This window comes from Pecten maximus, chromosome 1, assembly GCF_902652985.1.
Source record: "Pecten maximus chromosome 1, xPecMax1.1, whole genome shotgun sequence".
NCBI classification, from domain to species: Eukaryota; Metazoa; Mollusca; class Bivalvia; order Pectinida; family Pectinidae; genus Pecten; species Pecten maximus.
The window spans coordinates 49,547,275-49,651,900 of NC_047015.1; the positions used below are offsets into that span (position 1 = coordinate 49,547,275).

Below are 104,626 nucleotides of genomic sequence, written 5' to 3' on the forward strand. Positions count from 1 at the left end.
CAGCGTCTTCCATTGATGTGATTTGGCATTTCGCTAGCAAGGATGACAATGGAGAATTATAACGACAAATAACCTGACCGACAACGAAAATAAATATGTAAAAAGTAATTATATACCTCCCCCCTCCCGAAAAAAAAATATAAAAATTGGGAAGTGTAAAGTTACTTCTCAGTAATTTCACTTAGCGAACTACAAAAGCATAAAAATGTACAATCGCCAAATCAATTTAGGTTTTATATTCCATCCAATTAGGATAACTGATGATTAGTCACCCTAACCACACACGCCTTTTACAAAATTGAACAAAATACTTTCTTTTAACCATCGCGACCGATAACATTGTTGATGTCTCTCCAGCCTGACGACCAGTCCATACGTTTTTGTAAAGGGTTGTCCACATTAATCATACTATATTGTTTCGTGGTATTTGTAAACTTAGATCTCATAGAGATCATTACATCTAAGTACTAATTCTTATATACTAGAGAAATGTGCTACTTTAAGGTAAAACAAATACAATTGGGTCACTCTGGTTGATTGCTATTTTGTTTTGGTCAGTTACTATGTCTTACAGATTGCAGTCGGTCACTTAAGCTATCAAAACTGTACTGGTGTTATTCCGGCTAAAATCTGGTACAACTACGACTGCTTAATATGTTACGGAAATAACTAAACCTGTAACTAAAGTAACTTAACTGGTTATTAAAGTAACTAAACCTGTCACTTAAGTAATTAAACTGGTCATTGAGTAACTAAACTGGTTACTAAAGTAATGTAATATGTTATTATAGTAGCTAAACGTGTTATTGAAGTAAAAAAATCTGTTAAGTAATTAAACTGGTTACTTAAGTAATTTAATATGTTACTATAGTAGCTAAACATGTTATTGAAGTAAATAAATCTGTTTCTTATGTAATCAAACTGGTCACTGAGAAACTATACTGTTTATTAAAGTAACTTAACTGGTTACTATAGTAACCTAATATGTTAGTATAGTAACTTAACTTGTTATTGAAGTAACTAAATCTGTCACTTAAGTGATAAAACTGGTTATTGAGTAACTAAACTGGTTACTAAAGTAATTTAATATGTTATTGAAGTAATTAAACATGTCACTTTACTGATAAAATTGGTAACTGAGTAACTCAACTAGTTACTAAAGTACTAGTAACTAAACTGGTTACGAAAGAAATATATTACTATATTAACTAATATGAATAATGAATATGAATAGTCAATGTGAAGGTATGCTGTTTATGAAATGTATGGTGTGTATAAAATTTCTGATATGAATGGAAGCTTGAGTATTTTGTTTGTGAAATTTTAATGCTCATTGTGAGCACACACGGTAAAGTGTGTTGTATGTTTTAGCATGCCAGATACTGAAAAAAAAAAAAAAAAAAAAAAAAAAACTTTATCGTGCAAGTCTTACCACAATGATACCACGTATCCCAAATCAATGGGTGATAGCAGTTTAATGAATGATATTTCAGTTTTTAAAGTTTTTGTAAAACCAACAATTCATTTGGTGATTAAAATAGATTGGGAAAATCTCCAAGCTCGGAGCAAGAGACCACAGTCAAAACGAGAGAGAGAGAGAGAGCAATGAATTTCATGACCTGTTTTCTCTCTGTCAGTGGTTGGCAATTTAACGTCGATTTATTTTATTATTAGTTGATTAAAGTATTATATTCTTGTGCTTATATATATGAGCAGACTAAATGTAGAATACCATGCAAACATGTCCAAATGAAAGTGTTTTATTTGCAATACATTATAAAATGCGATACGGAAGACATTTCCCAAAGTCTCATGTTTACTTTCATCCGGGTGTTTTAGTCGCCATTTTGCTTTGCCAATATTCCTACAAGTGACTGGTTATATACGCTTCCTACCTGTAATTGTAAACTACTACATGTACTTTAATAGTAAAGTACATACAAGATAATCATCAAGTTATCCTAATACGTATGTTATGAACTAGAGGTCTGCTTAAATATAATGCTCAGTACAATCCTGAATTTAACTTCACCGTTTATACTGAAATGACGAGTTACTCCCCTTATTCCATGTACGACTTTGGTGACCACACGTTACTATTTCATTCCTTCCTCCTCTCTATTGTAAGTCTTTACATTCCCAGACGTCATATATACATGATAAACACATATCAGAAAAACACGTTTGTTGTTTTAAGTCACATGCATCAGCTTTAGTTTATCTTAAGTTGTAAGCGAATATGCAAACAAATTATTTTTGTGGATATGAATTTGCTAAAAACTAATCAATCATATTTTACATTTAATTAACATCGGCCTACCAAGATACGTTTATAGTTGTTTTTTTGAATGGTTATAGATATCGCTATATAGGACTTCATTGAAGGAATAAAGTCGTTAAAAACAGATACATCGAGGAAAGTGAAGAATGTTAATGAGAAAATAACGGCCCATTCTTTATTTTCCGCGAAATTTTATTTCTTCTTCTGATTTTCGGTTAAACGATGAAATTTTGTACAATTGATAAAAGGGTCCTTTGCAATACAACTTTGAATTGACATATTTATATGTTAAATGCAATTGAATTGATGATGAGATCTGTTATATTTAAACACAGGGCAAACATTTATTGTAGGATGTTTATATCAATAGAAAAATGGATTAATGTTCATTAAAATTAGGTTGTAAGAATATATTCTTGAAGATGTAAAGTTAAAATAATGAATGAATAAATGATTCAATAAGTCATTTCTTCATGTAATAATTCAATCCAATCTGTCCTTCATCAATAAAACTAAATCCAGACATAATTGATTTGGTATTCCTTTAATAAATAACAATGAAATATTTATACAAACCATATATGTTTTGTTATACCAAGAGACAATGTGTTAACGATGTTTTCCCATTTTTTCCCATACATCAATATTCTCAATAAAATAAAACGTGTACTAGACCATAGATCTGTCATTCATCGCGCATACATACTGTACATGAATACGGCACATAGTAATAGCACTTTCTTAATTGCGGTGAACAATGTGTTAAAGACCAGTAACAGGATTCACTTCCTGTCCGAAACATCCATCTGAGCCAATCAAATTAAAGGAATATTGACTTCCGCCCACCAATGGACTGCTCCGGAAACCATTGCTCTCCGCCTTCATACAGGATATTATAGACACAGTACTGTTTCCTACACACCTGTAATAAAGGTACAAAACTAAAGTAGCACAGACATTTAACGTTAGATATAAATACACTTTTTTTTAATCAACAGATAAATTGATTGAATTATCAGTTAAACCAAATAACAACAATGATAATTACGAAACAGGCTATATCAACTTAATTAAATCACACTTGTTGACCCGGATGGAAGCGTTGGAGAGGTATGTGGGAGGAACCCGGAGTGCCAGGGGAAACCCCACGTTATCGGGCTAGTGACTTCATACCTTGTAGACCGAACGGAGAACCACTGTGCCATCCGACCTCCCCGAATCCCCATATCAGATAATAGCTTGACAGTGGTGAACAATAGCCACTCTCGCCCAAAAACACATACCAAAATGAAAGTATCAGTATCGAAATCGTACCATACAATTAAATACTGTTGGCAGGTTGGGTTCTGCTTTCACTGCGCGTGTCGCATAAAGGCTATCACACAAACGTCATACTATTGTCATTACTTCAAACACTTTATAGACGCATATTCCCATGTAAGATAACATCGATCGATTAACAAAGAGTTTTAAAGATCAACTCTATTTGTCACGAAGCAGGGTTTTTTGTTTCATGATTATCTATAGAAGAAATGAAAAAAAAAGTATCAACGTCAAACAGAAGATATAATACTACCGCATTCGTGGAAGTTGCATGTTACCCAATAGTCAAACAATTATCAAGCAGTATCATTTTCTAAGACTTTATCCGAACATTGTATAACATTTGTAAGTTGCCGAAGAACTGCTATGAACGCCGATTGGGTAAGACATGAGTTTTAAAAATGTCGGATCTACATGATAAATCTCTAATCTGCACGTGTAAAAACATTTAGTGTAGACATATTGGAAAGAGTACTTCGCTTTAATGCATCACAATTTTAAAGAAATGGGATTCGTTTTGAAAAAACATTGACACTGACATTTCGCTCAATGCACTACAATGTATAAGTTCATATACAACTTAATTTAGGGCGGGGACAAATTTAAGCATATACTCTAAAGCTAGACAAAACATATATCGTTACATATTGCTTCAAACATCAAATTAGGATTATTTTCAAGTTGTATACACAACCTGGGCCATAAGCATCATCCTGTTTTCTTTTTATCGCATTTCAATAATTACACTCGAGTCGGTTTTGAAATAATAAGCGAAAAAAGAAATATTTAATTAAGTCCCCCAAACAAAGTTTTTGATCAAATTTTGGTCGGAGCTATATCATGGGACTCCGGTCACTCTTGTAACCTCACTTTCATATTTCAACAAAATGGCTGCCATTTCCTGGCCTCTGATTGATTTAAATATATATATTGTCAGATTTTGATGAAATTTTGTATGTAGGGTATTAGGGGACTGCAAAACCAACTGAATGGGGTTCGCTACCATAGCAACCATACGAAAGCTTCTGATTGGTCGAAATTTAGATATTGTTTGATTTCAATGAAATTTGGTACATTGTATATAGGGATATTGAGGGATGATAAACGTAATGGTATGACTGGGGTGATTGGGTGACTTCTGTAATGGTTTCCCATTACATTTAGCACTTGTTAATATTGATTTTACCTGCAATAATCATCTCTTCCGTCATTGTCGGCGTCACGCATGTACCACGTGTTATGAAGGCCATGGTCAAATCCCATCTTTGACACATACCGGTGATCCTGGCCACTACTTCCGGCCAGGGCACAAGCCAAAAACTGTTTCTTCCCTTTCCCGACGACCCTATTCGACAAATTGAGTAATATATTATCACTCAACAAGCAGTAAAATATAACGAAAATAATATTCGATGAAGAGCGTTAAGGAAGCAAAATATTCCTATTCTCGATTCTAAAGGATAACGTTCACTTTCGCTAGAGCGAAGATCGAAAGTGAATGCAAACCATGGAACATCAAGGATGGAATACCCCACACCTTATCAGTGATTATATTACAAATTGAGTGAAAACAGGCATAACATAGATTCGTTTTTTGCATTAGATAATATTGCATCTTCATCAATAATCCTCATGCTAATCGATTTTCTTTGAATTATTCTGTCAGTAACATTAAGAGGTACCTGCAGTAATCATTGGCAGCTCCTGTTTCCTGGACGTCGGCCCAGCCCCGGTACAAACTGCTATTGCCCTGGTCTATGACGTCATACCGACGCGGATGAATAGGTTCGGGTGTCTGAAGGGGCGGCGTGTCCTCAATCTCATCATCATCGTCCCTCAAAATTGGAATCTCATTGTCAAGTTTGGAATGTTTGTGAAGGTATTTCCATGTGCCGTAATCTATAACAATCAACTGACTCTGATTAGTTTGTGCTACTATATCATATGAAATGTAGAAAACCAACGGTACTTAGGCATAATGTTCCTTCGAAAAGGGATCATATAGAAGTCTAAAAACTTGTATATGGCTACCGTCAACAAAGAAGATAGTTGATGGTCAGTCCCAGAACCTGATTCTAAGTGCGAGACAAAATTACCAGCGTTATTCATAAAATCATTTCATAAGCGAAATTGATCACTCCGCTGATGAAAGGTTAAAATTCATCATTGACGCTGAGGAAAGGTTAAAATTCATCACTGTCGCTGATGAAAAGTTAATGTTCATCACTACCGCTGAATAAAGGCTAAAATTAACCAATGTCGCTAATTAAAGGCTAAAAATCATCACTGCGGCAGATGAAAGGTTAAACATCTAGATAATTCATATTCAAATTTTGAAGTAAGATTTACGTCAAAAAACTCTGCAAAAATAACTTCATAAGTATTGATTTAGAAACAACATTGTGCAGATATCAACCTATACTTGTCAAAAGCGACCAGCAATTTATCATATAACCACAAGATAAAGATCTTTTATAGATAAGATGAATTCACTTCTTCGTTTAGTAGAGATGCCATTAAACTCTGTCCACCTAGCAGATTTAGCCTGCCGTAATCTTAGAGGTATCAGTTTTAGGACCTCTTCTGATTGTTATCTTCATACATAATCACCGGACGGTAGCGAAATATAATGCAAACTAAATCAAAACCAGTGGACCATAATATACTACAGGTACGAGAGGACTTAGCAGACAATATTCACAATTGCAGTGACACCTGGCAACTCAAATAACATCTCGATGAATGCAAGGGAACTCATACAAAGATAGTAAAATAACACTTTATTGTTAAGGGAATAATACCCTCCAGCCAAAAGATATGAAAAGGAATTATAAAAAAAACCCATCGAAATTTGAGCATGTATACACGAAAAATCAGGAAAGTAAAAACCATGGCTGCAATTATCTGTCGAGCATCTATTCTAGAACTAAACAAAATTTCAAATTAGTGCGTTCTGCAGGATGATCATTCAAGATATTGTGCATAAGACATACCAATGAGTAATATTTATAAGTCTGAATGAATATGAATTGCAGCCATACAGCTGTTTCGTCCTTTTATAACTCGTCTTTTAGGCCTTGACCTGACCCACCTGTCTCTGAAGATTATGAATAAAATTGAGCTTTATGATTTCGGTCTCGAGGAAATTTCTGATTCTAAGTTTCAATCTGGTGTGGGTGGGGGTTATTGGATGGGGGTGTGGATGGGGGAGGATAGTCTAGTATGAGAATATCAGTGGAGTAATTCTAGCACAAAAAAAAAAAAAAATAAGGCTGGTGACCAGTCTACTCTAGGCCGAATAGTGTTGGGGAACTACAGAATAGGAGACTGCCAAATCAAAACTCGCATACACAAATGTTTAAAAATAGAAAGGGTTAGAAAGGGTGTAATCATCAAAGTCTCGGATACTGTAATAACAGCAAAACATTCGAATTGTCTGGCACCATTTCAAATTAGACCTGAAGGTAAGTGTAGATGTGTGCCTAGCTCAGAGGCTTACAATGGAACTGATTTCACACATACATGATACTCTGAATATAGCTTTACATGACAATATAATTAACTTAACGATTTTCAGGTGAAAATAAACATGAAATAAAGTTGCGCCTCCCTCAATGCGTAGAGGTCCTCGATTAACGTCATCTGACACAGGCAAATGACCACCAAGTCAGATACGTTGACACCATTCATATCTCTCTCCATTGGCTAACAAGACTATAATTGAACGATAACTGAAACAGTAATTAAATTACCACTTGACTTCAAGGTCATTATTCATACTAAACAGTGTGCGTATGGGAAAGCAAAATGGAAAAACGATAAGTTACCAACATTGGGATAAACATGACTACGCAATAAATTTTAAATAGCAATTCTTCGCTTAAAGCAATTCTATTGGTAATCTTAAAACAAAACAGACCAAAAAATACGCTTGAGGACTGTAAGCGACAACAATATTTAACTCAGTTTCGATAAAAACGACGGGTGAGTATAAAATAATTATCTGCATTGATACCCCGTCTTAAGTATATTAGGACAGGGTGTTCAAGAAGGGGAAACGCCTTTTGCATCATGGACAAGAGCCGTCATACAAATCTAGGTTAAATCCAGGTAATGCCATGATATCAAAATGAGGACAAGATAACCAGGCAGGACTAACATAACGCAACAAGCACGGCAACAAATCGAAATGGTATTGAAAATCACACACACAATATTTATCAACATATATATCATAGTAAACACGTAATATGGAACAGCCAAAGATCGATGGTAATTACAATAAGGAAAGATAGAGGAATCGGGTGAAAATCGAGTTTGACCTAGATTTGTATGACGGGGGTTGTCGATGGAGCAGTAGATGCTTACTCTTCCGGAACACCTGGTCTTTTTATCCTTGTACCTTTTCAAGGGTCTCCAAACAACAATATTTTGGTATTCATGTCTGCAATCATTTTATTGAATTTGAGCTTGAATTTCGGTTTCATTTTTTTTGTTTGTATATTCTGTTGTTTTCGGTTTCATTTGTTTGTTGGTATATTCTGTTGTTTTTTCGGTTTCATTTGTTTGTTGGCATATCCTATTGTTTTCATGCAATTCAAAATCAAAGCGCAAATTGGACAGAGTATTGAATTTTGTAGTGATACCCGACGTAAATATATAAAATGTTGATTTGCGAGGAGAACCTTGAAAAAAGTAAAAGGATATCTGGACCAGGTATTTCGGAAGGGAAAACGACTCCGGGGAACTACTTCTAGACTTACTTTGTAAAGAATGGCTCAGCTACACTCTAATACTAGAATTATCTTCCCCTCGTTTGAAATTTAGGCAAGTAGCAGACATATCAAGAGACCAACATTATAATGCTCAACGTTAGTTCTGATTTTAACATTCTAGAGACGAAGGGCCAGTCTACACGCTATCCTACATATACAGAGCCGTTAACAATGAAAACTGAGTAACTATCTGTTATAACAGAAGTACATGCCCAGTAGTCTTATTGGCATTATGTGTTTATACTACTTATTACTGATGCCAAAACAACACTCTTCCAATATGGTTCTAATGGGCGCAGTAGACCATGCTCATCTTAGTCTAATATAAAAAGCATTTATATAGTATGTATATCTTATACTTTAATTCTGCCTTCAATTCATGGAAAATAATGCCGTTTTACATGATATCGCCGTCTGCCATCTCCGTCGGCGATACAGGTCTATTAGGAAATCATATTTCGGGTTTGGTTTAGTATTGATTTAACGACCTATCAACAGCTAGGGTGATTTAAAGACGGTCTCTTTCTGTGTATGAGATGGATACCTGGGGTAATTGGTTGTGTGTTTTGGGCGGCTGCGGTATGTTCGTTTTTTGTCTCCTTGTAACTGCACGGAACTGATGCCGACATTATAGTGCTACCCACAAACACCATCCTCCCAGCAGGACACCCTACCCGGTCACATTATACTGACAAGAGACGAACTAGACGTCCAACTCATAACATGAAGATATGTAATAGAACCCGAAGCATTCTTTACAGGTGTTAACGTGTATTTAAAAGAGAACAGACAAGATCCCAAATTTAGTCGCTTCTTACGATCATGTATTTTGGGAAGCAAGTACAATTCTTACGCCCTTCCTGTGGCGCAGTTGAAATCATAGATGTACCCTTGTGGTTCATTGAACTGTGACTGCATTATGTCGGTATCAAGTGAAATGTAATTTACAAAATGTTATATATTTATTATATTTTGTCATAATTATAATATGAACATTTTATAGTGATTACGAAACAAGTCGTGGTGACAAGTTTATTAGTATTATACCTTTATTTTTACCATTTTAGCAGCAATTCATTCAGGCGTATAAATGTATGTAACAATATTTTACTTTGTCATTGATATTAACACAGACAAAAAGAGAGAAAATATTATTACAATACCCAATACGCCACGATAGAAATAATGGTGGCGAAGGTATTCTGCTTTATACAAAGTGAAACACATGTTCGATTGGACGTGAAAGGGAACTAGATCAGTAATAAAGATAATATACACGCGTATGTGAAATATACAAATCTCCCCAGCAGGTTATTGTTGAATGCCAGGCGGGGCCGTGTCAGCGCGGTCAGGTGGCCCTGCTCAAATCTTATCTCAGTTCACGTGCATTACCCGAGAGATAAAAATGTATGGCAATGTACACTACGGGTCACAGTTTGTTTTCTTCGGAGTCTCTACATATGTATACATATAATTATCCAAGATATACTGAAACTAGTCTACGAAACACGTCAGTTAAAATAAATAAAAATAACAATATAAAACAATAGCAACATCCAGTCGCATGAGTTTATAATGATATTCCCGAAAACAAAACTAAGAATCAAAAGTAGCTTAAAAAAATCATTATCAAATATGTATACGTATAACATTTTATCTTTTCAAAATCTCTTTAACATTGAAACATTTTACGAAGCTTTCAAATGCTAGATAACCATACTATCCTTTGAATACATTGCATAGTTTTAGAAACTTTTAACATTGTAGTATAGTTTTATAAATTGTCTAAGAGTTTGTATAAACTCATAACCTTTCTAAAGATGTATGATTGTGGAAGATTTACTTGATACAATTATATTTTGATTGAATTCATTAAAGCAACATACGGAAACCCTCAAAAAAAATTTTTTTTTCTGGAACACAAATAATACAGTATCTAACATGTTAAAACAATACCTGAACGCTTTATACAGTCTTTTTTGGGGAAGCTCTCACACCTCAGTCCCCAAGGCCAGGCAGATTCTTCGGGTATCCTCTTTTTTATAAACATCCGGCGCCACAATTTCCAAGTGGACTTACAGAATTCTCGACATGGCACCACATGTGGTTTTTTGACTTTTGGAAGCAAGTAATCAACACTTGCCCCACAAGGCGTGTAAAATACCATGCAGAAAAATGCATCTAGTGCTTCACGTTTTGAGTTTCCTAATTTTGCAGTAACATTAAAAATGTTGCTTTCGTTTTTAGATATGCTTCCATCCTTATTGAAATGAAAATAGAATTGTTGACACGGATCATTTTTGGTGAAACGAACACACGAGGAACCGCTATCCACATGAACAGTAAATATTGCGCTGGTGAAGAATAGAGCTATCAATATTTCCATTGTAAATTGCATTGGTTACAATCCCACACAGACACATGCAGAAGGGGTTAATGCTGGTGTGAAGTTGGTCGGCAGTCGTATCTGGCCCCCGTATGTATATACATGAATAAATGTAGGCGGTTAAACACACAAATCAAACACCCAAGCTCAACGAACGATACCGGCAATAACAATACCATCTTGTTAGGTCAAAGGTCACTGTTGGGGAGGGAGACTGTCCGACAGGCTCCATTGAGTACCTGACATTTGACGGCCGTTGACCACAGGTGTACGCCCGGTTTACCAGCCACAGTAACATATACCCCTCACTAGCCAGTCCAGAATCAAAGCTTGGTGTGTTTTTAAACATAACAAAACCGGACGTTAAACTGTAGAGAATAATTAAGTGTTGTGTTTATGTTATTATATAAGCTATCGACTACCAGTTTAAGTACCTTTTAAAATGTAAATTTACTTTTATACATTTGTTGACTTTTAAAGAAAATAGTTTTTTCTCAATAATGTCAACTAAATACTGACAGCGTCAAGTTGACAAAACCAGTAAGTTAATCGGTTGGCAGCTAACAAGCCTGGTCACTTAGATCCCGTTACAGGCGAACAAGGGTCGCGCCAAGTGCAAGGAATTCGGGCGGCGTAGAGGCTAGCCCAATGAATCAAGTGTCACAGCATTGTAATCGAAAATAACGTGCTTAATCAGAAAAAAATGTGAAATAAATAGGCGATTAATGGGAAATTCAAATGCCTCGTGGTGTTGCGTTTAGCCCCTTAGGTGTCACTGATAAAGCATAATTTATCGTGTTGCTATCTTATATGTAAAATGTTTGTGAACCCTCTTGAAAAGGGCGTTTTTGGAAATGACATAACAAAAAACAAATCCTAGTTACTCATCCCCCAATCCTTACTTCGTCAACTCCTGAACGATACTGATTTGTACTGCTTTCTGCGTTCGTCCCTTTTGAACAAACAAATGTTCTGAAACTAATAAATTGCATTTGCATCATTCCTTTGCATAAAATTTGTTTGCTTGCCTAGTTTTAACGTCTTTTTTTCGAAGCACCTAAGTAAGTGGATTTTGGATTTCATGTTACATGTGATAATTAACAATGCTTCTCTAAACTGCGAAAATGTTTAAGATGTCATTTTTCAACAGCCAATGTCTTCTCAAATTATTAATCTAATGGTAATTAAGTGATTGAATTTCGTTACGTAGTGCACAAAAGTACCTAGTGTAGACCAAAATACTAAGATAGACACGCACGACTTGTGGATAGAAAAATCGAGTAAATGTATATAATTAAGTCTAGACTAACGCAACAGGGAATGTCGATTAAGATATGCCGATTCCAGTGTAGCTCTGAAACCCTTTTGCTCAATCAGAAAATATTCAGACAATTGTGATAGCCAATTATTGCTGGTTAACAATACCGTTCAAAGAGGTCAAATACACACGTATTGGTGTTAAACGGACACCAGCGGCCTCAAACGTACAGACAAAGTACTTGAATATAAACACGTATGTAGCTTTAATCCGGAACCAGTCGAAATATTATTATTTTTAACGCATGAATGACTTTATCAATGACTGTACTTTTGAGGTGTGAGACACGGAACGTTCTTGGCACGTTGTACGCTGCATGATTGTCATTTCAAAACAATCTGGAGTTAACCTAAGACCACATGCAATATTAAAATTAACTCATATTCCATAATTACTCAGCGAATATCTTATTATAAAAAAAAAAAAAAAAAAAAAGGCATTGTGCAACAAACGCCACATTTCACAGTATAACATTCGACAAATCATAATGTCCACGTGACCTGTTTGAACAAGATTGTGATATTGATATAAAGGATTAGATGTTCACACCGATTGTCGTAAAATTAAGAATACACAATGTCAGTGCCGTTAGAATATGTCTACGTCGTGTTGTATTGTAGTCCAACATAAGTTTGACATATGCTACGGGATGAATTTCAAGTAGTCACACGATTCGGAATAAACAAACACGTTCTTTAGAAATGCATTATTCAAAATGATGATATTTATTTAAAATTGTACAATTCATTGAGTTATTGGATTTTTGCATCTCCACATTCAGATTTTCATTTCTTTTAGCTATTTCGAGAGTTTGGTCGCCTCCTAGCATCAACACGTGTTGGCCCTAGCTTATCATCACAGTTCTTCAAGGACGGAACAGCTGTATGGTGCAGTCTAATTTATCTTTACTGTGTCTAACTTTCCATTTGTTTATAATGGTGCATATACCTTGTTTGTGTTTTGTGCAATCCTTTTAGCTGAACACTTGATGTTAGATCAACGCCACCTAATACTCTAGACAAACACCAAGAATAACGACATGTCGTAATTTCAGAAAACCGTAATTCGAAATCAAAATCGATACAAAGGCACAATTTGAAAAAAAATATGGATTTACCCGGAGAACATGGAAAAGTATGAGGAGACCATGTGTGTCAGAAGGGTAAACGTCTCCTTCTGCATTGATAACAGCATAACTTAAATGTGAATACAGATAAGATGAAGGTTATGTCACAATTATAAACAATTCAGAACATGACATGGTTGTTAGTATTAAGAGTTTTACGAGCTCATGTTGCCGTGGTGCCACACAATTATATGATGGGTTCGGAATATGCTCTACAATAAAATATGTTATCGCGTTTTATCGTTTTGGATTTCATTTTGTATTTTTAATATCGGTGTACCGTTTGGCCTCGAGTTTCTATTGTTTTCGCAGTGTTGAGTGTGGAGGATGATTTTGGTCATCTTGCATTATGCCGTTGACGTGCGACAACACCAGAAAATTTACGCGATAACGCTACAACGCGAGATGTCCAAATCAGCACTAATATGCGTATATTTTGTTTTATTTGTATACGTTGAATGATAGCAGCATGGTAATATAACATAAATGTATCTATTATAAATTATGCATATTTTTTATGTTCTGTTTTTGAATATTTCATACATAATGATCTGATTCTACAGCACCATTGTTAAGACCGCTATTGTTGATCTCGTCAGTATATCAGATATCAAGTTGTCCGTTTTCTGCTGTATTTGTCAGTAAATAACAAAGACCTCTTCAAGTCTGTTTGTATCAAGTCTGGTTTGCTGTCAGAAATGAAATCATAACTCAGCACAATATAACAAAAGCTTGTTTCTCCAACTGCCCAATCCTCTTGACCACAGACTGGACCTAAAGTGACCGCTTGAGCATGTATAAACCCAATGAAGTCCTGCCAATGGACACTTGAGTCTGAAGCACCGTGTACCACCAGTACAGTATGTGTGACGGCTTACTTTAAGTGGTGTACTTACAGACCTTTCCGTGAGAATGACAAGCCTTACGACAGGGACCATCAACATAGAGTACCAATTTAAACAAACAAGTTCATGTACTCATGAGAATAGGATGTTCTTTGTTTAGTAATTCATGAGAAATAAAATTGCCCGTTAAAGATTGTTGATTTGCGTGTTTTTTTGTGTTTTTGTTTTTGTTTTAATTTGTTTTTTTTATATGATTAGTACTAGTCACATGAGGTAAAGAAACGTAAAAGATCTAACGCACGTCAACATTTTGAAGTTGTTAACCTAAAATGTTCCATAGGGAAGTATAACAAAACTAAGGAATGTTCATTTGATAAGATTTCCCCTTAAATCCATTAATGTTTTTCTATAAAAAAAGTTTAAGTTGGGGAATTTCCTTAAGTTTATCAAAAGTTGATGAACCTAGGACCGGTTGGTACTAAAGAAACAAACAGATGCACTACTGTTATGTGCAGCCTATATATATATATATATCACATCAGGATGACAGATGATATTGACCACAGCGTAGTTCTATCGTTCGGAACACCTTTTCCATGCGATCGTAGCTATCATGAGGACGTAAAGGCCGAACGGTGATAGTGGGGCTTCATCCTAATGACCATGAATAAGAGTATGTAATCGGTTAGTCATTATTTGGGAGACAGCGCGTGCAGAACACGCACCTTTTGTTAATGAGTACTTGTCCGTGCCAGCGTTTGTCTACATCATCCATCATACGACCGTCTTGATGTTTATTTTGGCGGGCCATCCCAACCATCTGGCAAGACATCGAGAACAGCGATCAGCATATCTCTTCACACTTTTTATTTGAAAGAAACGAACTACCTCCTCAATTGATAAGTTAATTCAAAGTCGTTATATCAGGCTAGCATGCTCAATAAAGATAGCTCGTTAGAAATAAGTCGTTTAAAAATGATAATTGTTTTTAACCGAGTTAATCTTGTCATTTACTAGAGAGGAAAGACAATGTCCACGAGTTGCTTTAACAGAAACCAGACGCCAATGATAGATAAACACCTACATGTACGCAACGGCCCGGAGTATATGTCTGACATGTTTGTTTGCTCGCGCGTGCGATATCAAAAGCGCGAGCATGTTTATTGGTATGTACGCCCGCGCATCACCGTCAGAACGACAATGGCGCCGTAACCTCGTAACACTGAAGCACCTTGATTTGTTTACAAATACCCAAAGTGCATTTAGTTTACTTGTAGAAATCTCCGACTAGAACACACCACGTGGTATTTTAACATATACCACCAAAACCTCATCCTATTTCCCAAATTCATTTCAATTATATTTTTATACATTTTCAAGCGATGTGCTTGTACTATTGTGTGATTAAAGCAGTATAGTAGTATATTTTCAAACTTTCTTAAGTACATTACAAAGTATAAAATTAAAATTAAACACAATGAAAATTATGTCTTACATATTTATAAGTCAAAGTACTGGACTCATCACATTACATATGCGACATTTTTCATTATACTGCAGCTTTTGCATATCATTAGATTAAACATTCGACAAAAATATGTAAATATATTGCTTTTTGAATAAAGGTAAATAGTAACCAATCTCGAAAGGGAATGTTCATGACCATTAACTAACTGCTAGCAAAACTCCTCTACAGATCGTGTAGTCGAGTGGCATAGTGGCTATCGCGCTCGTCTTTCTACTAGCCGTGAAAAGACATGAGGTTATCTGCCAAACCCCCTTGGGCATTCGCTGAGTACCTCTCTTTCCTAACAATTCAGGAGCCAATGCGCGCTTTCATTAAGGTAGTCTGGTCCCTTGACTCTAGAATATCAAAATTATAAATAAGATTGAGCTTATGACTTTGGTCCCCTAGGATATATCAGATTCTAGATCCTAACTAGGAGCAGATAATCTAGCATTAGAATTTAGTTTTACAATTCTTAAAAAAAACACTTGGGTCTGGTGGCCAATCTACCATTAACGCTGACAAGAGTTATTTTAGAAAAAAAAAACCTTAGTTGTTGCTTAAATAAGGTTATTTACCGAGTGTTTTTTTTTTTATTACAAAAGAAACCATTAATGAAGATTTAATCTGAAAATCCTGTCATACCTTCGTTAATGATAAAAATATTCTTTGTCTGAATTTTATCCTCTACCTTTTAACTGCTATAAACCGACTATATGGAAAAAAGCTAATCGTTTTAAAGATTTAGTTAGATGTTGCTTAAAAAAATGCAAATGCATTGATTCTTTTTTTTCCAAATATATGTTTAACCTGTGGATTCTATTCAGTAGGTTCCTAACGCCTGTAGTCATACTTGTAGGTAGTTTATCATTTATCAGATACTTTACAAAAATCTGACAAAAATCTGACAATGCTCCACTCAAGGACGCAAGATTCAACCATTTTTTATACCTGTCAAAGATCCAGGCTAGCTTACTTTATAACACTCTACCTTACTTGCCTTATATCAACTTGCCATATAAACATACCAGAGTTTACCTTATAATCCTCATAAACAATATTTTACCGCTGGCTGAGCTACTTCAGCCTTTATCCAAACCTTGTTTAAGTCAGAGTTTAAATCAGAGATTTGGTTATTCATTTTTTTAAATCATGTACAACCCTGACCTATTTAGGATGTCACTTGAAAAGTATAGTACAATTGTACCAAAAGTATTGTACGTAAAATGCCGTGTCCGAAGTGACCAGAAAAGAAAAACCTCCGCTTTGACCGGTTAAGAAACAGTGAAAACAATAATGGACTTGAAATAGCATAACAAAGAACAATTTGAATAATAAGCATTGTATTCAAACAAATTACAATAATCTAATATTCACTTTTTTGTTTAAGGACTTAATTAGTTATTCCATTTGGCACAATTGTCTCTTATCTCCATTACCATTCCAGGTTGTGCTTTTGCAAATAAATGTGAAGGCAGCGTTAAGCACATTATGAATATCCCTTATAGCGACTAGATTATTCTAAAAAGCATAGGAACCAAACCGTTCCTCTACCTATATCTTACAAACATTCTTAGTAATCGTCAATCAAATAACAGTCGTATTGTAACATCGCATGAGCATTATAAAAACACATGAAAAAGATCTTTTGGTCATTCTTAATCCATCATTTATCAAAATGTTTCTATCAAAACATTTTCTTTTCATTTCTATGCAAGACACATTCGTGCTTTTGTTATGATAAATTTGATAAGAAAAGAAGTAGAAAAACGACGATGATAATCATTTGGTCGTAGTGCATTTGCTCTAATATCGATGAGAACAAACTACCACTTTCTTGGCCTACATCCGTTTGCTTTCATACGACTCTGAAATTAACAGCACAGACACAAATTGCTCTTCAGTTTCTTTTCAGACAGGTGATTCGTTAGCTTTGAATACACACAATTTGCTTGCCAACTCGAGCACAAATGTAACCCTGCATGAACTTGATTAATCTGTAATAAATTATATTGAAATGTTTTATCGTCAGCCATCTTGTCACTTTCGTGTTACGTCATCGGTCCTCCAACCATTCAGTATCGTATGGTTTCACGTGACCCATCTGTCCATCCCTCAGTATCTCGTTGTGTTACGTCACAGGTCCTCCCACCATTCATTATCGTATGGTTTCACGTCACCCATCTGTCCATACCTTAGTATCGCGTTGTGTTACGTCACCGGTCCTTCCACCATTCAGCATCATGTGACTTCACGTCACCCATCTGGCCACCCCTCAGTATCTCGTTGTGTTATGACGCCGTCCCCTGCTAAACGTGTGAAGCTCGTCTACTGATTCGTCACTGGACGGTGTAGGCATGCGTCTCTGCTTTTCTTGTTCGCGTTTCTTTCGTTCACGTTTATCAAACGACCCTGTATTCCAGACGTCGCCCTGGCCACGTGCACCATGACCTTGGCCGCCATTCCTGCCCTGCCCACCTCCACCACGTTGATGCGGGTAGTTATCCTTGTCACTTGGCTTTGAATACCGACGACTGTAAGCGAAAATAACATGAACAAATTACGTCATTGGTTATAAGATTCTGTACAATGTTAGAACAAGAAACATGGGATATCTCTTGTCCTCATTTTATATTTCTAGTGTTCACGGAGTCAAGGAATCCAGACGGACCGATGGTGCTTTTAGTAATTTTATCATAGAGAAGTGTCTATGGGAAAATAACCCTTAGCATCTGCTTTCACATCAAGTGCTATATTTAATCTCTAGTATAGCGATATGAAATGTAAGCGACAATGTCAATGAATTAGGAGTAATTTAGGTCTCCTCATATTAAAAATAGTTTTCAACCAGACTGTTTTCACGAAAAATATGCTAAACCTCAAGGTACCTTAAATCTACCCTTTTAACCAATCATGAGTACGTCTAATTTCCATTGTAACGTAAAACTTGGGAGTTCTCTCATTTCGTTTCGTTTCTCCTCACTCTCCCCCATATCTGATACATTACGACATTTGGGTTTCTCTTTTGTCGTATTGTTGTTCGAATGCTCCGTTATCAAGGCAAGACATTTCAGATTCGGCAAGCGTATTGTCAACAATTTAGAGACACAATGGTTTATATGACAGGGTAATTTTAGAGTATTTTATTGCATCACAGTAAACAGGATGATTTCAAATGAAACTAACAACTGCTACATGACAGGGCTATTTAAGGGTGAAACTTTCATAAGATAGGACTGTTTCAGTGGTAACTGATGTATAACAGAGGCAATTTAGGGAAAACTTACATGATAGAACTGTTGCAGTGGTTACACAGCTACAATTCAATACTTTTTATGATAAACCTGTCATATGACAGCAGTGTTTCAATGGAATACCGCTACATGACAGGGCTGTTTCATGTTTCAAAAACCGTCACATGAAAGTTTTTTTTTTTTTTTTGATAAACCTTTCACATAATAGAAATATAGAAAACCGCTGCGTGACCGGGCTTCTTTAGGGAAAGCTCCTAGACGATAGGATTATGTCTAGTAAAAACAGGAGATCCCAGAGGAATCTTAACATCCATCATTGAATGGTATGCATTGGTCCTATGATAGACTGATAATTTCTATGTTTTTACATCTTCCCGCTCAATCATCTGATAATAAAAACAGTGAGCGGGAGATCACATAGATATACTTAACACCCTTTTCATCAATGAAACAAAATGGGTTCATGAGATATGTGAAACAGCTTTTTAATCAGTGGTCAGGTGCGCCTGCCGGCCATTAATGTTTTACGATCAGTTTCAAATTGCAATATGCATAACTAGGGACCACAGGGAGTATTCATGTGAAATTTGAGAAATGGCTGTAACAAGGATTGTCTATATACGGACGGACAGCGGACGACGGACCACAGAAGAGCGATTTGAACATCCAATCATCTGATGATGGTGGGCTACAACACAGATACATGGCATGACTATTTCAGAGAGAACTTCCACATGACAAACAATAAACTTGTTATATGAAAATTTCAGAGAACAAGGTTATATGACAGTGGTACTAGACGATGCAATGGGAAATGCTAGAACCATTGGAGAGACACTCTGGTGTTAGAGAAAGCAACTGGCCCAACACCGCTGCGCAACTCTCCAACAGGTAAATCCATACATATTCCGATAAGCAGTATATAAAATAGGTTTACGTTAGCACCAAGGCCAAAACGCAATTCAGAGCGAGTACAAAGGGATTTGTGGAGTAATAGAAAATACCACATTTCTGAATTAACCACATCTTATAGACGTATATCACCCATTTGTTATTACTCGGATCTGCAGCAGCTCTTAGATGTTAGCATTACATAAACACTGACATTTACAGGAACCTCTGTTAAAGCATTTCTCTTACTTTAACACTCCTGAATGTAATGTTTTAGTCTTTCGTGTAACAGACTTCACCCTTGTTGAATCTATTGGAGTTCGGGGTAATTCCGTGATTCCTATAAATATGGGAGTCTGCGTTGGACTTGATATCAGATCAAAGGAACTGAACAATATTAAAAGTTAAAGCAGAATGTTACTTGAATTTTGGTAATTTATGTAAACGAGTTATCACCAATGCATATAATCCACCATTATTTTTTGCTCGCCAACAAATTGTATCACACTTTTCAAAATAACTTCTGTCTTGGTTGTTTACCCTATAATACAGACGAAGTTTGCTAATACAGACGAAGTTTGCTGATATGGATTTGTTTTCTTGAGAAACTAGGCTAAATTTAACTTCTTGATGGACAACGTCGGAAAAATCAAAGTACTGGAGTACTGCGTATTTATCAAGTATAACCTCTGACCTCGATATATAAAAGGGTTTTGTTAAAATAAGTTTGAATGAGTATACTTGTGATAAATTCCAAATTAAGCATTAGCAACGGCCTCTGTATGTGATAAAGTCCAAATTTAGCATAAGTAACGGCCTCTGTATGTGATAAATTCCAAATTTAGCATTAGCAACGGCCTCTGTATGTGATAAAGTCCAAATTTAGCATAAGTAACGGCCTCTGTATGTGATAAATTCCAAATTTAGCATAAGTAACGGCCTCTGTATGTGATAAAGTCCAAATTTAGTATTAGTAACGGCCCCAGTATTATTGAGCTATACATTTTTTCACGATCAACATAATATTAAAATCCCTGCCGTCCCAAAATGCGCTATATGACTGAAATGCATGTTTTGGATCTGGAAAGGGCTGAAGGCAATGACATATGCCTCATGCAATTGTTTTTCTAATAAATTCAAAATACTTAGCTGTACTTGACTCTTGTTAAGTCGCTCAAAAATGCTGCAAAATGCTGTGTCCCAAAGTATAAACACTTTACATCACTCAGAGAAAAACAAGCCCCCCCCCCCATTAAGTATATTTTGACTCCTAATTATAAAACCGTCATTCGTTAAATTGCTAAGATAACAGTTGTTTTGTTGATTGAGAAAAGTTTTAAACATTATAGTGCTGTAAACTAACTGTATGTGGACACTTGTCATATCCTGGCTTAAATGGGGAGGTCTTATTAAAGAGTTTTATTTATGATCGCAGAATGAGATTATTGAATGTTAATGGGAAGGGGTTATTACAGGGTTGATAAATACCACTATTGAACGTTTCCTGGTTAAAATACCTTAATGCTGCGGCTGTAGCATATTGTTTTATCCTCTGTGTGTCACACTTGTATGTGACCTACATAATCGCCAGCTATTCTACCCGTGTAAACCTTAGTGGCCAAGTTGAAGTCCAAAGCCTTGTTCGCTTAACGATGTGCAACATTTTAAATAAGGGGAAAAAGAAGACTTACATCAAAATAATTGAAATAAAAAAAAGCAGTACGTATTGCATTTCGAAATACATACATGAAAACAAGAACTATAAAAGTATTTGCATAGTTTAAAAGGAGGTCCCCAAAAGATTGTTGAACTGTGCGTATGGTTACATAGAAATAAAGAAATAGTAATCAACGTCTGAATGCAATATGGAAACATGTTACGATAATTCACGATTAAAAAAGCAGCTTCAGAAACGAACAGATTCGACATTTAGTAATCTAATAGACATACTGATAAAATGGGGACTACATCGCACCGCGCACTGACGCAATCCTCGAGTTTCTTTTCCCTTCTATCGAGCGCGCTCGACGCCAATGGGGAGTCGAATGAAATCTGGCCCCCAAATAACTAGCTTGGTATCGCATAAGCCGCTTCATTGCGACGAAACAATTCAAACGAGTATATAGTGTGTACCTTACATAGCTTAAAGAAACAGACTTTATACCCCGTTTATGATTCTCGCATACAGTAACCAAATATAGAATTTTGATTGTGTCGAAACGTAATTCTGCTTGAAAACAATAAGAAACAACAATTTGTATCTAACTGTTTTATTGAAATATATCAATATACTGTATCCTTATTCTAAGGAATTAGAACAGGAATTTGATCTTGGGTTTTAGTTTTTCTTCTTCAACTAAAGTATGCACCTACTGATGATAATATAAGACGATTTGAATGGACGAGACATAATAAAAGGACAAATATGCATACAACATTTCATCATCTTGCAAAAATTACAAAAATATATCATGAGTTCAAAAAGGATAAATTAGACCTCAGCAGATCGCAGAAGGGCAGAGTCGAGCACAACAGTTGTTATACAGCATTAGATTAACACCGGGAACTGATGCCCAAACATCTACATGTAACTCTCCACGTGCCTGAACCCCCAAAACTGCTATCCAGACATCTCAATCACTCAATCAATCTATGCGGGTGTATCTAAGAACATTTCACACAGAAATCTAGTTCACTGCTGGGCACGAGTCTTTCCCTACGGAACCGACACCCACACATCTGAATCTTAGACTGGCCACCCGACCCTAAGTTTTTTTGTTAAGAATTGCCACGAAAAAAATACTAGATTAACTGCCCCTAGTTTGAAATTTAGGATCAGACATATCCTAGGGACCAAAATCATAAAGCTCAATTTTGTTTATAATTTCAATACAGGGGGCCAGTAGAATCTGAATCTCTACCCACATGTCTTTAAACCAGAATCTTGCACCCAGATATCTGAATATCTACCCCACGTGTCTTTAACCAAGAATCGACACCAAAACATCTGAATCTCTACTTCATGTAACTTTAATCCAGCAACTTACATCCAGATATCTGAAACGGTTGTACTCTTTTTTTTTAAACCAGAAACTGATATCCAAACGTCTAAATATCTACTCCGCCTGTCTTACCCGGAAACTGATACTCGACCATCTATAACTATATTCATGCAAAATGCAACGCAGCAATAATGTATGCATAAAAGATGTTGCTAATCAGAGGTTATTTGCATACCGCTTAAACACATGAACTTTAAAGTAACTTTTTAGAAACCATTGTCATTACAGGACCTTTAATATCACTAGCATTAATGGAAGACCAGGGGTGCAAATCGCATTTCATTGTAATATTCATGTTTGCATGAATGGTGTTTTCCTTGAATGACCTAGATGACATCATACATTATCCTTTCTATCGGATATTGATAATCTGTCAGAAGCAACACTTAATAAGTACCTGAGTTGTATTACACAACAAATTGACATATTTTTTTTTACTTTAACTAGCTTGTAAGTAAGACACAACACATTATAGCAATGATTTTGTTCTTTTTACAGATTCATATAACACAGAACGCTTGGACAGACATGCTCGTTTCTCCAAGCCATTAAAAGGCAGGTAATTCGCTAAATCATTCCTATGTAAGTATTTGATTTATTTAATATTATACTTAAAAATATTTACATATAACATATTAAAATTTTATATTAACAAATGACAATGATATGTAATAATGGGAAATAATGCATTAGGTTCCAGACATAGGTAAGCGTTATTTCAGTCATTCAGCATACAGAATGGCATCATTTTCAAAAAGTTCTAGTTGAAATTAGCCAACCAAAAGAAAATCTTCCTAAAGGGTTATCCCAATTTGCATGTTATTTCATTTTCATACATTTTGACATTAACTTCACAAAAAGTTGTTAAAGACCAAAACTTGTTAAGTGACTTTGCCGCCTATTGGATGTTAATATATTTATATATGCTGGATGATGAGATTTAATTTCTCCGTGTATGATTATACTCTCTTAAACTTTCAGAAACATACATACATACATACTCTCTGACCACACCACAAACATTCGTCAACATTGACACCATTATCCACTTTCTCTATGGCTTCGCCAGGTCTGAGCCATTGACACATACACAATGGAAGTCAGACATGGTTTATCAAATATCACAATATAGCTTTGGTTAAAACATGATATAGAAAATAATCACAGCTAAAAAAACAAACAAAAACATGTTGGACGGAGTAAATACAGATCTACAACTAAACATAACAAATTATTTCTACAGCCGAAAACCTACTTGTGTAATATAATATAGGTGTTTCGCTACAATTAACAACTTAAACTATTGGTGTGAGTGAGCCAAGAGACTCAAACAAAGACACAAAAGGTCAAAAGTAACAGTAATGTACATCTATGAAAAGAAAAGAAAAGTTAAAGAAAAATACCCGATTTACATTTTACAAACAGCTGATTCAAAATAAATTTAAGGGAAATTATTTCTATTGAAGTATTCCCTTTTTAAACAAACATTAGAGTGTTAATTTCCAGTGAGAGACTAACAAATGAGTGAAATTCAAAAAAAATGCTTGATGAATATATAAATGGAATTAGGAATAATCAAGGGACTAACGCTCAATATTACAGCAATTAATACAATTATATTTGGGATATCAATTAGGCCCAGTGTTGACAATAATCAGTGTGAAGAATAAAGAGGTATATTCTCCGTTTCAATTTCAAGATGAATGTAAAAACAGTATAAACTTCCCGCAGTAATCAGCACTTTAAATCTTGGTGAATTGTAAGGATATAATTATTTGTAATTTCAATCTGTCTGAACGTTTACAATAATCTGAAAGCTTGAGAAAAGGGGGCAAGGACTAGATTTCAAGGAGTATGTAATTTGGATAATAATAAATCTACAGTGATAATAATTTAAGAAAATTGGTATAATGCTACTGACCCCTAATTCCCATCAAATATCAACATCGCAAATAAACAATGATTTAATGTGCGATCAACTTATTATATAAGGAAAATATTAAGTTTGAAAAAAAATGTAACACATCGATTAGAATCATAAATACTACACTACTCTGAAATACTAATTCTCCTGGTATGACGTCAGAGTATTTGAGCACTAAATATGCTAATTATTAGTACTTAGTATAAGATATCCTGCATCTGATATACATAACACCATTCCCTGAAAATTCCTCTTTTGCAAGGAATTCTACAGAGTGTGATGCGGTAATAAAGTAACACGAAATCGAACATAGTTACCAATTCGGTAACAAAATTTCATGTAATCGAAAGTTCCCCAAAAGAGGAAAGCATGGATTTAGACCAATATCACCATATGTCATATATTTTAGTTAAATATTGCTGGTGTTTTGAATCAAAACTTCACTGAGACGGACTTTGTCAGGAGAATATGAGAACTATCTCCCCAAAGTCTGCGATAACAAGGGAACTATATTTTCATGAGGTTGTCTCCCCTGTATTTGACCTCTCTGACGAGTTGGAAGAAGGTCTTGGATTCTCAGGACGATATATCCCAAGACTAGAGTTCTTTTTCCTAGCACGTATTTGCCACAAGAGGTACATCCATTTTGCTTTCCAAACAGACCATCTGCCAACAAAAGATAATTAAAAATGCACACATGAAAACATCTACAAATTAATATCTACCAATATCTACAAATACACACAAATGATAAAAATCTATAAATCAAAGTTCCTAATTACTTTTTAACATTTTAAATGTTTCCGATTCTTTTCAACAATAATTTATTGCTACACTGTAATAAAGGTATATCATCATCTTTATTAAGTTCATTGATATTCGTACGATCTACTGTCAATATAAGTAAAATCAATCATCAATATATTTCATACAAGAATTATATCTCTCAAATGTTTAATTTGAAAAACTGAATTATCAATAATGATATTAATCAAAGTGTATATCTAAGTTATATGGTCATATATAGTCCTTGTTATTGATTACATGTTAATTTTTCTCTCATTGCTACAGTCTCAGTTTTGTAATCAACCTGCACGCTTATAAATATAGCCTGAAAAATTTGGTCAAATATTTATCTTTACAATCACAGCTTTATATATATATAACGATTTACATACAGCGTTAGACACACAGATGTTAAACCTAATCTGAGACTGTTTTCAAATATGATTATTTAAGCAACAAAAGTTTCTCACGTTAAATATTGTTGTTATGGATTAATAACAAATATATCATTCATGATTTAATAAACACCAGAATTAAGACAATGATTTTATTTTAAATAAAAGTGAATAAATAGTGGCAATATGTATGTGAAATAAGTGAAAATCCTATAGAAATTCAAGTATTACTCTACAAAACAAGAAGCAACAGACATTCACAAGAAAAGAAATAGCATATATATACACGACATGTAGGAGCATGTTGTTACATGTGTAATCAAACTCGGCTATCACGTTTACAAAATTTTTTTTTTCATTATTGATTTTAGAGAACAAAAGATTGCATAAAATTGAAACAGAAAGAGTGAATGGAAAACCAGTGGAAACAGGAAATAGATATTCAATCCAATCAACTTCGCCTAGCGATAACAAATAGATTATGATTAGCACTTGTCGTTAGATGTTAGATCATCCGCAATATGTGTGCAACTTTTGCACTTTTCTGCACAGCAGGGAATCGTGCTTAATGAAATCGCTTCTCCTGAATGAGTTGATTGGACATAGAACAACATGTTACATTTAATAAATTTGTTTGTGACACACATGCATGTTTGTTGGTGATAGTCATCCTACAGGTGGGCGTGGCAAGTCCAGCGTTCTACAGATTTACTCAGTAACAATAGTAAATGTACATGACCATAACAAATGACAAGTTTTCAAATCAAAATATTTGTTTCTTTTATATTTTGCAACAATTTCTCGTTGCATTCGGGGTAGTTTGATTTTCCATAATATCCGGTATTAGCCAAGTTTTAAATATTGAAAAAAAACTTAATCAGCAAATATAATTCTGGACAAATTTTGTTACATGTACCCAAAACCATAAAAAATTAGTTTATTTGGTTACAAAATAAACAATACACAAATGTTTTTTTTCATAACCAGATTATTGCCTTATATCATACAACCATTATATTATATTGCCACAAATATGTCCAAGAAGAATTTTTTTGTCTTGTCATATATATGTTATGGCCATCGATCATGCCTACATCAACTTATTGTGATATCAGCAAACTGAAAAAGGAAACTCTATAAAATCAACATGTCTAATTTGAACAAATAATAGAGTAAGAAATCTGAAAGTGAAAGTAAATAAATAAATTCAGGGCAACATAAATGAGTGATTTCTAAAAATCAAACCAAATCTTAACACGACACAATCTCTCTTCTCTCTCCACTTGTACTGTTTGCATACAATGTAGACATGATATGGAGAAGAGTCATACCATATATATATATAGCTTTTGTGGCCTTTTTAAACCAATATTATCCTTCGGCAATTATATCATATACCCAGTGTATCAAATAGTGTTTCTGTCAACGCGAAAGCCTCTTGGAAACTTTATACTACCCTTGACACATCTATACCCGCAATCTGTCTAAACAAAGACGGACACAAAGAAGACCAATAATCACAATATAGATCATGTATACATCACTGTACATAACGAACACAATATCATATAGAGACTAATATCACAACATGCATAGATGACATTAACCATTGGATACCTATTATAAATCATTATGCATCTAGTCATGGCTGATGGTATATTACATTAAAAGACAATGGATGGTTTAGTACCACAACTATCAATTACCTGAAACATGCCGCAATATACAAAAGGCCTGTAGTATAATTACTTTGAAATGTAGTCGTTCATAACGCTAATATAACACAGTAAAATTGATGTGTTGCTGCTATAACCATTGCGGTGCTATTATTTTCAATTTTTTTGCCAACCTTGGTTTCGTCGTCCTCTATGGTATTTGCTTTATTTCTACCGACATTGGTTTTGAAGAATCCCTTTTCAGTTAATACCAACCTTAGTTCACCCTGCACTTTATTGCTTTTAAAGATTTACCAGCCTTCGATTCATTATGCACTTTCTACCAGCCCTTTGTATTACAGTGACTTTACATGCTATTCTGTTGTAATACCAACTTTCGCTGAAGATTACTACTGCTTTCTTATATGTACTAACATTATAGTTCCACTGTCCACTTGTTTCACGTTACACTTTTCTATTGCTATAAAATTTCTACGAGACTTGGTTTCCTGTACGAAAACCAAGCTATCGATTTCTTATTTCTACTTGCCTTAAATTCGCTGTGCTGGTTGCTATTTTTTTTCTACTGGCCTTGATTTCCCTGTATGTTTTGCTATAATTTTCTGCCGGTGTTGATTTCCCTGTATGTTTTGCTATAATTTTCTGCCGGTGTTGATTTCCCTGTATGTTTTGCTATAATTTTCTGCCGGTGTTGATTTCCCTGTATGTTTTGCTATTATTATCTGCCGGTGTTGATTTCCCTGTATGTTTTGCTATTATTTTCTGCCGGCCTAGATTTCCCTGTATGTTTTGCTATTATTTTCTGCCGGTGTTGATTTCCCTGTATGTTTTGCTATTATTATCTGCCGGTGTTGATTTCCCTGTATGTTTTGCTATTATTTTCAGCCGGCCTAGATTTCCCTGTATGTTTTGCTATAATTTTCTGCCGGTGTTGATTTCCCTGTATGTTTTGTTATTATTTTCTGCCGACCTAGATTCCCCTGTATGTTTTGCTATTATTTTCTGCCGGCCTAGATTTCCCTGTATGTTTTGTTATTATTTTCTGCCGGCCTAGATTTCCCTGTATGTTTTGCTATTATTTTCTGCCGGCCTAGTTTTCCCTGTATGTTTTGCTATTATTTTCTGCTGGCCTAGATTTCCCTGTATGTTTTGCTATAATTTTCTGCCGGTGTTGATTTCCCTGTATGTTTTTACTATTATTTTCTGTCGGCCTAGATTTCCCTGTATGTTTTGCTATTATTTTCTGCCGGCCTAGATTCCCCTGTATGTTTGCTATTATTTTCTGCCGGCCTAGATTTCCCTGTATGTTTTGCTATTATTTCCTAACGTCTACTAGCCTTAAATAGGATCTACCACTAACAGGCTTTGTTCCACAATCAATTTTGCTACCGTAATCTATTTTACAAGGGTTGGTTCAGCCGCGCCCTTTATTCTTGCCCTCCGATACCATTTTGTGTGTTAATACATTGACAACATCAAGTCATGCACATAATTAAGGTAGTGAGACTGTACAACAGCGGTGACACATATTTACAGTACAATACTCAGACGCCATCTAGTGGTTCATACCTGTATAAACTCGTTAACTATCACTTCAATAGAAATAAAGGACACAAATTAATTAAACAAATAATCATTACAAGCCTTTCGTCAGCAGCAATCTACAGCCGACATAGTTAAATCACATGGTTATCAAAATTATTTCTACATAACAATGGATGGCACTTTCCATCTCAAGAAAACCTGTCTAGTAAGACCAACAAAAAGCCATAATTGTACCCACAAGTTAACTTATATACAAATTAGAATTGTATAAAACATACACTTTCAGGCATATTTCGATGATATCAATAGACAGTTGGTTTTAATACAATTTTAAACAGAGTTTTATAGACAGTTTCTGCAGGTTATATGCAAGTGTTTTAGACAGGTTTTTTTTTCGGAAAGGAGGTCTTTATAGACAGGTTTTAGTGTATTTCTTTGAAATGCTTAATGAAAGAGCCAGCAATTTGGACACCATAGGACAAAGTCAACATGTTTGGTGGACAAACTTTCCATTTTACTGCCGTGATATAAGAATGTGTGAAACTGGAAAGCTGTCACACTTCGGTCAAAACGGGCCCTAATAAAGAATACAATAAATAATGTTCTCCTCTCTCTGCGTAAGTAAGATTATAAGAATCTTTCACTCAACCTGGTTGAGCTAGTGGAATATAGTTATATATGCTGTGGGTATTTTACACTTAAGTATATATGATGGAACCGGCACGTCAGAATTTTAACCTCAACTCTGACCCAAATTGTCCTTTTGGTTAGATAATCCACATACAATACAGCCGATTGCATAAGGAATGTATTCCTCTGTATACATGTTGCCCGACACACAGCACTAGATCTAAACTTACTTGTAGGCATTGGGTACGCTCCATTTATTAACCTCGGGTGTACTGTCTGCTCTACTGCCCGCAGCCGAGTCCTTCACAAAGGAGCGCGGCAGAGGCTTCCTAACAAGAGGCTCAATGGCTGTTCTTAAAATTGAAATCTCCTGATGCAACTTCTGAACATCGTCTGTACGCTAAACACAACAAAACCAAATGTTTAATGGTAAACTTAAGACTAGGTTTCTCCAGGCTCAGGCCTAATGTTTGAAACTTGAGGCAATGCTGAAGAAAAAAAGCAAATATAATTCCATTTGTTAAGGACTTTTCATCGATTGAAAAGAAGGGCGCTGTTGGTATAGTTTTCAATATAGATACATATTTTTTGTAAAACTAAAATACTGAATATTATCTTAAAGTAGTAGCAAAGCTAGATTTGAAATATGCTAAGAACAAATATCTCTTTCGATCGTGAATTGTCTTAAACAACTGGAACTATTTGAAGGTTTAGTAAATTGGCCTGAAAACAAAACAGTTAGTAACGGCAATCTACTGGTGAGCAGCTGTCTTAGCCAGAGTTAGCACTGAAACAGATCTGCAAGGGTGAGTTAGAGTCTTAATATAAGTTTGCAAGCATGGACCATTTCACAAGTGTCACGTTCTTTCAGATTTCATAAATTCTTTTTGTGTTTTGATATAAAATATTTCAAAAGGGAATATATTTCCAAAAAGCATGTAAAGTTGCCGAAATGTTAACGTGGTTTTTTTTTGCAATATAGTCCACACTGTGTGTCATTGTTAGTACCCGGCACATGCACTATAGTTATGTGGTTAGTAAGGGAGCTTAATCTTAATCAAGCTTAGCATCAGCAGTACTGGCAGCTAGTTGAAGCCGAAGTGTTAGAGGGTGACAGGTAGTCATTGGCGAGTATAAACCACTCTGGGCAGTCTAACCTACCAACTGTGACTTCTTGTTCTATACTTCCGCCAGACCTGCCCCCGGACCGGCCTCGGTGACTGCGGAGTCCTGACTGTTTCTACGGGACTTGCTGTTTGCTTTAGCCTTGACACTGGTTCCTCCTGGAGTGTTTGTGCGACTTTGTGTAGGTGTTTTAGACTTTGTGCCTCCTGGAGTGTTATTGCGACTGCGTGTGGGTGTATTTCTCACGGACGGAGGGTCTCTCACGGACGGAGGGTTCGGCGTGACCCCACCCCGTGGAGTTCGCGATTGTTTGGGTGTTGCATTTCCATTGTTCAGTTCAGCACTTCCTGTACTTGGCACAGGACTTTTATTGTAGGATTCCTTATCTTCAGGAATCATACCCATCTGCGTGTCTGTGGCTGTGCCGTAACCTGTGCCAGTTGCTGTGCCATAACCCGTATCTGTAGCTGTTCCGTAACCTGTGTCAAAGTCACGTGTTCCTCCCCTTGTCTTCATATCCGTCCGATCCGTTCTGTGAGTTTCTTCGTCCTGGTGGTAGCCTCCTTTGCCTCTGCTTGCATAACCATACTGACTTCCAGGGTCTTCTTGGTAACCAACTTTACCCCGGTTTCCATACCCATACTGGTTGTCCTGGTCGTCCCAACTATAACCCATGTCACCCTGGAGATACTCTGGGTGGCCACGGTAACTAGGCATCCCTGCGCTCACCTTTATTTGCTGAACCTGAGTTTGGAGATCCTCCAAACCTTCAATTCTCTGTAAGTTTTAGCACAGATATAAAAGTAGTAGTCATTTGATGGAAAAAATATCACAACATTTAAAGTTTTCTGAAATTCATTAAGCACCTGTAGCATATATAAATTCAACTTTTATGAAAAAAAATAAATATGAGAAAAAAGTCTTATATTTGAGGATAAAGATATCTGGATACCTGATTTATCATACTCATACAAACCTGGATGCTAATACATAAAAACTACAAGAAATTGCAATCTCACTATATAAATGTATACTAGTAAGTATTTATTTATTTAACGGGTTTTACGTCCGCTATTGCGGCCATGTGGCCTTTCAGCTGACGGGTAGTAGGTATTTCAAAATTCATACTTATATAGAGTTTCACATAACTTAACATTTCTTTCAATGACAGCTACATGCATATAAGTTTATATGATAAATAGACATGATCGATCTATATAAGTGTATAATGTATACTTGTCTTTCTGCTCCCAGTTGTAACAAAACACATTTAATATATATCGGAAATATAAAGTGTTTTTATGAAGATGTCCTCGGATGGATTCAATATGAAATAAAACTTTCTAAACTTTTGTATCCATTCTAGCTTCTGAAACTGAAACTTCTCTGTTTTGTACCTGTATAACTATATACCTGTACAGGTAACAAACATGGAAATGAAGCCAAAGCCTGGTTAATGGTGCAGACTAGGGAAGCTACATATCTCCAACAGTGTGAGCCTAGCAGTTGATAGTACCAGATACCCAACATTGTTTACTAAATCTGGTTCTAGGTGATATTTTAGTACTTAAAAACTTATCCTAATGTGTTGATATCAAAAAGTGGTACTTTGTTGATCTTAAACAGAATTTTCTCAAATTTCTAACAGAGGATATGGTTATTGCAGTGACATATTGTAAAATTACAGATAATTAAAGTGTGGGAAAATATACAATGTATATAACAAGGAATAAGCTGCCAGGGCACCTGATTCATACTATAATTATGGTAGATATGTATGTAGTACCCTAAGATAATATACTAACATGTATATTCAAACTGACATGAAAGTCTACGACTGTGATATATAAATAGTCATATGCGGTAATCTATGTATATTAATCAAGGGGATAAGCCTGTAGGGACACTTACTACTGTATGGCAAATATATAAAGTACCTATATATACAGATGTATATACAAGGTACTAAGCTCCTGGAATGTCTATCCCGGTAAATTCTAAATGAATTATGCATCTACAGCAAGGTACTCTTTGCCATATAGGCAGATCATTACCGATATACCTGTAAGCATGCCCTTATATGGAATTTACATAATTAAAAATTCATCTGTACTGAATATGAAGCTTCTGTTATATCTTAACTTTAAATTATACATTATACAGTTTTTCTATTTCTTCCATCAAGTTGAAATTATATTAAAATGGTGATAAAATGAATCTTAATTATGAACCAAAAAATGAAAAAATATAATCATTGACTTAATGGTAGCCTTAAGTTTACAGGAACATAATTTATCAAATGAATGAAATCTGCTTTTTTACAAAACTTGTCAATTTCATGACTTTAGATAATGACGAGATAGCATGCATGCAGCAAGGATAGAACAGCAGAAACCAGCACCAGGGGAGACAACCTACCAGTTTTTGTTCTGACTGTATCTTCATGCCGAGGACTGTCTTTACAGTCTGGATAGAGTCTGCTAGTCGACGAACACTAGCCTGTACCTGTTAAAATAGATATACATAAACTGTACATATTTATTGTGTCATTACTATGATGGACGTGAAATGACCAAAAAAATATGAAATTATATATTTATCTTTAATTATACTACCTTTTTGCTTTAGCTTATTTACTATCAGTTTTTCGACATCAATTTATGAAGTGGCAGCTCTATGTGATTATTTCGGCCTATATGACGTAAGATTGATAAACTCTTCTGTTTTAACATGGAGACAGATTTTATTTAAATACATATTATACAACTGTTTTCATCAAGACAAATAATTTACTACTAACAGCAATTAAACTCTACTAACTTCACTCCAGTATCACACAATGTTCATGTCAAGAAATGTTTGGCATCTTTCAATAATTTAAAACCTTTGAAAGAGAAAATTGTTTCCATGTCATGATTGTATTAAGCTGCAGTGATTTTGAAAATTCATTAAAATTTTGAATAGAAAAAAAAAAAACAAAAAATTAAAACAAAAACTTTTAATATACTAGAATCCTATGTAAAGTTCACAACATATACTAGTCTTCATAAGTTAGATAATTCCATCAAACATTTCTTGAAATGTTTTGCTACCTGAAATATAAGATCTTATCAAACACACAAATCTACACCTTATCTAGGATATAGCTATAATGTAGTATGGGATTTTCATGGGGCTTTCATATAAGCTGAATCAACATTCATTGTACTCAATATAGTTTCATCCCAGGCGCCTTAGAAATGAAGGATAATGATTTTTTTTTACCTTTTATAATCAATATTTCGTTTAATCTAGAGATTATGGTGTAGACAAAAAGACCTGTTAATTTGATATTACAATCTTTACACTGAACACCTCACAGTGTACATTTAAACATGCTTCACTGGTCATTTGACTGATGAAGATGACAGAGTCTGCAGTCACCGAAACGTTACACTTAAAATCCAATACTGGTTTTTATATAATTAAATTTACAACATTTTCGAAATATGTTCTTAAATGTGTACAGAATTAATGTGAAACTTGTTTGTCTATAAAAGTAAACAAAATGCATCACTACAGTTTTAATTAAATGTTCTTAAAGTTTCAAATCTAAAGAAACATTTAAGTTTAGGGACTACTAGTATCAAACACGATGGAGCCCTTCACTGTTTGGTACAGAGGCTACATATGGCCGATTATCCCACATCAGGGGTACGGGACAAACCTGTGTGTTACTAGGTCCTCCTGAAGCTCGCGGCTTTATAGCAAATAAAAAACAAATCTGTGATATACGCTTTTTTCAATTAAAACCAGCACATCAGTCAAGTGTTGGGTATAGCTTTGTTGAGCAGAAATGAAGGATATATCAAAATCGCACTAGTTAATGAATACATGTGATGATTTCAAAATTGTAGGGGGATTTTTCTGTCAACTGGAAGAGAGATTTGTGTTAATAACAAGAAAATTTCCATTATAAGCATTCTCTCATTTATGAAACAACATAACTATTTTCATTAATCAAATTTCATGAATTAGGAATTATGGCCTAATATATTGAAGTTATACTCTCTAAACAGAGGACATTCACTTCGACCGCTTATATCAAATACAAATTTGAAATCAGACATCAGAAATGTCTTTCATCAAACCTTATTGTGTTTGAAACTCTGATTTTGGACACCTAGGGAATTACAATTTCTGAAGATAAAATTAGTGGAAAATCCCTCGAAAACATGGCCACATCACATGTACATGTAGACACTAATTAATGCATATACCAGAATTCAAGTTAGTAAAACAATGGATATCGAAATTACAATATAAACTAAGGCATGCACAAAGAGTTACTTCATATTTTAACTGAACATTTTCACTCCATATTTTAATTATCATTTTGATTTTATAGAGACTTGTAGCCGAAGTTAGAAGGAAAAAGGAAATATATAAAATGTTCACAACTATTTTTATTCTTCACATACTTCAATTAATAATTTTAGGAAATTATCAAAGTTTAAAGACTAGAATAAACTTTATACTAAAATGTTAGGTTATTATTTCAAGGACATTCCCGATAATAAACAATAAAAAAATTGATATTAGCTCATGCTAAAATAAGATGATAAAAGATATGTTTACAATAAATGTTAATGTATACAAAGAGAACAAAACAAGTAGATATATATATAAATACAACCATCAACGAAATACACATTGTACAACATCATCCATACAACGTTCACCACAACCAATGAGCCAATATCAGTGTAATATTTACGTTTTCTATGTCGGATATGGTTGCCGCCTTTGGTTCGCGCTTCATCTTCAGCATCTGTACCTCCTGTTTCAGGTTTTCTATTTCTCTAATCCTTTAAATACATAAAAACAAGTAAATTATTTGAAGCGCAAGGCAATGGCAGCAGCCATATTTCATTGAAACAGAAAGTAGGTGGTGTTTTGTGAATGTGGTTACCAAATATGGTTATATTTCTCAGTCTAGTTCTTGATTGCAATAACTGAACATTAATGTTTGTTTAAAAATCACAAATAAATCTCTGTAGGTCAAAGGAAAAATTTTGGACTTTAAAAATCATATCTATATATATGTATATAAATCATATACCAGTACATATACAACATGTCGTAGATATAACAATACGTTTATTTAACGGCATTGTTATAATGATATGTTCCGTAATTCCTTACCTTGAGTCTGCCTCAGCCGTCATTCTGGAATTCATTTCTGACTTGATAAGAGTTTGTTTCTCTTGTATACTGTATATCTGAAATTATTGACAAAAGAATAAGCAAATTAACATGATGCAACCTATATCATACAACTGTAATTACAAAATACCTTATCGTCTTTATAGATGGAGTTACTTAATACCTCCACAGTAGATTACTATACCCAAATGTTGTGTTACCTACCTCAAGAAGATGCTGTGACACATTTTAGACACATTCTTCCTAAGTAACTTAATGTACCTCACATTCAGTTACTTACCCCCATATTGAGTTACCTATCCCAATAATGAGGTACCTATCTCAATAATAAGCTATCTACCCCCAAATTGAGTTACCTACCCTCATAATGAGGTGCCTACCCTCATAATAAGGTACCTTATAACCCCCATATTGAGTTACTGACCCCCATATCGAGTTACTTAACCCCATATTGCGTGACCTACTCCCATGTTGAGTTACCTACCACCATATTGAGGTGCCTACCTCCATATTGAGTTACCTACCCCCATCTTGAGTTACCTACCCCCATATTGAGCTACCTACTCCCATATTGAGTTATCTACCCCCATATTGAGTTACTTCCCCCTTAATGAGGTACCTACCCTCATAATGAGGTATATACCCAGCATTAGGTTACCTTCGCCCCATATTGAGTTACCTACCCCTATATTGAGTTACATGTTACATACCCCATATTGAGGTACCTACCTCCATATTGAGTTACTTAACCCCATATTGAGGTACCTACCTCCATATTGAGTTACCTACCCCCATATTGAGTTACTTACCCCCATATTGAGTTACCTATCCCCATATTAAGTTACCTACCCCATAGTGAGTTACCTACTCCCATATCCTACCCACATATTGAGGTACCTACCCACATAATGAGTTATCTGCCCCCATATTGAGTTACCTACTCCCCTGTTGAGTTACCTACCCCCATATTGAGGAACCTACCTCCATATTGAATTACTTACCCCATATTGAGTTACCTACCCCCATATTGAGGTACCTACCCCCATATTGAGTTACTTAACCCCATATTGAGTTATCTACCCCCATATTGAGGTACCTACCCCCATATTGAGTTACCTACCCCATATTGAGTTACCTACCCCATATTGAGTTACCTACCCTCATAATGAGGTATCTACACAATTTTAGTTACCTACGCCCCATATTGAGATACATGCCTCATCTGCAACTTACTATACACCAATAATGTGTTACCAACCTCAAGAAGATGATGTGACCCAATTTACCTCCTTTTTTCCCTGTATCTCAAATATTGAGTTACTTATCCCCATATTGAGTTAACTACCCCCATAATGAGTTATCTACCCCCATAATGAGTTACTTACCCCAAAAATGAGTTACATAACCCCATAATGGGTTACTTACCCCAAAAATGAGTTACATACCCCTGTATTGAGCTACTGTAATACCCCCACATTGAGTTACTTACCCCTATAATGAGTTACCTACCCCCCATCTTACATTACCTACCCCCAGGATGAGTTTCCTAACTCTTTTAAGTTACTTCCCTCCATATTAAGTTACTTAACCCCATATTCAGCTACCTACCTCCTCAGGAAGACGCTGTACTCCTAGACTTAGTTCCTTGACTGTCTGCGATGTCTGATCCTGCCAGGATGATATTGTGTCCACCTTCTCTCGTAGACTCTCTGCCAGATTTTGTGATGCCTGCATGGAAAATTATGATGTATAAAAATCCTGATCCAACACAATTAATACAGACAACTCCACTCTAGTCCACCCACCCACAGTGTTCTCAATAATCCCCATACCTTTTAAAAAAATTGTCAGGAAAAAAAGGACCAATACTTCAGTTGAATTAAAAATTTTGAGATTTACAAATTTGGTTTAAAGTACAATGTGATGATATTAAGGGCAAGATGAAAAACCCATTAAGATGTAGACTGATAAATATAAAACTTAAATATCAATACATAGGTATATATGAAGTTTTGGTCCAGTTGTATACATGATTGTTTTTTTGTTTTATTCATTCATTAATCTATTTCTGCTGTATGCAATGACAGTAATAAAAAAATAAATAAATAACATGATTATAAAAGCTTGTGATTGAATAAAATGTAACAATATCGGTGATATGCAATATATACCAGTATGTACTACAATAAATTAGAAAACAATGACAAAAATAAAATGCTTCTATGAAATAAAAATGCACTAAATAATTATAAGACACTTCAGCCTAAGTCAAAACAAATATTACAAAAGCGAAAAAATCTGTTTTTCCCCTAGCTAAAACTAACATAAAGTGCTTTAAACTAAAAAAAATATGACTGTAAATTATATTAATATGGGTTGATCTTATATAATTACATATAACAATTATTTCACCTTCATGACATGTAGCATTATAAACTATTTACTTAAATATATTATTTGTACCTGTATATGCAAATATACAAAGATAGTCATCACGGCTAGTACACTATTATCAAACTAAAAAAAATTATCTAAGGCAGAAATCTGTCCTATAGTCCCCTGTAACATAACTTAATTAGAGGAAGCATCTGGATGTGTTAAATTGTATTGCAATTATGTATACTGTACTGTTAGTGTTATTATCCTGTGAATAAAAGCCCATGAAGGGGTGGGGGTAACCTAATCCATTTTGATTCAAAGTCAGAGGTGGGTTTATTTCAGGACCATGGAATAGAATTTATTACCTTTTCATATAAATTGCAATAGACATTGGTGGATTATTACCAGACTTATGTTGGAAATAAAAGTACAACTGCAATAGACATGGGTAGGTTATTACCAGACTTTTGTTGGATAAAAGTACAATATTTTAGACATTGTTGGGTTAATACCAGACTTTTGTTGGATAAAAGTACAACTGCAATAGACATGGGTGGGTTATTACCAGACTTTTGTTGGATAAAAGTACAACTGCAATAGACATGGGTGGGTTATTACCAGACTTTTGTTGGATAAAAGTACAATTGCAATAGACATGGGTGGGTTATTACCAGACTTTTGTTGGATAAAGGTAGCGTAAGTATATTCACTCCTATATATAAGCTAAAACTCAAAGAGACTGAAGTAGGAATGTGACCATGTACCAGTCCAAATATTGATTCTAGGTAAATATAAAACTTACAAAACAGCTGTCATTTAAACATCTGAATACAATCAGTAACACACAGAAATGTTTATAAAGGACTTCAACCCAACAGAAGCCATCCTGAAGAAGGACGGACAGACAATATTACAGGTAAAAAATAGACAGATACTGACAAACGCCACACAAAAACAGCGAGAACCAATCAACTTGTGTAAATAATATTCACATACATTACTAATACTGACATATAAGTAAAGTGCATGTACAAAATTAGAGCAGTTTTTCTCTTTATGGTACGGTGACACCAGAAAAAAAATGGAACGGCCACGCAGATCTTTCCTGTTTGACAAAGACAAATAATATTTTCATAGATCTGTTCAAAACTTGTATATGACCTTGGCAAAATAAAATTGATCGGTCTGTAATGGCTTTGTAAAAACATTCCCAAAGTTCCCTATGAAATACAATCAATACCTGTGGACAGGTGTATAGTGCAAAAATATAGATTAAATTTTTTGTTGTTGACAAAATCCATGAAAAGCACATGAAGGGCTTAGCCAGCCATGCTCTTATTGATAAGCAGATATCAATAAATGTGCCATGTCTAAGTCTAAATTTTAATTTTTTTTTTAATTTTATTTATTTTTGTTTTGTTGTTTTTTTTTCGTATGAAATCCAAACAACTCGATTAGGCAGAATTTACGCCAGACAATTACTACAAAATCCTTAAGGTTGCTTCTATAACAACACAACAAGAACTAGGCTTTATAGTACATGTATATCATTTAAGCGACTACAACTGTAAAAATCACTGATGGAAAATGTTTTCTTCAGGTAGAATACATTTTTGAAAAAATATTTCACATAACTAAAGCTTTCCCTTCATTAAGAAAAATTAAAAAACTATGTATTGTAAATACCTAAATCATTGCGAAACAATGATATTACAATTTGGTAGGTCCTACAAGAATGCATATATGTTACTGCTTGTAAGCAGAATGCTACATGGACTTGGCACTTGCACTATGTGCCTCAATCCATTTGGCTTTGTCTGTGTAGAATTCTTGCAGTGTTTTAAAACTCTTCTATATTTATGTATAAAGCAATATGATTTAGACTTGGGTATCACTATTTCTAGATCTATTTCACTATTTTAAGGGGAAAAATCACTTAATGGGTATGAAATCTACAGATATAGTCGCTCTAGAGGACACAAAACAAGCAAGGAAATATTGATCTCTTTCTATATATAAAAACATTATGGAAATAAAAACAGGAAATTCACTGTAAATAAAGAAACTACACAACATGGTATGATTTACAATATTGATGTACCTCTCGCTCTTCAGCCTCCTGGGTAAGCATTAAAAACATAATAAAAAATGTTACCACAATCATTGAGCTAATTATTTACTGGCTCATTTTGAGTTGTCTCCCTTTATCATTCACCTTTATCATCCCTCTTTATCATCTCCCTTTGTCATCTTCCCTTTGTCATATTCCTTTGTCATCCCCCTTTGTCATCTCCCTTTGTCATCTCCCTTTATCATCTCCCTTTGTCATCTCCCTTTGTCATCCCCCTTTGTCATCTCCCTTTGTCATTCCCCTTTATCATCTCCCTTTGTCATTTCCCTTTGTCATATTCCTTTGTCATCCCCCTTTATCATCTCCCTTTGTCATTTCCCTTTGTCATATTCCTTTGTCATCCCCCTTTATCATCTCCCTTTGTCATTCCCCTTTGTCATCTCCCTTTATCATCTCCCTTTGTCATCTCCCTTTATCATCTCCCTTTGTCATCTCCCTTTGTCCTCTCCCTCTTTCCTATATAACTGATATTATTTGTGGTCCTGTTTATGCTTTACAGTACCATTCAGTATCTAAAGATATATTTTCTCTCTTCAAAAAAGGAAATTACTTTGAAAAAAATATACAGGCATAATCTGAAAAAAAGTATTTCATTCATATCTTCAGTAAGCAAGTTTAGCTAGAGCTGTTTTGTTTTTTTTAATTTCTAGACAACAACAAAATTTAATGTTTCAAGAGAAAGTCTAATAATAATATTATTCATTTATCATTTTTTAATTTTAAATTACTCAAATCTTTCTTATACAAAGAGCAATACAAAGTTCTCCAATCCTTGGTCACCGCAGTAAATACAGTCCATCCTAAATATCTACTGCCACATACTGTAAACATGGAAATTTACGCGAGGTGGAAATTTAAGCTAATTACACAGATTCCTTTTGATCACATAAATTTCCCCCATGCATATCATTCGGACATCAATTTGCGAAATATCAAACTACAATTGGGTAGATAGATTCTCAAAAAAATTACCTGCAAGCATATAGAAAAAATTAACCCCCGCGACATTTACAGTAGACAATCATATGGACTTGTTTCTCTTTCAAGACCACCTGCACTCTTATCTCACAATTTCTAATGATATACTTGGTCTGATTTTAGAATGAATAAAATAAAATTACAATGTTATAGAATGAGAAAAGCACTACTTCATCAGCACTGAAAATCTATTTGTTTAAAAGCACTGTGATGGTAAATGATATATAATAACTACAGATAAAAAATACCTCTGGATCCTGTAAAATAAAGACAGAGATTTTCAATGGAATACTATAGTAATATTTACTATAACTGTTAGTAAAAATCTAGTCCATTCTGCTCCCAAAACATTGGGACATTCCTGATTGAACCCTACTACCATCTACTGAAAGAAATCGGAACTTTCTATTTGAAATGTTCAATGAAACAGTAACCTGAGTGTTCCTTTTTGTAGATAATGACATGAGAGATTTAAAGATATTACTGAGTACTTGTTGGTTTACTGGGTTTATTGCCCCATGAGCTACCAGAGTCCTTTTGAGGCTGAGTATCATTGTAGTTAGCTACATGTAGTGGCTACCTCAAGGAATAACATATGGGGGGCCTGTTGGTATGCTATGCAGAGCAATTGGAGTCAACAAAGCCACAAACCACAACAGCACAGAACCATCTGTAATCTCAGCTTCTATGAGAAACATGCACAATCCATGGGTGGTTGGAGCACTCGATCACCTCAATTTCTTCACCTTCAACTACATTGTCGGAGGCTCTACTGACTATCATACCATATTCTTTGGTGATTTTTTTCATATTTCAAATAGAAGAAGTCTAAGATGATTTTTATCAAAGAAGTATTATGAAACTCAGAATTAATTCAAAAAGCTGAATATGAAAAAAAAGTAGAAAAACTTTAGAATTTAGAATGATCACACCCTAGATTTGGATCAGGTAAGTCTCTACTAACCACAGGGACATGATACATTCCTATGACCCAGAATGAAAAAAAAAAAAAACCCAGGGTTCCACCCCTTCATCACATATTATTCATAGGAATATATCAAGCCCCTGTGTTTACTACTCACCTGTTAAAATTACAAAATATATATACACGTATATATTCAATGATTGTTTGCCCAGCAGTAATATAGATAATTTCTCAGCAATGAATTGCACCTTATATTCAATGAGTAACTTTTATGTCTATAAAGAAGTAATTAAGACATTTTTCTTATCACTGTGTGCATATGGTGTCATTGTGTACGACTTTCAGAAAATATTACGAATTTTCTCTTGCCATTGTCAAAAAGAAGTAATTACGACGTTTCTTCACAGAGTATAGCTACTGAAATGCCTGGAGTCATAATAAAAAAATCTATGATTTCTACAAAATGTCAAGGATAAAATTTATCTACATGAAACATTCACGCTGATATTACCTCTTCATTCTTGTACTTAACAATATACTATGGATAAAAAATGGAAACGTGTTAGTAACATAGAAATATACATGCAGATACATACTGTATAGCTGTTAAATTTCATGGGCTAATATTTCCCAGTTGTTCCTGTCAGACCTAGCTCACAGGTATCAAATTTTGCAAAACCATGCATTTTAAGCATTCTGCATCTAAAACTTCTACATATTTGTTTTAATATATGGCCCATAAATATTTTTTGGGATATTTGTTTTTGTACTATGTTCGATGGTGGGAAATTTAGCGAAAATAAATCCCCCACAAAAATTGCCAACAATACAGTATTGCAGTATGTCTTGTTATAGGCAAATATACATTGTACATGCAAATAGAAATTGATGTTCTCACAAAACATTTTCATGAAAACAAATCGCATATATAAATAATAACATTATAATCACATGCAACCATGACAACCAAGTATATTTGTGATGATGGTATGTCTTGTATTTAATTTGTGTGTTCTTTTCACTTACAGAGGCCACTTTAGCTTCCAGTTTCTCTTCCAAATCATTCATTCTATTTTTCGTAAAGTTCATCCTGGCATCCAGATCCGTCAGGCTTCTTGTTGATGCCTCTTTCTGTTCCGCCAATAATGTACGCATTTCGCGGCGAAGCTGAAATTATAAGTGAGATAGGATTGCAAACACAGCTTAAGGATTGTAAATATAGCTTATCATTTGAAGTCACAAGAGTAAAATCCTTTCTATAAATAGCAGATAATGACCTTGAACTTTGACATTAAGTATCATCTCAAAATTTAAAATTAGTAGAAAGTTTTTTTTGTATGATTATATGAATTCTGATCCAAATTCCTTCTAACATAATGGAATAAATTTCTAAAGATAACAGATGGTGACTTGAATTATCTGACACACAATTAAAATCTAAGTAAGTGCATTTCTCAAAACTAGTATATGATGTTTGATCAAAATTCATTAACAAAATGAAGCCAGAGAGTAATGACAAAAAAGTTACACATGTACAATCATCGGTACAAATGAAATATGTGGATGATCTCAGTGACCTAGCTTATCACGAGAGAATACCTTTACTAAACACAACACTTGTTCGATTTATATAATATATAGATCTATGCCCATAAAATGCAGGTATTAATGAAAATATGAAATTGACAATTTCCTCAAATACACATGTTGATGACAACTAAAAATGCACAAAAGTTTGCAACCTCATTATTCCAAATTTACAGTCACTGCATCTGGGCCCATTATGTTAGTGGCCATCACATATGATTATTTTTACGCAAATCTATAAATATCTTATGAGGATAGCTCTTACTTTGTCGTGTTGGTTGCTGGTGGTGTGAGTTATCCCCCCTATAGACTGCTGCAGTGTAGAGGTCGCTATCTGTAGCTTTTCGTTGACACTGCCTATTTTTTCTGCTGTATCTCTTTCATGTATTTTCCTGAAATTGTAATAAAAACACAAATATAATGCATACATTTCTTCAATATCAATATAAAATCAATAATTTTAAAATATGTGCATTCCATCATGCTGTTGCTAGAGTAAATATACTTTGAGATTAATCAAGACAAGATGGTCATATATAAATAATTACGATTGTCTTCATTCTTAACTTGACAGAAAGCATGAACTTCCCTGATCCCATAAACATGTCTATTCATTAACCATAATCCATTAAGAAAATGTTATGTATCAATAATTTTACCATGAACCAGAAAAAATCCCATACATGTACTTAAAGAATGAATGACGGAAGATCAAGAGCAAAATCTGATGAAATAGAAATGAAGAGCGAAAGAGGCCTCTGATACATCATCTTTGCTAGCCAAGGCTTCTGATTACGTTACACTCCACGAGTGTAACGTAATCAGAAGCCTTGGCTAGCGAAGATGCTGATACATGTAAGAGGAATGTTCCATGCTAGAAGAGGGGTGAACCTGACAGGTCCCAGCCCTATACTTAGAATCTCTCCAGATTTTCTGGGATTAAAATATTTATTATTTTGAAAAAAAAAAGGAAAGAAAACAAAAAGTTTTTAACGATAAAGTTTTATTGATTGTAGGGTAAAACCATCTACTAGATATCTACACATACCTTTGACTGATCTCAGCAGCCATCACCTTCTCAAAAGACTTTTTTGTCTCTAGCACCTGTTTCTCAAGAATGGTAATGGAGTCATCTAGTTTTCCTAAAGTGGTTTTCGTCTTTCCTTTTTCGGTCTGAAAGTTAAAACAGGTCTTGGTTATAGTACATTGTATGTCAGTGCTTAAGTTTGTCTCTCCCAGGCATTATTATATACAGTCAAACTTCGATGTTTCGAAGTTCAAGGGACTAACAGAAAAACTTCGATACAGCGGGACTTCGAATTATTCATGGTTGACAATAGATCGATGTTTTCTTGATACTGGCCATATCTGTTAACGTTACATGTCCTCAGTGTCTTCGTGTTGATCGTCGCCTGTCAGGCTCACATCGAAAAGTTTACTTAATTTATACCTCGAACACAACAAAATAAAAATTCTTTTCATTAATTATACCTAAGCATTTTATTAATTAAACAAAATATGTATCGGTTACAAAACACTTATATCGGGTTTAACAGATGAAACAAAAGAAGTACAATGCACACTTACGTAAGTCGGTAGGCTTTTCTGCGAAAGACACGTGCGTTTACGTTATGTGCATATAAAATACGGAATGCCGATCGGTTGGAGAATGCATGATTGAATGACAAATAATCGATTTACTTGGATATTTATGTAAAAGTTTGAAACGTGACACTTTGAATATGAGTGAAGCCATCGCTAATTGTTTGTGTTTAAAATTGGTCCGGTTGTTTTACAGTTCCGAAAATTTACTCACCGACCGCTGATTTCAATGGCGGCGGAGATTATCAGAGACGACTACCGAAATGTTTTACCGGAGTGAATAAATGTCATGGCTTCTAAATACACTTTTTATCTATCAATTTGGTCTGATTATTAATAAACCCCATGACTGGGAGTGACAACACACGCTATCGTTATCCCTATTGTCAGTCAGGGCATTTGGGGGAGAGGTGTGAAATCTTGCCGCAGGGGTCACGACAAACACCTGTCCAGTGGTCAGTACAGGTACATTTTTTGTTCGAATCATGAGATGTCAATTACCTATAATATCATAGCTAACGGGTCATGAAAAAAGTTCGATACATCGAAAACTTCGATTTATAAAAATTCGAATCATACATAGTTTCGTTAGTAGTGTTATATAGTGAGAAAATTCGGGACCAAGCAAAAAGTTCGATACAGCGAGAAATTCGAATCAACGAAGTTCGAATCATCAAGGTTTGACTGTATAACAAAGTTTCACAAAACACATTTATCGGCAAAAATAGACTGTCAAGAGAGTAAGAAATTCACCAAATTAGCTTTCGCACATCTGGACATCTACAATGTAAGTGTAAAACTCTGACATATACATTGTATCTGCTACTGAAGGATATAATAATAGCCACGCCCTGTAATGTGTATATTGTCATTTACACAACAATAATCTGGCCCTGCAATCTGTGTACATTGTATTGTCATTTTCACAACATTAATCTGGCCCTGTAATCTGTATAGTGTCATTTACACAGCAATAATCTGGCCCTGTAATCTGTATAGTATCATTTACACAGCAATAATCTGGCCCTGTAAGCTGTATAGTGTCATTTACACAACATTAATCGGGCCCTGTAATCTGTATAGTGTCATTTACACAACATTAATCGGGCCCTGTAATCTGTATAGTGTCATTTACACACCAATAATCTGGCCCTATAATCTGAATAGTGTCATTTCCATAACAATAATCTGGTCCTGTAATCTGTATAGTGTCATTTACTTACTAATAATCTGGCCCTGTAATCTGTATAGTGTCATTTACACAACAATAATCAACAAGACCATTATAATCCACCCTTTCAAAACAAATACATATGTACATAAACATTGACACTGACCTTCATGAGCTCTTTGATTTCGACAGATTGCTCATCTTGAACCTTCTTCAATGCAGCAAGCCTCTTTTCCAGCTCATCATGTGTGGCCCTCTCATATTCTCGTCGCGTTGTTTGGTCCTGCTGTAGAACCTGATAAACACGAACAAAATATAATAAACTCAAAGTATACCATTACTGTGACTCTTGTGAAAACCTACAACACTGGCTGAACATGTCCGAAAGTCAATATCATTATGTTCTACACAGGATTACAGAAAACAGTGAAATGTACAAAAAAAAAGTATGTCCGATTTATACTGGAAGGATTCCTGGTCCGTTTTTCTTTATTGCAATACAACCAGTTGGACCAGAGTTGTTCATTTATGAAATAATGATGGACCTAGTGTTTGTATTTATATAATGCCTTTGAATGACAGCCTTGACAAAGACTGCCAAGGCCTGTATTACATATGTTATATCTACAAGCTAAGTCCATCAAGATTAATGCCTGAAATATATTTAAAAACTAACAAACTGGCTTGTATGGATGAATGAACAGGCCCCAAAAAAGTTAATTAAGAAATATTACCTCATATAAATAGATCTTACGACTTAATATCTATGACTACAAGTACATGCAGCACAAACTGCTTAATTATCATGCAAAATGTTCAAAGTTTATAATTTGTCTTTTAAAACATTTAAAGGATGTAGACAAAGCTTTTAAAATGACACTGACCCGCTCCAGCTGGAGGTACCTATCCTGAACCTCCCCCCGGATTTTGATGTCTTTTTCCATCAATTTCTTATTAAGGTCCTCCACAGTATCAGCGACCTTGGTTGTCAAGGTCAGGCGATCGGCTTGTGTAGCATGTTCACGCTCGCGTAGCACCATGTCCATAGAGTGGACAGTCTCTTCTCGCTTACGATTTGCCTCTGATAATGACTGTTGTAGCTCGTTGACCCTGAAGAAATTTTTCAAAACATTAAATTTTACTTATTAATAAGAAATGTATTAGGGTTTTTATAAACTCAACAATTAATAAATGTCTAACACAAATATTTTATCTGCATGTTTAAATTTTATTTTTTTGTGTATAACGAAACGCTTGTTTTCCTGTAAATGTCTGGTGGGTTTATTGCTTAGAAGTGGAGTCTCCTTGTAGTAGCTGGTGACTTCCTCACTGAAAAACATCACAAATTTTACCCAGGTCTCTTACCCAAGGACACTAGGTTCATGACAGCGTTCGTTAGTCAGATACTGGTTTACTGCCTACATGACTCCACCTATTGGTTTTCCTCATGACAACACAGGATTGGCTCATGATCTTGAGCTTCATGATAAATGCAAAACACTTGGATAGGGATTGAACCTAAAAACACTTCAGATCTTTACTGGAGGATGCACGTGTGCAGTGCTCTCCCAATTAACTTATCATGGTGTTCTGTAACTTTATATCCATATTTACCAACATATGGTCCGTACAGTGGTTTACCGCCTACATGACTTCGTTTAATTGCTAGATAATACTAGCCCTTATTTCTACCTCTAATATTGGTTAATTGCATAAATCACTCCACTTACTTTTGTTGCATACTTTGTTCCAGTGAACGCCTCTCAACAACTTCATTTTCCTGTTTTGAGCGTACGTCCACCAGGACATCGCGTAGTTCTGTTAATCTGTAAAAAACAACATACATCATAGAGTAAGCCACACGTATTTATGCTCTTTAACCTTTAAATTTTAACCTCTTTAACCTTTAAACTTTGACCTTATCTAGTATCATCCCTTGTTTATTAGTATTTTGATATTCTAGAATTTTAAGTATATAATATTATACAATTATGGACTTTTTACTTGGTTAATATGCTCTGATATTAACCAGAATGGAACTAATATTGACCGAGGCGAAGCCAAGGTCAACGTGGTTACATTCTGGTTAATATCAGAGCATATTAACCAAGTAAAAAGTCCATAACTGTTTTATTATATAATTAAAGTATTTGAAGCTGGCGAAACAGCAGACGCAGCCATTTCCTATGTGTTGCTATGGTATTACGTACCTTCCGGTAGAGTATTTCCAGAATCTATTTTTAGCGGAGGTGTTATTAACTGGTTTTTTTTATATTAACTGGTTTTGCTTTGCAAACCAGTTAATATCGCTATTTATCAAAAGTCATGTGTTAGCGATTTAGCCAATGAGAATATGGATAGATACACATTATATAATAACATGAATGAAGAAGTCATATACATGCAATCCTATACAACATGTTCTGTATACAGAGTGGAAGCAATGATGCCTTTTTGTCCTAATTCAAAGTACATAATGTACAAACGCTTGATAATGTGTTACCTACCTGGTCCTACTTGTCTGCAGAGTGATATCAAAAATGGTTTCTACCTGTAATCAGAGAAGGGCCATACCCACCTGATTTCTACCTGTCATCAGAGGAGAGTGATACCTGGTTTCTACCTGTCATCAGAGGAGAGTGATATTTACCTGGTTTCTACCTGTAATCAGAGGAGGGCCATACCTACCTGATTTCTACCTGTCATCAGAGGAGAGTGATATTTACCTGGTTTCTACCTGTCATCAGGGGAAGAGTGATACTTACCTGGTTTCTACCTGTAATCAGAGGAGGGCCTATACCTAACTGATTTCTACCTGTAATCAGAGGAGAGTGATACTTACCTGGTTTCTACCTGTCCTCGGAGAAGTGTAGCCTGTTGTTCAGACTGGGATTGCAGAGATGTGTGCTTTCTGAGGGCATCCAGCTACAATTAATATAAAGCACAAATCAATCAAATCTATCAATGGCCAAATGAAGAACATACAATGCAGTCCATGTTATATGAACTACATGATTACCAAAATGATACACACTCAAGGGTAATGACTGCCAGTGTAAAGTTGAAATTACTCAAGTTGTTTTTTTGATGTTTATTTTCAGTTTTTTCCTAAAGGAAGCTTCACAATTTTTGTGGACGTTGTGAAAATCACCAAAATTTTGTTCGAGGTATTTATTTTTTGCTATTTTATTTATCTTTGAAAACAGCCAAAAGTTAATATTAATTAAAACCTGAATTAAGGGGTAAGATGAAAATTATCTCCTTTGTCGAACACTGGAATTTGAACCATGCAGTATACCAGTGTTGAATGATATGATTCCTCACAGCCCATTTTCAGGGTTTGTTTGGTTTGTTTTTGTTTAACATCCTATTAACAGCCAGGGTCATTTAAGGACGTGCCAGGTTTTGGAGGTGGAGGAAAGCCGGAGAACCCGGAGAAAAACCACCGGCATACGGTCAGTACCTGGCAACTGCCCCACGTAGGTTTCGAACTCGCAACCCAGAGGTGGAAGGCTAGCGTTAAAGTGTCGGGACACCTTAACCACTCGGCCACCGCGGCCCCTCCATTTTCAGGGAAAGATATTATAATACATCTGTATACAGGACAAATATATATATACACGGTATACAGGACAAATATATATACACGGTATACATTGTACATGTATTGTTTATAGGTTCGGGTACATATATAAGCCAATTAAGACAGGAAAATGAAAAGCAAGGAAAAGAATACATTCACAGACATGTCATGGAATTGAAGAGAATCACAATATAATGCTGGACTTGATAGACTAGGCGATCACTCTAATCTACATATAACCAAGTGGACAGTGTCTACCAAAATTTATATAGAACTTATTTAAATATTGAAAGTTTTTATATACAATGTAACAACAGAATTTTTTTACTGAAGCTGACAATTTACACAGCAACTCCTACTACAGAGAAATACAACATTGTTAGGAATCTAGAAAGAGGAATCAAAAGGAAGAAATACCATGAAGGTCAAGGGTAACAGGAATTCAGGCTATCTATAGGTCATCATAAGGAATTCTAAACATGATTATTTATGTTTGGCAAAAATGTCTCATGTATACATTTTATGTATGACAGAATATGATACTGTGTACAGAAAGGAAGACAACTATAATAAAATCTAATTCTATTTCAGTCCAATATATTGTAATAAATATACATGTGTCTATGGAAGAGAAGACTATTTCAGTCCATATATATATAGTAATGAATTTACATGGGTCTATGGAAGGGGAGACTATTTCAGTCCATATATAGTAATGAATTTACATAAGTCTATGGATGGGGAAACTACCCAAGTACATTGTATTAAAAGAATAAATGTCTATGGAAGGGGAGACAAATCATGTCTATAGACAGGACTTAATGTGAAATGTATGTATCGGAAGATGTCTTCATTGATTCTTAAGAGGAATAAATGTAGATTAGGAAACCCAGAGTCCATGAACAAATCTGCATGAAAGAGGGAATTGTACGGGAGACAACTAGGAAGATCAATGAGCTAGAGAGATAAAAGGGAGACAACTAGGAAGATCAATGAGCTAGAGAGATAAAAGGGAGACAACTAGGAAGATCAATGAGCTAGAGAGATAAAAGGGAGACAACTAGGAAGATCAATGAGCTAGAGAGATAAAAGGGAGACAACTAAGAAGATCAATGAGCTAGAGAGATATGTCAGAGTACAACACAGTTACCTTCTCTTCCTGCAGGCAGTGACAAAAATAGACACAGATATATATATAGATATGTATGTATAAATGGAAGGAGCCAATCAAGTGTGTGCATGTGAAGGGGAGGCAGGAAATTGAAATGTATATAGTGACCATGTAATTAATTGTTGATGGAATATACAGCTGACTTTAGTAAGTGGGATCGGAAAATAGCTTGGGTTGATTACTTTAAAAAAATTATAAATTTCATAACAGAGGTAAAAACACTGTAAAGGAAGTTGTAGAAATCTCCATCTATAGTGTTACCATTTTGAAAAAGTTTCAAATACAGCAAGAGTGACTACATCTTGGAATCCAAAATTTACACTTTTGAAATAATATGACTAATATTCACACGACCAGTTCTCAGATAACGACTCTCAAAATGAATGCATATTTAAAAAATATCTTACATTGCTTTGTTTTCAACCTTATAATCATAATTAAAGAGATACTGATAATTGTTTTCTCCCAACACATTATCATACTGATAATAGATCATACAAAATATACAAGGTAGAAGAAAGTTTTATACAATTTTTCATAATTTATACTATTATATCGATATAGAGGATGTTTTCATGAGGAAATATCGCAGATTCCGTGCCTTTAATCACCAAAACATTTAGTGTGTAATAACATGAAAGGACTAACAGACACAATTTGAAATATTTCATGTCACTCGATATGTAAAGCAGCCATTATGATCTAAATGGCATCCCAAGGGGATTAACGCCCCAGTGTGGTGGTGAACTGTAGTGAAGTAATTTATGTTACCTAAAAGTATACATACATGTATATGTAATAAGCGATAACAATAGTTTTGTACTTTGTCAGTGAAATCAATTAGTAAAACCAATAACTGTGCCTTGATGATGAAGTAGTCTATAATCAATATGACAACCTTCCTCAAATTATAATATACCGTATTCAACCTAACAAGTGCACTCAGGTGTGCTTTAAAAACATACAAGACGTGCACGTAATAAAATCATTTCGGGGAAAAATTTCCATATAAAATCTAGGTAAAAAAAACACTTTTTTTTTATCACATACTGAAGCAAAAACAATGCAGAGCCTTTGGTTTAAAAACTGAAGATAATTATTACATTGGCAGGTCTGTGAGGTAAAGAACTTTTTAAATGTTTCAATCAGTGCACCCATCCTCTTTTTCCTGAAAATAGGTTGGGTACAACTATAGGGGCAGGTACATTTATCAGGTAGAATACGGTACCTATGATATCAATATATGTATTCTGTCTTCTAGGCCCTGTTACTTTATGCCTGAAAATATTTGTCAATGTCGTTCTAAAGACTGATATACCCAAAGGTACACGAATAATGTTACTGGCAACTATATTGAATACACAATTAATTCATGTTGAGAGTCATACATAATCTTTTGCATATATATGCTTCTTCAGCTATTTGAGGTCGCCAGTCTCTCACCAGATTACTTCCCAATATGTCAGTACCCATTAGAACAGCTGAGTAGACTTGAATCAGGATGAAATTACTTTTTCACTGACCCAACAACAATAACAGAAAAGGTCAGCACTATAAATTAAGTCCCTAAGTAAATTATATCCTGAATCAAACTTTGATATATTTACACTATTGAATATTTGTCCTCGATAATATCATCGATTCCAACATCATAACCTATGTGTACCCCAGGTTTGTAAACATGAAATTGTGCCTATAACTAAATTGGTACCCTTCATAGGGGCATGTTTGTAACAGGTCAGTCTTTACATGTATAACATAACAATCTTTATTGACAGTTATTTTAATCTGTTTACATTCCATTACAGATTTATAGTATATGTTTACACAATGGAAAGTATGTAAAAATCTGTTTACATTATAGTTTGAGCATGGACTATATGGAATTTACAAATTTAATATTTGTGAATTGTCAATTTCATTCAGAAAAATGTGTGGTTCTGTTTAAATCCTTTAGCTATACTGGTATCTAAAATAAACCTACGTTACACTTAAAATAAAAGTAGAATTTCTTTTTATTATTTTTTATTTTTTATGAAATTAAATCATAAAATCACTTTTTGTTGAAATATCAGCTAGGTCTCTGTAATGTATTCAACAACAAAATAATGTTATGAATTGCTAAAAAAAAAAAAAAAAAAAAAAAAAAACACTGAAAAACATCTGAACAAAACCTTATATATGACTGATTTTTTAGATTCCTTTCAAAAATCCAATGGGCCATGAAGTAAATTGCATCAATATATTTTTGTCAGCAACAATTTTATCAACTTTTAGAAACATTGTATCAGCCACACTTAACACTCTGGTTTACAAATAGTCTCCTAAACACAATAAAGTATCTTTTTTTTTTCTTTGTAATTTTTGAATTTTTTCTCAAGTTTATAACAATGCAAATATGTGTACATAAACAATTTAACTCTCACACATTTTCATTCATTCAATGAATCTTCATTCATAATTAATTTCAGAATTGATTGTGATTGTATCATACCTGTGCTCGGTTTTCATCCTCCAACTTCTTGGATTTGTTTTTTAAATCCCCTGACACCGCAGTGAAATCAGAGGCTTGTGAATCCACCTTCATTTTTAAGCCACGAATGTCATCAGCGAGCTGAAATGCAACTCTTTCCAGCTGGGACTTAGCTTGTAAAACCTCATCCAGATCAACTCGCATTTCTGATATCCTGAAACACAAAATTTGTCAAAGTCATACAAGATGAGATCAAATGTGCCTATAAACACATCTGATTATTACAATAAGGAAACATTGGAGAACAAAAGGTGTGTTGAACTTAAAGGATTAAAAACAAAATTGAAACACTGAAAAACAGTAACACAACAGCAGTTGAATCATTGTTGGGTTTATTGCCCCGTGAACTAAGATCAAGTCATTCGAAGACTGCTTTGGTCCTCAGAGCATGTAAAGTGTTTTATCACATGTACAAGTTATATAATTACCAGGTAAAGACAAACTTCCATTTACATACATACTGGCAGACAGCCTGGCAGACAGCCTGGCTAAACTGACAGACAGGCAGACAGACAGGCTAAACTGACAGACTGGCTAAACAGACAGACTGGCTAAACAGACAGACTTGCTAAACTGATCGACAGGCAGACAGGCAGGCTAAACTGATCGACAGGCAGACAGACTGGCTAAACTGACAGACAGGCAGACAGACTAACTAACCAGACAGACAGGCTAAACAGACAGACAGGCAGACAGACTGGCTAAACAGACAGACAGGCAGACAGACTGGCTAAACAGACAGACAGGCTAAACAGACGGACAGGCAGACAGACAGGCTAAACAGACAGTAAGGCTAAACAGACAGACAGGCAGACAGACTGGCTAAACTGATAGACTGGCTAAACTGATCGACAGGCAGACAGACAGGCTAAACAGACAGACTGGCAGACAAACGGGCTAAACAGACAGACAGGCAGACAGACAGACTGGCTAAACTGACAGACTGGCAGACAGTAAGGCTAAACAGACAGACAGGCTAAACAGACAGCCTGGCTAAACAGACAGACAGGCAGACAGACTGGCTAAACTGACAGACTGGCTAAACTGATCGACAAGCAGACAGACAGGCTAAACAGACAGACAGGCAGACAGACAGGCTAAACTGATAGACAAGCAGACAGACTGATTAAACAGACAGACAGGCAGACAAACGGGCTAATCTGACAGACTGGCAGACAGACTGGCTAAACTGATAGACAGGCAGACAGACAGGCTAAACAGACAGACAGGCTAAACAGACAGACAGGTAGACAGACTGGCTTGGACTGGCTAAACAGACAGACAGGCAGAAAAACTTGCTAAACTGATAGACAGGCAGACAGACTGGCTAAACAGACAGACAGCTTAATTTTTTGTTGGGGTTAAATAACAGGATGGGACAGGCTAGGATTGAGCTGCATCCATCAGCAATATACAGTGTAAAAATCACCCTGTATCATCTAAGTCTATCAAACCAGTGCCACTTTACTTCTACTTCTTAGATAGAGGTTAATGAAAGCCCCTAGGAATTGATGAGAATTCACTGAAGCTAATCAAACTATACATATATGTGTAATTTCAATGTATAGTTTTTTGGATACATATCAGATTTGATAAATTAGCATTATTTTTTTTTTATCAAATGCCTCTAAGGAATGTAGAAAAGGCACAAAAGATATTAGAACCTTTCAAAACATATTGAGTTAGATACAGTAGAGCCCAAATGAATTAAACTGCATCGTATTGCTATTCGTCCTTTAAAGTCTTGTCAGTGATGCTTAAAATGGGTTGATCCCTTAAAGAGGCAAACAACTCAAGAAAGATAAGTCAAAACCTTAACGGGGAGGTGCATATAACCCTCTAAGCTAGCTAGGTCAAGAAATGAACAGAATAACAAACTCAGAAAATATGTAGACTTACTTTGATGATTGAAGATCTCTCTTGGTGAGGAGTTCATTTTGACTGCTCTTCACTGCCTGTTCCACTCCTTTGGTATGATTAACAAGAGATGATAATGCTGACTTTTCGTCATGTAGCTTTTCTTCTGCTTCTTTAATCCGTGTTCCAAGTTGAGATATAAGTTCATTGCTAATTTTAATGGCTGACTCAAGATTTTGTCTGGAGCTTCTCTCGTCCCTGAGGATGTCTTCATTCCTTCGTGAAGATGATTTTATGTCCCCTTGTAGTCGTAACACCTCCTCTAGAAGAGCTCGGTTGGATTTCTCTGCCACTGACAGTCGGACTTCCACCTGTCTAAGACGTTCGTCTCCTTCAGCGTCCAGGGAGTTGATATACCCTGGACTTGTCTTGCGGCCCTGGACAGGGACCAGCTGTCCGTCTCGAGGCGTGTTAATGTTTGGAAGTTGGCTGTACCGAGACTGGAGCTGGGCCGGGGGCCTACAACAATATTTAAACAATGGTACATTATTGTTTGACAACAGAAAAACAATGGTACGATATTACCTGACAACAATCCCCCCAAGCCCTGTTACATGTGTGGTGCACAATCAAATTATCCCCCCTTCTGTGCCCCCTCACAAGTTACATGTGTGGTGCACAATCAAATTATCCCCCCTTCTGTGCCCCCTCACAAGTTACATGTGTGGTGCACAATTAAAAATCCCCCCCTCCCATGCCCCGTCCCTATATCCCAAACCCCTATTACGTGTGGTGCACAACTTAAAATGCACATTGAAGGTGGAACAGAGCTGTATAAGTGTGTCAAAAGTCAAAGACAGTGTTGAAAGATGACAGTGGTTTATTTGGTTTATTTTATTTAACGTCCTATTAACAGCCAGTGTCATTTAAGGATGTGCCAGGTTTTGGAGGTGGAGGAAAGCCAGAGTACCTGGAGAAAAACCACCGACCTACGATCAGTACCTGGCAACTGCCCCACGCAGCTTTCGAACTCGCAACCCAGAGGTGGACGGCTATAGTGATAAAGTGTCGGGACACCTTAACCACTCAGCCACTGCGGCCCAGTGGAGGAGTTGAACAGGTCAAACACCTTTGGTTAAGGGCCATTATGCATCTTTTATGTTAAGACTCGGGTTCTATAAGTTTTTGGATTCTGATCCAGTAAAAGTTAATCGGTGACCTGAACTAAGTATACTGTACTGAATAAATGAAAGAGAAATTGTTCAATGGAGAAATTCAATCATTATCTCACTCCGATACAAATGCATCTCATTTGTTTATTTAATTAATAATGAAGTAAAATGTAACCTGCTCGTCCCTGGTGACAACTTCCATTCACTTCTACTGAAGCTATTGTAACAGCTGGGCAACAATCATTGTAGGTATAGTGACACACATCACTGACAACAGGCAGATGAGGCGGAAGTATATATACAATACAGCCCATTTTACTATTCAACCAATATATATTATGGGATTCACACAATGTGTTAATCTGGAGATTTCAGTAAGTTCTGTTGAGAAAACAATGGCACGTAAGTGAAAACCAATATTCATATCAATATTCAGATAGTCAACAAAAAAGAGATAACATTATTGAACACGAGGCTGACTACTATCTAACATGCAATATGAGTGACAGTCCTAGCAAAATATTAATGGAGTTTGGGAAGGTCTGGATAAATATTAAAGTGTCCCAGAATGCACTTATCATCATTAACGATAATGGAATAAATTATATCCGTTGTCATGGACTCCATCTATTTGATATTACCAGATTCCTAACTTGTCAATAAATAATCAAGATTTGATGGCTAAAGCTCATTTTTATAGTAATTTGAATACAACTTTCATATTAATGTGTAGGTGATAATATTTTTTCGTAGTGTTTTTCGTAAATATATCTTGTTTTTATTGCCAGGAGACATTATAAATTGATATAATATGTTAAATCTATAGAGTAGTGTGACGGTCATGCACATGCAGTCTGGTTAACATATGGAAACAGCATACATAATAAAAACCCTGAATACAATATACTAAAGTGTAATGATCCCAAAGTTAAACTTTCCATAAGAGCTATAGTGCTGGTTTAGACAGGTTTTACTTTCCATAAGACCTTTAATGCTGGTTTAGACAGGTTTTACTTTCCATAAGAGCTGTAGTTCTGGTTTAGACAGGTTTTACTTTCCATAAGAGCTTTAGTGCTGGTTTAGACAGGTTTTACAGTACATATTTAGAGCTAAAGTGCTGGTTTAGACAAGTTTTACTGTACATATTTAGAGCTAAAGTGCTGGTTTAAATAAGTTTAACTGTACATATTTAGAGCTAAAGTGCTGGTTTAGACAAGTTTTACTGTACATATTTAGAGCTAAAGTGCTGGTTTAGACAGGTTTGTAACTGTCCATATCTAGAGCTAAAGTGCTGGTTTAGACCGGTTTTACTGTAGATACAGAACTAGGTCAGTTTTATCGTATATGTATACTAGTTTATAAGGCAGGTAAGTACAGTACAAATATATCATACAGAACTGGTATAGACAGGTTTCACTGTACATACAGAGCTGATATAGACAGGTTTCACTGTACATACAGAACTGATATAGACAGATTTCACTGTACATACAGAACTGATATAGACAGGTTTTACTGTACATATAGAACTGATATAGACAGGTTTCTCTGTACATACAGAACTGGTATAGACAGGTTTCACTGTACATACAGAACTGGTATAGACAGGTTTCACTGTACATACAGAACTGGTATAGACGGTTTCACTGTACATACAGAACTGGTATAGACCGGTTTTACTGTACATATAGAACTGATATAGACAGGTTTCACTGTACATATAGAACTGATATAGACAGGTTTCACTGTACATACAGAACTAGTATAGACAGGTTTCACTGTACATACAGAACTGATATAGACAGGTTTCACTGTACATACAGAACTGGTATAGACAGGTTTCACTGTACATACAGAACTGGTATAGACCGGTTTTACTGTACATATAGAACTGATATAGACAGGTTTCACTGTACATACAGAACTGATATAGACAGGTTTCACTGTACATACAGAACTGATATAGACAGGTTTCACTGTTCATACAGAACTGATACAGACAGGTTTCACTGTACATACAGAACTGCTTTAGATCAGTTTTGGAATATGACACAGAACTGGTTCCTTTAAAAAGTTAGAAGCAGGTTTTACCAAACATGTACATTCAGAATTGGATTGAGACAAATTTTTTGTACCACACAGATCTGGTTTAAGAAGGTTATTAATTCACTGTGCTATGTACAAGATAGGTTTTAAAGCCTTCCCAACATATTTTCAGTGCCTCTGCGCACAGTTTTGGGTTCATTCAATCAATATACAGTCAGATTGATTCATTACAGAATTGGCATGTGGAGGAATATATATGCATTAATATAATCATTCATACAAAAAAGCATCCAAAGATCTGTTCCAAATACGTGATGAGAGATATCTGCCAGTGCTTTGTTAATCATTTGTGGCAAAGTAAACACACAAAATAATACAGTGGTGTTTTTGTTACATAAGTCACAACATTTCAATCCAGATATTATAACAACAGGAGCCAGTCTCCAGTTTTTGCACTGCATGCATTGTATAATGTCATCATACACAAGCTCAACACATGTCAGTCTGATTTATATGTATATAGACAATCACCTATAACTGTATAGTTAATTTATATAATATCAATGGTATATGCATGTTTGTAATATTACTTATTCTAAATTAATTCAAAGTTCTATAAACAAACATTTTTTAATGCAAAAACAGTAACTTTTTTTTAGTTTAAAGTTGATAAATTGGCTGATATCCTAACCACAAATGCCACAGCCTACAGTATATCTCCTATACAGGTAGCGTAACTATATATGTAGCCATTTTCATTATCTTTCTCTTAATTACTGAAATACACACCTTGTTAATAATGTTATATGATTGTAAATTGTATATTACACATTAAGATAGAATCACAGACTTATTTGATTATGTGCTTTAAACAACGGAAGCTGGAAGGAAATTGTAAACATTCGGTACTACTGCGCATAACATCGAAAATGTAAACATCCGGCGCAGCGCATATGCATGAGTACACTGTACAAAGTTTATCGTTGACCTCTAGCACATTCACCTTCTTCATGGATAAAAAATTTATAAGCGCATGCATGTGCAAAAGGAGCTTTTGAATATAGTTCATTAGTTTGAGTAAAATTACGGACTACTGTGTTGATATATATCGGTAAGTCTATGGTTATAAGCGAATGTTTTGAAGTCAGCCATACTGGATTGAAAACGGAAGTAGGTGGTGCATGGTGAAAAAATCGCCAAATATGGGCATACACAGCAATTCTACTCTGGATTCTAATAAACGAACATTAATGTTCGTTTAAGGGGCATCTAAACAGCAAATCCAGTCAAAACATTGATATTTTACAGGCCTATAAATCCCTATTATGGTGCAATGTCCCAGAAGTAACATGATGAACTTTTAGTATGTATCATGGCAAACCGTGGGACTTGCTGTTGACATGTAATTTGTAAAGCTGTTTGTAAATTTCAACAAAACGTACGAAAAATGCATGTTTCAGGGGGACATAATTAACTCATTTAAATATCATCTATATTACACAAACTTGCCATGTCGTTTCGCTCACAAGTGTCTAAAGCACAAAATAGGAGCATTGCTTTGACCAGCTTTGACGTTATTATATGTATAAACGCTGTTTTTATTTTGACCTTGAATTGCTAATGGCGGTCGTGAATGATATCACACAAATACGGCATATTAGGAGGTATTTAAAACATCAAAAATGCTCTTATTAGACAATATAAAGTATTCTTGAAGTGGCCAGAAGACTACTTTTATGAAAAAATGTTCAACCGTTGAGTTTGGGGTAAAATATGTCTATTTCTGAAAAAGACTGCAAACTCACCAATTTAACAAATTGACTTTAAAATGTTCTTCTTACTATGATGAGATGTCTTAAATGTTTGATATAGGAGTATTGTTATTAACTGAAATGCCCCCCTTTAAGCCATATTTGTGTAAAATTATTCACAGCCACCATTTGCATTCCAAGGTCAAAACAAAATAAGTGTTTATACGTACATACAGTTAAATCCGGTCAAACAAATGCTCCTACCCTGTGCTATGGACACTTGTGAACATAACAGCTTGGCTATTTTTCAGGTTTGGTCATTTGCATGACTTAGAATTATTCCATGCTACATCTTACCACACAGTAATACTCTATAGAAGAAACTGGTAGCATATATAGCAATTTATTGGTGATTGTAAGAAGCTACATGTCCAAACAAACATTTTGGTATATTACATGACATTTTTTGTGCAACTCTTTAGGTATTTATTCGTGTTTGAAATTCAACATTATTCTGCTATATAGATGACCCTTAAAAAAAACACCAAAAACAATTATTATACCTCAGACTTGTATCACAGCTTCTGATTAGTGAAAACCATGTCACGTGATTAAAAACATTCGTTATGTCACCCTCTCGTGAGCCCTCCAAAATCGTTATGTCACCCTCTCGTGAGCCCCAACTCGGAACTCTCTTCCGTAACGTCTTCAAAAGTAGTCGAATCAGAGAAGTTCCGAGTATTCTGCTTGACAACAACAATGGCTGCCGGCGGACGCTATCGTCTGCCAACAGAGGAGGAATTGGCGAAATTATTGCAAGAAAAGGATTCTAAAAACACCAAAAGGGTCATCAATGTGGCCGTGGATTCCTTTAGACATTTCCTATCTGCAACAGGTAGGCCTAGACCAAAGGATTGTGAAAACTTCGACGTCCATACATTGAAAGTTCAACTGGGAGAATTTTATGCCGGGTCCAGAAAGACGATGGGGTACCTCTTAAAAACTTTTCTTAAAAACTGTTGATAGTAATTAATAAACTTATTGATACCAAAATTAATTCACTTATGTTTTTTTCGGTATAATAAAACAATTACTGCCCTTGTTCCGAGTTGACATGAATATTTGCCCACCCTTGAGGTGTCATGTCACCCTCGGGCTACGCCCTCGGGTGACATGACACCTCTCGGGTGGTCAAATATTCATGTCAACCCGGAACAAGGGCAATAATTGTATAATGACATACTCTCCGCTTAAAATGTTAGTACAGAAATCAAGCAAAATATGTTCATATCTAACATGCAAAGCCCTAGCCTATAGTCTCTACAAAGGAATATTCATGACTGAGCTGAACAAATGTTATAACCTAATTATTTGTAGTCCAGTTGATGCTTTCTAAAAATAGGCTAATTTCCAATAGTAGTTGTTGAAAACTTATGATAAATATATTATTCAGAGGAAACCTCTGCCCAAGGTAAATATTCTTTTGTATATAAAGCCAACAAAATGCAGTAATTTAATTAAAACAAAGCCTACTTTCTCAAATATTTTCTTAATAATGTTTTCAACATTTAGAAATGTCTAATGTTAGATTTCCATCGTAGTAGTACTAGTTCTACAGGGGGGTGATCGACTCTTTTTTACAGCTGTTTTTCAGTCGGATTAGTAAATGGAGCATATACAGTTAAGCGGAGGCAATAAACCTACGTTCCGCTTACCCAGAAATATCTAGTAGAGAAGGGGAGTCTGTCCATCGTCGCCTGGCCCTATACGACATCTTCACTTAATTCAGCCACATCCAATCAAAATGCTACAATGTGTATATCAGTCACATGACCTCTGCTTGTCTTCTGCTGGACCCAACGACATAGAGGGATACAAAACAAATTATATGAAAAGAAATAATATCATGAAAAAACTAAAACATAATTCCTACTGTGAAAATGTGCTATGTTGTGTTTTATTTAAATCAGTTTGATGTTAGTAGAGGCTGGCCACTTGATAATAAGGGATCGGTAAAATTTGATGAAGTCTGGTGATTTTTGATACTGGTGTAGTAATACATGGGTAAGATATATAATTACCGTAATGGTCATGTGACTTCCCTTGCTCCATCCTTAAATCTCCTGACCCGAGGCATATACTTTTTGTTATTATTGTGTTAAAGGAATGAATCAAGGTTATATCAAAAAGAATTGTTGAAAAAAAAAGTAATTATTAAAGGGGCATTTCTTCATTTGAGAAAAGTTTAGATGGTCAAAATTAAACTTACTGGAAAATATGCATTTTTTCTATTATTAGTACATGTAGTAGTTATAAAAGTATCTTTACATTAAAACGGCAGTTTTACTCTCAAGATAAGCCAAAGTTCTTTGAGGAGGAAGTCCTGAAAATTATTAATTCGACCCAAAGTATCACAATTACCGCAAAGACATACGGTATTTGTATACGATACGCCTTTTCCTGCACATTTCGGTGTTTATTTCATTACTTGTACATACAAACACTTATATAATCATCATTCAGACATATATTTTATCAATAGAAATTGTGTAAGTTTCTGAAGTCCGAATGAAGGAATTAATGCCTCCTTATAAAAAAAGAAAAATGTTTAATTTTACCATAATCGGGTTAAATGAAGCCCATTGCCATTCTATAAATTTTGTTCTATTATGTTTGGAGGAATAATTCACCAAACTGATGAAAAATATCTATTGAAGAAAAATCAATTGAAAACAAATGTAAGCAGCTTTGCTTTACCGTGGAGTATTGGTCTCACTTCACCATTATGGTATTTTGACCATGGTTCATTTCACCAGAATACTTCAATCAAAATACCACCACCCCAGTATTTAAATAAGAAACAATGATAATATTGATTTTCACATGGGTCACATTCAATATTCAATTTTGCTTAGAATTGTAAACTGCTATCAAGACAAAATTTCAAAAGATGCATTATATTATCTAATTGTTGTTTGTATAATATTGAACGAATAGAGATTAAATCAACTTATATTTTTTCATCACAATCAATATATTATGTTTATATTTCTTCCTCAAAACTCATAAAATCAAGCGTTGTGTAGTCATGTAATATTTACGTTAATTATTACGGTCAGATGACTGTTTTAAACACAGTCTGCGGTTATTTCAGAAATTTGTTGTGTAATTAGGAGAGTAATTGATTAGCTATATTTCATACTGAGGAACATTTAAATTCTAGCAATTATTGATCGACTCTTAGCTAATCAATGTTAAATATTTGGACCAATTAATTAACAGCAAAACTTCCCCGGGGTGATAATTTAATATAGCAAGTGGTAGGATACTTGTCATTAAGATCTGAAATCTTTGTTTGCAGATTTCTGTACGAATTGGGACAATTATAGACATTTAAAAAATTTAATTGTTAGATAGAAAACTGATTAATAATTATGAAAATAGAAATTGACATATCAGAGATTAAACAAGTAACCTTAAAAGTAATTTATGATTCATTCAGGCAAAGCAAATTAATTCTTAGGATAACATGGACTTATTGAAGTATGATATTATTGTGGACAAAGCAGCCCTGTTCGATCACCTACGCAGTCAACATTAGCGGAATTAATACTATTGATACATTGTTCAATATCTTTACAGCGATATATATAGCGTCTGGTCAGACTGCAAGGTACAATTTAATACAAGTATATATATATACCTGAGGTCTTACTCCTGTAAAAACCAATCATATACCGTATATATACAAGAAAAATGACATTGTTATTATATATCATATATACATGTACATTTTATATGCATTATTGCTGTCATTGAAATAATCTAGATTTTCAGCAAGTGATAACATTTTTTCTATATACCGTATTCAACTCGTACAAATCACAAAAGTGGTGGCTTAATGTAAAAAGAAATATTTTCAGTCTGAAATCTTGAAATTCGAGTGAAAAAAATAGCAAACTTTTTTTTTTTTTTAACATTTATATAGAAAAAACAATCCAGAGTCTTTTGCAGTTCTGTAAGTTAAGGAATTTGATATTTTCATAAAAAGTAGGGTATTAATAGGTGGAATACAGTAATTGTCTCTGCTTTTATCTAATAACATCTATAACTCATTGCATATGTAGCAGCTGAGAAAACTTGGCCATTTTACTTTAGCATTTTGTAAAATCGGAATCATGGTAAATATTTTTTAAAACATTTTCAAATTTTGCGAAATATTGTTGAAATATTAAAACTTTAGTGATAAAACGCATTAAGGTTGATCATCACTGATTTTTTTTCATCAACTAATGGAATATCTATTATTGATCTGATATCATAACGATAGCTGGTACATGGCAGGATGAAAATGTCATCCTCATTCATATAAACATTGTCAATTAATTTCAGTATTTGTCCATACTGACATGCCAACCAATCAAAACAGGAAGCTGAAATTGAAATACAATTACTATCAAATGTTCTAGGCTTTTAAATGTCCTTCACACTGCAGTCGAATCACAGCAGTTACACAAACACTACGTGTAGGACGTGCAGCTTATACAGGGGTGGACATATATATATGAAGAGAATTTGATGATCCTGGCTTATATAGTTTTTAGCTTGAGTTTTGATTATTTCATAAACTTATAATGGTTTTAGACAAGGAAACTTCAATTGCTCCCCACGGAATCATTCCATGGTTTCTAACAACATCGAGTTTTGTTTTCCTGATCTAACTGTTATTTCACCTCAATTCATTAAAAAGTGTAAAAATCAATACCTACCACCAGGAAATCAATACCACTACACGTCTATAGCGATTCCCTTGAGAAACACTTTAATTAGCTTCTCTCAAGAAAAAATAAATTAATTAAGCTATCTTATTTGGACATCCAATGAAAGAAATTCTATATACATATTGGTGGTGTGAATTATACCCTCAATGAATCATTAAGCTCCAATATGATCATCATCACCATCAATCAATCAACTGCCACAAATATCCCTGCTGTAATTTGTCCAATTAAAACATCCACTTGATAAAGATCCGAGGAATCCAGGAGACAACACACTGAAGTCCGATAGAAAATCCCTTACGAATAATTCAATACAACTTCAAACGGTCGGATTTAGGTCCGTCACATTTTTCAAGTTTGAACAATTTTATCATAAGTATCCAATAATAAGATGACAACGAGGCACTGCCATGGGTTTACATGCAAGATTTTCAAGAGATTCCCCTACAGCTTATGTAACTGATCAATTTCAGACATGTAGATATAAATATCCTACACCACTGTATATAACTTCCCAACACCTTTAATGGTTAAAACATGTCTGTCTAAAAATGTGACGCCAACAATATATATATATGCTAAATATATTCTAGTTTGATTTGCCAACATTCTAGTTTGTGTATAAGTTCGTACACCTTGGAGACTTTCAGGTATATACTTTATTTAGGTCAACCCCTATCCTTTTCCTGCATGTATATTTTATAGATAATATCATGAACATGTCGATACAAGAAATATGTTGATATATCGCCTGACAAATGCTTTCCTTGAAAGGCTTCTCATGTCACTGGGGTTTCATTAGGAAAGTATAATAGGTCTCTTTGATATATCTGTACCTAATTAAACTTGTTCATACATAGGCTTTCTTTTCAGTTCAATTACATATATACATATCTGGTGCTATTTCCAATACAATAAATCATATTTCAGTTGAACGCAGAAAAAAATGTTAAAATCAATTTTTGTCTCACCATGCACACGCTATAACATCGAATATCTCTGGTCGTAAGAAAATATAATGCTATAATACACCCCACCATCCAATTTCTCTTGGCATATGAAAATATCATACTATATATATATATAAATATGTATTTGCCACCATTCAATACCTCTGGCCATAAGAAAATATAATGCTATATATATATACATAGGTCACCATCCAATTTCTCTGGCCATAAGAAAATAAAATGCTATATACATGCCACCATCCAATTTCTCTTGGCATATAAAAATATTATTCTATATATATAAATATGTATTTGCCACCATCCAATATCTGGCCATAAGAAAATATAATGCTATATACACGCCACCATCCAATTTCTCTTGGCATATGAAAATATTATTCTATATATACATGTATAAATATGTATTCACCACCATCCAATACCTCAGGCCATAAGAAAATATAATGCTATACATGTATATGATATGTCACCATCCAATTACTCAGGCCGTAATAAGAAACTAATGCTCTACAAATTCTGCCAGCTCTTCGATTTATCAATCTGATCCACATTTCTTAATCTAAATTTGAAATATAGGTATTTGATGTTTGTTAAAGAGTTATCTAAACTTGCAAGTCTAGTGACTAAAACATGTCGACTAATATCCCTAACACAACATATTAATGTGTCCAAGCTGAAACCCAAATCTGAAGAAATATCTGATCGAATTGGATATATTCATCGTATCATATAATTGCCAATACACTTTTTACCTATAGATATATTCTAATTTACCATGTCATCCCAGAACCTTACTTACCTTAAAGCCATGATTGTTTAAACAAATAATGTTATGTGTACTCCATGTAACACAATTCGCCATGCCTAGGTTTATCGAGCTTAAAAATTGTCAGCAATAGCAATGTGCATGTTTTAGTTACAGAACCATAATCACTATTTGCTAAACATCGATTACTGATATTTTTTACATTAGAACCATATTTTTTTCTACTTTACTAGCATTGGTAGTATATTTGAAGTTCTTGGAACGTTAACAGCAAACAGCAAATTAATGAAATCAGTGTTGTTACACTCAGAGATCGATTACGGCATAACAGTCTCTGATGATCTAACTGTCTCACAACAAATGCATCACAAACAAATATTGTTATACTAAAAAAAGTTATTGAGAGATATATCTTACTCTATCTACAAAATGCCAAATCCTACTCCTACGATGTGTTATATTTTCCAAAATTTGTCTGAACATCATCATCATCATCATCATCATCATGGGTTGGATATTATATACATGTACATATGATATGAAACATATATATGATACATTCATGACTGTATATTTACATTTGCTCCGCATTTCCCCATTGACATAAATGCTAAGAGGCAGTTGCCACCATACGCCTATAACACCCAGTGCCTCAGGCTATAACACCCAGTGGGTCATGTGACATTAAAAAAGGCGGGATTTTTTTTATGTTAGTTTAGTTTTTAAAGTTGACGAAAATGGTCAGACAATGTAAATATAAGTATTGAACCCGTTAGGGGTTCCCATGCCATTTGCCCACCATACATCTTGCAGCCATATCGACTAATAACAACATTAAAACCACTGTTCATTGCTTAAATGATCACACTCGGATTATATTATAAGCTACCTTGTATTACTGTCCTCCTTCAACATGTGAAGTGGTTGACCTGCCAATCATGTCACAACCTTTACAAGTAAATTGATAGCAATAAAATATTAACAAGAGAAATTTGCTCAAGGTCAACCTTCCTTAGAGACTTGTCAATCCTATTTCTCAAATGTAGCCGTAATCAGGATAGCGGAAAGTTTACTGCGGGTAGATCTAATAATGGAGGTCACGGATTGATGCCATTGGTAGACTATAAGTCTGGCAGGTTAAGTTAGTTACTGGTTAATACAGCCTACATGACTCTGCTTTTGGCTAGGTTTTGTCTCACCAATTTAATAACATGAATCTTCCCTTTGTTCGGTTTCATCTCATTTTGCTAGGTTTCATCTCACCAACTATAACATGACTCCACCTTTTACTCAGGTTTCATCTCACCAACTATAACATGACTCCACCTTTTACTAGGTTCATCTCACTAACTATAACATGAATCCACCTTTTACTAGGGTTCATCTCACCAACTATAACATGACTCCACCTTTTACTCGGGTTCATCTCACCAACTATAACATGACTCCACCTTTTACTAGGTTTCATCTCACCAACTATAACATGACTCCACCTTTTACTAGGGTTCATCTCACTAACTATAACATGACTCCACCTTTTGCTAGGTTCATCTCACCAACTATAACATGACTCCACCTTTTACTAGGTTTCATCTCACCAACTATAATATGACTCCACCTTTTACTAGATTTCATCTCACCAACTATAACATGACTCCACCTTTTACTAGGTTTCATCTCACCAACTATAATATGACTCCACCTTTTGCTAGGTTTCATCTCACCAACTATAACATGACTCCACCTTTTGCTAGGTTTCATCTCACCAACTATAACATGACTCCACCTTTTGATAGGTTCATCTCACTAACTATAACTTGACTCCACCTTTAACTAGGTTTCATCTCACCAACTATAACATGACTCCACCTTTAACTAGGTTTCATCTCACCAACTATAACTTGACTCCACCTTTAACTAGGTTTCATCTCACCAACTATAACATGACTCCACCTTTTACTAGGTTTCATCTCACCAACTATAACATGACTTCACCTATTGCTAGGTGTCATCTCACCAACTATAACATGACTCCACCTTTTACTAGGTTTCATCTCACTAACTATAACATGACTCCACCTTTTACTTCTAAGGTTTCATCTCACCAACTATAACATGACTCCACCTTTTACTAGGTTTCATCTCACTAACTATAACATGACTCCACCTTTAACTAGGTTTCATCTCACCAACTATAACATGACTCCACCTTTTGCTAGGTTTCATCTCACCAACTATAACATGACTCCACCTTTTACTAGGTTTCATCTCACCAACTATAACATGACTTCACCTATTGCTAGGTTTCATCTCACCAACTATAACATGACTCCACCTTTTGCTAGGTTTTATCTCACCAACTATAACATGACTCCACCTTTTACTAGGGTTCATCTCACCAACTATAACATGACTCCACCTTTTACTAGGTTTCATCTCACCAACTATAACATGACTCCACCTTTTACTAGGGTTCATCTCACCAACTATAACATGACTCCACCTATTGCTAGGTTTCATCTCACCAACTATAACATGACTCCACCTTTTACTAGGTTTCATCTCACCAACTATAACATGACTCCACCTTTTACTAGATTTCATCTCACCAACTATAACATGACTCCACCTCTTACTAGGTTTCATCTCACCAACTATAACATGACTCCACCTTTAACTAGGTTTCATCTCACCAACTATAACATGACTCCACCTTTAACTAGGTTTCATCTCACCAACTATAACATGACTTCACCTATTGCTAGGTTCATCTCACCAACTATAACATGACTCCACCTCTTACTAGGTTTCATCTCACCAACTATAACATGACTCCACCTTTAACTAGGTTTCATCTCACCAACTATAACATGACTCCACCTTTAACTAGGTTTCATCTCACCAACTATAACATGACTTCACCTATTGCTAGGTTCATCTCACCAACTATAACATGACTCCACCTCTTACTAGGTTTCATCTCACCAACTATAATATGACTCCACCTTTAACTAGGTTTCATCTCACCAACTATAACATGACTCCACCTTTTACTAGGTTTCATCTCACCAACTATAACATGACTCCACCTTTAACTAGGTTTCATCTCACCAACTATAACATGACTCCACCTTTAACTAGGTGTCATCTCACCAACTATAACATGACTCCACCTTTTGCTAGGTTTCATCTCACCAACTATAACATGACTCCACCTTTACTAGGTTTCATCTCACCAACTATAACATGACTCCACCTTTTACTAGGTTTCATCTCACCAACTATAACATGACTCCACCTTTTACTAGGTTTCATCTCACCAACTATAACATGACTCCACCTCTTACTAGGTTTCATCTCACCAACTATAACATGACTCCACCTTTAACTAGGTTTCATCTCACCAACTATAACATGACTCCACCTTTTACTAGGTTTCATCTCACCAACTATAACATGACTCCACCTCTTACTAGGTTTCATCTCACCAACTATAACATGACTCCACCTCTTACTAGGTTTCATCTCACCAACTATAACATGACTCCACCTTTTACTAGGTTTCATCTCACCAACTATAACATGACTCCACCTCTTACTAGGTTTCATCTCACCAACTATAACATGACTCCACCTTTTACTAGGTTTCATCTCACCAACTATAACATGACTCCACCTTTTGCTAGGTTTCATCTCACCAACTATAACATGACTCCACCTTTAACTAGGTTTCATCTCACTAACTATAACATGACTCCACCTTTTACTAGGTTTTATCTCACTAACTATAACATGACTCCACCTTTAACTAGGTTTCATCTCACCAACTATAACATGACTCCACCTTTTACTAGGGTTCATCTCACCAACTATAACATGACTCCACCTCTTACTAGGTTTCATCTCACCAACTATAACATGACTCCACGTTTTACTAGGTTTCATCTCACCAACTATAACATGACTCCACGTTTTACTAGGTTTCATCTCACCAACTATAACATGACTCCACCTTTTACTAGGTTTCATCTCACCAACTATAACATGACTCCACCTTTTGCTAGGTTTCATCTCACCAACTATAACATGACTCCACCTTTAACTAGGTTTCATCTCACTAACTATAACATGACTCCACCTTTTACTAGGTTTTATCTCACTAACTATAACATGACTCCACCTTTAACTAGGTTTCATCTCACCAACTATAACATGACTCCACCTTTAACTAGGTTTCATCTCACCAACTATAACATGACTCCACCTTTTGCTAGGTTTCATCTCACCAACTATAATATGACTCCACCTTTAACTAGGTTTCATCTCACCAACTATAACATGACTCCACCTTTTGCTAGGTTTTATCTCACCAACTATAACATGACTCCACCTTTAACTAGGGTTCATCTCACCAACTATAACATGACTCCACCTTTTGCTAGGTTTCATCTCACTAACTATAACATGACTCCACCTTTTACTAGGTTTCATCTCACCAACTATAACATGACTCCACCTGTAACTAGGTTTCATCTCACCAACTATAACATGACTCCACCTTTTACTAGGCTTCATCTCACCAACTATAACATGACTCCACCTTTTACTAGATTTCATCTCACCAACTATAACATGACTCCACCTTTTACTAGATTTCATCTCACCAGCTATAACATGACTCCACCTGTAACTAGGTTTCATCTCACCAACTATAACATGACTCCACCTTTTACTAGGTTTCATCTCACCAACTATAACATGACTCCACCTTTTACTAGGTTCATCTCACCAACTATAACATGACTCCACCTTTTACTAGGTTTTATCTCACTAACTATAACATGACTCCACCTTTTACTAGATTCATCTCACCAACTATAACATGACTCCACCTTTTACTAGGTTTCATCTCACCAACTATAACATGACTCCACCTGTAACTAGGTTTCATCTCACTAACTATAACATGACTCCACCTTTTACTAGGTTTCATCTCACCAACTATAACATGACTCCACCTATTGCTAGGTTTCATCTCACCAACTATAACATGACTCAACCTTTAACTAGGTTTCATCTCACCAACTATAACATGACTCCACCTTTTACTAGGTTTCATCTCACCAACTATAACATGACTCCACCTTTAACTAGGTGTCATCTCACCAACTATAACATGACTCCACCTTTAACTAGGTTTCATCTCACTAACTATAACATGACTCCACCTTTTACTAGGTTTCATCTCACCAACTATAACATGACTCCACCTTTAACTAGGTGTCATCTCACCAACTATAACATGACTCCACCTTTAACTAGGTTTCATCTCACTAACTATAACATGACTCCACCTTTTACTAGGTTTCATCTCACCAACTATAACATGACTCCACCTTTAACTAGGTTTCATCTCACCAACTATAACATGACTCCACCTTTTGTTAGGTTTCATCTCACCAACTATAACATGACTCCACCTTTTGCTAGGTTTCATCTCACTAACTGTTACTATAGTCAGTGTTCTGTCAGCATTTTTATTCTGCCAGTCAATTCTTGGTAAACATACACACAAGTTCTTAGTTGCTCCGGCCACAGGGCTGGTGCAATGGTAAGACACTCTCCTTTCGGTAATTATAAGACCCTAGCTCGCACCTTTGGTTTAATTTGTTTAACGTCCTATTAACAGCCAGGGTCATTTAAGGATTTGGAGGTGAAGGTGTACCTGGAGAAAAACCACCGACCTATGGTCAGTACCTGGCAACTGACCCAACGTGAGTTTCAAACTCGCAACCCAGAGGTGGAGGGCTAGTGATAAAATGTCGGAACACCTTAACCACTCGGCCACCACAGCCCCTAGCTCGCACATACGTCTGGGCCAACAACAAAGTGATCTGGAGTGTCAACTTGTTCCCAATTCTTGTAAAATAAGGTGAAGTTAAATAATATTGAAAAGAATAGAACTCAGTATTATAAACAGACAAACCTAGTTATTTCAAAGTCAAGTTAGTCCTGTAAAAACTTTTATATATCCCAAGGTGAATGAATATTTCCTATAGATTGAGAATTTACTGTTGAAATTGAATTTTTACTGAAGATCAGGAAGTTTGACTATAGTTCACCCTTGGGAAATATTCCTCTCATGACCTTTGTGAAATAATACAGTTATATAGAGTTTTCAACATCGATAAGGTTCCATGGTGCATATATGCATGAGTATATCAGTTATATTTCGACTTATATATATTATTTTGCATCTATAAACGGTACTAGATAATTCATCCCTGTCACCATGAAGTCTGGAAGCTGTTTGATATTATATAAACATTTTTCAGAGTATCCATAATTCATATAGTATGATATATATACCGGTACATGTCAATTAACTGATATGAAGAAGAGAAATTAAGATATTTTTCACGTAAAAATTCAATAAATGTGGTGTAACATTGCATTGAATATATTTTACTAGAAGGACATATATTACATACAAAGTTAAGACTTTATGAAAATAAAAAAATTGAAGAAGGATCTGAAGTGGATAGGTTTATGTTGGAAGTTTCCCTCCCCCCACCCCCCCCCCCCCCCCCTCCACATGTGAAAAAAGGTTAGGTATTCGGTTGTCACTATCAAGTGACAATAGATTATTTATGAGTGAAGGTTGTGTAGCTTTAGATAAACATTCCAAATACTAACACTCCAGGTACACTCATACAGTAATCAATAGTAAACACTGTTAAATCTCTCAACTAAAAGCTTCAGCCAAGAGCTACAATTCACAATGGATATCGTATAACATCAAACCGAAAAGAACAACGATTAGAACATTAAAATTGCAGACATTTATTGTAAATAATGGTAGTGGATAGGTAAAAGTACCAGTAAGCAAGTATATCAAGCTAGTACTCAACCCCATTGGAGATATCCCCATGGTACCAATCCACATTAGAGATATCCATATAGTACCAATCCAAAGTAGAGATATCCCCTCCCAGTACCAATTCCCAATAGATATCCCCACCAATACAAATTCCAAATAGATATCCCCTACCAGCCTCAATCCCTAGGAGAGATATCCCCTACCAGCCTCAATCCCCAGTACAGATATCCCCTTCCAGCCCCAATCCCCAGTAGAGATATCCCCTACCAGCACCAATCCCCAGTAGAGATATCCCCTACCAGCCCCAATCCCCAGTACAGATATCCCCTACCAGCCCCAATCCCCAGTACAGATATCCCCTACCAGCACCAATCCCCAGTAGAGATATCCCCTACCAGCCTCAATACCCAGTAGAGATATCCTCTACCAGCCCCAATCCCCAGTAGAGATATCCCCAACCAGCCCCAATCCCCAGTAGAGATATCTGCTACCAGCACCAATCCCCAGTACAGATATCCCCTACTAGCCCCAATCCCCAGTAGAGATATCCCCTACCAGCCCAAATCCCCAGTAGAGATATCCTCTACCAGCCCCAATCCATAGAAGAGATCTCCTTCCAGTATAATCTAAGTATATAGTAGTTGCACTGTATGACACAATATCTGATTATGTCGTCCCAGGTGATACAGAATCAATTCTCTAATAGACAGAACATCAATGAATTATATGATACCAATAACATTCAGGTTTAATGGCAGGGTCATGGAAAGTTACATTAATATCATAGCACTGACATAAAACACAGAAGCTGGTAATAGATGTTCTAATCACATAAATCCATGCCCTCAAAAACAGACCCCTCGTTAAAAAAGAATTAATGTAGGAAATGATGACGTGGTGGTGTGTATTAGACATAAAACACCAGATTCCAACTACAAACGAGGACAACATCTTACCGGACTCTGTTAGCTGGTACAGCCATTTTGGATTGAGGACTCGGATTCTTCAGGTATCTCGGTGCATCATGCAATTTTCTCCAAAAAAGCGTATTTTCCATGCTCTGAGAAACTCATTGAGGTTTTTTTTTTTTCACTTCTGACTTTAAAAATTCAGTATTTATCAATAGGTACACAGATGACAGTGATAATTCCAGTTGAACAACTAACTCTGAAATATCTGAAATATCATAAAGTTTAAATCCTGTTATCACAAAATCCCATTCTGAAGTATATGGCCCTCCGGTATGATAACTATCGGATGTAATGTATAGATTCGGGACACTAAATCACAGAGTCCACTATGTGTATGATGACCACTCATATTTGGCTATCTGTCTTTATATAATTCCCTGTGTCCGAGTTACAGGGATATCTTATTACTTAGTGTCACCATCGTAGACCGAGTTGGGAATCAACCATGCGGTGAGAACAGAGGTAGGGCCATTCATCAGTGTCGTCAGCATCTGAAGCTATGTTTATATGATGTTAGCACCGGTTACTAACCACGCACAGCGACTCGCTACCATGTCACATCAGCTACCTATAGCTTCTTGTCGTCGGTGTTTGATGAGAAATTCCAATAATGATTCTGCAAAGCCTTTAGAAGTTCAATGCTATTAGAGGCATACCGCCTGATTTTACTAGAAGTGTTACGAAGTCCGACGAATGACCCACACATTAACAACAACATAGAGATATTGAACCTATAAGCTGACCACAGCCTTCTAATGACAGTCATGTAGAGGGAAATCAATGTTATTTGACCGCCCTGGTCGACAGATTTATACCTCACTCCCTCTTACCACAGTAAAAGTAACACACAGCTAGCCCGGAACATTATAGATTATTCTTAGTTTTATATCACTTGCCCATTATTCTTACAAGAGAGTATTGACAAAAAAAAATCAATTATCTGAAATGGTTTCGAATGCAAACTCCCAGTTACATGTATTGTTACTTTCTATTCAGCTTCTGATACAATTTTACTTTGTATGTTTATTAATTGGTGTACCTATTAATCGGCCTACTTAAAATCCTTTCAACAAATACACATTAATATATATAAGTAATACACAAACACACACGACATATACAATGTATATACATTGTATATATAGGCCATACTAATATATTTATTACATTTTTTCCGGTGGAAATTATCGAAAAATATTCATTCTATAAAAGTGATATTTTTAACTAATTAAAAATATCACTTTATCTAAAAGTTTTCACTTTGAATTCACTAGTGAAAAATATCACTTTTAATGATTTGACCAATCAAAACACTGCATGCTTACAAATGACAATGGGGGGAATTTAAACGTTATCTGGTGTTTTTTGCAATAAAATAAAATAAACAGATTATATAGATCTATAATCTAACAGTATTTCTTCAGTAATACAAAATATATTTCACTCCTGTGGTTAAATTTAATACTAGTACTTTTATATTTTTCACTCATGCTGTACACTCGTGAAAAATATCAAAATATTAGCCACACTCGTGGCTGATATTTCTAATATTTGAAAATACCACTTTTTTATGATTTATAACCATTCAAAACACTGCTTACAAACTAGAATGAGGGAAATTATCAATATAAAACTTATGTCTGACAATTGTTGCAGTTACAGCAAAGATCAAGGTCATTCATTTGAACAATCTTTGTAGCCCTTCACCCCAGCATGCTACAGGCCTAATATCAAATCTCTGGGCCTCTTGGTTATTGAGAAGAAGTAATTTGAAGATTCTAGCCTATTTTACTCTTGTGACCTTGAAAGTAGGTCAAGCTCATTCATTTGAAATTAATAAACTTCGTAGGGTTTTATCCAAGCATAACTACAGGCCCAATATTAGTACCCTGGGACTTCTGGTTGGTGAGAAGAAGTTGTTGGAATGAAAACTAAGTTTACACACAACGGAACAATATGACTGATGAAGCATGATGACTACAGCTAGCTTTATAGGTTAATTATCCTGACTCTTTGGGTCTGATGACCTAAAAATTAATTGCTGGCCTAATACCTATATACCTCATCTTTTTTTCTTAATGTGACAATGAATGATTAAATATTCAGGTCTGTTCCAATGCTAATAATCATTAAGATAGGGAAAATATATAAAATATATATAATATATCAACCCTGGGACTTCCACCCAGAACAGATCTCACTGATTATAAGAAAGCAAACAAACTGTTTCCAAGGCACATTAATTTCCCCAATGACATTCCAGTCCTCATATACGGTATTTGTATTTTGAATTTGTTTACTTTCTGACAATATTATAAATGTTTTAATTTAAGTCAACAAAATGGCTTGAGTTTCAGTTGGTTATTTAAATTTGTCAATCATCGCCAGAGCACTTAATAAATTTTTAAAGTCAACATATCCTGATTCATTTTACCAAGCACATTTAAATAACTGAAAATACCCTGTAGGTATATTAAGCTACTAGGTTGGGGCACTAATTGCAATATACAAAAAGTTTCTTACTTCACTGATCTGCCAATATTCTCTCTTCACTCTTTTAACCAATGACTCTGGGTTGTTTTCTCTACATTATGATAATTAGGTAAATAAAAAAAAAATCCACCCAGATTTTACAAAGACACTTTTCCCTGCATATACATGTAGTTTTATTATGCATGCACACAGTGCGCTTATTAGGTTGAATATGGTATCGCATTGAAGTAGAATATATATAGGCAAATAAAATTGCAAAAAAATATAAAAAGTTAGGGTCACCTGTATCATAAACATGCAGCAGTTTAAATAAAAACAGAGACATCAGGTTCTCAGCAGATGCATGTACCTGAAGATATATCATATATTGGGTTAAGTTAATCTAATAAATTCATGTAGTGTATAATTGGATCAATACCAGGGTAATCTTAGGTTTGACCTTTGACCCTTTAACTTAATGGTCAATGCATGACCACCAAAATTTCACCATATGTTCTTGTGGATTTACCCACAAACTTTTTATTTCAAAAGTTGTCATGATGTGGGTATTTAATCTTGGCTGAAAGCACTACAATGTAAAATCTAATCAAGAGTAGAACTTCAATATTAATTACTCCATATGGAGAATGCGAATATGAACTAACCCTAAATTTACAATAATTATTGTTTTATCTATATGTATATTTGTATTGTTATATTTAATCATAAACATTATTTGGCTGTTATAAATTATCAGTGCAATATGTATACTGGTATTTTGTCTAATTGTAAAACAATATGATACAGTCAGTGTTTTCATTTAGAACCGGTCGCCAGCCAAATTGACCGGTTAGAATGGTGTTTTGGCCGGTTCAAATGACTTAATTCACTTTTTAAAAAATGTCTAAAAACATATTATCGTAATCCTCAGATACATGTATACCTGTTACTATTCATTTGTAGCCTTTTACAAATATTTTTATTGAAAACCCTGTACAGTATATATGTAAGAACACATGAAAGTGAATTCCTGACCTCAGAGTGAGAGGAATCCATTAATTCATGCCGTCACTGGCTCACTACCAAATGGTAGAATAAAGAGTAATGTCCAAATTATGTAAATCATACACAAAACACATTCATCTAAGTATATATAGCCTGCTAAATACATGTAATATACAATTAAACAATTCCTTTGCAAAAAAGCAAGCTACCTAAGAAAAAATGTAGGTAATATATTCAGCATCAGAAACATGAAATTGATGAACCCGTGAAGCAATTGATTATTACAGTTTATCCAGATATGGAATTATGGATGAAACAATTCTGAATCTGGTAATGAATTAAAACTTTTCATCTTAGATGCGTCAATGAATAACTGATAATTAACCTATAGATAAAGTTAGAAGATATATAAATCTGCAACTTATAATATTCCATCATTAAGTCCATCATACATGTACATAGCTATATCCTTGTCAAGCTGTGTAACTTATGAATTGTATATATGGATTATATACATGTATCTATAATAAATCAGATGTCATATTAAAACAATTCTAAAAAAAAAAACAAAAAAAAACAAGTAATGAAAATGATTAGCTTTCATTGTTTAGCATGATACAAGTTCAACAAATAAGTGTTAATCATGATGCTGAGGGATGGAATTAACTAGTAATCTAACAGTGCATGATGATTAATTGTCAACATGACAGTGATCTCAATTGATGGTATGCATGTGCAGCACCAATATATTGAATGCTCTCAGTCAGACATCAGTATATTGGTACCAATATCAATCAGGTTATCCCCGTGCCTTCAGTAACGTTTGCTAGATGTAACAAGATGCATATGGAGAGGCTATGACATGCAGTAGTTTTGCTCAGAAACTATTATATAATAACCTGTAAAATTTGACAGTATATATATATATCTACACCAGCATGCTAGATAACCTTACTAGGCTTGCAGGAATTTTCCTTTAACCTAGATATAGTGGTATGATGTCTGGTTTGTAGAGAGCAAGAGGTCCATAGATCGAGGCCGGCACGAACAGGGTATATTTATCATTACTCCTTCATAATTGTACAGTGTAAACATTTACTAATTTGGTAACACAATTTGACCAATCCAAGTGAAAGTTATATATAGGAGGTTGGGTGGCTACCTAATGGACCTAAAGAACATTGATTAGGCATGTAAACTTTGTGAAGGATGTAGTAGTGTAAAAGTGAGGATATAATTAAAGTCACCTTACTATCTCGGGCCAGAGTGAAATTATTTCCTTCAACTTAAATTAGCTTGGAGGTAGGATGTTTGCCCTGAGAGTCAGATTTCGCTAGTTTATAAAGCCTGGCAGGGGCAGGGTATTTTTCATTAACTCCTTCTTATTACAATACATCAGATATACTCTGAATATAATGGTGTAGTTTTTCCACAGATATTGGTTTGGCTTTGTTTTGGTTTGTTTTGTTTAATGTCCTATTAACAGCCAGGGTCATTTCAGGACGTGCCTGGGAGGTTTTGAAGGTGGGGGAAAGCCGGAGTACCCAGAGAAAAACCATCGGCCTATACCGCCAGTACCTGGCAACTGCCCCACATGGTTTCAAACTCGCAACCTAGAGGTAGAGGGCTAGTGATAAAGTGTCGGGACACCTAAACCACTCGCCCACCGTGGCCACCGTTCGAGAATACAATATATGGTCACTTTTGTCTTTCTTTACCCTCGCCAAAATACAGCTTTTTAATTATATTTGAAGACACTGACCATGTATTCTATTTATCGTGCAACAGTCATCAAAAATAATCATTTTGAAGTGAAACAGTATCAATTATAATCCAAATATGTTTGTCTTTTAAAAGTTGTTTCACTTGGAAGTAGACAATTATCGAATGGACGTATGTGCTAAGATTCCAAAATACAGCTGTTTTCCGTCACTGCCGTATACAGCAAAAATATATACATGTATATGGTGGGTGTATTCCGACAATGCGGTGGCAGTTGCAGGATAAACATGTGTACATGTACTGTATGGATCCTTAAACCAGCATGCATTTATAGTTTTATCCAACATTAAAAAAAACAGATAGAGGATATTCCTAATCCTTTGTATTAGGAGGTGCACTCAGTGAAATAACTGCATGACGATTTCAGAGATCACTGGTAGTTAACATAACAATTTAATTAGTTCAACTAAAACAGCCATATGTCAAACGTGTTTTCAAGACTGATAACAATTTGTGGGACGAGCAGTGTACACATAGGCCTAATGTAGGAATAAAAAATATACCGACGCGTGCCATTAAGGAAATGACGCTAATATAAATTTTCAATACATAGGCCTATATTTACATAGCGTATCCTGATGGACCTACACTCTAGTAGAACCGTCAGTGTCAACATATCGATTCGACAAACTTCCGGGCAGCATGGATTTCCTTCCATATAACGTAAACTTTACAAACCTTGATATAAGACACTATATTATTGATTATAATCAAAAAGAATGTAATTATAATAACTCGATTTGAAAAGAAGTAAAACAAATGCAAAATATTTTACCTCTCGTTCCAGACTTGTTCGGCCATGTTGTTTGTGTGTATCGAAGGCCAAGAAAAGAATCGAGAGATCTGATTGGTCAATATTGACCTCTTTTGGGTTCAATTTAAAAACGAGGTTGGAAACACGTGGGTTCATTTTTCAACATGGCTGATGATAAACAAGAAATGTCGAGTAATTCGGGAGAAGAAATGGATGTCAATAGCGATGATAGCGATGACGAAGACATCATGGAAGAAGAGACAGAAGAAAGCAAAGTTTATTTACCAGGGGAAACATTGAAAGACGGCGAACAGTTAGTCTGTGATGAATCTGCATATGTCATGTACCACCAAGCACAGACAGGTGCTCTAACTAGATACTCTCAGTTTCAGTAACTGCTTAGGCTTATACAGTTATACATTGCCCTGTTAAAATTATTTAAAATGTTTGTTAAAAATTCTGCTTAATAACTTTCCTCACACGGAATGTAATCCATATAAGTATTGATATTTACATGGGTGTCGTTACGTTATTCTGTTGCTGATATATGGAGAATAAATTTGACAGTTGTGCATGCATGCTTTGAGGATCATGCATTTGAAACTAATTGTACAATATGGCAATGTGAAATATTTTGGAGAAAAATACATTAAATAATAAAATACTTATATATCAAAATAACAAAATACTTTATATATTAAAATAATGAAATACTTAATATATTAAACAAAATCCGTTTTATATCAACACCAACTGGAGGTTATATTTATCATATTAACTTGTAAATATGCGAATTTAATAAGACCTGGCACATGAACATTCTTTTCAATAGCACAGATTAATTTGTTAAAGATATATCAACAGAGATTACACATATGAAATGGTATAGAATGCATGCAAGGAATTATATCCAATAATTCTAAATAGTCAATAGCTACATGTATGTAGTCTATATTAAGAATTAATCAGTTAACTCATATAGTAATAATACACAGTATCTCTGTCTGCCAGTACATTAATTTATCTCTGGATCAGCTGAAGACTCGAGAACAATGGGGAATTTAGGTGCTTTACGTGAAATTTTTGGCAGCAATATTAAGAAAGAAAAAACTACCGGTAGAGTGTAACGTTGAAAGGATTATAATATAGATCAATTCACTTATTTTGAAATCTTCTGACCTGAATAACTTTGTAATCAAATAGTATTGAAATTATCAGCTAATTAACAATGATGTCCATTACATGCTTTAAATATCCTAGAATTTTCTTTCCTCTTTATTTCTAACATAACTAGGCCTGCATAAGTTAACAAATGATGATCATGATCAGATAATGAAAATCCTTCATATTTTGATTTAGGTACTACTTCATGTAATCCTAATCTCAGAGATTTGTGCCAGTGAAAAATAACCATTGTTACAAGTAATGTGTGTGGTTAAGAATGAAGTGCTATCCAGTATTTTGGTTTATTCATGATCATAGTAGCAAATATACTCCTTCAGTAATATTTTTTATGTTACATGGATTGATTTGTGAACTTTGTGTAGTCATGTGGCGAAAGATCTAGACTATGAGAAATAAGGGAAAACAATATACATACAGAAGACAAAAGAAAATGAAATTTCTAAATTCTAAAAACTTTTTTGAATTTAAATGCTTTAATGATATTTATTGTTTTATTGTAGGAGCTCCCTGCCTTAGTTTTGATATTCTATGTGATTCCCTCGGGGACAAGAGAGAAAATTTCCCACTGACCTGTTACACTGTAAGTGGAACCCAGGGGGAAAGGGGTCACACCAACAATGTCATTGTCATGAAAATGAGCAACCTGCATCGCACATCCAAGGAACAGAAACCTGACACAGAAAATGAAAGTGATGAGGAAAGTGAAGAGGAGGAGGAGGATGAGGAAAAAACACCTGAGTTAGAAACAGCTTTAATGAAACACACTGGATGTGTTAACAGAATTAGGGTAAGATAAAACATCATACAAGTACAGTGTTTATTATCAAATTGGAAATTAATGAATATTTGTTTGTCATCACTGTTAAGTTAAATATGTTCTTTATTTAAAAATCATAACACATAAAATAAAATAACCCTTACTAATAATACCGGTATTCAGTTTAATCAGCATCCTAGATTGATTATATGGTTTATTGAAGATCATATACACACTTTTAGAGACCTGCAACTTTGTGACAAAAAAAATTCTGATTATAATTGTTGCAGGCAACCAATATTGGTGATAAGTCCATAGCAGCGTCCTGGTCTGAGGTGGGAAAGGTGTACATCTGGGACTTGACCCGCCCTCTCCAGGCTGTCAATGACTCCAACATAATGGCAGTGTACACACGTAATGAAGAGTCGCCTCCCCCTGTCTTCTCCTTCAGTGGTCATCAGACAGAGGGCTATGCATTGGACTGGTCTCCAATGAGTCCAGGTAGATACAAAACTTAAAATTGCATCTTTGCCTCATTTCAAGTTTGTCAATAATAATATTTTAGTTAAAAGAAAGAAATCTATTTCAATAAAAAAATGTGTTATTTGTATATTTCAATAAAGAGTTATATCATTTCGTCACAAGGATTCTCCTAAAATGTCATATTTGTCAATGTAATTATTAGTAGAAAGAAAAGGCATTATTTTTGTTGAGACATCATTAGAGGTCATTTCTGGTGTCAAGTAATAGTTGAATGATGATGAAATATTTTTCCATGTCCTGTCATACTTGGTGACTGTTGTTTCCATGCTCCAGATATTGTTGTTTCCATGCTCCAGATATTGTAGACTGGATATTTTATTTGCAGGTCGCTTGGCCACTGGAGATTGTTCAAAGAATATACATGTATGGAACCCTCAACAAGGCGGTGCCTGGCACGTTGATCAGCGACCTTTCAAAGGACACACCTCCTCTGTAGAAGACATCCAGTGGTCACCGAACGAAGACAATGTAGGTGTTATCCATTTGTCCTGACCAGTAGTTTTCAGTGTAATGTACATATTTTACTCACAAAGCAATGGTATGTAACAGATTTTCCTAGCAAACAGATTTAACAGATGTGTCACATCTGAATCTCATTATTTAGCCCATTACCCAAAGTGTCTGCTTCTCTGTAAAATATTTCAGTCTTCCAGCAGACAGCATGATGGGACAGAATTAAGACATTGTTTTAATCTAAACAATCAAAAATGTTTTCATGAAACAGTACACCATCAACGACCCAATTTTCAGTTATATGGTGCACTGAATGACCTTCACCTCCAGATGATAACAAAACAAACCTCTAGATTTGATAGGAAATTCCATTGATAGCATTTTGAAACTAAATTGCACGTCTTGTAATTAGACACCTAAGAGCATGCAGGCCCAATTGCTCGAATCATAGTTGGGATCAAGAGTCCAGCCCATGTTAAGCTTGCCTGCCCCATTTGATTTTGAAACTTCACAAAAGTGTGCTTAACCTAACAGAAAACTTACGATGCATTTTTGTGCGACAGGTATTCGCTTCCTGTTCAGTGGACAAGTCTGTGCGTGTTTGGGATGCCAGACAGCCACCTTCAAAAGCATGTATGCTGACAGCCAGCGACGCCCATGAACGTGATGTCAACGTCATACACTGGAACAAGAATGAGCCATACATTGTATCAGGAGGGGATGACGGAATGATCAAAGTCTGGGATCTACGTTTGTTTCAGGTATATTGTTATGCGAGATGTTTTTAGTCAGGAGTTATTTTGACTCATTTTAACAATCACAACTCATTTATATTCATACTAGTTATAACTTCATTGTGTACATAAGAAGATTTGAAGTTTTTCTTAACTTACATTAGTTGAAAATTAGCATTTGGCCTTCATGTTATGTTTGAACTACTTTTATTCATACCGTTACATGTCAATAATATATTTACTATGAAATACAGAAAACTGAGATCGTTCAAACATACGTCCTAGTCGTACACCAATAAAATCTCGCAACTCTAAGATGTTAGGTCTGAATCAGTTGTTTAAGAAATAGAGGTTACACAACGAGTGGTTGTTGGATATGGAAGTTATTTCACACGAGTAAGTTATTTTTTGAAAGTTACAAAAGACACGAGCTTTAGCGAGTGTTTTTTGCAACTTTCAAAAAATAACTTACTCGTGTGAAATAAATTCCATATCCAACAATTTCGAGTCGTGTGACCTGTTTCTACCACAATAATATCGGCTTGAATCAAAGGGAAACGTGGCCAAGTATAATTTCGCGTATGCAAATAAAGTGTACCGGTGACGTCCGGGACCCGGTGATGTGACCTCATTAGATTATTGATGACGTCAATAACAATTGCAGCTTGGGTCAAAGTTCACCGTGTTAGCCAATCAAAATGCGTACAGAGTTTATACCACGTGTGGTATAAACAGATTGTTAATCAACAGCTGTAATGATTACCTGATGGTCTGAGAGTTGAATAACACAGGGTATTGTGGTAGAATACATGATATGATATCCCAGGTTTGATGTATTTGTCTATTGAGTTCAAATCTCTACTTTACCTGGTACTGCCTATTAAATCTCTAACGTTTCAAAGTAATAATCAAGGATAATCCAGCATGGGTTACAAGTATCTCACTGTCATTCAGATAACACAATTTATTACAATTTTACCAGTGAAATATCAAAAATTAATCATTTTATAAAAGTGATATTCTTCACTAGTGAGTGAAAAATATATATTTTTTCTGATTTGAACAATCGGACCACTGATAACAAACAACAATGGGGAAAATTGAGATTTGCATATAACTCTCTGTCATGTTATATGACGTCATAATGTAAGATAGAATACATAACGTCACGATTTGGCGTACATTTGTGAGCTGTTGACAGGGGATCGCAATGAATTCTGGGAGAGATTGAGCTGCCTCTGTATATTTTGCTATAGAATTAATATCTAACAGTATCTTCAGTAATACTAAATATGTTTCATTTGTGTGGCTAATATTTTGATATTATATCAAATATATATATATGGTGATATCAAAATAATAGCTACACTCGTAAAATATATTTGGAAATACTAAAGACTGCTTGATATCCTCTATGTATTTATAAAATGTTTATCCTACTAGTGTACATTTGTGTACAAATAAATTGTTATTCTTTTTAATAATGTAAATACCATAATTTGGTATTTGATCTAACTGTACATATATATCTTAACAAAAATAAACGTTCAATATATTAAAGAGATTATTGTTTTTAAATGGTATTTAATGGATGAATCATCTCCCTTTTTCCAGGGTGAGAAGTCTGTAGCAGCATTCAAGCACCACACAGCACCAATAACATCACTGGAGTGGAATCCAAATGACAGTTCTGTGTTCGCTGCGTCGGGTTCTGATGATCAGATTACAGTTTGGGATCTAGGTGTAGAAAAGGACAGTACAGAGCTACAGACTAGTGAACCAGACGTTCCCCCACAACTCTTGTTTATACACCAGGGCCAGACAGACATTAAAGAACTCCACTGGCACCCTCAGTTACCTGGGGTTATTATCAGCACAGCTCACAGTGGATTCAATGTGTTTAGAACTATCAGTGTGTAATCTGGTATTAGACGATATTGGGTCATCATCATACTTGTGAAATAGATCATCGACAACAGAAAGGAATTTTTAACTGGCGATGAATTTTGACAATACAGTATTGTGATTGGTTCAACTGGTTAAGGGTTTTATTTATTCTATGAATTTCAGACTTTTAAAACGCCAATACAAATAGATTTAGATATGGTAACACAAAAATTCTGTAAGTTTGACATCATCTCCATATTAAACTGAATTATCTAATCCATTCAACATAAACAAATCAGAGGATTTTTACAAGCTTGATCTACACATACATGTACTGCATAGTTACTTAAAAATGGTAATATTTGCAGGGCATGTAATATTGTTTTATTTGCAATTATTAAAGATAGCACAACCCAATGAATATTTATGTATTAATACAGTACATACAAATGTCTACCCGGCAGTACTTGTATAAGTGTTAATTGTTAACACGGCAGTGTTGCATGAAATACCTACTATTATATATATTAAACTAGTTCCGACTGGGGCAACCACAAATTATTACGGAACTAGTACTGCTATAGTATGAGGTACGGGCAACATGTTAGAGATTCGGCTGAGATCAGTAACCACGTTGAAGGATCTTTATGAATGTTTTTGTTTCAAAGAAGTTTCTTTTTTGTTGTGTATTCTATATTATTTGCATTCAACATGCAACTATTTTATGACCGTTTTCAGTTAAAGATGTGTAGATGTTCCCTTCTGTGAAACTACACAACAAGGAGTGTTTATGACTTGAATAATGATAATTTCAATATTAATTAAAACAACAAAAATGAAAAGTTTGCATTCGTTAGTCCTTCAAGTGAGTTTCCTTGACCAGGATATAAGTTACTGGGAGAAACAAGTTCTAGAACTTCTGTTAAATAAATCTAAACCCTAAAGGTCACAAATAGTTGAAGATAAGAATATAATAGGAAATAACTGTAACTAGCTGAATGATTCTATGAAATATGTTTTGTGACTACACAATACATGTATCTGAAATACTGTGTAGAACAGTACTGCTGTCTACATGGTTGGATGCACGTGATCATTGTTACTTGAATAAATAAAAATATTTGTTCTTCATCTATCGGTAATTTTCATTTCATCAGAGTAAGCTTATAATGGCTTGCCAAATTTCAAGGGAAATGTTATTTATTTTCTTTAATCTCAGGATCCGGATATGCATGTAATATACATGTATATGTAAGTGTATATGCCATGTTCATGTATACCTCCAATAAAATATTCAATTGCTCCCTGCAATGTAATCTCTATTACTGAATTGGCAGCAAAACTACATGGATGAAAGCACAGGTGCTTGACATGTTCGATTTCCTATGATTCAGAATGAATTATTTAACCCAAGTAAGCTATGTCATACACAATATTTTATATTAACATTACAACACAAAAGAATACATATGTTTATAAGTAAATACACATACTACAAGGTATATATGTTCTCACTCAGTTGTCACTGTCAAATTCAATACAATATCATTATGTCACAAAAGATTTTAATGGAATTGATAGTTGTGGTATCATACATATAATACAGTACAATTATCACGTAACTTTCATATGTGACATTTTAACCTTTGTATGTGTTAATTCCTGTTTGTTGCTGTAGTTACTAGTCTTATTTTAAACAAAGAATGGTACCTAGTTGGTTATATATATATGATATTTATCTGATTTTAATAATAATAATATATGGCAAATTTCAAATTCCTTTTAATTGATATTTGATACACATCAAAATCTACTATCAAACCATGACATTTTTCATGAAGACATTTGATTAAACCTTTGTAATTAATCCATCACAAATCGTGTCCAGGAATTAACATCCTAATTCTACTATATCACAGTCCTGTCATTTATTGGAGAGCAAAGTTGACAAGGAATGAATAAATATATTAACTGAATTATCACAAATGTATGTAGAAATATCCCAAACAGAAAAACACAGTCGAATGTCATCAGAAACCACACAACAGAATTTACAACCTAGTATCCTGTGTTGTCACCATGTGATGGTAAGGGCACTGGCTATTTTCTCCACACCATGGTATGATGTATGGAGCATTTGTTTGGCCTTGTCAGAGTCTGCCCCACCTAGCCAGTTTGTGTATAACTGTTCCACGCCTGGTATACAGTCGGGGGTCCGTGTTGACAGGGAGTTATACAGTTCTGTAACACGCTGAAGTCTATCCTTCGTTGTCTCCTCTCCAGTATCGGGCTTGAGTTGTCCCCCACCATTGTTACATCCTGTCGGACATGCCATGATTTCCACAAAATGATATGGACATTTACCTCGCTTCACTTTCTGCACAATGTTCTGTATGTTTCTAAATCCATATGCTATGGCCATCTTCAGGGGAGGACGCCCCTCTACTTCAATCGTTACTTCCTGGAAGTCCTGATTCCTGATAGTAATAAATAAAACAGATGGTTTAATTGAATTAAACAATTGTGTGACAATAACCTATATTTGAAATGCCAACCTTGATATTTAACTTTATATATGGAATATATGTTTGAAGTGTGATAAAAATTGTTGAAGAACTTGACACATTGTATGGATGCTAATATTAGATATGGTCAGGCTTTCCTTAAATCTCATTGGCTTAAACATGGTTTTGTTTGCCTGGTTTGGAGGTGGAGGAAAGCAGTGGTACCTGGAGAAAAACCACTGACCTATAGTCAGTACCAGGCAACTGCCCCACTTGGGTTTCGAACTCGCAACCCAGAGGTGGAGGGCCAGTGATAAAGTGTCGGGACACCTTAAAGGGTTTTAGACACAAAAAGGTTAAAGTTGTCTATAGGTTGGTTTTATGAAAACCAGTCAAATTACCCTCACACTCCTGGGGTTGTGTATATACACGCTGAGATACAGGGCACAGCATGGGCCCATCTGGACAACTGACCTATATGCAAAATTTCATTCTGATAACGAGGTCGGTCAGCCTCCTATGTCACAGGTTCACTGCTGCCGAGATGATAGTATAACTAACATTATAAACACCCAAATGTGTGTCGCAATAAATCACTATTTACACACTATCTACCAAAGGTTTTGTGATGTGGGAATACTTTACATTAATATATTGGGTTACAACAGTGAATTGGTTACATGTACTCCAGTGATGACGTGTAACGTCATCAGAAGCCTTGGCTAGCGAAGATGAATACGAGCGGCATCCGTATTACTGCTGTTTTCATGTTTGAACTGTTACAATCTATGGTACTGCTTCTCAAGTTTAATTCTAGGATTGTGTTTGACCCATTTTCCTATTATTCTCTTCATTGCGGAAGCTGTTATAGTTTTCAACCGCAGTCGATTCACATTGGAAGCCATTTTTGTTTCCGTATATGCCACAACATTTGCATATTCAGCATTTTGCATTGACCGCTACATTGACCAATCACATACTTCATCTTGACCAGAACGCCACCTGTCGCGTCATATCCGGGGCCAAAACCAAATTAGACGGCTATGCCGAAAAAAAAAAAAAAAAGATGACATGTGATATTAGTAAATTACCAAGGTTATGATATTGTCCGCTGGTCTACTATTTTGATTATACAATTACAGACATGAGGTGTGGAAAGAAAATCTAAACATGTAAGATGATAAAATCAGGACATTCACTGTCATTGCTTTCAATATTTACAAAATAATATGGGTCTCTTTGAAGTTTCCCTCTATAAATGCATGTAACAAGGCAGATTCTAGCCTAGTGATACTGGTGAGGTGAACCAGATGACGCGTGGGACCACGTGACCACCTAGCTCATTAAAATTTTTCAGCCAGCAGCAATATCCCCCTACTGGCCTAAAATAGATAAACAGCTTTGTAAGGCGAGGTAAAACCTGTGTCAGCCAACATTTATGGGGTCGGGCTAACAGAAAATGGAAAAATACCCTATGTGTCCAAAACCCTTTAACCACTCGGCCATTGCGGCCCTATCTTAAACATGGTCATGCGGAGGTTAATGTTTTGAGATATTAACCCGGCATTTCTATTTAGAAGTCGGTATTGCATTTGATTCTATCTGGTTGGTACAACACCATATCAACCTCACCAAAGGTACATTTTTGATAAATGTCTGTGGGGGATTTCAATTTCACTATATTCATGGTCATTACTATAGTGTAAAAATATATATCCGTAGAAATTTTATGTAAATGTGCATATACTCAAACGTATATAATAACAAGATGTATTGAAGTGATTACTGCAGAAAATTTTAATACGAGGCAGTGTTGAGAGGAAATTACTCGCCAATTATTTCCTCCTGGGACAACAACAAAATGTTAACCTCATAAAAATCAACAGCTATACAGTATCATTTCATCACTGACATGAATAGATAGATAGCTGCAATATATACAGACAACTGACAAAAGCATTAGGACCAAGAGATAATATACACAAGTGTGTGAAGACAATACCTGAGAGTTTTATACTGAAGCTGGCCACATTCCTGTCCAAAGATCTGGGTAATACTGTACTTCATGACATGCTCCAGGTATCCACCAGACCCGCCTCCATCGTGATTGGTCAGTTCTAGTGGGGGCATTCCAGGCACACTACAGTAAAATAGGCATGGTTACCACTAGCTGTGATATCGCAACTCTTGACGAGGAAACAATTTAAAAATTTACAACTAGGGAGAGAGGCTATATTTACACTGGGCTAGAACCAATCTTTTGATGACATATTTTATAGAATAACAGGAATCAATTGTAAGTGTTACATGTAGTTAATGACTGTCAACTATAATAATTCAACTTATTGTGGTCAAACTATGTACCTGGTTTTAAGCAGAAACTACTCATATTTCATGACCTCTAGAAAATCACAAAGTCTAATTGGTTACCGTCAATCATTTCACATGAAAAGTAAATTTGTATATAACAAAACAGCTTTCTTCCAGTAATTGTTTCAAAACTAAAACTGAAGAGTACAGTAAAGTATGATACTAACATCATGTCCAGATCAAGGCCTTCTAACTCAGCCAGGTTCAAACCTTCTTTGATAAGCATTTGGTCCACTTCGCCTAAAATGCAAAAAATAATGCCATCACTAAGAAAACAATTAAACATCTCGTTTCACGACTGCGCAATACTAATGAAAAGATTAATCATCAACCGCCATGCTTCATTTTTCAATTACAAAACATGAAATTAATTATATATCAGAGCCCCTGACCTAACAGTTATTGACATTCATTTGAATATCTGTTAGGAATTCGAGTCATGAAATAATTTTTTTTTGTCAATTTTGAAAGTGAATCTAATAAACTTTCTTCTTCCTTACATCTCCCTAGACACTGTCTCACTTTTTGCCTTCATTTGAGCATTTTCCCTTTGAGGAAGGCTTTGGGTTTTGTTCCCAGACATACCAGAGTCTATAATTATGGTAGGTCCTACTCCTAAATGCTCAGCATTTTGGGGGTGGTAGGACTGGTTCACCTGTTGTCAGTATAATGTGACCAGTTGGGGTGTCCTGCTGGTTGTCTTCAGCAGTATGTGATACCATGAAGTCGCCATTAGTTCAACGCGATCACAAGGAGACAAAACACGATCATTTCACAGTCTCCCAAAACACGCACACTCACCACATGCATACATAATGTACATCTCGCACACAAGGAAGGACATCCTTAAATGACCTTAGCTGGCTGTATAGAACATTAAAGAAAACCATAATACCTAACTAATAAACTGTAACTGATAAAATACAGAATTTTTAGAAATGCTTATTTCAGAAGAAACATGTTTTTCTTGAAATTATTAGACAATTGTTACAAATATAAAATTTGTATATTTTAAAAGTCTAACAGAACCCTGTGCTGTGAGGTGTCTATAGCATGCACCTGTTGTGATAACACAATCCACATCTCTGGTACTGTACAGATCGTTGTAGAAATCAGACCGGGACGCTTCCAGCTTCTTGTCGTAACAGGGCATAACTGTTACATGGAAGATATTATTGGGCTGGACACCCAAGTGACCGGCGAGGAAGTCCTTTACCAGCGAACCCATCACCTGTTGGGGCGACTTGGCTGTACTGATGTAAGGCAAGATGTATGTCCCATGGGTCTTTTCAGCGTAACATATCCAACCTGATGACGTAAAAACAGGCTATCAGTAATAACAGTGCTAATACAAGAGATCTAATGGGTCCTGTAGTACTTGTTTTTTTTAAAATTTTGTTTGTAAGCAGCTTATATCTGTGACCTCAAAAGATGGTCAAGGTCAAATTGGTCTATTTTCATTCCTTTACAAAATCTACATTATCTTTAAAAGACAGAAAAATAGGCAATATCTATGTAATTTGGTCTATAAATAAATGTATGACTGCATGATTATATATCTTGAAACAGAATATAGACATATCTAGAGATTTTGATTACAGGGGCTAAACAAAATTAATCACTTCGTTTTCGCGCCAATTTCTCTTAAGTGATGAGGGAGGGGGTTATTATTGGTGAAAAAACAGATGAGGACAGGTTTTTTTTTTTTTTTTCCCAACAAATCATTATCCATTTTCATCTAAACTACTTCAAAATGAGGGAAACAATGATTTATTATGGTTCTTTGTCCTTGTTTCACATAAATGCTATTATTTTATGGTTAAATCTAATGCATATTACAGCAAAAGGTTTGTTGTTGATACGTTATTTCCACACATTCTTCTCCCAAAGAATGATGAGGGGTATTTTTTTTTACTTTAAGCAGATTACTTTAATAGAGGGTCTGAGAACCAAGCTTTTTTTTTTGCCAAATCAACATTTGAATTATATCAAAGATGTAGTATTACATGTATTAACTTATTCGAATCAACAAAATTCATAATTTCCTGATATGAAATTGTCTTAATTACCAGGACAAGCTGATGCCAACATCGGCAAGGCTGATTTGTCTGTCTCTGAATCTCTATACCGCTGGACAAACTCCCGACAGCTCTCCAATAGACTGAAGTTTCGTGAAAATGTTGTATCGAACACATAGTGAACACCTGTCAACACAAATTTTAAAGTTCATTACTTAAGGACGCATGTGACATGCGACAGGTAAACGTACACATTCTATATAGACATACATCTATGGTTTGTACATACAGCCACATCATCATGCTACATAATGTTGATGTCTATGGCATGATGAGTTTTCCGTGACCCACTTTGGACAAGAGGAGGTACGAGATTCATTCTCTTTGTAAATCTGTGTCGATGTGACAGGGTTGGATCTGGTTGAGATCATATTGATATCTATATATTACGGTGATTTTCTTTAGCTGGGGTGAAAGTGAAAGTTTCCCTTTAACCAATTTTATACAGAAAAATTCTCAATTTATTATCATTTTGACAATTCTCTCCGCAAAAACTAACATTACGGATAGAATGACAGAAAATAAGTGGGGACTTCCATACATTTAACTTACACCTGTCTCATCAATAAATGGTGTACATGTATGTGACATATATAATTACTTTTAGTACAAAATGTAATTGTTTTTCAAAAGAATCAAGTCTGACCTTTGACCCTTTAGTACCCAGTAAGTAATGTTGATGGATGAACACCAATATCTAATCAGGTGAAGAACTTGATGTTTTGGAAATATGGTATATAGATATAACCTAAATCTGTCAAGGTACATTTGTATTCATGATACCTTGTACACAAGCTTACACAGCCGAACACATGTGAACATCAAGTTAGTGTCTTTAAATGGCCTTCAAGCCCCCTAACTTAAAGCGAACTGTCCAATGAGGAAACGTTTTACTCCCTGAAGCCACGGTTTATTTGTATTGGATAATGTTCTGATACTCATAATCCACAGATACTAAGATAGGGTTTCACAACATGACATAAAACCTTGTGGTACAGACAGATGCAAAGACAGACACAGAGACAAAGTGATTATCATATGCTCCCTCCCTTTGCCTTTCGTACCTAAGTGTTGAGTGTGGAGGTAGGTACAAAAAATGGATTGATGTATCATATCAACATTATGTAACAACAGAACCTATTACACGTATGCACCAACCTGTACATTATACACTGTATGCTGGGCAGAAACTTCCCCCTTGCAATTTACTGTTTAACACATTTACTTTCCTTGAATTATCACATAGCATTTATGAGTCATATTCAATAACAATCTATTTTCTTAGAAACAATTTGATATAATATGATATGACCTAGGGTCCAGGTAATCATTTCAAATGAGAAACAGTTACCTATTTTTTTTAAGAACCATGTGAGTTTGTGTGCAGTATCTGTGACAGACAGGTTGTATTTGGCTGACAAGGATGCCCTGGACTGAGGAGAAACGGATACCACCACAACCTTCTGTCCATTAGTATCGCCAGTCTAAAATAGATAAATACATTTAACATTGACTATTTCACAGTTCATACTGATGTTTTAAGCAATTTCAATCTCAACCACTCATCTCTTCATGCCTCAATCACATTAACGTCTTATATATATGTAATCATTAAAAGTTTCAATACCATAGCTGTGATGGGAATCGATTTCACTTTCAGAATCTATAATTGGAAATCGATCGATTATCAATTACAATTGGTTTACTAAATTAAGCACAGAATTGCCCTTTTGTATAAAATTAATGTACATCTCAAGTACATTTATAAAATGCCATAGCTTTTCTTAAAATGGCTAATATATTAAAATCTACTTAATCAGTTGAAAACGACAAATGAATATATTTGGTACAATATAAGATCATCTACTTCGTGTTTTGGTAACATTACAAAAAAAACATGAAGCCAAAGATTTACGAACACTTCCAGAAATTCTGATTAATTGCCTTTTCAAAATCATCATCGATGATCCATTTTATTTATTTTGTTTTTTTAGATAATTTTCAATCATTTTCGATGATCGGCCCATAGTCTAAAAGACAGTCTGGATTTTTGTGAAGAATTGCTAAATTCTAACACTAGCTCAATTATCTCCCTTTAGTTAAAAATTTGAACTCTAGAATCAGGCATCATAGTGACTAGAATTATAAAAGCAAATTTTAATTATGATTTTGATATTCTAGAGACAAGGGCCAGTCAACCTAAATGAAGCACATATTTATTACCTCCTGTAAGCGAAGGTTTTCCCGAAGGACCTTGTACAGTTCCTCCTGGCTCTGCTGTGTGATAAGTACACTCTCTGCCGAGGTGATACAGCCACTACAGGCAAGACAGTCATTTAGTGTGATCTTGGCTTTCTCAAGCTTCCTCTCTGCACCACTCTGGTAAAAGAAAATACAGCTGCTAGCTACAACACTAAGTATAAACTAGTAGGTTATCTATTTTATAAATGTACAGTCAAACCTGACTTAGTCACCACCTGAATTAATTAAGCAACTCCCTCTAGTAATTTTACTTTTCCCTTCCAATGCTGTTCACTATACTAATTATCTGATCCTGGATTAGAGACCACCTGTCATATGTGACCTTTTTTATTGTCACCCTTGGTCGGTCACATATGACAGGTTTTACTGTACATATGTATGTTCCCTGCTAATACAGCTACTTTTAACCTCCAATGTTTTCGCGTACAGTTTAACTTTTATTTTTATTAAACAAAATGATTATACTTCCTAATGTCTATGTACAATAGTATTTACCAAGTAATAATATAAATGTACATGTATCCCAAATTTTTAATTTAAGAGGTCAATCATGACAATGCTAATCTTAAGCTCATATCCCAATGGTATTAAAATGCCATAGCAATATTACCAATGGTTACCAATAGCAAATGAAAAGAAAACATTATGGAAGACTTTTGTGAGAAATCTGATGTGAAGTTTTCTTATTTTAACTTAATCTTACCTCTAATACTTCTAAATAACTTCCATCATCTTCTATCTTGATTTTACCAACTTTGCCAGGTCTTCTGTCTATCTTCACAGGTTTGATGCATTCCTTCAATGAAATATGATTGATTAACATCTATTCCTGGATAAGTAGTTCATATAATATAATCAGCTAAAGAGCCAAGATTTTCTTTTAAGGACAGTTTAACTTAGTGGCATCAAGGGGCATATGACATTGAGACAGAAGGGTCATCAATTAAAACTGATAAAAAATTGATGAAACTTAATGGCTTTCTGGGAAACACATTTTCAAGAATAGTAAATAACATTACCATGTGTGCAAAGTTTCTTTGAAATCCATGCACAATCCTTGGAGGGGTAGGGCTGGCAGTACATTTAAACTTGTGTCTACACCATATACAGAGACAGATAAACATGCTGATTCCAGAATACCCTTTCTTTAATGAGAGTGGCATTTCAATAAACTAGAAATATCTGGCACTTGCACACATCAAACCTAAGCAGTACCTGATATTAGCTAGTTACACTGCATCAGGAGTCAGGACGGGACAGGATGGAACGAGACGGGACGGGAGGGACATAGGTAACACTATTTGCACCCCCCCCCCCCCACTCCCTCAATTCATGGCAATGGCATACAAATAGAAATAGTTGCAGCAATTTATACCTGGGAAGGTGTAATGAAATCATTCAGATCTGTTAGCTGTAGTGCTCCACTGAAGTTGGAGGCCATCTCAAAGTTGGACTCCTCTATGAATCTTGATTTTCAAGCAGATACAAATGCAATCTAAAAACACAGAACAAAAAAACAATTATAAACTTAATATAATCGTTGATTTTCTAGCTAAGCTTCAGTACTCTACTCATGAAAACTATATATAACACATGGACGTCACACAAATTCCCAACCGATGGGTAATATATGATGATGCACCAGGGATTGTGAAATTTTACCAAGTCTATGCTACAAAACACTTTCATACATTTACATCTCGCATTGCTAAATACACACTTAAACTACTACTGTACAGCTGGATGGAGGTTGGTAGATCTAGATACAACCTTCTTAATAGAATACTATACAAGGTATTAGTTTATATAATTAGTTCGGTTTAATTTTCCGATGAAGATCTCAAGGTTCTCTACACCGAACTTGAACATATGGTTTCATATACAAATACACAAGTACATGTATATAAAAATATACATACATTCAGGTCAGTTTTGGACATAATATCTGGTATGTTTTGTATATTTTGTTTCTTTTTTTTTTAAGAATGGCCATTCATGTAAAATTGTTATTACTATTTCTATGGCATTTCAATGTATTAATTTATTAAGACTCGGGGGAATCAGGATCCATAGACACTGGCAAAATTAGTATCGTTATTGCATGGTTGAACCTCTGGTCTGTTCACTTCCATTCATACTGCCTTCCACCATGTATGCCACCATGTATGCAGTCTTTCTCAAACCTGAGAGGAAATCTTATCTCTTCGTCCGATGACTAACAGCCATCTCTGCCCGGCCCATCTCTGCCTTGCATGTACATAAACTTCTTTATACCTCATTATACATAGGTAGATGTTGATAGAATTTCAAAAAGTTGAAGGTCTACATATACTGTACATAATGTAGAAGGAGATCGAGGTCAAAATTGGGTGCAGTAGACAGGTAGACTTTATCTACTAGAACTAGCAATTCACATAAAAACAAAGTGAATCGGAATATTGTTTGGAGTTTATTCCTACAAATGAGCATTACGCTAAATGTCAGAATTAAAACTAACGACTCTTGCATACTTTTGAACATTATATCAAGGTTTTGTACAGAAATATAGACATATACGTACCAGCTCACATACATCGTACAAACTTCAGCTCAGCGGACTGTTGGCCGGAAACAGGATCCGGATGTACAAGGGAAATAACTACGCGCATCTATATTGAGGTGGGGTGATAATTGTACGACATACCCGGTCTCGGGCTATTAGGACTAATCGTTTCATATCATTATCTCAGGAAACACATTTACAAATCAATTTCAACTTTTCTGCTGAAAGCTTTTAATATTTCCTTGAGAGTACGTTTTAGCTGAACAATTCTCTTTTGGAAATTAACAAATCATCGATTAAAATATTTCACTGAGGGAAAACTTATGCGCACGCCATATCAAGGGCGTATTGAATCGTGAAATTTCAAGTTGTTTTTGTGTTTTATTTCGGCATAGCCGTATACTTTTCTTTTTGCCCCGGATATGACCTGCCAGGTGGCGTTACTGGTCAAGATGAAGTATATGGTTGGTCAATGTAGCGGTAGATGCAAAATGCAGATATGCAGTTAAAAAACGAAACAAAGTTAATTAAGATTGAATGCAAGCTGAATATTCAAATGACACATTAATAAAATCATATTCCTGATTCAAATGCAGTCTTATTATCACCAAAAATGATTCAAACTGATATAATTTTGTTATCCGAGCTGAAACTGCGCATTTATTAATTAGTTCGTTAATTTATTTCACCAGCAGTTTTACATTATAACCACCAGCATTAAAACTATGCCGTTTATATTTTTAAAAGATATTTCTTGTTTTATTCTACAAAAATAAAATCTAACTGTTTGCCACAATCGTTGTGAATTTATAAAGTTTCATATGTAATAAAAGAGATGAGAGAAAGAAAAAAATGAATCATGACGTTTTGTATCAGGTTCCATATCCTTGGCTTTGCGGTATCAATCATAATCATAAGAAACCGTAAAATTCATAGCTGTATATCATACAATGAAACAGAATTCACATTGAATAAGTTAAGCATGTGGAACAAAGTAAAGTTTAATAAATAAAAAAACATTCAATGCAAAATATCTATTAATCAAGTTTAGGAATTACAGAGAGTACGTATCACTTTCAGTTGAAGAATGGGCGTCATTTTGACTGGTTATGATTAAGGATTGAATATTGCTACGTCTTGTCTTCAGAAAAAAATAATGAACTTTTTACAAAGCCTCGATAATCTCGATAACCTCGATAATCTCAGAAATAGCATAATAGTATGCTATTTCTGAGCCAAGAACTATCCCTGCAAAATTAGCAATTGATATTTTCCCACCTTAGACCTAATGCACTCACGTGTGTTAGCGTATAAGCAGATACATGTATATCTATATATGTCTCTGGTATAAGGATTGGACAGAAGTGGACGACTTGTACACGACGATATTTTTTTTTCATTTCCGCAGATTGATGTTTTTAATCTGGTCAAAAGAAACAATAATTTGGTAGTTTCATTAAGTCAAACTTGAGTAGAAATTGAAATGTTAGCATGACAGCAGAAACTACATTTTTTTTTACATTCTATATTCTACAAAGCACTTTATTTTATAGAAGAAATATACTGTAGTGAGATTCAAATCACTTAAATCGACGCTACGACTCAAGCATAAGGATGCATACATTTCTGTACGCCCTTTTAAAACGCTTGGTAATATTGCCACAAAATCGTTTCTGTCAATGCAATATGACCCGCTGATTTACGATTAGTACTGAATATGATTTTCTGGACTCCAACTGTCTAGCTGATAGATATTCAACATCTTCTACTACCAATAATGATATAATGTAGAGGCATTGTGTAATACCTGCGTCCATATATCATCCTAGTGTAACCTTATTTCAGCAGCCTTTCGCTTTTGTTTGTGTCCTACAGAAAACAACAAAAAGCATCTATGCTGATTTCTTCAAAAATTCGATTTGATAGGTACATCTATGCGTAAATTGATGGGGTACATCTATGCGTAAATTGATGGATGACAGCCCTCGTGCTGTTGAGGGTGTGGCCGCATTCGAATCCCAGTTTAATTAACGAGTACAGGTTGTCCCCATTTTATTCGGCAAATCAATTGGACGTGGAATTTGACACAGGTGTATCTTATATAAGTAACTTGGGATGTACCCCCACTTTCCAGATTTGAGTATTTTTTCTACCTTTTCTTGATCAACACGTTTTGCCCTAAATCACTGGTTAAATATTTAATAGTCATAGGATGCCGAAACAGCTGTATGATACAGCTTGATTAATTTTGGCTCTATACTTTATTGAACTCAATTTGTATTGAACAGGTCCTAATATCTCATGTATTTTATATAATCCCTTTATATAGCCGGTGGTCACTACAGGTGGACCCAAGTTCCCGAGGACTGTGATAACCAGTGGGCCGCGTTTTGATTCCTTTGAATATTGCGACACGGTTCCGAGTCGGAGAAAATTTCTTTACAGATTTGGATATTTCTTACGATCTTTCTGGAGTTTCATAGGTCGCCCCTTTTCTTTAACAAGTCCTGGGACGAAACAGCTGTAATTACGTAGTTTTGTTCATTTTGGCTCTTCTGTATCCAACTGCAACATCTCGGGGAAATGTCCGACAATATTCTCGGAAATCAACTCCGAGGATTGCTGGAACTTTATCCGAGTTGTTGAGATTGCTGGGTATCCAGTTCTCATTTCGTTTTAAATTAAAGGCGCTAATATCTTGTGTCTGTTGTACAATCCTTAAGAGTGTAAAGATTGCAAACTTATATCCGCTTCCTTCCTATCTGCGTGTGCACAGTAAAAAAAAAAAAAAAAACACTTTCATTTTCCCTTTCCAGTTAAATTATCCCGTAACGTTACGTTGTTTTAAAAAGACCCGCGCTAGCCACTTTCAACAAGGTCATCCATTAGGAGTTTAAAGGCTCCCAGAAACCTAAGGAACCCTCTAGTTATTCCGAAGGGAGTATTCTGAGTGATGAAAGAGATTGAATGACAAGAAAACGCTTCTTTAATACGACTTTTATCAAGCTTTAATAAGACAAATGGTCGATAATACCCAGTGGTCGATAATACCCCAGTGTGCTCTATATATAATTCATTTTCTGTTTTTTCTTCTTCTAAAAACACCATTCGTCTCTCACTCCATCAGTCAGTCGTCTCTCACTCCATCAGTCAGTCGGCTCCTATAAATCCTTTTTATGGTATTTATCAAGAACTACTGAAAGGCCGTCTTGAATCTTTTCAAATGGTCAGGTTCAATATGAGTTGGTGTATATCTTGAACCTGATTGGACCACAGCAACTGTTTGCCCCATAATCCATATATAATATATATATAAAAAATCCACTCTACTACCAGAAACATATATATGTCTCTACTACTACTATATAAATATCTAGAATATAGATGAGTGGATTTTTTAAACCGGGCACCTACATGTGGTTGTCAGAGCAATATCTTCCATGCCTGCATTAATTGCGTTGTGAAAAACCTTTAATAACACCAAGCTATAAACTGTAACTGGCTGTACAATGTATGTTCCCAAACAGTATTCGTCCTCATCAGGGAAGGGGACTAACGTCTTGAATTCTACCTTTCTGTCTGTCGTTCTCACGCAGATGTACTTATGGGATAATTTCGCAATTCATTCTGTGCAAATATCTTCCTCGCCTAATAAAGGAGACAGTTTTACCCCACAATTCATCTTAAACCTCACTGCGTATATGTGTGTTTTTTATCGACACAATGAACGGCAATAAATGTGAAATCCGTATAAAAAGAAGTTGTGCGTTGCACTTCACAAGGTATAGGACAAACGAATGTAACCCACAAGTTACGTTAAGTTACGTCCGTCCTTCCGCACCTTATTTTGCCTGGACTTGACCTTATACTTGGGGTGTGGCTTCGCCTAAGTGAGGTGGTGTGTCATATATCAAAAATAGGTCACTTTGCCCTACATTTTGACCTTTGACCTACATTAAAGAAAAACAATTTGACCTGATCTCCTGCAGAGACTTGTATTGAATCTAAATTAACAAGATAGAACTTTTTACTTGGGGTACAATTAAGTTTACTTCCATTGAACTTCCGATATCCCCGAACATGATATTCATATATGGATTCCTGAATTCATTCATATTGAACCCACACACTATGATTTAATACAATGGATCGGCCAATAATTGCACATCCAGTGTGTGACAGCAATAGCTGAATTGCCTTGTTCCAATCACAGGGACTTGAGAATTAGTTACAGTCTACATGTATTAGGACCTCCCCTAGTGTGTATGATAGCACATTTTGAGAAAACCGGGGGTGTAATTTTTGCGGAATGTTCACCTAGCGCCCCAAAACGTCTCAAAATGTGTTATACACACTAGGGGAGGTCCAAATACATGTAGACTGTAACTAATTCTCAAGTCCTTGTGGTTCCAATTGTGATGTTATAATTTCTTAGCACCACTAGTTATATTGTGATAACATCAACAAAATGAGAGATCCCAGAGGGATCTTGGCGCCCATCATTGAATGATCATTATAGGTTCCATGTCAGATTGATCTTCTCTCTATTTTCCCCTTCCTCTTACTAATCTGTGTAAATTCAGAAACAGCCCTCTAGTACTTTTCAACCAAGGGGAGCCTATATATAAAATTTAAGATTTAGCGATAATGGCTGTCTGTCGGCCATGTTGTTTTCGGATTGGTCCCAAAATGCAATACCAGGGACCAAGGGGAACCTACATATGAAATTTGAGAAAGATCCCTTCAGTACCTTCTGTAAAATAGCGATAACAAACTTCTCAAATTTCATATCTAGGTTTCCCTTGGTGCCTAGTTATGCATATTGCATTTTGAGACAAATCGGAAAACAACATGGCCGACAGGCAGCCATCTTTGATTTTGACAATTGAAGTTTGTTAACGCTATTTCTCAGAAAGCGCTGAAAGGATCTTTCTCAAATTTCATATCTAGGTTTCCCTTGGTGCCTAGTTATGCATATTGCATTTTGAGACAAATCGGAAAACAACATGGCCGACAGGCAGCCATCTTTGATTTTGACAATTGAAGTTTGTTAACGCTATTTCTCAGAAAGCGCTGAAAGGATCTTTCTCAAATTTCATATGTAGGTCTCTCTTGGTGCCTAGTTATGCATATTGCATTTTGAGACCAATCGGAAAACAACATGGCCGACAGGCAGCCATCTTTGATTTTGACAATTGAAGTTTGTTATCGCTTTTTCTCAGAAAGTGCTGAAGGGATCTTTCTGAAATTTCATATTTAGGTTTCCCTTGGTGCCTAGTTATGTATATGGCATTTTGAGACTAATCGGAAAACAACATGGCCGACAGGCAGCCATCTTGGATTTTGACAATTGAAGTTTGTTATCGCTATTTCTCAGAAAGTAATGAAGGGATCTTTCTCAAATTTCATATGTAGGTTACCCTTGGTGCCTAGTTATGCATATTGTATTTTAAGACCAATCGGAAAGCAACATGGCCGACGGGCAGCCATCTTGGATTTTGACAAAATCCAAGATGGATGCCTGTCGGCCGTTGTTTTCCTATTGGTCCCAAGATGCAATATGCAGAACTACAGACCAAGGGGAACTTACAAAAAAGTTTGAGAAAGATCCTTTCAGTACTTTCTGAAAAATAGCGATAACAAACTTCAATTGTCAAAATCCAAGATGGCTGCCTGTCGGCCATGTTGTTTTCCGATTGGTCTCAAAATGCAATATGCACAACTAGGCACCAAGGGGAACCTACATATGAAATTGGAGAAAGATCCCTTCAGTACTTCCTGAGAAATAGCGATAATAAACATCAATTGTCAAAATCCAAGATGGCTGCCTGTCGGCCATGTTGTTTTCCGATTGGTCTCAAAATGCAATATGCATAACTAGGCACCAAGGGGAACCTACATATGAAATTTGAGAAAGATCCCTTCATACCTTTCTGAGAAATAGCGCTAACAAACTTCAATTGTCAAAATCCAAGATGGCTGCCTGTCG

The 104,626-nt window shown here is 35.2% G+C and overlaps 4 protein-coding genes across 15 annotated transcripts; 1 reads left to right on the forward strand and 3 right to left on the reverse strand.

The window, feature by feature from the left end:
- Window positions 1-2,806: 2,806 nt before the first annotated feature.
- On the reverse strand, window positions 2,807-10,964 carry LOC117336829. Its single transcript, XM_033897491.1, has 4 exons — window positions 10,336-10,964; window positions 5,287-5,503; window positions 4,791-4,949; window positions 2,807-3,203 (listed from the first exon to the last, which is right to left on the reverse strand). Exons 1-4 carry the CDS (start codon window positions 10,775-10,777, stop codon window positions 3,044-3,046), a joined length of 978 nt encoding a protein of 325 aa, XP_033753382.1. The 5' UTR covers window positions 10,778-10,964; the 3' UTR covers window positions 2,807-3,043.
- A 5,720-nt stretch (window positions 10,965-16,684) lies between these two features.
- LOC117336838 (coiled-coil domain-containing protein 154-like) lies at window positions 16,685-81,386 on the reverse strand. Of its 11 annotated transcripts, none has more exons than XM_033897590.1 (20): window positions 75,295-75,494; window positions 56,014-56,490; window positions 54,076-54,268; window positions 51,561-51,569; window positions 49,670-49,752; window positions 48,558-48,653; window positions 47,712-47,937; window positions 46,994-47,122; window positions 45,103-45,227; window positions 44,320-44,446; window positions 43,494-43,634; window positions 42,979-43,005; window positions 40,535-40,552; window positions 37,663-37,782; window positions 36,034-36,110; window positions 35,606-35,696; window positions 33,268-33,354; window positions 29,955-30,124; window positions 29,119-29,141; window positions 17,986-18,095 (listed from the first exon to the last, which is right to left on the reverse strand). In XM_033897590.1, exons 1-19 carry the CDS (start codon window positions 75,393-75,395, stop codon window positions 29,132-29,134), a joined length of 2,307 nt encoding a protein of 768 aa, XP_033753481.1. In that variant the 5' UTR covers window positions 75,396-75,494; the 3' UTR covers window positions 17,986-18,095; window positions 29,119-29,131. The 11 variants fall into 11 exon arrangements, with proteins under 11 accessions (XP_033753456.1, XP_033753481.1, XP_033753466.1 ...); XM_033897532.1 differs by lacking the exons at window positions 17,986-18,095; window positions 29,119-29,141; window positions 29,955-30,124; window positions 75,295-75,494 and adding exons at window positions 25,183-25,358; window positions 30,886-31,626; window positions 62,656-62,787; window positions 81,344-81,386; XM_033897584.1 differs by lacking the exon at window positions 17,986-18,095 and adding an exon at window positions 25,247-25,358.
- Window positions 81,387-81,452: 66 nt separating this feature from the next.
- LOC117336880 (glutamate-rich WD repeat-containing protein 1-like) lies at window positions 81,453-88,012 on the forward strand. Its single transcript, XM_033897618.1, has 6 exons — window positions 81,453-81,685; window positions 83,008-83,294; window positions 83,555-83,765; window positions 84,133-84,275; window positions 84,824-85,021; window positions 86,609-88,012. Exons 1-6 carry the CDS (start codon window positions 81,487-81,489, stop codon window positions 86,912-86,914), a joined length of 1,344 nt encoding a protein of 447 aa, XP_033753509.1. The 5' UTR covers window positions 81,453-81,486; the 3' UTR covers window positions 86,915-88,012.
- A 327-nt stretch (window positions 88,013-88,339) lies between these two features.
- Window positions 88,340-98,725, reverse strand: LOC117336866 (cytosolic iron-sulfur assembly component 3-like). Of its 2 annotated transcripts, none has more exons than XM_033897606.1 (10): window positions 98,668-98,725; window positions 97,471-97,590; window positions 96,799-96,891; window positions 96,057-96,212; window positions 95,185-95,317; window positions 93,825-93,959; window positions 92,815-93,063; window positions 91,923-91,995; window positions 91,388-91,525; window positions 88,340-89,358 (listed from the first exon to the last, which is right to left on the reverse strand). In XM_033897606.1, exons 2-10 carry the CDS (start codon window positions 97,534-97,536, stop codon window positions 88,956-88,958), a joined length of 1,446 nt encoding a protein of 481 aa, XP_033753497.1. In that variant the 5' UTR covers window positions 97,537-97,590; window positions 98,668-98,725; the 3' UTR covers window positions 88,340-88,955. The 2 variants fall into 2 exon arrangements, with proteins under 2 accessions (XP_033753497.1, XP_033753489.1); XM_033897598.1 differs by having other exon boundaries at window positions 98,656-98,709.
- Window positions 98,726-104,626: the final 5,901 nt, after the last annotated feature.

What these genes read in the sequence shown, in the direction of transcription:
- LOC117336880 (XM_033897618.1), top strand. Translation starts at nt 81,487, where the DNA reads ATGGCTGATGATAAACAAGAAATGTCGAGTAATTCGGGAGAAGAAATG. An exon ending in GATGTGTTAACAGAATTAGG is followed by an intron (nt 83,295 to 83,554) that starts GTAAGATAAAAC and finishes TAATTGTTGCAG; the next exon opens with GCAACCAATATTGGTGATAA. An exon ending in CTGGTCTCCAATGAGTCCAG is followed by an intron (nt 83,766 to 84,132) that starts GTAGATACAAAA and finishes TTTTATTTGCAG; the next exon opens with GTCGCTTGGCCACTGGAGAT.
- LOC117336838 (XM_033897498.1), bottom strand. Translation starts at nt 75,395, where the DNA reads ATGGAAAATACGCTTTTTTGGAGAAAATTGCATGATGCACCGAGATAC. An exon ending in CGAGGACAGGTAGAAACCAG is followed by an intron (nt 48,654 to 49,669) that starts GTAAGTATCACT and finishes TGTTTTTTACAG; the next exon opens with ATTAACAGAACTACGCGATG. An exon ending in TGGAAGCTAAAGTGGCCTCT is followed by an intron (nt 43,006 to 43,493) that starts GTAAGTGAAAAG and finishes TTTTATCCATAG; the next exon opens with TATATTGTTAAGTACAAGAA.
- LOC117336829 (XM_033897491.1), bottom strand. Translation starts at nt 10,777, where the DNA reads ATGCAATTTACAATGGAAATATTGATAGCTCTATTCTTCACCAGCGCA. An exon ending in GCTGCCAATGATTACTGCAG is followed by an intron (nt 4,950 to 5,286) that starts GTACCTCTTAAT and finishes TTTGTCGAATAG; the next exon opens with GGTCGTCGGGAAAGGGAAGA. An exon ending in GGAAGAGATGATTATTGCAG is followed by an intron (nt 3,204 to 4,790) that starts GTAAAATCAATA and finishes CCTTTATTACAG; the next exon opens with GTGTGTAGGAAACAGTACTG.
- LOC117336866 (XM_033897606.1), bottom strand. Translation starts at nt 97,536, where the DNA reads ATGGCCTCCAACTTCAGTGGAGCACTACAGCTAACAGATCTGAATGAT. An exon ending in ATGGTTCTTAAAAAAAATAG is followed by an intron (nt 93,960 to 95,184) that starts GTAACTGTTTCT and finishes TTGTGTTGACAG; the next exon opens with GTGTTCACTATGTGTTCGAT. An exon ending in CTTCAGTATAAAACTCTCAG is followed by an intron (nt 89,359 to 91,387) that starts GTATTGTCTTCA and finishes TATTACTATCAG; the next exon opens with GAATCAGGACTTCCAGGAAG.